Genomic DNA, 142998 nt, shown 5'->3' with positions numbered 1-142998 from the left:
TTATCTACCCCCGCCATGTTTATTTAGGCAATTACATAGTTTAATGTACATTGATTCAGATTCTTAATTTTTACATTTTTGATTATGATAAAAAATACAGGGAGTGACGCATTTCTTATTTGCTCGGCGCTCTTTTTTCCTTTGCAATGTGCCAGGCTGCATGCGAATGGAAATGGGAAGTCAATTAAAGAAATGCAAAACCAGCATTTTAAAATCTTTTTTTATTAGTTAAACACGGCTACCTTCAACGTGTCAGCTACAGCAGGGTGGAAAAAAAACCCAAAAAGCAAAAAAGTGAGCTTATCCAGACATGTTTTGCATTTAAAACCAATGCGATACATGAAAGAAATATTAAGCGTAGCGAACTGACAAATTAAGTATCTCATTCCTGACAAGCGGGAGCAAACTCGTGTCGGTGGTTGAGGAGCCGAGTGGGAATTTAAAGCCAGGGGAAGGTAAAGATCCATCACAGCATCTCTAGGGGCCGGTGAGGGAGGTGGCACCTCTCAGCCCCTGGCTGTGGTTCCTCCTAGACCCTCTGGAGAGTTGCCTACAGCAACATCTACGCTGCTACAGGTTGTGTTGCCATCAGGAGAGCCTCCATGAGATGTTTAAAGCCAAGGAGAGATGTCCTGTCCTCTCCCACTCCTTTCTTCACCACTCCTGCACCTAAGCCAAGCTGACCACCCACGCATGGCCACCAGCAAGCCCTTGGTAGAGCAGATCCTGCAAGCACCAACCTCAGCCTTTCTCCGCTCTGGTTTGCAACCAGGAACAACCCAGTTGCGTACACAGGGAGCTGCACCCAAGCTGCAGAACCTCATTTACAAGCAGACGCTAACGAACCAGGGCTCAACACCATCCCGTCGCTTGCAAGACCCAGACCTGCTTGCCCGGTGCCGAAGGGACGTTTCTTGGCGGCATCCGCAAGGCACGGCTACCGTCAGCCAGCTCCTTGTGAGCGCGGAGAGGTCAGTGCTAATGAAAGATGCTATCGCAGAGCCGGCGTCCGGCCAGACAAACGTAATTAGCTGTATTTGCAGAAAACAAACCCTGGCGAGGACGGGAGGGGGATGGGAGCACATCCCCTTGTGATCGTTTTGGGGAAAAAACACGGCCATTTGGAGGCCTTCCAAGCTAGAATAACAGCCTCGCCAATGACTATTTAATTAAAACCCGTGCGGCGTTCGAAGGGAGAAGGGCTGCGAGTGAATAAGCGCGGTGATAAAATATGCATCGACTCCAGCATAAGTTCTCCCTCCCCGGCACAAGCCTTTGCTTAAACCGTTGATGGTTTTTGATTCACAAGCTCCAGCAAGAAGGGAACATTTGCCAGCCACTATTTCAATCCCGCCGGGAGTTTTTTCCGGAGGTTATAGCCACGCTGTAGTTTAGGATGTGTCAGCGCTGGCATCATAAACACAGATCAGAAACGCTATAAAAGGAGAAAAAAAAACCCAAACCACACTCCTGGCTGGAGTTTAGCATCGTGCAAGCTCTGGCCAAAGGCAAATTATTTCTCTGTTACTGAAATAAAATCAATAAAGCTCATTTTTATTTACAGAAGAGCCAAAGAGGGGGAGAAGGGAAATCTCCTCAAGCTGCGGAAGGGGGATAGGGGAGTTTATGGTTTTCAGCTGGTTTTCAACCAAAACCACAACCACACAGTGATTTCAAGGCAAAAGGTAGCAGCTGGGCTCTTCTCAGCTGCCTTTCATGGACCTTATTGAAAATATTGCCAGGTCCCTTAGAGGTGTCAACGCTGGGGTGAAACCCCTCACCCTGAGGCAACCTGGGGAGATGCTATCTCTCAATAAGCTACCATCTAGCTAAATAAAACCAGATTTATTGTTATATCAGCTATTTTGGTTCATCACCCTCCTACAACATGCCCTGGGGATGGAGAGGGGGTGAGCGTGTGGTTTGGGGACAACAGACTCCGTGCCAGGTCACTACCCCAAAAAACCCTCAATTCCCATCAGGGCAAATAACCTTTTAGTTCATCACAGTTTTCTGAAAGGGAGGATTTTAGGCAACGCTCAAGTTGCTTCAAATCAACATCATTTGTTCAGTTCACACCTCCTGAATGCCAGGCTCAGCTTTTGGCAGAAATTGCCTTTTTGCCCCAAAATGAGCAGGCTGGCAAGGCAGTGCAGGGTTTGTGCCAGTTCCAGGTCTGCCTGCCTTCCCCAGAAATAGTGACATTTAAATTTAGTATTTAGTTCAGTCCCAGCTTGCAGCACCTGCTCAGGGGGCGAGCAGCAACACACCTCCCATGGATCACTGCACGTGCATCACCCAAACTCTGCCCAGTAGAGCATCCCTCACCCCCTTAGAGCTCCTTAACCCATCACGGGGGAACAAGGCACCCCACCAAGCCCCACAGAAGATGGTGGAAAGGACCACACAGGTCATCCTGGATCTGATAGCAAGGAGACAGCAGGCACCACAGCAGTATGGGATGCCTGATTTCTCCATGGCCAAGGGATCACCCACCAAAATGCCCCGTCTCAAGCGAAGGTGAAGCCTATCCCATACGTCTTTCTAGTTCAGGATCTCAGAGTTGTTGTCCCATTTTGTTGTTGTTTCATCAAACCTCTGCTTAATTTATGGTGTCTCTAACCAAAGGACAGCATCACGTTGGAAGCATCCTCGCCAGGCTAAGAGGATATGGAGCAGACCGTGCCACGTGAGTGGATGGCTGGTGAGCCCATCCAAGCTTGTTCCTCTCTCACCCATCAGAGCCAAGCGTGAGGAACATTCATCCTGTGAGCGGTCCAGGACAGATGGGAGCAGCAAAGCCTATCAGCCATGCAGGGACAGGGTGGCTGAGAGAAGCCCAAGCGAGGGGCTGTCTCCCTCCAAAACAGCTCAGAAAAGGCAGCTTGGTTAATGCTGTGGGGATGCTGCAGTCCCTAGTTAACACTGTGGAGATGCTGCAGTCCCTAGTTAATGTTGCGGGGATGCTGCTGTCCCTAGTTAATGCTGTGGGGATGCTGTCGTCCCTGGTTAATTCTGTGGGGATGCTGCAGTCCCTAGTTAATGTTGCAGGAATACTGTGGTCCCTCCTTAATGTTGCAGGGATGCTGAGGTCCCTTCCCCACCTCCCTTTCCTTGCAAAGGTCATTGGGGGTGCCCAGGGCCATGCCCAGCACCAGGTCCAGGGAAAAGCGGCCTGGACACAAGATGAGATCGCTCTCAGAGCCTCACACGCTTAGAGTGAACTGCATCCTCCACCTTTGTAGAGCCACCAATCCCACCAGACAGCGCACAGGACCCACCCTGAGCAGATCCCTGACGAGGCTGCTCTTGCCACAAGTGCCAGGTTTAGCCCAGCTTAGTTGCAGTGAGGGATTTTGAAGGTGACGTGACTGATTAGGAGGCACTGGCGGCAAGATACCCTCCATCTAAGCCACACCAGCAGCCCCTATATACAGCTCACAGCACAAATACGGTGTGAGGAAATTTGCTGGCAACCCGCACGAAAACCCCTTAGCTCCATCACCTCCAATTCCTCCAGTTCCCACAGGCATTTTGCATCCCTGACGTGGACTGTTTCATGCCACCTCCCCATACCTGCTGTTTAAACCCTCAGCTCTGGGCATGGGAGGATTTTTCGCCCCCTCCATCCCACTCCCCGGCCTTATCTGTGGACAGGAGGCGAGACACCAGCCTCAGCATCAGCCAAGGACGCAGCCGAGCTCAAAGGCTCTCAGACTGGCCATGGCTGATAAAGGGCTTAGGGTTGGTGCCAAGAGCCAACGAGGCTCCGGGAAGGGTCCCAGGAGGGGGGGACGCTGGCTCCATCCCAGCCATCCCATGGAAAACCCAAGCCTGCGGAAGCTCAGCCAGGTCCTGTGTTTCCCTTCCCAACAGCAGCTCTTCTCTTCTTCCTTTCCTGGGGGGAGGAAGAAGATGCTGGAGGACGTGGTGGGGGCATTCCATTTATTGCCATACCTATCGATACCTGACAGCTGCTAAGAAAGCAGCTAGAAAGCCAAAACAAGAGAAAATTAATATACCTATGAATTAATAGAGATGCCTTCCACGTCGGGAAAGAGTTGAGAGACTGGATGCTGCGGGGAATAATATCCCTCTGCGGCTTGAGAGCTAAAAGCCATCAGAAGTGGAGGCAGGAGCATTTCAGCTTGGCTGTATTTCAGCAGCGAGGGGGTTAATTTGCCACGGCGATGGATTTTCAGTGCCCACGGTCAATAAACAGGGCAGTAATTATGTTGCATTTCTCTGATGGCTGAGGATCTTTAGAAAAATCAACACAATAGCAGTTCACTGAATCTCAGTGACACGCAAATTCGATCCATCATTTTGCTCACAGCTGAGGCTTCCCAACTCTGCTGCCGGTTTTGGGGTTTTTGTTTTGTTTTGTTTAAACCTTCAATAAAAGGTTTACAGCGGTTTCATGCCACTGCCACCCTTCGATTTCAGTGGGAGGCATCCAGGTTGACACCTCCCTCTCTAAAAGCAGGATGAAATGCCAGCAAAGGGGCTTTTTTACAGCATGTGGTAGAGAAACAATCAAAATATTCACAGGGACAATTAAAAACCTCAGGCTGGAAACAGGTTTGCACTTGGTTCAGCGACAATGGAGCCTCTTTTCTTTTTTTTCTCCTCCCAAAAAAAGAAGAAACTTTACCAAAATATCATTTCCATTACAAAGCAGCACTGTTTTCACTCCCAACGGGCACAGCTACCACTGCAAACAGTCCTCAAACATCCAAGTCCATCTTACCACAGGTCAAATTTTGCATTGAACCAGGTGGGAAAAAAAAAATAATAATAATTTTCCCTTTTCCCTCTTTTCCAATTCCTGGCCAGCAAATCAACATGAAATTCAAGAAGTCAGTGAGGTTAAAGGGAAGCCCTCCTGATTTTTCCATGGGTTGAACTTGCAGTGAATTAATGACATCTCATTTGTGACTGAAACTTTCTGCAAGCCCCAGTATGTGCTACCGATTCACAGCTGCAAAGCCTCTGGCCCAGTCTTTCCAGCCGCTCCGCTTGGATGCGGAACATCCTGGAGGATATATTATATATGGATCTCACCCCAGACATCCCACCAGCAAGGATGGAGGATGTTTTGGGTGACCAGTGCCAACACAGCCATCTCCATCCCCGCTATCGTGGTACCCTGTCCCCCCCAGTCCCTCCTTGCGCTGTTTCACATGGATGCGAATGGGAGACGCCGGCATCCCCATCAACAATCACGCTCACCCTTCGCTCTCCTCCAGCCTGGAAATGTCACACCTGCACCCCAAACCCACTAACTGGCACCTCCTCTTTAAAAATAAGACATGGGATTGAAGCACACATAGAGAGTCCTGGACACCCGAAACACCAAACCAGCACTGCCAGCTCCAGCTAGAAACCAGATTCCTGCAAATAACAGTTAAATTTAAGGGGGGGGGACGACGACGACTCTGCACTGCTGTAGGTTGTAATAATTTTTCATCAGCTCCAAAACCTGGGCTTGCCTGGATTGGGAAAGGCGCATTTGCACACTCTGCTTTGGCAAAACAATGCCCTACAGATACGAGCACCAGTCCTGGAGAAGCATCCTGCCTGTTGCACCCAATTTTGGTACCTGGACCCAGGAGGCTGCAGTTTTCCCAGCACAGCAGCACCTCTCCCGTACCCAGCCGCTCACCCCACTTAATTTTCATTACTCCCCTCCTCACCCACGCAGGATGCAATCCCACGGCCCTGCCAGGGGCTTGTCCCCAGGAGCAAGGGAGATGCATCTGGGTGGTTGGATGCTCGAGCTCCTGCTCTCTGTGTCAGCTTTAACCCCCTCAATTTGCACACACACACACACACCCCTCCCCAGCCTGGGGCTCTGAGCCTGACATCCAGCCCAGGCGAGGATATGGTCACGCCGGCACCAGATGTGCTGTGAGAAGATCTCCCGGGTTGCTACGCAGCTGCTCTCCCCCTTTTCTCTGCAACCAAATAAACAGAGATGAAGCCGTAACAGCCATTTGCACAAAGAAAAGCATCTGCACCAAGCCAAGCATCCGAAATTTTTTATTTCTGCATGATAGGTCTATTTGGAGAGCTTTTTATTTGTAATTAAAATGCAACCATTACAAGTATTTTGTTTCCAGCTAATTGTTTTCTTTTTTTTTTTTTTTTTTTCCCTCCCTTCCTCATTTGGGATGATAGACGAGGGCTGAAATAGCAGGTCGGGATGGCTGGGAAAAGCACCCATAATAAAACCAGCCCTTAATAAAAGAGAATCATGTCTTGATGATACATGGCTCTACTTTCTGACTTACTTTTTTTTTTCTTTCTTTCTTTCTTTCTTTCCCCAGCCTGTAAACATGAGCTCGTTAGGGCAGGGTGGCTCATTAGCAGGGGCCTGTCTGCCTTGATGTTTCCATCAGCAACACAAGGGCACCAGGCTGTTTAAGCCAGTCTATCATCACCAGGCACTGCAAATACCTTAATCCACATCGGGCAAGAAACATAGCTCTCCAGAGAGTTGGCTTTAAACATAATAAACAGGAATAACATGGAAACAGCCACCTAACAGCCCAGCTCCCCACAAGCCAAGGCATTTGCAGCCATCCCAAGTCCTTTGAGGCACCAGGCTCCCGGTTCCCTATACAGCAGGGGAAGTTTTCCACTTTTCCCACCTTTTTCCCAGAGCATCCAGCTCAGAAAAAGGTCAGCAAGCTAAAAAAAGTGACAAATTGCAGCATCCAGCTGCTTGCAAGGGTTATTTGGATGGGTAAAGAATGGCAGCAGACGGGCAGTTCCCCACTAGGACAGGCAGGGAGAAGCCTGCAGCCAGCAGCCACTTCCATAAACATGGATTTTTGAGCCAAGATTTGAGGTAAGCATATTCAGGGAGAGGAGATACGGGATTATTTGGAGTGAGCCAGGCGGATGGCAGAGAGCAACAGGCCCCGGTTGCTTCCAGCATCCTCACTAAGTCACAGCACCTCACCAGGATTTAGCATCCAGGTGGGGAGCAAAGGCCAGATCCAGATCAGGAGAGCGGAGCCACAAGGTCGCTGCCCTTTTTGCTTAAATATGTCACTCTAGGCTATTGCTGCAGACTTCCAACACCAACCCCGGCATGGACTGGTTTAACTGACTGTGTAAATGCATCAGCTGGGGAGATATTCCTTGGGTTTTGTGGCTCCAGATCAAAACAACTAAAGGGGATGGGATGGGGGGGAAGACATGTCACTTTCATGGTCTGCTCCTGCCTCAAAGCCCAGCCAAATTCAGGCCACCATATCCCAAGGGAAAAGGCCAGAAACAAGCACCAAGATGCAGGAGAATGATAGGTATGAGGCTTGGCATTTTGGGAGCACCGAAAGACGGAGAGTGCCCAACTTGGCTTGGGAAATGAGACCTGGAAACCTCATCTCATCCCATGGGCTGTTCCCTAACCCATCATCTGCTGGGATGATGGGGGCTGCTAGGACTTCCAAAAGCTGAGAACCAGGGACCCCAAGCAGCTCCCAGTATAAAGTTACTGCTGGGCCAAGATAAGTTAATTTTGGCCAGGGCAGAGCTGTAGGAGGGCACCCCTGCAGCCGCCAGTGACGTGAGCATCGCCAGCCCTGTCCAAATGCATTAGGCACTTCTGCCCCTTAAATGGCAGCAAAATGTACTCAGAGCCACCTCAGCACTCCAGTCACTTCTGCTTTACAGCCTTTTTTTCATTTTGCTTTCTGGGCACCAACCCTTCCACTTTATTTTTCCTTGCTCTGCTGCATGGAAGGTGCAAAGTTGCCTCTTGGGGAACGTCAGCAGAACCAAAACCCGAGGAGCGGAAGAAAAGCTGAGCTGGCTCCAGGTTAGCCTGAAAAGTGTTGCAGGGGAAGGATGCCACTCTGCATCCCCATCGCTCAGGAAAAAGGTCTGGGTGGATGCTCAGAGGGTGTTGGAGTACCCGGTCACTGCTGCATCCCCCTCTTACCCATTGCTGGCTCCATCCCTGAGTACCCAAACCAGCGGCTTGCAGCAAGAGCCAGTATTGGAAGGTCGTTATCCTTCTTTGCAAACAAGCTACTGGAATCAGAGGGGGAAAATGAATGGGTGAGATGTTTCCAAAGGCGTTACACCAGGATGTGAGGAAGGTAGAAATTTCCATCTCCATCCTGACAGGCTAACAGGAGATCTATCAAGCACTGAAAGAGCTCCACAGTGGAAGCTGGACATGGGGCAAAACTGCCTCCGACATTTTTCTTCCACCACTAAGGCACCGTGCCATGGCCATGCCTTTATCTGAATGGTCAAGTCTGGAGATATTTACTCATTTCCTATTCTGAGATGTGGCCTTCAGAGTTTTGCTTTACCAAAAAGAAGGAAAACTCCTTCTGTGCTGCTGACAACCTTCACGCATGACACCAGGGCAAGGATGGATGCCATAGTAGGAGGATGCTTGCTCCAAACCAGCCCCCAGGTCTTTGCCCAGGCCCCCTGAGACAGGCCCAGACTGAGCTCCTAAAAATCAGCTGCTCGGGCAAACACTCAGCAAGGACGGGAGGAGGACATGGAGCAACAAATCCCAGGTCTGGTTTATCAGCGGAGGCTGCAAACACCCGATCTGCATCTTCCCGGGGGGCACCGTCCATTTATACACACACACACCCCCCATCCATATCATCTGCTGCAGCCTCCTGCTTTCAGTGCAGTTCACTGATTAATTACTAATTAGCAACTGGTTTGTGTCATTCCCCTGCCCTCGCCAGCCACCACTAGTGCGAAGGTCTGGCATGGTCCAAGCCATCTGTTCAGGCCCCAAACTCAGCACTGCCACTTCCCATTTCTGCAGGAGAGGAGAAGGAAAGAGCCACCTTTGTGCTCAACCCCTCCACCTCACAGAAGGGCAGACAGGCTGCAGACAGACAGGAGACTTCTACCTCCCAGCCCTCTCCCTCTCTGGCTGCTGGATGCTTCAGCAATGGAGATTTGCATCCTAAAGCCTTTAAAGCTTTGCTGGAGCTTGGCAGAAGGAAGCACTGTCTGGGGCAGGCAGCACCATGAGAGGATTCATCTAGGGCAGCTGAGGACTCCCCAGCAATTAGTAATTAACAGCACCAGTATCACAGCCACAATGCTAGAAGGCATCTGGCATTTTGAAACCCATACACTGGGTAGTCTGGCAGAATATCAGCCAGCAGCCAAGCATCCCTATCGCCAACTGACCCCACGCCACCTCTGCTATTAACTAATATCATTGAGTTCTTTTATCGCAAGACCAAAGAGATACGGCAGCTCCCCAGAAAAAGCTGATAGTCCTTGTCTTAACCATCCTAAGAGGTACCGATGTGGTCCCCAAGGCCACTACCCTTCGCTTTGCACCACTGAGGTTGGTACAAGCGATGCTCCGAGTGATGGTGGAGCAGTGGTATGTGGTCCTCCCTTCTCCTGGTCCCCTGCTTGCTCCCCTCTCAATCCTTGGGCTGTGCTGACCCCTCCTGGGCTGCAGCCTGCACAAGCAGCAGCCTCTCCTTCCTTCCCACTATTGGAAACCAGAGAATGAGTCCCAACCCACTCCCAAAAGTGCTTCCCATCTCTCCAGAGAGCATCCAGGGCCTGTCTTCAGGCCAAGGCATCCATGCATTGCTCAGCCTTGATACTCCCAGCTTGCTGGCCGCATCCCAGCCATGGCTGGAGAGCCCTTTGTCCACCAAAAGACATTGGGAAGCCCACAGGGCAGGTGAGATGTTCGTCCTGTTTTCCAGCTCCCTCCTCCCAAAGCAAGAGTAAAAGGAAGAATAGGACAACAGCATCCACTGGACCACATCCCACAGAAACCACCACCAGATGCTGGGCAGTCCTGGATGAGCATCCATTTACGGATGCAGTGCAAAGCTGACATGCTACAAGGATGTAGAAGTTAACAGGTACAGATGCAGTTCCATCTTCCACACACACCCCCCACCGCCAACTCCCTTGTCTCAGTCATTACCCTCCAGCGAGATAACGAACTCCCGAGCACAGCACTGAGAGAGAAGCAGGCACTCGAACGAGAGCTCTAACAGCGGCTGCCAGTGAAATCGTTAAAAGCAAGTACCAGACTTCAGAGATCAGTTGCAGAAGAAGTCTAAATCCATACCTGCAGCCTTTCAGCACTCACCAGTGAACTGCTGCTTGCAGAGGTAATTTAGCATCAGCTGGATGCCCAGCAGCTCAGCAGCCACATGGAGATCCCCTGATGGATGAGTGCCTGTCAAGGGCAGACCTCGCACACGTGTCCCAGGGAAGCCCAAGCCCCCAAACTGCTCCCCATGGGTACTACAACCCCCTCTCAGCTCCGGACCCCCCCAAAACACAACTGTTTTGCTTCCCTCCTCCCAACCCTGGTGTCCCATCAGTTCTGCAATGCTCTCGTCTCCTTCTCCCGCAGCCGACGCGAAGGATGGCGAGGCAGTTCAGCAACGCCGGTGTTTGTCACCTCCATGTACAGCAACCCATTTCCTTCTCCATGCACCCCCAATTCAAGTCCAAGCCCTCAGAGTTGACTCCAGGTTGTCATTTATTAGCATTTGGCCAAATTTACTTTAAGCCAACACCTGCATTTCCATTCCTTGGAGGTGCGTAAAAGGATGAAGACCAAGAGGCGGTGAGAAACACGATGTTTTAAGGGTTGTAAAAGGGGCAGCCACCTGTCTGCTTATGGTGCAATAAAGCCTTGCAGTAGTGGGAATTTATGGCCAATAAAAAGCACGAAGCACTGATCGGAGATGTCTTTGGTAGTTTATAAACACATAAACCCGCACCATTCCCTTCCACACAGCAGCGCTTGCCCTCAGTGGAAAATGAATGTGCCTTGAAGAGAAGATACCTGAAAATTCAATTGCTCTCACTGGTCCTGAAAAGGAAGAGCAAACTCTGAGCATTCCTGTGTTTCCCCAGCGATATGGGGCGATGCAGAAGAACAACCCAGCCTGGAGTGGACCTTCAGGGCAGGCTGCAGAGCACCTTCTTGCAAGGGGCATTGGGAAAAATTAAGCCACAAGTCTCCCTTCCAGAGGAAAACAGATACCAGCTGTGGTTCACTACATGCAGAAGCACTTGAGATCCTGTCTCCAGAGTAACACAAGTCCTAGATATATTATAAAAAAAAACCAAACAAACAAAAAAAACAACAAAAAAACCAACCCTACCAAGGTCAAGGTATCTTTTAACCAAACTCCAGGTACTTTTGCACTGCTCAACCCTGGGTTGAAGCACTCTGCCCTGGAGATTTTTGAGCCTGCAGACAAGGCTGGAAAACCTGGGCTCACGTTCTTTTCCTCCCTCAGCAGAACTAGACTTTATAAACAGGGTATATAACTAGATAAAGCCAGCCCAGCTCAGTCAGGAGGTCTCCTGCAAGATGGTCAGAGCTGGGGACCCTCTTCACCTTCATCTTGCCCCAGATGTTCCCAAAGCCTTTTATCAGGGCCAGATTCATTAGCAGTGTGACATTTGTGATTTAAATGGAGGATCTTCCCCAAGACAGAAAAAAAACAGTGAAATGAGGAAAGGAGAAATAATCAGGCAGCCCAAGAATAAGCATGAAAAGAGGTTTTAAAGTTTGCTGAGACCACTGACCAAGTCATAGACCATCTCTCCATTACTGCAGCAGCAGTGACAGCAAGCCTGCAGGATCTCAGCATCTTCCTCAAAACAGCTTCTTTTAATCAGTCACTATGACAAAGTACAGCATCAGATGAAGATTTCTCACTGCCCAGATAAGCATTTGATTGAGCAGAAAAATTACCACACTACTTTGCCCCAGCCCTCCCATGCACACGTTAACACTAAAAATGCAACAGCCCTAAGCCCTAACTCACAGCAATGTGCTGGATGCAGAGAAGGTGCTGGAGGGGAAAAGACATCAAATATGGCTCAGGATCTCCCCCAAAAACTCACCATCCTGAGCACCCTCGCATGGCAGCCCAGCTGCCAACTGCTGGCAGGCTGTTCTTGCCATCTAGTGGCTTCTCGCTTGAGTGCAAATACTAAAAAAAAAAAAAATCAACCCCCCCTTTTTTCTCCCCTCCCTCTCCCTCCACTCCCTCCACTATTTCCATCTTTAAGCAGTATGAAACCGGAAGACACATAGCTTTTTTTTTTTTTTTTTTTTTTTTTTTGCTCTTCCATCCATATTTTGCTCCTACTTTATTTGTGGCTTGGATCCTTCAGAAGTTTTCTTCTTTCAATCTTATTACTATAGTCAGTGTTTCAAAGGGTTGCATGTTTCTGCAGGGAAAACTTGAAGGTACAAAAGGATACCCGGGAGGCTCAGGTTGGGCCATAAAACTGTATTGCCAAAATTCTTTTAAGCCACACTAATTTGTGTCCCACCACAGCTCCCAAACCTTTGGTCGCCACCAAGACTCTTATTCCCTCTTCCACTCTACAATGGAGAAGGACACTCATTTCTTTACACTATTCACCCCATATACAAAGGAAAGGGCAGAGTACAGCTGTAAAATAACGCTATCATTTCAGTGGATTTTTGCCAGTTTACGATCTGACCCTTGGCTCTACCAGGGTAAGGCTGATTTAGAGGACCATGAGACCCCATGCACGGTGCGTTATGTGATTTCATCCCTCCCAAGAGTCCTGTTCAGCCCAGAAGTTGTCAGAAAGAGCACTTCATGGCATACTAATAAGCCTTTTCACAGGCAATAGCTTGCCTTAGTCTGCCATCATGTAGATTGTATTGGAAATCACTATTTGACAAGGCTCAGTGCTTACTCAGTGGCGTATTCTTCCTATCAACCCACTCAAAACCATGTTTAGGAACAAGATAATACTTGCTGCTGTTAAGTGAGCATGCAGGAATACTCCTCCTCCTTGGTGTGATTTATCTCACTGCTCATTTCTCTATGTATTTTCATTTTCAAGCAGCCAGAAAACAGTTAACCCCTTATACTCATCTTCCAAAGATGTTGTATGGGGGGAAAATCAGACATAGTTCTGCTGCAGATGTTCTCCAGAAGGAAAACAACCACTAAAATAAAGTTAAATACAAGGAATGGGAAGCTTAGAGGAAAATGCAGCTTAGCAAATTGATGATGCACAGCCAGATAGATGAGAATCAAAGGGCATCTCTGTGCAACTTGAAAGGAGAGATGGTATCGCCTGGGATAGTCGGGGGGCAAATCACACAACATACTGGCGAAGGCAAGGGGGGAAAAGCCTCCAGCCAGTCTGGTCTGGAAATTTGTAAAAGCCATCTCTCCCCACATCCTTTCTGGTTTTAATTACCAGGGCTAGGAACTGGCCCAAATATCAAGTTATTGGTCATCTCGAGAGGAATGGTCACGTTGGCTCTTCTTTCCTGGCTTGATGGGAACCTCCAGCAGAAATCAAGCCTCGAAGCAGCCTCTGGCAGAGCAGCAAGTCAGGGCAGGTACATGACATTTTGTGACATTTCTCTCTGCTTGTGGTCCCTAACACACAGGAGGTCACTGCAGAAGAGAAGCAGAAGACTCTCCAGCGCAGCTGGGAGAAGAGACCTTGGAAAAGATGCTGCAGGCAGGAGCACCCCTTCACCAAGGCCAGGTAGGCATGCTGACCCCAGCTAGGAAGCACTGATGGAAAAAGCATCTTGGTCTGCTCCAGCAAGCCAAGAGGAACAGTGACTGGAGCCTAAAGAGGACCAGGAGAGAGAAGAGATGCTCCTATGGCCCTTAAGTGTCTGTGCAAGCGACTTAATCCCCAATTTCAGAAGAAACCCTGAAGGCAGCAACAGCTCTTCTCAACACTGCAATGAAGTGGGGTTTAATCAAGCCCAAGGAGAAGTTTTAGGTCCAGTTGCATTTCCTTGAAGACAAGGACACACAGATGGGGAAGAAAGCAGTGGAGCCAAATATCGTAGCTTCTGTCTTCAGTCCCGTCTCATTTGCAACACCAGAGCTCGAGCAGGACAGGACACAGCACTGTTAGCTCTTCCTGAGGGCACGCACACCTACCTGGTACAGGGATAACTTTGCGCTGAGCTGGCCAAACACAAGCTGTGAAAGCCAAGTCAGTGCTTCAGAAAGCAAAGAAATCCACATCCCCTCCCTTAGGTCAAAGTGTCCTGCAGCTTATTCAGGGGTACGTGGTCAGGCGGCTGTTGTGCTATTTCTTTGCTCTGAGCTCAACATACAGGATATATTGAGAGAGTCACCTCATCTTGTTAAAATAGTCCTCTCCAGTGTCCCACCTACCCTTTGGCTACCAGGCTCCAAACCGTCAGATGAGCAACTCCAGCGCCAGATCTAGACACCCAGACCTCTAAAACCCCTCTACACTACAGTAGATCTTAAGCCACCACCAATTTTTATTACCAACCTAAAGCTTTTAAGAGGCAAACTTCTCTTCCTGAGGATTATGGAGACCCTACTCAACATCCATAAAGTCTTGGGGCCAGCAGCTTCTACTCTGGCATCAACTGCAAACCCCCATCTGTGACAGGACAGATCTGGAGAATCACTGTTGGATACAGTTCAGCATTGTTTATCTCCATGATGTATTTCAGGAGGAGCCAAAACATCTATTTATAAGCTTCTAACACTGGCATCTGAGATAGCTCTGAGAACTTCCCATCCTCCCCCAGGGAGGACGCGTGCCTCCTGGTGTGCCTTTAACGTGAGATTGTTTGAAGAGATGAAAAAGCATGTAACAAGCTGGGAAAGTGATGCTAGCAGTATTATATTTAACTTAGCTACATATTCCAAAGGTTAGAGAGTTTTATGCACATGGAAACCAGCAGCTGCATTGCCTCACCATTCCCGCCTGCAAGGAATAATTCATTTGGAGCACATCTTAACCAGCTAGCTCTTCTCAAGCCATCCATCAGTTAGACATCTACTTCTGCTTTCTTTACTGAGGTCTTCCTCCAAGCACAGAGGTACCCAGTGCTTACATAGAAGCTACAGCAGCAGAGCACTGAAAAAAAAAAAAAAAAAAAAAAAATCAGGATTTTAAAGCCTGTATGAATAGATAGCTTTTCCCCACCCTTTTCCCTATAAAGAAATGCAACTCCGCTCCTAACCAAAGGAAAGGGTCTCCTATACAAGGGTGACTACACCCTATACCCTGAGCGTCATCGGGAAGGATTTTCCTGAGCTGGACAAAGCCTTCCTGCGCGTAAGCACAGCTGGCAGCTTCTTCGCTTGACATTTATCACTAACCACCCAAGTGAAAGCGCGATTCAAGCAAGGGTGGCAGCACATGGCTGACCTTGGAAATTTAAAGGCCAGGGAGTTGTGGAATAGCTATTCTCCTGTGGCTAAGCATGCCTCAGTGGCACCAGAGCAAAACCAAGCAAATCTGGCATCCTCAGCCTATGGCATAAATCTGCCTGGCTCCGGTTCACATATTTGAGTATGCTGCTTCACCAGCCAGCCAGTTTGCAAGCACAGCTATAATTTACAGCCCCTGAGACTCAGTTCCTTATCTTCCCTGCAACCACTGATCTCCTCCAGCTGTATGTGTAATAGCGTGCTGTGATAAAGAGCCTCGCACAGGTATCCGGGAGGTGGGGGCATCCCATGCTCTCCAACTGCACAGGAGATATAAAGACATCTTTCTCCATTTTTGCTTTTTTTTAGGGGGAAATTATTTTATTGCCTGGATATGAATCTTAAGCAATGCACAGCAAAGTGAGCTGGCCCTGGGGAAGGGGTCAGAAATAGGATAGAAAGCTGTAATGTGCCAAGAGGTATATAGAAATAAGACTTTCTGCTTATTTGGGTGGACTCGAGATGGGCACTACTGACTGGTGCTGGGCTGCAGAGAGGAGTACACAGAGCTGCCCAGAGCAGGAGGAAAAAGCAGAGACTCCAGCACCCATCCGGAAAATATGGTCATAAATAATAAAGTGAGGTTTCCTGGAGCCACAAGAGGCATATTTGAATTTTAGGGGTTTAACCCAGCTGTCCATGCCCAGTGTTTTCTTTTCAAGGCAAGGGCTTTGCCTAAAACCACACAGGCAGAGGGGCTTCACCCCATCTGCCTATGCCCCAAGTGTCTGCAAGACATGGTCTCTGTTATCCCTCTACACCCCATCATGTGCATCCCTATGCACATATCAGTCTAATAACCCACCTCATCATCTAGCAAAGGCCCCTGTGTTCATGGGTTTTTTCTACTACACTATTTTGTCTAATGACCAGAAGGCTTTCTAATTTATCTTGCCCGTTTAAGGCTTCCCCCCTGCTGACCCAAATTCATTTCATGTCAGTCCAAAGGACTCCATGCAGACAAGGGCTCCCTGTGAAAAGCCAGCTTTGATGGTGTCCCTGACATCTTTCTATCATGTGTCAGCAGCATCCACCATGACCAAGGCACTACAATAATAAGTCTATCCAGTGCAGAGGCTGGGTCACATGCATGGCTGCAGGGTGAGGAAATGAAGAGCAAAGTCATTATAAATATCTTCAGATCACTAATTATTCCTCTTCCTTACCCTTATGTATATGCAAGCTCCATTTATCCAAGTCAGACACCAGACCAGAGGCTACACGCAAGGAAAACCTGGGACAGGGCAACTTTTTATAGCCCTCAGTAACGAGACGGGAGACAACCTTTTCCTACCGAGCCATTTCTTCTCATCACATGGCATCCCCTCATGACATGCATGATCTACATCCAGCCACTGGCACGAAGCTTTTATCACCAACTGGTCCGTGCAAGTCTGTCCCGTAGGATAAGCAGCAACACGAGACTTTCTTCAGAATCTCTGACTGCTGAAACGCTCACATAGCAACAAGTATTTATGCAAAGAGCAGGGTTTGTGGCATTAATAAGACTACCTGAATATAAACGGCTGTGCCACAGGCTTTGAGCAATGGTCTTGTGTTTGTCCCTAGCTGGCGATGGAGTGCGTGAGCACAACTCAATGCTGTCACATCACTGCAGCAGGTTTTAAACAGGTTTTCTGCCCCAATCCTGCAAATACTTCCTAAGCTCACAAGTAGTACTGCTTACTTAGAGCTAAGCACATGTACTTAGTTACTGAAGCATGGCTTAAAGAAATTAGAGCCAGACAATGACTCAAGTTATTCTCATTTACATATATAACGACTTCTAACACACAGATAAATCAGCTTATTTCCACAGTGCAACCGCAGACCAGATATGAACACAGCTGCTGCTTCTGCTCTTCGTGCCATTAGCGTTCATGGGTGTGAAATAAACTCACACACAATCCGAGACACCCTAGTTGACAGCTTCTGCTGTTGATGCCTCTGGACTCAACAGCATTTCGAGTGGCAACATAGCACCCGCGATGCTTAACCGTGATGGACTGCTTCATTTCAGTCGCCACGTGCTTGCCAGGCATCCCTGGCCATGATTTGGAGCTGGTCACAACTACCTCTATGACTGAAATGGAAACCATTTCATTTGATAGATGTTTGTCTCCCACACCCCTTAGCAGGAGGCTGCACAACACGAGCCAGTGAAGACCCATGGGCTCAACGGCTGTTTGGTCAACAGGCAGAACGCTAGTTAGGGGCAAACTTCTCACAGGCTTTCGTGGTCCAGCAACAGGCCAGAGGGAGTTAAAAAACCACAAATGTGACCTTTGTATACCAGCTAGCCTCAACTAGTTTGACTGCCCTAGCCCAGCTCCAGCTGGTTTCCTACCAAAGATGTTTTGAACTGGTGTTTGATGTTCTCACTGCAGCACCTCAAGGCTGTTCAAGCCTCTGGCTCCATCAGCTTGATTCCCTAAATTGAAATTCAGAGTTCCCCTGGGCAGGACATAAACTTTCCCTCCCTTGTCAGCAGATGCTGCTCCACATAGTGTACACAAGACTCTGATGACAATAATTTGGGCTAGAGCCTGGATTACTGGTTATTAATTGTACAAGAGCTTCATAAAAGGTGCCAAGTCAAGCAACCTTGCACTTCAGAGGAGCCACAGCCCTAAGACTCAGGCTCTCTGCTCAGCCCTGCCCTAGCCTTCTCCAAAGCTTGCCTTCTTAGCTTAAAATATTTTCCTCCCTATAGCTCATCACCCCCAAAGCACATGGCTACCACGGCGTCCCTGCCACCACCTTCCCTCAAGCCTGTATCCTGCCTCTTCACCTGATTTCAGTCCACTTGGTAGACATTTGTGGGATTTACTCTGCTTATTGGAGCTGTTCAAGAGGTGCTTCTGCTGGCAGGAGACAACTGCTCTCTGGACCCTGGAGTCAGTTCTTACGTCGGTTTAGACACGCTCCATCTGCCCAGAGCCCATGAAGGAGCACACTGAGGCTTCACGGGCTGTTCAGCAGGAACCGAGCAAAGCAGAACACCAAAAACAGGAATAGCAAGAGGGAAGTGAAGGTTTTTGTCCTTTTCTTGCTTAAGCCGCAGGTGGCAGTTAAAGAATGATCACTATTCAACCCCAAGGGATTTTGAGCATTTCTTGTGGAGGGTTTGGTTTTCTCAACCTAAGAATGCCCTGTGTCACCTGCCCCTGCCTCCCCAAATAGGAGGTCCAAAACCTCTGCCCACCTCCAGCTGCCTCCAGACCCAACAGCCAAAGGTGTTGCTCAGAGCACAAATGCACATCCCCTGGTTGCCTGCTAGGGATGAGAGAGCAGTAACACCTTGTTAGTCAATCCCAAAGCATGAGGGACGTGCAAATAAACCCAGACACAGGCTGTGGGACTGCCAGTGGGGGATGCTCCTTCTGACGAGGCAGAGGTACATCCACCCAGCAGCCCTTGCCACCTCTCCATTTCAATGCAAATGGTCCCTATTTAGCTCAGTTTCTCATGTTCAGCCAGTCCTGAACTTCACTCCTCTTGGCCGGACTGGATGAATACAAAGGATATTGCTCACCAGAAGCTCATCACCTTGCCAGACCACTTGTATTTGGCAGGAGGCACCCGTTCTCAAGCAACAATGCTGCTTCCTGCCTTCAAGTGACCCTTATACTAAATCATGATAAATAAAAACGCAAACAGCAACCCAGCATGCAGTGTTCGTAAGCTGCTGTGGAGCCGCTCCAAGCCTTCTGCATCAAACAAGCAGACAGCGTGACAGTGCCTTTTTCTTATGTCTGCACCTTATTTTTTCTCCCCCTCTCCTTGTGTTTCCCAGCTTAATATCCATTCACACTGATCTCTGTGCCTTGACACTAACATGACATAGCAGGTGAGACATCCATCTTCCAAATTCGCCTGCTCCCCTACCTCCCTTTTGACATAATCTTGGCACAGAAGACCTACCAAAAAAATCCAGTTGGAGAAACAAATGACTCTGCCCGGGAACAGGAGCTCCAAGTAGGAATGAAGGGCATTTCTCACAGCAGCTGACAAACACCCCCAGCCCCTCTTTCCAGGGCTGGAGGTGTTGCAGGTGCTAAGTAGAGGACAGGATTGAGTGGAGAAATGCGTGTGGTGAGCAGGGGGAGAACAGGGCTGTGCGTTAGGTGGGATTTTGCTTGTCATTATTCACTCCTGCATTACAGCTACCAAGCAGGGCTGTCAGCTGGCTTCACCCATCTCCCACACCCCTCCATCCAGACAGTGATAAATGGCATGGGAGTGCTCTTACCAGCATCGCTATTTCACGCCCCTAACCGAATCCACATGAACCTCCGGGCGACACATCCTCAGAGACCCCCGTGCTGCGCTTTGCTACCTCCGTGCATTTCTGACAGCAAGGGGAGGAGATGATGAACGCAGCTCCATCCATCCTGCGGCCAGGACCAACCTCCGCTGGGACCTGGCACAAGTCCCTTTCCCTCCATGCACCTCCATTACTCCCCCCAAGGCTTTTTGTTTTGTCTATTTAGACCACCAGCTCTTCCAAAGATGCAGCCCAGAGCTTTTTTTTTTTTTCTTGTTTAAGCCCTCGCATGCCACTAACAGCAACAAACATGGATCGGTTGAGCAAAGAATGCCAACACTGACTCATATGATTGAAGCCCTGTATGCATCTCATTAGCAGTAAACATCCCGGGGCTGGCTATAAATACACTTCCAGTTATTCAGAAGGACCGCAAAGCACTTTGCCAGCTCTCCTGCAGGATTTGAGCTGCAGATAGGATCCCCCCACCCTGCCCCACAGCAGAACTGCAACTGCCCCAGCAGAACCATGTTTCCCCCCTCTCCATCCTGCAGAGATGCTTCAGGCGGGATGCAACGAGCAGCAGGAATGACATAAGGAGGACGGTTCCCAGCCCAGCAGATAAAGTCCTTGCAGATGTTTTTCCCTGACAGCACAGGCAATAAGAAGCTCACAAAACACCCCACACACACAAAAGCCCAGCTCCGGAGGTGGCCAGCTTCCCAGAGCCTGCCTGGTGCTTTGATGATGCCGAGCGTTGCAGCAGATCAGAGTCTATCAGGGCTTTGTGCATTGCAGTGATTTGGGGCCACCTGCTACAAAGACACAGGAATCTCCGGGTCTCCTCCAAAGCCAGCAGCACCTTTCATGGAGCTGCCCAAGGCGACAAGTCCTACATCTCCTACCCCCAAGGCCTCTCTCTATAGTCACTCGATGGCGAGCGGTGGAGATAATGCACTGGCAAGGCATCTCCTGGCCCTCTGCAAAGGGAGCTCATCCACCAGCTTCCCCCAGCCCCTGCCCCAAGGCAGCTGGCTCTCTCCCAGTCACTTCAGCCTTGGCTCAAAGCCCTCGCTCCTTGTCTTGCCTTGCTGCTCCGCTGCACAGCTTCCAGCGCTCCGCTTCTCCTGGCAGAGGACCTGCCCTTTCTCCATCCCAGCCACCATCCATCCCTTCGCATCTCCTCTCTCATTTACTCCTTCCTTACCTGCAGGAAGCCATCTGTGTGGATGTACAAGCTTTGAGGGGCTTTTCCCCCCCACATCTATGTTATTTCTTCACTGCACATGGGGCCGCCCATCTTGACAAGCAACAGAAACACACTGAAGGACACAGCTCCTAAATGCACTCAGTCGAACATCTCAAATGCATCAAAATTGCTGAAGTTTGGCCTTTTAGAAAGCAACAAGCACAAGCTAGATTTCCTGTGCTAGAGCACTTGTGGGTCTGGCGGTGTTGGTCTGCAAGCATGTAGACATGTCATAGGGACTCATGATTTGGCTTTTTTTAAAAGGTCAAGCAGGAATGAAGGGTTTAAATCAATTATCATCTTGTGACCATCGAGGAGAAGTGTTTGAAGTCAGTCTGGAGAAGGGGCATGGGGTAAAACTTCAGTCCTTTGACATACCTCTCCAGTGTTTAGGACTTTTCTTAATAGGATTTGAAGAGACAAAGTTGTCATTTGAATGCACAGCACGAACTCCGAAGCAAGGTTTCTAGCAAGACAAGAGAAGAGATGCACACACAGATGTCATTTGAAAGGACCTTTGCCCTCAGAAGCCAGTCCCACTTCATTAGTACTCCTTACATTTCTCTTTCCAAACTACCCCCTGAGCAGAGTGCTCTCACATGGACCAGCCTTCAGAGAAGAGAAGTGCCTAGATTAGAGCTTTTAGTCCACAGTGGAAGTGGTAAATGGACACTTGTTCTGGTTCCATACTTAATGTTTACCCACAATGAGAAGCTTCCTACTCTGCCGCTAACACTGGGAGCTTTGGCAAAAGATTTCACCCTTTTAATTCATTTTTTCCCCTATGCCTTCATACAGGAAAAGGTCTACCCTGATGAATTCCCTTTTCCTACGTACTATAATCTCTCTCTAAAATAACTGCAAAGCCTTAAGGGGCACTTCCTCTGCCTTTTCATGCTTCGAGACCTGCTGAAGCCAGGTGACCATACTCAGAATTTGCATGATGAAGATGTAGGTATGACTTGCTTTCACAGCACCAACATGGACTTCCCACCCATTTTTAGTGTTTGTAAGTGTCTCCATAGGAAGGAAGAGAGAAAACCCCCATCACGAGGCATCTTTCTTCCTGCTCCAACCCCATGAAGGAAGGTTAATGAAGAGCTAGTGTCTACATAAGACCTTCTGGGTCTGATGTCTGCCACATGCACAGTGGCATCAGGCAACCCATTAACTCCAGAAGAGGCTGGAGCAATGAACCTGCATCTTCTCGAACCAACCCAGGCTTTCTGGTCAGATCTCCTCTCCTCTGAGCCTCAGCTCTCATCCATAGCTGATATAACTATTGGATCTTAAGCACTCTACACCACAAAACTTATTTCTGGCTTAGTGCACTTTATTTTACCCTTGCTCTTAAAAATAAAAAAAGTGTCTTAATGTAAGCACCTTTTTGCCATCAGTTTTGATGACTCCTGCATGTTGATCCCTTCATCACAACACTGAAGAGTTCTGCTGTGCCAGAGAAGCAAGACTCTCCGACACACTCCATCCCAGCTATTCACACACACACACACAAAAAAAAAAAATCAAACAAAAAAGCAAAGATAAGCCATCAACATTTCACCTCTTGGTATCTGGACTTCGTTTTTAAGCAATCCTGTTAGCTGGTGTAGGTCAGCCATGAATCTGGAAAGTTCAAACCTAACCTTGACCTAAATCTGACCCAGAGAGACGCAAGGGCAGGCAAGACGTGCTCACAGTAGCTCGATGGCTCTGGAGACAGAGGGAACATGAGCTTGATGTTGCAGAGAGGGATGGCAGCATGCCCAGGGCAGGGTAAGCCAATAACTGAGAAATGCAATGAGACAGCCTCGCTCTACCTGACTCATTCACCTTCAGCAGCTTGGCAGGGGCTTTCAGCTTTGAAACACTGCAGGGTTTTGTGTTCACTGCTGCTGAAACCCTTCCATGTAATTATTATCTTTTTGAATGAATACAGATTTTTCTGGACTGCCATGCCTTTGAGAAGAATCTGTGCACAACTCTTACCCTTATTTTAACTGCTTTTGTTGTATAAATAAAGCTTTGAATATTACAGCAGCTAAATGAGGCTGTAAGCCTCCAGAAATAATAAAAGAAGCACAGGAAATAACTTGGCTAAGGTGGTTTAAGGAGGAGGTTGGGGCTAACATGAATAAAAGCTTGGTCATGCATCATGCTTTGCCTCCTTCTGCTTCTATAAAGGGCCTAAGCAAGAACTGGGTCTAGTTTTCCAAATCACCCACTAACAGAGCAGGGTTACAACCAACCTGCAGCACTTCAACCCTTCACACAGCCATCTATGCCAAGAGTAATGGAGCCAAGCTGGAAAAACAGGTCCCATGACACTCAATTCTTCGCTTTGCAGAGGGTGACACCTCTGGCAGGTCCTTCCCAGTCTCACCTCCCTTCTGTGTTGCAAGTACATTAGACACTGCTCAAACTCTGCTTGCAGCTCCTGCTAGAGGCCACAACTACACTCAGCACGCAGTAATGCCTCGTCAGCCTTGATAGCAAGGTTTCATTATCCAGACACAGGGCCTGGGAAGAGTCAAGACCACCCAACATGCTGTCCAGGTCCCCCAGACAAGGATGCCAAAAGGACTGAGGACTTAAGTGGCACTTAGCCCATCAAAACCAAGAGCTCTCTGCTCCAAGAAGAAGGATCTGAAGCTTCGACATCGCTAATTACACCAAGTCCTCCAGGTCTGCAAGGCAAGCGGCACCAAAGGAGAGTCTGACAAGGTCTCATTCGCGCACCAAGCCCTTAGCCAAAGACAGTCCTTCTCAGGGCTTTCACACATACCTAAGGTTACTGAGAGTATTTAAAGCATGCTCAAGTACCTTTCCTCACCATCACATCCTGCAATCAGATACTCCAGTAATGACAATATTAGAGAAGGCAGAGCAATCTTTGCTGCATACTGCACCCCACGGTCTGCAAAGGAGCCCCGGTCCATCTTCACTGCACACGGGTGTCAACCCACCCAGTCTATCAGGCACCGCAGGAAGGGTCTGAGCAGCTGGGACCATGTTTTAGCACCTAAGGTCATCAATGACAAATACCCAGGTGAAGTATCAAGGACACTACAAAGTGCAAAAGGGGCTATCTCCCCATCCCATGAAGGGCTCAGCAACCTCAAGCTTCTGCTATGGTCTTGAGGAGCTTCAGATTCCAGCACAGCAAAAGACAGGCTAAGAAAAAGGTAAGAAGCAAGTCACTGGTCAAGTCTGGCAGATTACCTTAGATATCCACCATGTTAGTCACAGCTGTTCCCTCCTAGACCAGAACAGACTTCAACGAGTCCTCAGGTTTGCCAACAAACTCCTGCCTGCAAGGAAAGCATGCCTTGTGCTTTGAAATGCCAGTAGAGGACAAAAAGAAGTAAGTTTAAAGCCAGTGGCATCAAAACAGGAATCGCAGCACATACTTGACCAAGCATCAGGGTCTGCAGGCAACTGCTGACCTTGACCCCAAGCCAAAAGCTTGCCCAAACCATTCTGTCACATGCACTGCTCACAATTTAAATGCACCACTTCTGGGCTGCCAAGGGATGAGGAAGGGTTAAACAAGATGCTTTTGGCTCCACTGCATTGCCCTGACCCAGAGAAAGCAAAGCCCAAGCTCCGACAGCCCCAGACATCCCGTACAGGAGCCTGTTGCACCAGCCCAGGAGCCAAGCACCTCCCTCCCGAACCACCGGCGCTTCGGAGGGACACGTTTTTAAAGCCGTTTTGAAAGAGACCCCTTTCTCTTCCTTTCCTGAGGGTATTGAAAAATCATTATCAACAGGGGGAAAAAAAAAAAATTCCTCCTTTCATTCTCTAAAATTAACATGAGCTCCTCTAAACACTCATTGTACTGGTTCGATTTTTCACACACCCTGGAGTCTAACCATGACAAGGGGAGACACAGCAGTAGTTATGACCCAACTTTCTGGCTAATTAAGAAGCTTGTCAAAGAGCAGCTTCTCTCCCTGGAGGAGCCCAGGGCAGGAAATGAGTGACTTCCCACGGCACGTGAGCTGAGCTTGCGGCTCGTCTGCAGACACGCTGCGCTCTCAGCTCCTGATTTACAAGCCAAGGCGGAGGGAAGGGTGACCACCCCGTGCCATAGCACCCAGGACCCACACAGAACCCTTCTGAGCTGATTTTGGCAGGTGCTAGGAGAGGCATCAGGACCAGGGGAGGTCCTGGCCCTCCCACCCCCTATTCTGTATTTAGTTTGTTGCATCAAACTGCGAGAAGCAGAAAAAAGCGCTGAGGTTTTCCTTCTGTCAAATTCAAGTCCAGATATAATTTAGCAAAGCACACAAGCACCTGCTAGGAGTCAGCTTGTGCTCAAGCGCCCCCCCCAAAAAACACATAGTACAGAAACGGACTCAAACTAAACCCCTAAAATCCTTGGGAGAGGAAGAGAAAACCTTGTCACCAGGCTATTCACACATCCTTATTGCACTGGCCTAACCAAAGAGCAGTTACATCCCAGTCCCATGGGTAGTCACAGCCTAAACTCTCTTTCCCCCAAACTTGCTTTGGGGGCAGCTGACCCTGTTGCCACCCCAAAAAATCCATTAAATACACGAAAAGGCCCAGAGACTGCAAGTGGAAGAGACAGACAAACCAGAAGGAAAAGCTCAAACAGTCTGGAAAAAAATGAAGTCTCCAAATCACACCAAACTTTTAGGGGAAAAAAAAGAAAAAAAAAAAGAAAAAAAAAAAGAAAATAAAAGAAAGTATCAGGTTACTTCCCTCCCTGTTTTCTTCCAAGTTTTCCAGACTGCAGGAGCAGAAGTGCAAGAATAAGCCTTGAAGGAGCTGGTGCATACGGGACCCCCAGACAGTTCAGCTCTAAACCCAAGTCACCCACACGCCAACCCTGCTCCAAAGATGCCCAGAACTCGGCGACATCCCATTTCTCCAAACCATCACCTTGTATCACCGCTACCGACTCCCTGCACCGGGGAAGACAGACCCAGCACACCCCAGACCGCTACATCCCAAGGATGGTCCATAATTGACCCAAGTCCAGCCTGGAGCTGCTCAGGAGGATGAGGATGGCTGGGAGCAAGGCAGGAAGGCATCTCTTCCCGAAATTTCCCGGTCGAGGCCACGGGGTGGCAGCAGGGATCTGCTGATGGAGAGCAGGGCACCTAGCCAGGGACCAGCACCCTTGAGGACCAGCCGATGCCATGGTCTCTGCTCTGCACCAATTCTGCTCCCCCCCCCCCCCCCCCCCCCCCCCCGCCTTGCTCCCCAGAAAAATCGCAGAGGTGGGAAATCGAGAAGCAGTTTGCTTCGAGGAGCGGGTTTGATAAAACTTCAGGCAGAGCCGAGCAAAGGTCTTCCCTCTGAAGAAGGGAAGGCGAGCATCCCTTTGCAGCTCTGACCCTGCCGTGAGCAGCTGGTCACTGCTGCAGGACGAAGGGGACACGCTAGTGACCTCCATGTGACAACCCCTTTTCCCCCTAAGGACTCCCAAACCCCCTTCTCCCTGCAGGGAGGCAAGTAGGGCCAAAGGCACAGAGGCCAGGAGGGCAACCGAGGTGCCAGGCTCTGCTCCCTGTAGGGCCCTTTTGGCTTTGGTTTGCTGCCAAGCTCCTGACCCTACCCAGACGCTTCACCACATGCTAAGCTTGTACCATTAAAAGGACACCGATATGTTCTTAATGCTACAGAGGGACTTGAATTGGAGTCTTACCTTCACCACTCAATGACCGGCAGCAAGATTATGGCAGCCTACAGTTGTCCCAGGCTCTGCAAAGGACTGGCCTTACGGGCTCAAGGAGCTTTTCAAACACTCCCTCCCTCCCCTGATGGAGAGCTGTGGCCAAGGGCATCAGCTCTCAGACCGCATGTCGGTCCCGCGTGAGCTGCAGGTACATGCCAAGGTTGCATCCCTCAGGTCCCGCGTGAGCCGTAGTTCCAGGTACACGCATCCCTCGGGCAGCAATCCGGGACAGGGCAAGGACATGGTGCCAGAGCTGTATGCAGTTGTATTAAATAGCGAGGGGCTGCAACCCTGCTTCGAGAAGTTTGATGGGTGTATTTGAAGGCACCAGCGGTTGACTTGGCACAGGAGACAGAGGGTTGGAGGGACCAGCAAATTTCACCCCAGGCTCTGCATTGCTCATCCCCTTGCCCCTCTTCTCCAGAATATCAGTGGGGTTGGGACCCCAGCAGTCAAGAGCCCAGCTGCAAGAGGGGAGCTGCCAATCCTCCCCCTCCACACGCTTCCCAGCGGGACCGTGCGGGTCCTGCCTGCCTGCACCAGCGAGCCTGCTGCTCACCACAATGCCGTGTTTGTTGCACAACAGAGACCTTTAAACATCAAGGCAACATGACATTTTGGAAAGGAGAGATCTTAATAAGACATCTGAGCTTAATCATTCCACCCCTGTCAGAAATGCACTGTAATTTATTACCAAAAGCAAGTGTGGTGACAACATGGTGCAATGCCATTGAAGTCATTAAAAACGTATGCCAGGCTCTATTTCCATTCCCATTCACACGGCATCCCCTAGAGTTTTTATTAGCAATTTATTTTCTATTCCACTCTCAGTGCATTGGTTATAACAATGTCTTTTGGCTGCGCTGGAGCTGGGCAACTGCTGCTGTAGGGGAAAGGAACATCGCAGCAACTCCCATGCTGAAACCAGCTCTACCCAGGGACCTCTTTGGGTTTACAATATGGTAAATATACTTCCAAATTCTTATATTTTTTGCTAGCTGTTGTTCTTTGACCCAATAGGTCTTGTCCCATTCAGGGAAGCATCTTTCCAGGGAGGTGGGGTGAATGAAGCCTGCACTTCAGGGTGTTTTTCTAGACTTATTTTCAAGCCTGATCTTGGAAAGAAAAGCAGATTTAATGCTGGGCTAAGTCAACTTCTGACTGCCAACTGGTAACAAAGCAACCCTACTTTCTAGATTTAAAAACTTGGGGGAAAAGACCCTGGATTTACAGGGAGCAGCTGGCTATCCCAACTGCCCTGCTCTGCCTACACAGTCTCCTCCCAGCAGCACTCCCTCCTTCATGCCCCGCAGCCACAAACTACCCAACTACCTCCAGCAGGTTCCCTCCCCTGCTCAGTTAAAAATTGCTTTAAGCACAGCTTAAATTCTCCTGAGTTTCAGAGGACAACCCGGAGGCATCGACAACTGCTGACTGAGCAGGGATGGAGGGAAAACCCTCTGCTGAGCCAGCACAGGGAGAAGGCAGAAGTCTCCAGTGCCCGTGCAAGGGATCTACGTGGTTTCACCAAAATCCAGAAGCCAGGTTTGGTAGGCTCAGCTTAAAGCTGTGCTACGATTTCAGCTCTGCCAGCCTTGCACAACAGCAAAGGCAAATGCAGCAAGGTGCTGGGTGCCAGCAAGGGCAGCCCAAAGACACGCTCCAAAGCGGCCAGGGGTTACGATATAGCTTTGCATCGGGTCGCCTCTCTCGCCTTCGTTAGGATTGCATTTCCAGGGCCTGATCCATCAGAGCTAACTGCACAAAAGCTTTAAGTCTTTGGGGGGGAGGGGGAGAGAAACTTGGCCAACCTGAGTCTTTCAAGTCCCCAGGAACAGAGCAAGACCAAGCACAAGCCTGATTTTAATTCTGTACAGATCCCAACCCCCTTCCTCCAAGGATTTCCACCCTTTAGAAGTTAATTCCCCAGCAACTTTATTTTAGAGCAATTTTCAGTTCCCATTACGCCCGCTGCGCTGGGTGATAAGTGTGCGGCTCGTCTACTATCTAGCTCTCTCCAGCCTGGGAAGATAGCTCTACCTCTCCCCAGAAGAGCGGAGGTGATGTTAGGAAAGTGGGTCTATGGATTATGATAAGGGAACGGGTGGTTTTATATGCTGAGCAGACTTACTAACTTCCCTCCCTTTACCTGGCCTTGCGCAGGCTATTTTCCATGCTGCTCTATCTCCTATCAATAGGAAACAGTCAAGTGCAGCCAGCACGTTAGAGCAAAAGACCCTTCTTTTACAGATACTGCATCATCCAAGGCTAATATAACCATGGGCTTAAAAAATTATACAGGTAATGGCTTCAAAAAAAATCCAAAAACCAAAAGTGTCTTGAAGACAGAAATATTTTAGTTTTACGGGACAAAGAGGGGGGAAACAAAAAAAAACAATTTTACTGTTCCAGGAGAAGAAATCCTTTTGGAGGCTTGTTAATTTGTTTTTCTTAATGTGGAGAAGTAACTCGTGAATGTTAAATATCTGCTTTTAGGAGAGGGCCCCCAACCCTGCTTTCCATTACACTGGGCATCCATCCAGGCAGAGTAACTGCACTGAATTCAATGGGTTACTTTGGATTTCGGCCAAAATAATTCAGATCAAAATCTCCTCCAGCGTTTGCTTTATGATCCCACACCACTGCCATTCGCAGAGTCAGGTATTACCATTACCATGCCCTCTTTTACATGGCACGAGCCTCCTCCCAGTGCAGGGATGGACATCTCCATAGGCTTTAATGGTGCCAGAAACAGGAGGCCACTCTTCAAAGACTTAAGCACATTGAAAGCAAAAACAATTAAATTACCTGCTTTCAACAGTTTGTCACCTATGTCAAATATTAAGACAAAACAATTGATTAAGGAGAGGAATGAAGAGGAAAGAATAAACCTCTCTCCTCCTTTCTAATGAAAATTCAGGAAATTAGAATTGACTCTTGGAAGAAATACCCCTCTGCCTTATTTACTGGGGTTCTCAGTGGGGGGTTTTTTCCCCCCCAGCTTTACGGTGCATTACTGACTAGATTGTCTTTCATCTCAGGCTCCTAAACTGGTGTCAGCAAAAAGAAATTATGTTTAAAAGTCAGCACCAAATTAAAGCAAGCCCCTACAAGCTGCCCACCAACAGGCCCTTCTGAGCCAAAGTCCATCCTTCGCTTCCTTGATGTTAAAAGTAATATTATGTTCCCTCTCTTGCTGTTCTCAAACACTTTTTCAGACTTAAAGCCAGTCTGCAAAGGATCTCATGGGCTTTGTACACAGTTGACGTCTCAGGACCAGACTGAACTAAGTCAAGAGCATCTTCACATCACTGCTGTACAGCAGCATAATGCACATCAGAGACCTTGTGTCCAGGCTTAGCTACACACAAACAAACCACATATATATATATGGACTCCAGCTGGATTACAAGGACTTATCCTACAGATTGCTCCTACGGACTCTACAGCTGCAGAGCTTGCACCAATGCAAACCCCACCACCGCTCTCCACTTCCAGATCCAGGTTTTTGCATCAGGGATGGGGAAAACCCATCCAGGGAAAGTTCCCCTTGACTGCTCTCCCCCAGACAGCAGGTCAGATGTTGATCACCCAAGGTTCCTATTAGATCTCAGTGACAGCCAATTGCAAATTTAATATCTGTTTAATTATTCTTCTGCCAACCCAAGCAGCAGCGATTATTGCATGAGATTAAGCACTACGAGGCTGAGCCGCGTGCAAATTTCTTTCTGTGTTTCTGAAGACTTATCTCCTTCAGACAAAAAAATTATGCATTTCTTAGACCGGGATTTTTTTCCCCTTTAATGTTTTGTCTCACTGTGAATTGGTGTAATCACTATTATAGGATGAGAAAAAATGGCTAGAAAAATACATTTTAAAAGGAAGACAAAACACCACCGAGTCTCACATTAGAAAAGCAAACAGCTTCATCTCAAATTTAGCAAGGTCTTACAATAGTGCTGAGAAAACATCTTACAGAAGCAAGAAGTACTGCTACTGCCGGCATGGGAAGAAAATAATCCCTTGTCCCAAGCACTTCTGGGCAGATATGGAGACAGAAACATGGCTTTCAGGCACCACGTGCAGCTTTACTACAACCAAAGGCAGCTCCAAGAGCTCCAAAGCAGATAGAGCTGCTCTTCTCCATGCAATATTGCCCAAGCTAACAACATTGCATTAGCCTAAATTCATATGGAAATCACAGCCTAGCATTCAAGTTAGACAAAAGCAACCAATATAGGGACTTTTTTTTGCCACTTAAAAAAATACTTGGCCATCAAAGGTATCACCTACAAGAAATAGCTTGGCATTGCTGAGAGTCTTAAGCATGCAGAGAGTAGCAGGGTGCAGGGGTACGCCTGGGCAGGGGGTGGGAGCCCTTAACTTAGTAGCTAATAAAACATTTTCCTCCCTATTGTGGCTGCCTCCTCCCACCTCCTGACCTTTTTCCTCTTGGAGTAATTAGAAGCTACCTGGTGGGAATGAAAGAGGGGAATTGGAGGTTTGCTCCGTGGGATTTAACCTTTTCTTCCCCTGGGCTTGTGGTTTCTCTCTTCCTCAGCACTGGAAGCATCCAAAATTTAAACTGGCTTTCGAGAAGAGTTGCATAGCCACATGGAAATCACACCAGGGAAACTGCAGAATTGCAACTCTTTGGAAAACTCAGGAGCAGCCCCTGGGAGGATCTACAACCCATCATTGCCCTGTAGAGCTTGTGCACAAGACAGCAAGGAGATGGCAGAAATATCACCCTGCTTTTATGATAAGGTCCACCAAAGTTAGAGAAATCTATAGCAAAAGTAAGAATTAAACCAATTATTTTAATGATAAAGCTAAGTCCCTCAACCAGAAGGACTTTATCTCCTACTACCACAAGGGAAGCTTGCAAACCCACCTCCTTAAAAGTAAATCACATTAGGCAACAACAGCTTGCAGTGGTTCAGAACCAGCTTGTTTCAGGCTCGCACTACTCACCCAGTGATTTTTAGCCAAATATTAAAAATTTATAGCCAATATAAGAAATAGCCCCTGCAAACTCCATTTATTCCTGCATCTCTATCGTTATCTGCACTGCTGATACTCAGGAACACTCCATCCCAAACTCCCCCCAGCACAGGGCTCAGAGCAAAGAAATCCCTTCCAGCCTGCCTGAAGCCACCTGTAGAGACCCAACCTTACTTACTACTACCTTACTCACTGTAAAGTTACTTACTGCAGTGTATTCCTTCACCTGAGCTGCCCTCCCAGCACTAACCTACCACCACCCACCTCAAACACCCTTACAAGGTGAGAGCAATAAATAGTCAGCTCAAGCACATAAAGTTAAGGAAAACAAAAAGAAAAATTTTTTTTTTAAAGTAACACTAACTTTTTTTGAATACTTTACTAGAGTTGTTCTATAAGGTCTATCTTGACTTCAGAGACCAAGAACGCAAAGAACAAAACCACAAAGTTAGAAGAAAAAAAGCCAAGCAATTACATAACACCAACCTTGAGGTTAGAGAAGCCAGCCCAGAAAAACAGAAGTGAAGCTTTTCAGAACTTGCAAAACTTGATCACTTCTGCTACTTTACCTACATGCTTTCCTAAATTTTCTACTAGCTTTAGAAAAAAAATTTGAGAATTATACAAAGTGCTCTCCAAGAGGCTTTCTTCACCTACTTGTACTCCTTGGGAGCCCCAGAACAACTACCCCGAAGCGGGAGCACCTCCCCAACCAGCCCCACAAGCAATCACACGTGGACCTCATACAGCTCAGGCGTGCTGTGCCCACTCCTATATGACCAGTTCCAGAGAGGGCTCCAGTGCTATAAAAGTCAATGGTTCCTGCCCTTCCTCTTCCCATGTCTGGAAACATCCTGACCTGCAGTCTTTAGTATGCGTTTTATGCTATGCTGTCAACTATTTAAGCAAAATAATATTACACTGATGTTTTGCTAGGTATAATCCTAGGGGGGGTTGGCTATAGTTAAGCTGTAAAGGTGTGTTGTGGGAGTTTTTTAATTCTCAGTGTTATAATTAAGCACTAGAAGAGGCTTCCTAGCTATCATATTTTTTCTTTTTCATTGCTGTAGCAACATGTTTTTGTAACGTTACAGTTGGCACCAAAGCAGCTCCGCTTCCACAATGCTAGAGTTAAATGCCTGACCTAAACTGAAATGGGAATAAAAAGCAGGTTTTATGCTGAGATGCTATAAGCAATTTTAAATGAGGAGGTTCTAAGTAGCTAGCCTGCATAATGCTGGGGTTACAGCAGCAAGCCTGACATAATTATGTAATTTTTCTTGAAGGCTGATATGATCTGTGTGAGTCTTATATTATTGTTATTGCTTGATTTCTATCAATATGTTGGTCAGCTGAGTTGTTCTTGCTGTGTTTCCATACAGTATAGTGTAAAGATGTGCTGGTTTCAGGGTACCACATGGTTACAGTCACCTTATGCATTATATACAGATGTGAAAAAGCACGGTACTGAGCTTCTTCCTTTATTCACTAGCTGTCCTGAATCCCTATCTGTCTATTAATTCCTCTTTTCTTGAGAAAAGCCTTTCCCCATCAGAAAGGGAAGCATCTGATACAGTCAGGGAAGCCTTGCTTGGTTTGTCATTGCCACCAGTGTGAGCTGTCTAGAGATGCTCTATTTAAATGGTGCTTCTGAGAGCAGCACTGGTGTTGCTAAAATCAGTGTGTTGGGGAAGTTTTTCCTTAAATCTCTTCGTTTCCTTGTCTTCATCCTCTTCCTTGTGGAAATCCTGGGGTTTACTGTTGTCTCAGATTTCCAACTCAGTTGGGGTCAGGTCTTACCTAACTGTAACTCACCGGGTAGAGCAGGTGAACTGTCTCTGCAGCTGGTATCAATAATTAACTTTATTAATCCCAGCCAGGGTGAAGTACCCCAGCTGTAAACTGGAGGAGGGAGAAAAAGGTGTTCCCCTGTCCATCCCTTTGTCCTCTGCAGCGAGAGAAACTGATGGCGAGTAGTGCCATGGCTTCAAATTCAAGTCTTTTCAGGACACAGGTGAGCTGGCAACTATAAGGGAGAGGAGGAAGAAACCTTTGCAAATGCACTTTTTGATCTACCTTAACAACTGCTATAGAGAATTAAATGGAATTCATTTCTGTGATGAAGGAATTAATGGCAATACGGAGAATCAGGCTCAGGTAGGAGACTTGAATCCAAAGAAGGGAATAAAGCCTTGAAATTCAAATGAAAAAATTATTATATAAGCATAAAGGGAAGCTATTTTACACCTGTAAGACTAAATGTATAAATATGAAGCAACTGCTCCCTCTGGGAAGAGAGGATTGTGCTTTTAATTCACCCAGACAAATATGCAGCTTGGCTCCATCTGATTCCTTACACTTCAGGAAAGACCAAACCAAACCCTTTGTGTTTTCTCCCCTCCACGCTCACGACTTCTTCCAGGACTTCGTTGTTGCTGCTGCTGCCATGGTCTCCTCTAAGCTGGCAGCCAGACCAGACTGGTTTACCTGGCTCTCCGAGGGGAGGGCTTCGTCGAGCTTGATGACCCCCTTGCCTACATAAAGGACTGTAGCTACAGTAGCTTCAGCTCCCAGAAAATTCAGACAGCTGGGCAAGCCCTGAGGGTAGCTGGGCTGTTAGATACAGGCATCTGGGCGTACTTTCTTTACCCCCCAGGGTAAGGAAGGAAGAGTGATGTCTTTATGGGGGTGAGAAATGTTCTGGCCCTTAGTACTGGAGTGGGACTAATCTGGGAACAGGTGAGTTATGAGCCAGATAACAAGGGATTTGGATGTATATCCAGTGTGGAGGCAGCTTGAATTATTTGAGGGCAGGTGCTCTGCTCTCTCTTGCAAATCCATCTTTAGCATGCCTGAAGCTGGGTGTCTTAAAAGGAAAGGCACCCTAAAATCATGATTCCCCCTTGTTCCTAGGCTGTCCTCTTTCCTTTTAAAGCATGTTGGCCCCTAGTTTGCCCAGCCTCAGTATTTTCCCCCTGGGACCAGCTGTGTCCCTTGCTACCTCCACCAGCAGCCTGTTCCCTTGAAACAGATGATTTGCTAAGCTCCAGGAAGGTACAAGTTGGGAAAATCCCCTCTCACACCCTTCTTCTGCTCCAGCAGCATCTCTCAATGTCGTTGTTCTCCCTGCATGGTCAGGTCCTATTTTAGTGCGTTTTCTCCTGCAATAACACTGAACAAATCAAACGCATGGAGGAAAGTGTTCTCCCTGTCTTGAAAAGCCATACGAAATGGGAAGCGAGACCGGTAGCGGGAGTACAGGAATCCCGTTGTATGCAGGGAAAACCCAATTAGTCTGTGCACCCTGACAAAAGTAGAACTGAGCCTTTTAGCAAGGAGTAGTTAATCTTCTTTAGAAAAACTAAGCAGGGCCTACCAGTGGAATAGAAGTTGGTGCGGTACTGTTGAATATCTCTAAAGCCACTTATAGGTTCAAAGAATGAACAAGGCCATTGCCAGCCTTATTATTTTGATTTGTTTAATGAAAATACTTTGCTCATTCCATAGATGTTATGCTTTGATAAGGTAATTGTTCAAGGGCGCAGCTTACATCCTATTAATACTGCACCCTGGGCAAATTAAACCCGACCCAGTGGAGAGGCAGATCCAAGGAGCCCGGTGGTGGTGTGACACTCTGCCTTTTGTTCGGCATCCTGACGGGGAGCGGAGTTGGAGGAGTTTTATTCTTGGGTTTGGGTCTTGCCTTCCCTGGGGAAAACAACAACAACAAAAATTAATTAATTCCTATTACATGTACGAATGAATAGCATGGTTAACTTGGTTCCTTGCAAAGCTGCAGGGTCAGTGTTGATGGTGCAGGAGCGCTCTGTATTAAAAACAAAGTGCAAGCTTTTCCTTTAGAAATAGTCCTGGAAGTGGAAACTCTTTTCTCCCTGCTTTAGGCCTTCAGAGCCCCCATGGTCTGATTGCATGGAACTTTTTTTCCTTCCTCAGCGATGAAGTTAAGAACGCCTCTGGCAAATAAGCAGAGCCTCGTTCCCCTAAGAAAGGGGAGGAAGGAAGAGAATTAGAGACCAGCGTGCGACCCGAGGGCCATGCTCTGGAGCTGGAGAACCAGCAAAGACCTGAAATTTTCTTTCCCTATCTGGACTTTGCTTCTCCTAACCCACCTGCAACCAACAGCAGATTTTTAGCAATAAATGCAGTTTGGGTTTTGCCTATAGCCCCCTTTGCCTTGCCTGAGGACCTCTGATACTTTGGGGTCTTCTGTCTGGGACGTGGGAAGGTACTTCTGCATCAGCGAGTCAGGGATGCTGCAAGAGGCTTGAGTGGGATCAGGCACCAAATATCTGCACCGGAATCCCATCTGCTTCATTTGGCAGCTTTGGGGCTTTAAGGCGAAGAAGAAAAACGAATTTTTTGGTGATGTTGAGGATGGGTGGATTTGGCTTCCCTGGTGCTGGACCAGGAGCTGCTTTTCTAGCTCTCAGCCACCTTTTTAACCAAGCAGCCTGGTTTTCCTGAGCCTGCCTTTGCTGCAAATATTCCTTCTCTCCTTTCTGGGTTTTCTGAAAAAACAAACACTTCAGCCTGAATGTGTTACTCTTCCTTTTTTCAATGGTCATTTTAAAAAATGCGGAAGTACCTCAGAAATATTTTTTTTAAATCCCCGGTTTTCAAGGTGGATTTATCACCCTTTAAAGAGAGATTTATTGGATAATCGCTTAAAAAAATAATGCTTATTACTCTGGGATCTCAAATGGAAAACCTTCCCACATTAGTAATCTTCTTGTAATTGCAGAAGGTAGCAACTTTTCATTAAATAATTCATCCCCGGGCGGGTTTGGGGTTTTTTTGGATCCTACTTGTGGAGGTGGGGAGGAAAGCCGTGATCAAATTCTTCAGGTTTTAGTTGACCAGATGAGAGGCATCTGACTTATCTTCTAAGGAGATTTCTCGTTTCTAGATTTGCATCGCTTGAGAAATGGGATGGCATCCTGAAAAAAAAAAAAAAAATGAGTAGGACTTTCTTTTGAGGAGGATCATAATTAATAATAATTGATGATTGAGGCTGCTCGCCTCCGGCGCAGCGCTCATGTCCCGGTGATTTTCTGGGCAGGCTTAGCTAACCTGTGTGCATCTTTTTTCAAGTCGAGAATTGGATATACAGCCCTTTTTCTCTCCAGCCTGGTGGTGTTTGCCCCCTCCAAGGAGTCATCTAACACCTCATACTTGAAAAGCCCCTTCTTCTCCCGGAGGATACAGGGGATGGATGCTGGGGGCAAGAGATGCTCCTAAAAAATAATAATTAAAAAAAAAGCCAACCCCATTCCATTCTGCTTATGAGTTGGCTTTCAGCGCTGATTTACAAGCCGTTTCTCCAAAGGGAATAGCGATATACGGCATTTATCAACCAGAAACATACCTTAGGAAACCATGGAGATGCGCAGGGAAAGGGGAAAGCGGGGAGGAATTCTGCCCCTGTTCCTTTAAGCAGTTACTTGCTCCTTTCCTGATTGATGCTTGTTTTAATCTATTGCTCACTGCTCCCAGGAGAGAAAAGAAGGGGTCTCTCTTTTGTGAACATGGGTAATGAAGCAGAGCACTGAGCAAAAAAAAAGGAAAAAAAAAAAAATTAAAAAAAATTAAAAAAGGGGTTCCCTCCTCCTCAGCTGGCTGCTTGGGTGCGCAGGTAACAGCCCCCGGCCCCCAGACCTGCATGTGAAATCGCCATTTCACCCCTGCACACTCCTTAATTGTTAGAAAAATGATTTGTGAAATTGCTTTCCAGCAGGAGTGTCCCCCTGCCTCCCCCGGCTGTGACAGTCCCCTGGCACCCCCTTATTCCCCCCCGAAACAAAATTAGGGGCTGCTGCACATGCCATCGCATCGCTTAAATAAAAATAAATTTAAAAATATATATATAGTAGCTCTTTGCTCAGTAGCTGCCCGGAGCTGGCAGCAAGTGCTGGAGGAGAAAGTGAAGTTTTGTTTTGGGTTTTTTTTGGTGGGTTTTTTTTTTTTTTTTTTTGCCTGAAAGTGTCAAATCTTACCCCAATTCGAGGGGAAGGAGGGGGCGAGGGAAAACAAATGCTGTGTTTGATGTGAGATATTTTTCTCCCGGCGAGGTAACCCTAGAGCGGCGGGGAAGGCAGGGACTCTGGGCTCGGGTTCTTTAGTTTAATCTTCCCCCGGTGCTGGGAGAGCAGAAACATTTAATTTTCAACTTTATTCCCAGGCTTTCCCCCCCCCCCCCCCCCCATCTAAGCAAATGAAAGGCAAATAATTGAATTACTGCCTCGCTGGAGGAATGCGGTTGAGAAGGGGCTCCGACCTGGTCCCGCTCAGCTCTGCCCGTTATTTTTCTGCCTAAAACTTCAGGAATTGGCGTTTTTGGGGCGGAGGGGAGGAGGGAGTTTTTCTTTTCGTTTGCTGGAGCCCCGAAGTCGGGGCTGCGCCGGGATGAGGAGACTTTGGGAGCAACTTGACACCTTGGAAAGAATTTCGATATTGCTTTCCTTCTTTTTTTCTCTTTTTTTCCACCGTCCCGTGGGGTTTTTTTGCGTGGGTTTGGGTGACTTTTAGGCGTAGAAACGTGAGAAAAACCAAGTCGGGGCCGCGCAGCGAGGCGGGTGCGGGTTTAGGCTGAGCTTTGGGGCTGCGGGGGAAGAGGATGAGGATGAGCGATGAAGATGTGGCCGGACTGGGAGGGAGATTAGGGGTGGCAATGCCCTCGGGCGGGGGGGACAGGGAGGAGATTTAGAGACCGCATTTTGGATCCAGACGGGTCAGAATTGTCGCTGGTCGCTTGATTTCCCCCCCCCCCGCTCCCCGCCCCCGGGATGCTTTTAAGGGAGGGGGAAGAGAAGTTTCCAGCGGTTTGCACGGCAAGTCCTTTTACAGCTGCAAACAAAAGGGTTCGTGAGCCCTGGCGTCATGCCCCGCTGCGAGCAGGATTCCTGCCCCGCTCCTATTTTGGGGGGAAAACATTGACTATTTGTTCAAGCCCGTCCCGGGTCAGCGAGCGAGCGAGCGGGCAGTTCGCGGGAGAACAGCAGGGGAGCACCGGCGCCCCCCCCCCCCCCCCCAAAAAAAAAAAAAAAAAATAGGACCAACTCGGCGGCTCGGAGCCTGTCTCTTCATTAAAGACGTGCTGTTAATGAGGGAGGAGCGCAGGGAGCTACCTGGGGCTGGGGAAAGGAGGCGGTGGGGTTGCTCAGCTGCTCCCAAATCCGGCCCCATAGAGCGGGAGGGGGGGGTCGGGGGGGGATGCTGGGAGCCTGGCCCAGGTGCCAGAGAGGCAGGACCAGTTCTCTCCCATTAACCGCTGGGAAGGGACTGGAAGAGGGTCCGAGCCTCTCCTGGGGCAGCGGGCTGCAAGGTGGGGAGTGCCGGGCTCGGGCCGGCAGCTCAGGGGGAAATTTTATTTTATTTTATTGTGGTTTATTTTATTATTTTATTTTATTTTGTTTTGGTTTATTTTGGTTTATTTTATTTTTTTTAATCCATGCTGTAGCCCTGGGCCGGGATCAGCTCCTGCCCGGGGCTGGCCTTACCCCGCTGGGACCCACACAGATGCTCTGGGTGCGCCCAACTTTTAAGCGGAAAAAAAAAAAAAAAAAAAAAAACAAACCAAAACAACCAAAAACACCCCCCCCAAAAAAACCCAACAAACAACCTTTCCCTAAAGTTTCTCCTCATTCCTTTCACCCCAATATATTTTCCAGCCGGGAAAGGGGGGACCCCAGCTTTCCATCCAAAGGAAGCCAAGCCTAGTAATGAGTAAAAACATCTTCCAAAAAAAAAAAAAAAAATAAATAGGGCGAGCCCACAGCTTCGCCTCCGTGTTGGGAAGCTGCTGCCTCTTATTGGCCCCGCTGTGGTACCCCCTTCCCCGGCCATGAATAAAAGAAAGGAGCCGGAGCCTATCACAGCTCGCTTGGCCTCCCCACGGCCCCAACTTCGGCTCTTTAACAACTTCCAAACCCTCCATCTGACATCCCCCCCCCCCTCCTCCTCCTCCTCCTCCTCCTCTTCCTCCTCCTCCCCCCCCCCCCCCCCCCCCATCACGAGCATCCCTTAAGCGACAGGCACCAACCACTTAAAAAAAAAAAAAAAAAAAAAAAAGCAACAACAAAATAAGGGGGGAAAGTCGACTCGCCCCCCCTCCCTCTCGCCCCCCCCCCCCCCCAGCCCTAAGCCCAGCCCAGCACCGAGGCAACTTTGGCTGTGTCTGCTTCTCCCGGCAGTCCGCCTTACATTCCTCCGGAGCGCCCGCTCAGGCCGGTTGTGACATAGCCTTAAAACTTTAAGAGGAATTTCTGGTGGGTGATTCCCCCTCCCTCCCCCTTTTCCCACCCCTTTCCTTCTTCTTCTATATATTTTGATTTTTTTTATTTATTTTTTTTTTTCCCCCCTCGGAGCAAAGATTTCTCCCTTGTTTTGCAGCCGCGGGCTGGAAGACAGAAGCGCTTCGGTTCCGAGGAGATACATCCCCGCAGCACCCCCCCCCCGACCCCTTCCCTCGGCTTTCCCGGGGCTAAGAGGTGCCCCCCCCCCCCGGTTTGGACCGGACCCTTTCCACCTCCCCGACCCCCCCCCTCCCCTTCCCCTGCCATGGCAGCTCTGCCCGGGACGGTGCCTCGGATGATGCGTCCGGCTCCGGGGCAAAACTACCCTCGCACAGGCTTCCCCTTGGAAGGTAGGTCTGGGAAAATACCTCTTTAAACCGCTCCTTTCCCCCCCCCCAGCACCTCGGTATAAGCCCAGAGGGGGGGTCAGGCTGGGCTCCTCCGGGCGGGGATGCAGCTAAACTTTGCAGCTGGGGAAGGAGGGGGGGGGGGGACCGACCTGAGCATCCAACTTCTCGCTGGTATTTAGCTCCTTTTCTCGCTGTAGCTGCTCCGTCCACTGCGAAATTATCGGGGTTTGCCTTTTTTTTTTTTTTTTTTACCCCCTCTCCCCCCCTCCATTTAAAGTAGTTCCAGGCATCCCGGAGATTTTTTTTTGGGGGGGGGGGGGGGGGGGGGCAGGTTCTCCTGGTTTGGGTTTTTTAGTGCTTTTTTGTTTGGTTTTTTTTTTTTTTTAAAACCCGCAAACGTCCCGAAGATTTCATCTTCCCGCAAAGGTGGGGAAAAGCAACCAAATTGATCGTTTTCAACTTTTCGGGGGGGAAATTAGAAAAAAATCACTAAGCCGGGGGTATCCTCTAGTTGCGGGCAGCCGAGATGTCCTTGGCCGGGGCTGGCGAGGGGAAAGGGGGGGACTTTGTAGCTGTCACCTCGCTAAGTGTCATCCCCACCTCGCAGCGCATCCACTTCTCCCGGCATCTGCTTTTTCTTTGTGTTACGGGGTTATTATTTCTAGGCACAGGGAGAAAGAAAAAAAAAAAAAAAGGCAAAATTAGAGCGGGACCCCCTCTCCCCGCATTTATTAAACAGGAAAATTTCATCCTGACCGTGATCAAGTGGCGAAACTCAAACCTGTGGAAAACCACGCAGGCTGCAAAACATACAAGCTGGGGGGATTTGTTGAAGTGCTTTTCTGTAGCAAATGAAGTAAAACAGACGGCAAGGGAAAGGATCAAAGGATTACAACAATATTTGCACAACATGACTGGGAATAATGAAAAGAGAGAGCGGCCGGCGGTTTTAGTACCTCTTGAATGTAAAATTGGCCACTCGAGTGTTATCTGTCGATAATGATATATCCAGGGAGTGCTGGCCAAGTGACTTGGAATTAGTGGTGCATGATTCTTGTTAAATCGCGAGGCAATTTCTGGAATCGACTTTTCTTTGTATAAAGAGAAAAATCAGCCCCCTCGCCTTGCCTGTCCCTCGCCCCCTCCAGCCTTTCTGCAAATTACCCAGCTGAGTTCTCCCCCCCCCCACTTTCCCCCCCTCTTTTTTTTTTTTTCGTTGGTTTTTGGTTTGGGTTGGGTTGTTTTTTTTTTTTTTTTTAATTTCCAGCCTGTGAAATCGTATTAATCTGCAAGATCTACATTGCGAGATATTAAACAAATTGGGGAGGGGGACTAACGCTCCGGGCGGGGATGCGCCGCGCAAGGTGTCGGGGAAGCGGCGCGGCCGCGGGGGATCCGCGCTTGTTCCGCACCCCCCCAAACCGCTTAACAACATCCCCCCCCCCCGAAAACCACCAAAAAAAAAAAACCCACCAAACTAAAAAGCCCCTCCAGAGTATTTAAAGAGGTTATTTCCAAAAGTTTGTTTGAAAGCAGATAGCTTTGTAATTTGAATAAGTGGAGAGCGCCTTTTTTGGGAGGAATTCTCGGGAAGTTGCGGGGGGGGGGGTGTTGCTATGCGGTTTTAAATTTTCCTGTATTTAAAACGCCGGGTATGATTTATAACATAGGTGTGAAATGCCAAAAAAGAGAGAGAGAAACATAGCGGCCACCTCGGAGAGCGGGGTGATGGGCGTGCGGGTCACGGGCTATTTTTATTTTCCCTCTCTCGATGGGAAAAAGTCTTCCCCGTAACGCGGAGATAAATACCGAGGCCAGGGGATGGGGGAGAGGTTTCTCCCTTCTTTTAAAGATTTAAACACCGGGAGAGAAGCTGAAGGTGCGGGGAGGGATGCGCTCCGTTTTGCTGGATTTTCCCCTCTTTTAACTTTTCTCCCCCCTCCTGCGTTGTTGCATTGGGTTTTTTGTTTGGTTTTTTTTTTTCCCTTTTCTTCCCCCCCCCCCCCTTGCTCTCCAGTTTCCACCCCACTGGGCCAGGGCAGGGTGAACCAGCTCGGAGGGGTGTTCATCAACGGTCGACCACTACCCAACCACATCCGACATAAAATCGTGGAAATGGCTCACCACGGGATCCGGCCCTGCGTGATCTCCCGGCAGTTGCGGGTCTCCCACGGTTGCGTCTCCAAAATCCTCTGTAGGTACCAGGAGACGGGCTCCATCCGTCCCGGAGCCATCGGAGGCAGCAAGCCCAGGGTGAGTGCAATGCGGGAGCCGAGCTAAACTACCCTCCTTAGGCTAAAAAAAAAAATTTTAAAAAAAATCAAGATTTCTTTGGAGGGGCTTAAGGTTTTCAGGTGGATACGCAGGGAAAGGGGGGAGAAGGGGAAGCGGCTTTAATAAAGCTGCAATTTGCAGGCTCAGATGGGTAGAAACCGGTGCCGAGTTGAAGGCTATGAATAAATTAAAGTTGGGTGGTTTTTTTTCTTCCCCATGTGCAACAAGTGGTGCACGTTCAAGCATTTGCTTCGGCCCTGGTGTGTGGGGACGAGGAAAGCCGGGACGTTTCGGGGAATAATAAATTGCTGGGTGTACATAACTCCCCCTCCAAAACCATCCCCTGCGCCCCGTCCCTACCTTCCTTCCCCCCTGGGGCTCAGGATAAAGCCATCCTGGCTGATCTCCTGGGCCCCCAGAGACTCTACTTTTAGGGTGGCCAACATTTGGGAAAGGCCTTTCGCCAGCTTTCTTTTTCTTCTTTCCCCCCTTTTCCCTCTTCAAATTCCTATTCTCAGCCCCAAAACTAGCAGCCAGGGCCCAGAGGATTGAACTGAGCTGAACAGCTTTTGCTTTTCAATTAAAAGCGCTTTTTTATCTCCCCTTCCCTCTCTCTGCACATGCGGGCACGCACCGGTGTCCCTTGATCACAAAAGCAGGTTGCGACTCCCGACGTGGAGAAGAAAATCGAGGAATACAAACGGGAAAATCCCGGGATGTTTAGCTGGGAGATCCGAGACAGGCTCCTGAAGGACGGGCACTGCGACCGGAGCACCGTGCCCTCAGGTGAGAAGGCAGCTTGGCAAGAAGGACACCCCGATACCCTCAGGAAGATGGAGGGAAATTATTATTACCACTGAAAATGTTTCCAGAGGCCATAAACACCCTCTCGGCCTTTGCTTTGATAGGGGAAGGGAAGAAGAAAAAAAAGAAAATCACCCCAAGCAAACCCACAGCAGCAAAGAAACATCAGGCGAGAGGGGTTTGTGCCCTGGCCATGCTGCGGTCTGCTGGAAAAACAAACACAAACAAACCAATTTTCCCAACTTATTCCAAGTCCCGTGAAAGCAGGGGGGGGGTGGGGGGTGGGGGGTGTCCCGCTGTGGAGGGAGCACGCGCAGAGGCAGACCCTAAATCTGGGGTTAAAGGGGACCCCGGCTGCCCTGTTGGGACTTGCTTGCTCAGTGGGGGCTGCAGAGCAGCGTTTCCATCAGCCGGGGGGATCCCCATTGCTCGTGGAAAGCAACCCTGTCCCCCAATATTGGGTCTGCAGGGATGTGCTTAGGGTCTGGTGAGCTCTTTAGGTCCCGGCTGTCCGTTCCCCTCCGTTTTGGGGGGGCTGAGCCTTCTTTGCAGGGCACATCTCCCCCAGAGCAGGACAGGGGCCAAGTTTGAATCCAGGCTGTGGGGTCCCATTTGGGAGTGGGGAGAAAGCCGGGTACTGGGGGGGCCTTTTCCCTGTTATAAAGCAGTCGGTAACCCTGGGGGTGCGTGTCTCGGGGTGTCACACTGGCTGTGATGCTCCGTGGGGTGTTGCACACAAGCGGGTGCTGCTCGTGCCAGGCATCTCAGGGGGACGGTGACGAGCGCATCCAACTTTGGACATCCAGCTTGGCAGCTTGGTGAACTCAGGGGGGGGTTTGGAGGGCACGGAGGACCAGGCAGGTGCGTACCCCTGGGAAAAGGGGGTGCAGCTGCCCTTCGTGTGGGTGCAAGGCCTCCTGTCCGAGTCATGCAGCCGCGGTTTGGGTTTTCCCGGCCGTCTCCCACCTTGCCTTCCCAGGCAGCTTATACTTGCCTTTTTGTCTTTGACTGTCTGAGGTTTAGTGAGTTCGATTAGCCGTGTGCTACGCATCAAATTCGGGAAGAAAGAGGAAGAGGAGGACTGCGACAAGAAGGAGGAAGATGGGGAGAAGAAGGCCAAGCACAGCATAGACGGCATCCTGGGCGACAAAGGTAAAGGCGGCCGTGTGTGCCCTGGGGCTGGGCTGCAGGGGACATTTGGGAGAGGGGACGTGTCCCTCCCTAACAAGAGTAAGACGGGAAGGCTCCAGAGCCTCTTGCGTTTGTCCTTTGCGAAAATGACTGATGGCAGAGTCGAGGGTGTGATGCAGGGCCCTGGGAGGAGGAGGTGGTACCCAGCCCCTCAGGCTGAGGATGCTTTCCCAGGAGGAAGAGTTGGTGCTGTTCTGCTCTGGATCATTTCTTTATAAAGGGGGAAAAGGAGACGTCTGGGGCGGGGGGAGGCATCTCTGATTCCTAAATGAATTTGTTAAACAGATTTCTCTCCTGCTCTCTAAGTGGTCCCCTGAAACTCTGGCTGACAGTTGACCGATTTGGCCAATCAATATCAATTAGAGAAGCTGGGATCGGCACTGCGCTGGGGCTGCCGCAGAGCTACCGGTGCCGGGGAAGCGCAGAGGGGAGATGGGGGGGTCCTCGGGTGGGAGGAAACGGGGGGGGAGTCTGCACCCCTAAATAAAACGAGGAAAAATAAATCTGGCCTTTCTGATGAAAGGCTTAAGGCCAGGCCGACGGGGACAGGCGGGAGAGCAGAGGGCCCTGTTACCATCTCCCACGGTTGGCACTTTCCTCTCGTGGGAGGAAAAATTAAACTTTTTAAAGCTCCTGTGCTGTAAATGTGGGGTGGGGGGGACGAGGCACGGCCGGAGCCGGCCATTGCGGCGCTTGTAATTTGAGTTTTGACAAGCTTGGTGGGGGCGATTATTCCCCTTCACCCCCAAAAAGGGGGAAAGATGGCATTTTTAGGGGGCATAATTGAGGTTTATCAATGAGGGCGTTCGCAAAGACGGGGAAGTTTTAATCAACGGGAGGGAGGAGCTGCTGTATCAGTTTAGGCAGAAAATTATTTCCTTGTGTCGCAGAGATCAGCGCTTTTTTTTGGGGGGGGGGGGCAATTATACAAATCTTGGGGATGGGCTTCAGGAAATCAGGGTTTGCTATTTTTTTCCAAAATTGATGGCAAAATGGCGATGGCCCAGGCCTGTCCGGGCTGAGTTGGTCGAAGTTTTGGGGGATTTGCGATATCGTCGGTGTCAGGCCAAGAGGGAGCGGGGTGAGAGGTATTTTCCTCATGGAGAGGGTCCCCAATCTGGGTGTGGGAAGCAGGGGGGAATCGCTTATAAAGTTTCTCGCTAGCTGCAAAGTTTTCCCCGTTTGGGGATACTGCGGGTGAGTGGGGAAATACTGAAGTGGGGGGAATTTGGGGCAGAAAAAAAAAGCTTCTCCGTGTCACCATCAAACGTTACTGGGAGTTTTAGATGAAGGTGCACAAAAGGGGTTTCTTTAAGGATCCGATCCTTTTTTTTTCTTCCAACCTTGAAGATGAACTTCACTTACAAAGACCTTCAAGTCTATTGAAGCTTTATAAGCAAAAGATTCCTGACCACAAAAGCAAACAGTAAAAAAAAAAAAAAAAAAGAAAAAGAAAAAAAAAAAAGAAAGAAAAAGGGGGAAAAAAAAGAAAGGGGGGGAAAAAAGGGGGGAAAAACCCTAGGCTGCCTTAAAAATGGAGTAAAGGGATGGGGGAGGGAGGGCTTGTCTATTCTCATTCAAAATTCTGCAAGGAGGAGAAAAAGTTTGGACAAAGGGCCAAGGAAGGGAAGAAAGGGAGATAAATTATTCAAAACTCCCTGCTGTTAGATAGTTTTGTAATATTATAGGACCGTCTGTTGGAAAAAGGATAGCCGTTGGACGTTGCAAAATGTTGCTTGTGATTTGGAAACAGGCGATGCTCATTTGCAAATCGGGGCTATTGTGTCCGCGAAAAGCTCCCCCCCATCACTTTGGGGTGGTTTTAATTTTATTGGGGGGGGGGGGGAGATTTTGGGGTTTAAGTTTTATTTTATTCAAGCCTCACCGCTTGAAAAAAAAAAAAAAAGTAATATTTAAATTGCTGATTATTTTTTTTTCCCCTTGTCCGTGCATGTTTTCTCCATCACTACCCCCAAAATAAAAAAGAGTGACGGAGCTGGAGGCTTTCTAGTCATTAATAACATGCAGAAGTGCGTGTCAATAAGCAAAAGAAAACGCTCTCTTCTTCCTTCATGGGTAATATCGCGGACAAATAAAACGCGAGCCCCCATTTCTTTATGAAACCAGCCCGTTTTGAATCGAGGGCTAATTTGGGCAAATTCCTGATGCCGGAGCCCGCGGAGCACCGCGTTACCTCCGAGCGCGCAGGCTCCGCTCCCTTTCCCATCCCTTGAGATAAATCCTGATTTAGCAGTAATTTTTAAATTTTTTGTTTCCATCCCCTGCAATCATGCCCTGACTCCGTAGATTTGCCGAGAAATCACCCCAAAAGGCTTTGGTTTGGGGGTTTGGGGAGGGGGGGAGGTGAGCATCCACCGCAGGAGCGGAGATTTGGCAGCGGGTCGGAGCCGGCGCGGTCCGAGCGCTGCCGCGATCGCCCCGAGATCGAGTGCGATTTAAAAATAACCCTTCAAAAATAATAGTAATTTTTAAAAACCAGTACCGCCGCCAATGTATATTTTCACGTCTGGAAAAGTTTTAATGGCCCCAGTTAAGGTAATTGATGATTCAACTTGTAAAACACTCGGAGGCGGTGAGCGTGCGTTGTGTATTTTTTCCTTTGGATTTTTTTTTTTTTTTGCTAGAAAAGAAAATATTCTTTAGAAGTCTCTCCCCCGCCTTATCAATTTTCCTGGGAGGTCTGCAGTAAAATAAAAATACTAACGCACTCCTGACACTTGTTCTCCAGCTCTGCTTTTACTGCGTGGGTGTGAGGGTTTGTGTTGTTCGTGCGGTTGGTTGTGGGCTTTTTTCCCCTTTTTTTTCTTTTTTTAACGCATTTTTATTATTATTGTGGATGGAAGGGAGAGGGGGAAAACTTTGTTTTGGCCTTTTTCCTCTTGACAAACGCCTTTGCTCCATTTGCGGGTTCTCCTTGCGGGGAGCCGGAGGAAGACAGCCCTAAATGCTCTCTCTTTTTAAGTGTTAAAGAAAGCTTCCACCCTGCGCCTGTTTCTTTCTATCGTCTGCTTGGCATTTAATAATGTTAAGACTTATTAGAGCTGGTAATGAAAACTGTGGCTGTTGAATAGGGAGCTGTGTTGGAGAAGGGTGTAATAGCTCCAAGGCATGCTAAGAAATGTATTTATCCCCAATCAGTACTCACTCTCTGAGTTCCCAGCACAAACGTTAAGTTGAAGGGTTTTAAGGCAGATTAAATTGAGCCTTTATTTCTTTGCACTTTCATCTTTAAACGGCTCACTCCAGCTAGCCCTGGGCATATATTCATGAGGCTTCACTTTATTTTTTTTTTTTTTTTTTTTTTTAGCCTTGTTAAGACCGAGTTATTATTATTTTGGGTTGTTGTTATTTATTATGACTGGTGGGGTTTATTAGGGAGGGTCACGCGTGGATGATGCGCTGTTCTCCCCGCACCCCGCAGATCTTCGGTGCTCGGTGGAGATGGACGGGGAGAAGGGGGGGGGATCATTTGGGGCAACCCCAAATCTAAGGGGGTGCTGGGGAAGGTCCTCAGCGTTTAATGCGGGAGGAGCAGGGGCGGGGGCGAAGCCGAATCCTGGCGGGGTATTAATTGCAACCAGACGCGGGTGAAGTGGGGGGGGGGGGGGGGGGGGAATGAGGGGTGGGGGTGGTGGTGGTGTGTGTCGGTGGGGTTAAGGGGAAGGCGATCTGCCTGCACTGGAGGAGAGGGAAGTTCAGCGGCCTTTTCTTCACACCCCCCCGCCTCGGCGTGTCACCCCACGGCCACGGGTGGGGGCAGCCGGTCCTGCCCCCTGGACCGCTGCGGGATGCAGGGCAGGATGGCTGCGGAGGATGCTCAGGGCTTGGGTTGTGCTCGCAGGGTACCGGGACCCATCTGGGGTGAAAACACTTTTTTTTTTTTAATTAATTTTCTCCCATGTTTTATTTCTCTGAACTCCGCTTTATCGCACGGAGTTTCTTCCACCGATCGGTTTTCCTTCGAGACCCGTTGCAGCGTGGAAATACTGCGTGGGATGGGGAAACCCGAGCGGGAAAGCCGGGGATAGCAGAGGGTTTTCTTTTTATTGGAGGTGCGAAACGCGTACAGGTGTGAGCACCGGGGGGGGGGGGGGGGGAATGTTTGGACACTTGGAGGTGATAACAATTTAATTTGGTAGCAGTCGGTGTCGCTTATGTAGGAGTTTTTTGGGGCTGGAGGTGGGGGAAACTGTTTGGACCGGGTGTACAAGGTCCTGCCAAATTTAATTAGGCTCGGGGGGGGGGGGGGGAAGGGGTAGGGAGAAAGAGTGGGACACACCACCCCCCTCCCTTTTCTTCTACACCTGGAAAGGGGCTTTGTTTCCCAAGCTTGGGGGGGGGGGGGGGGGGGAGAGGGGATATGGAGTCAATTTATCAGCAAACAATCTGCATTGATTTAAAACCAACAAGCGCTTTCTCTGTAAATGTATGTTTAGAAGGGAGATGGGGGGGGGGGGGGTGGGAATAGACACTTCATCAAATCAAGGGATTACGAAAGGTTGGCAATCTAATCAAACAGAGACCAGGCGGGATTTGTGAGTGTTGCGAGTGGGATCAGCTCTAATAATGGGGGGCAGGAAAGAGATAGGGTAGTGTCAAGCAATTCATTGGCTTTAGGCTGAGTTATTCTGTGCATATTTCAGGGAGAGAGAAGAGGGAAAAGGAGAAGAAAAAAAAAACGCAGGGAGAGGGAGAAGGAAGGGGGGGCTGGATGTGAGCACACACGGAGCTTACATGTCACAAAAAAAGCTGAGACAAATGAGGTACAACAATAAACACAGATAACAATTACAAAGGCAAACAGTGGCTTTTGGGAACAAGTAGCTGCAGAACCTGGTCTACATAAACAAAGTAGGCAAATGTTTGCAAGATAAACTCCTTCCTAAATCAAGTGTGACGGGAAGGAGAGAAGAGAGGAGGAGAGATAAGGTTGGAAGGGGGAATAAACGAGTATAATCTAATACAAGACGTTTTAAAAAACAAACTTAAGACAAGGATGCGGGGAGAGAGGTTCAATTATACAGTAGGAATGGAAATAATATAAGGGAGATGTTTGTGATCCAGGGTTTGTTTGGGTTTTTTCTTTTGCTACATCATTCCCCCCCCCCCCCCCCCGCCCCTTTCTTTGGGGGAGAAGAATAGGTTCAGTTATAGACCGAGGGAAATATAAGGCAAATATTGGTATCAGGAGCGCTGGCTGGCAGCTGGGGTGCCCGGGGTTCAGCTCGGAAGGGAAAGGAAATACATTCTAGACGTTATAATCTATAATTCGGAGGTGGACGGTAGATTGCCTTATCCTGGGAGGGTTAGGAAGTAGATATTTGGCGATGCGGGGGAGATGGATGCCGTGATAGAGGAGAAGAGGAAGGAAGCTGTAAGGTCTATTTCTAATGCGAGGTTTCGCCCGTAATTGGGGTAGGAGAGAGGAGGCAGAGATCGAATTAAGCGGCAGGAAGGCTGTGAGGGAAATGTGTGATCCAGGTGTGTGCAGGGGTTGTTCGGAAACAAACAGATCCCTCCCCCCCCAAAACAGCTCTTAACCCCCAAATAATTTGAAGAAGTAGTTTAAGGCTGTGTTGGGGCTTATTCTCTTTTATAGAGACATGTATATATGGATCTCACCAAATGAGAATTGTATATAAGAGGGGAGAGACGTGTCTGCAGTGTGGTTAAAGGAATTAGATATTTACCAGTTTGAAATAAGCCTGGTTATAAAAAAAGGGAGAGAGAGAGAGACACTGAAAAGATGAGACGGGAGAACACTTCAAACGAATTCATCATCTGGAGTGGTGAAGGGGAGATTTAGAGACAGTATTGGGAAGTTATTTAGATATTAATAACATATTTTCCTGAGGCGTCAGGAGTGCCTCCATACGCACTTTTTTCTCGCAGCTATTTGGCTGGGTGAAATATGGGAGACCCAAATGTTGGGAAGAGATAACACAATCAGCCTAGCCCTGGTCCTGTGACTGCATCATAGCATTAAACCCGGATTAACCTCCCCTTTCTCCCCCTCCCCCTCTCCCAGTTCTGCCCCCCCCCCCCAAGCCCCCCCGAGAAGCTTTCCAAATTTTTCAGGGGAATTTACATGGCAGGATTTTAAAGCACATATAACACTAGCCTTAAAGCTGTAAGGTACTTACTCGAGCATTAGGGTAAGGCGGGGGGGGGGGGGGGAAGTATCGTTCTGAAAATTACGTTTGCTACAAAAGAAATAAGCAAATAAGGGACCCTCTTAAGACCTGAGCTTTGGAGATATTATATATTTATAGAGACTATTCTTAAAAAAAAAAGCCCATTTCAATCAGCTGCCACATTACTCTTTCCTCTACCACTGGGTTTTTCCTTTTTTTTTTTTAATTTTTTTTTTTTTTAATTTAATCTGAACTTCAGTCTAATTTGGGCTCTGGGTTTTTTTTCCGGGCGGGCAGGAGGGTCCCAGGCCGGGAAGCAGAGGAGGGCTCCGAGCCGGGGAGGGGGGGGACGGGAAGGGGGACCCCCCCGGGTGGGAGCTGCTTCCCCCTCCCAGGAGCGTTGGAGATGCAGGTGGAGCAAGCAGAGCCCTCGGGGGCTGGTTTTTTTTTTGGGGGGGGGGTATCCTTGTCCCCTCCTCCCCTATCAGCCCAGGAAAAAAGCAATTAAGGAGTTGGGAAGCGCAGGTGCAGCTCCCGGAGGAAGGAGAGGTTGGGATGGGGATGCAGCTTTGCCGGTGTGCCCGGGGCTGGGAGGTTTGCTCCATCTTCCCCCCCCCCCAAGTCTGACGGCATCTCCCCTTCCCCAAAAAAGACCCCTCCTCCTTCCCAGCTCAGCCCGACCCGGGGACCGTGCCCGCTCGGGAGGGCTCGCTTGTGCGCTCGCACTTTGCCTGATCTTGCCACAAAAGAAATTAGATGTCAGCTAATGCCTGGTTATAAAGACATTTGTCATCCGGAGTTGGGGAGAAGTGGGGAAGAGCTGAGGAGGTGCGGGGGAGGGCGAGAACCTGTACCGGAGCTTTTTTTTTTTTTTTTTTTTTTTAAGGCAGAATATGAAGGTGCAAGTGATGATGATGATGATGATGATGATGATGATATTTTGGGGGCACGGTCTGGGATTGACCCCTGCACTTGAGCGGACCTCAGGGCTGTCGGAAGGGAGAGGGAGGATCGCCTCTCCTTGGAGGGGCTGGGGAGAGGAGGCTGGGGGGGGGAGAAAAAAAAAAAAAGAGAGAAAAAAAAAAAAGAAAAAGTAGGTGAGGAAAAGTAGAGGCAGCTTGAGGAAATTGAGAAGCTTACAGTCTTTGATCCTTGGATGCTTTTCCTTATCAGAAACATTTGTGGTGACACCGGTACAAAGGAAGTTCATCATATTACAGACTGCTAGGGCTGCTTGCAGGAATCACTGTCTATTAATTAGCAGGCGCTCTGTCTTGTGGGACATACTAGATCTGAGGCTACATATTACTTGCTTGGATGGCTCTGGGTCCTGTGATGAATTGTTGTAAAGGGCCGTTGCTGTTTATAGGCTCTGCAGGGATAGCCGAGGCAGGGGGGAGGCGGGGAGGACCCTCGGCTCATTCATGAAATATATCTATATCTATCAATCTATAGCCGGAGATGGGGAGGGAGAGGGGAAGGGGGTCGCTCATTCATGAAGTCTGCAGCTGGGGAGACATTTTAGCTCATCCATTTTGTGCGCGATTGCGGTCCCGGCCGGGTTGCGCAGCTCTGGGGCTCCTGTAGGGTTTGGGGGCTTGAGATGAGGGAAAGTGTATGTTTCCAAAAAAAAAACCAAAAAAAAAATCAAAAAGACTAGCCAGGTCTTCCTAAAGAGAGGGCAAGTGAGGCGAGGAAGTCGCGCTGGAAATGGAGGGATTTTCCTCCCTTTCAACAGCGTCCCACCGAGGGATGCTCCCCTTGCACCTCCACCTGCCGACGTGAGGGAAAAGAAAAAAAAAAGAAAAGAAAAAAAAAAAGTCGGGGTTTTGGGGGGTAAAAAAAGCTGGGGTTCAAAGAGGGGGCTGCTTTTCCTATGGCCGGTCGCCCCCCGCCCAGTCCTGCCCCGCTGGAGACAGGCCGGGGGATGCGGGAGGGCACGGCGGGATGATGCTCCGCAGCCCCGAGGGAGGTTTCGGGGGCGGGGGGGGCTCGGCGGAGGGCAGGGGAAGCGCAAACTATTTTTACACCCGCTTTCCCCTTCAAGTTGGCTGTCCCCTGCCCCCGGGCCCGTTCTCCCTCTCTCTGGAAGAGGGAGGAAAAACCCTTCTTGGTTTTCACTCTTCTCTTGTGTGTTGGTTTTGGGTTTGGTTTTTTTTTTTTTTTTTTTCCCTTTTCTTTTCTTTTTTTTTTTTTTCTCTTTTTGTTGCTGTTGCTAAAATTGGAAGGCAGCACTCTGCCTGACCCTGGGGAGCGGGGCTGAGGGCAGGGCTGCCGGCGGGGCTCCCTCCCGGGCGAGGTGCGGGCAGCTGGGGGGGGGACACGACACGGGGGGGGGACACCGGCAGCCTTCAGCCTTCACTGCCTTCTTTGTCCGGAGCCCCTAAAGCCCGCGGATCAAAGTGACCTGGTGGCATCTTTAAAAGAGGGAAGGGGGGGGAAAGCCAGTTATGAAACTGCGGTCCCCAAACCCAGCGGAGGGAAGGGGCGGGGGGGGGGGGGGGGTCCGAAAAAAAAAAAAGAGTTATTTTCCTGTTTTCGAAGGGAAAGGGGGAAACCTGCCCCTGACCCGCTGCCATTTCCATCCGTGTCCAAATCTGGAGTGGAGGGGAAAGTCCGGAGCGACCGCAATTCTGTAATTTTTTTTTTTTTCGTTCCCTTTATAGCGACGGATTGATTTGCATTTTTATTGGGAATTAAAGGAGAGGGAGGAAAGTTGACTCGATAGGATTGCTCAACGAGAAGCTGCTTTTGAGCAACTCCCCTCCAAGTGGAGTTAAAAATACTCGGGTGATTTTCGCCTTGCTTAGAGTTAGAAGAAGGGTCCTTAAATCGTCCGTGAAACTTCCCACTGTTAAACAACTTCGTAAAGATTTTTTTTTTTTTCCTTGTGAAAAATCAATCCAACCAGAGCCTTGTCTTGCACTTTAATAAAGATCCACTGGCTGCATTATTTTGCATTTTTAAATGTATAAAAGTCTTTAAAAGGAGAGGGTGAAGGTACAAAGGACACTTCGATGTCGAGGGATATTCAGGGGACAGTCATGTTTAAATTCGCTACAATTGTCTCCGGCACATTTGATTGCTCGGAAAAAGAAAGAAACACTGACATGAATAGGAATGGGGGCTGGGGGGGACGGGATTAATAGCCCCCAACCTTTGTATGGTGTAAATTATCCAAGAGAGGGCAGATAGCCGGAGCTGCTGGTGATTTTAAAGGACTACATATATATATATATATATATTTACACATACATATATATATATATATACACCCACGTACAGACGCGCGTATTTAGTAAAAGGCTGGTGTTTTCCGGAGGGATTTGTTATTTTTCTGTGCAGTAACTTAATTCTTTGAAAATTGTTTCCCGTCTCCTCGGGAAGATGCCTGTTTGATGCTAAATAGCAGCAAATTGAGCTATTTGAAGCGCTTTTTTCCCCCTTTTTTTTTTCTTTTTCCTTTTTTTTTTTTTTTTTTTTTTTTTTGAGAATGTGAATATTTGGGTTGTACCTTGTTGCTCTGTTTCTTTTTCCTGGAGTTTTCCCCTTAATCTCCTTCCAGCCACAAACCCTCCCTTGTACGTGCGGCTGAATATGCTCGCAGCGGGTAAGCTGCAATTTCCATTCCTGAAACTCCAGCAAAAGGAGGAGAAAAGTTTGGGGGTTTTAACAAATGTTGTTATTTAAACAAACAAACAAACTAACCCAGTTCTTGCCACCCCCTATTCACTGAAGGGGGGTTATGTAAAGAGGGAGAGACGGTACAGCCCCAGATTAAGACGCATCTAAAGGACGAGGGGATCCAAGATGGTTAAATCCAAGTGATGTTTGGGGCAAAATTATATATATATATATAATGTCAACATCTCCGTGCTTCTCGAGGGAAAATGCTCAAAGGTTAATAGTGCAGAGGTGGACAATCTTCCTCGTTTATGCTTGGCAAGAGCGTCTCAGCAAATCTCTGTCAAGGAGAAAAAGAAGAGGGTGGTTGTTGTGATCAATAGCTAAAGAATAAAATAACTTCAGCGCAGAGCAGAAAGCTGGTCGGGTTTAGAGTTCAGTTGCAAAGAGTCAAGTGGCCCCCGCGGAGAAAAAAATATCCCCCCCGCTCCCCCCTCCCCACTTCTCCCGTTAGCAGGGAAACCTAAATATTGTAATTATTTTTTCCCTGCGAGGCAGGGAAGGGGAAAAGCGGAGCCGAAACCCCTACGCCTTCGCTCCTCTCCGGGCTGCTGTGACTTCGTGACTTTTCTCTCTGATTTTAAACTTTACCCAGGCTGAATTTGATCTTTTTAACTCTTTTGCCACCCCCCCTCCTCTCTCCCCCCTCCTTTTCGGACGGTATTTTTTTCTCACTCTGTTTTCTCCCCTTAACCTCCTCTTTTTTTGTGTCCGCCTTTCATTTGAAGCGAGGCTTTACAGCTTGCTACACTTTCTAAGTGCATCAATAGCCACTTTAGAAATACAAACAACTTTTAAAGATAAAATAACCAAACCAGAATGGGACTTTCAATGGGGGAATAGTTGTTGTCCTTTACCATGGAGTGTGCAGCCGCCTCTGCCTAATCCAGCTTTCATTTTCACCGACAAATGCCAAGAATCTATATCTGTCTCCCAACCCCTCGGGAGCTTGATTACACGACAAAAGGCTGCCATTATCCGCAGGAGAAAACAGGGAGGGGACACGGGGGCTCGGGCCTCTGAGGATGAGGGCATCTCCAAACTATTGACTTAGTGGATGAAGTCAAGAGCAAACACGCTGAGATCTAAAGGGGGGGAAGGCGCTTGCCGGGGGGGGAGGGGGGTGTTCAGGGAAGGAGCGGAGGAAAAGCAGCAGCAGAAAGTCCTTGAAAGTAGCGCGGAAGGGGAAGGAGAGAGTTGGGGGGGGATTAATCCAACTGTGGAAAGGTTTTTCCTCCTCCCCTCCCAAGAGCAGGTTGATCGGGGAAAGCTCCCACTCGCTCTCCGACCCCCTATTATTTTTTTTCCCCCTCTTGTCTCCCCGTGTGTCTTCCCTCGTGGTGAGATTTAGTTGTGGTTTTGTTGTTTGGGGTTTTTTTTTAAAGCTCTTCTCCACCTTCCCCACGGGGAATTTGGGTCTTTTCTCCCGCTGAGAGCGGAAAAAGTGGGGGAGAAACCCAAGCCCTGCTTCTTGGGGGCACGGGCGGGATGGTGCGAGGGACCCCGGGGACCTCGGGGCTGGACGCAGGCATCTCTCCCCAAGCTGGAGGTACCCCCAAGATAGTCTCCCCCCAAACTTTGGGGGGACACAGGGCACGGGGACACCCCCTCCCCTCCCTCCTCGCTGCTGCAGCACGCAAACGGGGCAAAAGCCCGGCGGCCGGATTCTGGTTTTCTCCCCAAACTGGGAATAAACTGGGTCAAGGTCTCGGCTGAGCGTTTGGCCAGGGAGCTACGCTTGCTCCCAGAGCTCGGCCCCGCAGAAGGGCTGTGAATTAGGGGCTGCGAGGGATGGGGATGGAGGGGTGGGGGAGGAAACCTGCCTGCGAAGCCCCCGCGGGTCTGGCAGGGAGGAGAAGTCACCCCACGCCGCTGCTTTTCAGGTTTAACTGGCTGCGTTTTGCATGACTGCCTCATTAGCCACTGCTGAGCAGGGATTTGCGGTCCAGGCTCATCCCGGCCCGTCGTGGACAAAAGTTATTTCAGCCCTATCTGTAATTTATCTGGGTCACCTAGGGAGAAATCCACCGGGTACGGAGAGTCCTAGAAGCTGTACCAAAGGAGTCCTACCGCCCTTAATTACTCTTTAATCAACCTAACGCAGTGGTCCCTTTAAAGAGCTGCTTTTTGGTGCAAGAGCTGCGTTTAAGCATCTGCTTCCCGGCCGAGGCCGGGGAGCCAAAAACCTGCTCCAGCTTAAGGGATTTAAAGGTGTGGAGCGTGTATTTCGGTCTGGGCCCTGCGAGCATCCCTTTTGCTGTAATCACAAAAGTATTAAACAAAGGAAGAGGGTGGCGGGGAGGTGGGAAGAACCTGGAGGATCCGATTTAAACTACAAAGGCACAAAAGGAGCCTAAATTCATCTCTTAAGCGAAATTCATCTTTGCGGGGAGCGAAGGGGAGAGCAGCAGCGCTCCCACCTCTGGACCGAGGGGCTGGCTGGGCTTCTCCTCCTTGCAATAAGCCCAGCCGGATAGTTTATTTTATGTTACTTTATTCCTCCCCCCCCCCCCCCCCCCCATGATATTTAGAAGGCGGCGGTGAGCCTGCTGTTCGCAGCGGGCTGCTGACCTAGGACCGGGCTGGGGAGGTTTCCTCGCCGAAATTTTGCTTTGCTTTGCTTTGGGAAAGCTGCACGGCATCCCCCGGCTTTGCGATCCGACGGACAGTTCACTGTCTGGCAGGGAAAGAGCAGCTGCTGTGAGAGAGAATAAGTATTAGAAGAAAGAAAAAAAAAATCCTCGTAATCTTGGGACGTATATAATCTACGTCTCCCTGAATCCCAAAAGGCAGCGGGCCCGTCTCTCTGATTTATTTTTACGCTAGCCTAGTTTGCATCCCAAAGAAGTAAACTGCTATTTTTAACCACTGGTTTAAAGCTTAATTAAAAGCCCCTAAACTGATTGTTTTGAAAATTGATTTAGAGGAATTGCCCCAGGGCTAAGACGCTATCTAAGCCAAGTTGCAGTCCCAGAGCTCGCAGTGGTGTCTGAATCGTTAACCCCGAAGAGGCCGGAGTCGCCGGGTATGGATGACACATGGGCCAGCGGGGTCCCTACACCCTCTGGAAAGAAAGGTCCTTTGTTAGTCCCGGCTACTGGCTTGCTTGGGTGGATCTCCGCTGGTTTCCTGGAGTTACGAGGTTTAATTGAATTAAGGGAAGCTCTGAGATGCTTGTGACACCGGGATGGGAGAGCTCTGCCTTTCATCTACAGATCTTGGGGACCGGAGCTCCGCCGGGGATGGCTCCGCAGGGTACGGGAGGGTGGTTGCGGGAGAGAAGGGCCACGCCGTCTCCAAAGGTGGGCTGTGCTACGGGGGGGGACAAAGGTTTTTTGGTGCCCAGACCCCTTCTTCCCCCGGCCGACCTCCCTTTTTCCCAGCCATCTGCTCCCGGCAGAGCCGCCCGAGATGTTGCCGAGCCACCGCTGCTGTAATTATCTTCAATTGCTTCCCCGGGAGAAGGGGCTTTACCTGCTTAAAAGGGGTGAAATGAAAGTTGGTTTGAAGGCTTGGGCGGGGGGGTTGGGAAGGGAAGTGGCATTTCAGCCCCGTAATTAGATGTAAACAAGAATAGAGACGGGGCTCCATGGTCAGACAACTTGATTGTTAAGGGATTAACACCTAAGTAAACCAATAAAGGCTCCGCGTTGCTGGTGAGAGGGCTGCGGGCCAGGCAGGGGCTGTGTAAGACTATCAAGGCCTAATGGGCTCCCCCCGGCAGAGCCAGGGCAGCATATTAATAAACCCTCGAGAAAACGACGGTTTATTCCCGGCCTGGACACGTGTGGGGCCACCTCAGCAATTCTAGGAGCCAGGTTTTTAAGGCTCTTTGGCAAAGGTTTTGAGTTGTTAGCGCTGTTCCTGCTGCCTGGGAAGCGAGGGGCGATTCCCTTCTCTCCTTCGGGATGCCTCAAGGTAGGCACCCATCATTACCCGGCACCCATCACCCTATTTATTAGGGGAATAAACGAGTTAGGAGGGGATCCGGGGCAGAGCACTCCCGTGTATCAATCACCTCCACACATGTAAGTAGGACGGTTTCTTTTGCACAAGGGAAACTGCAGGTTCCTTCGACCCTTTAGTTTCTCCATCCCTTCTTAATAATAGCTTAAAAAAAAAAAAATCCTTCAGAGCCAGCTCGAGCAAAACCCTTCTGGGCGTAGCTCTCCAGGTTTGCCTCCAACTGGGCTTTTGTCGTCGTTTCTTTTCCTCCCAGCTCGCCCTCGGTTGGTATTTTCCCTCCCTCCCCTCCAGCCCTGACCAGGCTTTGAGTGGATGGAGGAGTTTAACCTTTGGGGGAAAAAAAAAAAAAGTCGGGTCTGGCCTTAAGTGATGTGGTGGTACCTGTAAGCCTGATTTCCATGGCTTTCTGCCGGCGCGGATTTGGGATTGAGAGGTACCTGAAAGGCTCAGAGTCAAACTGAGTTCAATAACTTGGGTCTGTTTTGTTTTCCTCCATCTCCCCAGCTTCCAGTGGTCTCTTTGCTCCGCTGGCAGGGCTAATATCGGAGCACTCTAGGGTGTGGGTATTTCTTCCTCCTGATTGCAAATAACCGAAAGATTAGCACCAGCAGCTGTTTGGAATTGGAACAATGGAGAGACCTAGGAAGTGGAGAAATTGAAAAAGGAGAACCCCCCTCCTAATCACCCAGCTCAAAGTTCACCAAGTCAGACTGCATGACTTAACGTGACCTCCACCTCGGCTTCACAGGGCTGTTTGCTTATATGAAGGTTGGGGGGGGGGGGGGGGAGGAGACAGAAAGGTGGTGTGTGGGGGGGAAGATAGCGGGGAGTTTAATGAAATTTCCTATAGAAATGCGAGGTTATTGCGTGGCTGGACGGTCCCCTTTGGCCGCCGGGTGCTCTTGGTCCTTGCCCCGTGTAGGGCGGGTTTAGGGGGTTCCCTGCCCCCCCCCGGGGGGGATGAGCCCCCTCCATCCTCTTCAGGGGACAGCCCCGAAGTTCGCCCCCTTCCCCGAGGGGCCCGATCCTCCATCCCGGCCAACCCGGCGTCCGTCCCTGCAAGAGGCGCCGGGGACGGGCTGCTCTCCCCGGGCAATGACACCCCGCGGATTTGCCGCATCCCAGGCAGGGGGGTCCGCGGAGGTGGGGAGGGGGGGATGTCCCCGCTGTGGGGCAGGGGGATCGGGTCACACAGCAGCCCGGCCCTGCGCTGGCTGGTGAAGTGTGAGAGCGGCTGAGCTGTCAGGAGGGGTTTGAATGGGATCCCCTAATGGATTTGACTCGGAAATCTCGACTTGACCAGTTTTTTCCTCTTTAAAACAAACTCATTAAACTTGTCAACACTCATTAGGGCCTTAAAACGCTGAACTGGAGTCACTGGGGAGAGCGGTTGGTGGGGGGCTGCCTCGGGAAGGAGAGGTGGGGAAGGGGGGTAGCCGAGCATCGCCTCCGCGCCGGGCTGCAGCCGGGCTCCTTCGGCTTTGCGGGGTGGGAGAAAGGGGCTGCCAGGAAAAATAAACGCCTTAAAAGAGAAATCAAGGGAGGAGAGAGGGAGCCGGCACGGGGAGGGGGCTGTGCCTTAGAAATAGGGGCATCTCCGCACCCCCCCCCCCCCGCCTCCGGGCTCGGCTACAAAGGAGGCGCCGGGGAAGGGGAGGGCTCCGCGGGCTGCCCGAGGGGCCGGGCGACTTCGGTTTGGGGACATTCCCTGTGATTTGAGAGTGTGGGGGGGAAATATATCTGTGATTTCTGCAATTGCCGGGGGAAGGGGGAATAGCGGGGAACGGAGGGGGAAAGGTTAGAGGCAGCTTTCAGCCCTAAATCCCCTGGAAATGAGCCTGGTCTCCGAAATTCCTTCCCAATCTCCGTACCCAAAATATTTTGAGAGCTGTAAAATTAGTCGGAGATCGTCTTAATTCTGTCGGCAGGACGAAAATTGCTTTCGGGGTAGGCGGGGGGCAATTAAATGTTGCGCATTTCTCCGTCTCTTTTGAATAGAGGTTTTGTTTGGGGTTGATTCAGATTTTTTTTTTTTTTTTTAAAGGGTTTATTCTGATGCTTTTCAAGCCTCGGTTCCCCTTTAAGGGGAAAAAAAACCCACCCCCACCCCTATTAAAAAAAAAAAAAACCTTCGAGACCTTCTGTTATTCCCCTCTCTGAGAATGAGAACATCAGCTATTCAAGCGTATTGATGAACTCCCCCAAAAAGTTTATTAAGAGAAGGGAAAACAAAAGGACTAAAGGCCGCAGGCAACTGGACAGACAGTTTATAAACTAAGGTCCCATTGTCCCCCTGAGGCAGATGCATGAATACCTCTGAATGGGTCCCTTTGGAGTGACAAGATCAAGCCAGACAACAGCATGTTAAAAGGAAGGAGCGCTGTTTCTCTTTCTCCAACCCAAAGATCTGCTCCCCCTACTCCTCCTGCATTAATGTACATCTGCAGGGGGAGGAATAAATAGCTCCTTAGGATCTGCGGCCTTCGGGGTTTTTATTCTTCCACCCCCAGCACTGGCTCTTTGCACCATATGCTGCAGATCAGCCCTCCTTTCTCTGCAGCCCCTAGCCAGGCAGTCGCCTAAAATGATCCCCAGCAATCGCAAACTTTCTTCCCTCTCTCTCTTCCCCCCCCTTCCTCTTTCCTTTCCCCTGCCGCTGTTAAAATCGCGATTTACGGCCTGCTTGTCTAGGAGATCCCTCGTGGTCAATTAGGTTTGCACAGAGCAATTTAACTAATAGGCTTTGATGGATTTATTTTATTTTATTTTTTTTTTCCTTTCCCCGGGATATCAGCCTTGCACTGTCAGGATGTGGTGGTGGGGAGAAACGCCCTGAGCATCCCATGAGGAGGGGCAGGGGACAGCAAACCTGGCAATGGGTGCCTGGAAAAGTCCCCAAATAAATGCCCGAACCTGCTGCTGCGGGTCTCCTCACTTTCACTGACCACTCCTGGCTTCAGACTCCGTGTCACGGCCAGACAGGACAGGGTCGAGCAGCGTTTGGGTGAATTTGGGTAATACTGGGCAGCTTTGGTTTCTCCCATAAAATTGCAATGAGCTGTATGAGTGCCAGGTTCTCCCCCTTGGCCTCTTTCAGACATTTTCCACCTTTGCTAAGGTTAATTCAGAAAAGTTTTAAAAGCCTTGGACGGGGAGATGGGCTTTAATTCGTGTTTGTAGTTGACGGCATCTTAACTTTGTGATCTTGGGGTATTTTGTTGCCTGGACAGTAGCAAAAATAGGGAAAGAGTGAGTTTCTCATTACTTTGGCCCTCAAAATAACTTCTAGAGGCACAGACCACAACAAATAGCCCAGGCAGGGTGTAAACCCGAGTGCAGAGATTTTCTAGCCCACCCAAACACCTTAGTCCTTGCCTTCACATCTCAGCCCTGGGTGTTTCTGGGTCCCCTTCGTCCCCATTGTCACATCGAGGGGGACCCCTCCGAGGTAGGAGCATCTCAGCACAGCTGCCGCAGCGGTTGCAAGGGCATTTTGGGGACCAATAACTCGCATGATGGATCAGTCTAGCTGGTCTCTCTGGTGCTTGCAGAGCCTATTTGCACACTCCCTAATGAGAGACAGCTCTGAGCGCTGGGTTGGGAGGTCAAGCGATGATAATAATAATAATAAAATTACCCCCCTTTCCCCAGCCTCACCTTCCCCTCTGCAGCGGAAGAGTTGCTATTTCATGGCTGGCTAAAGCCAAACTTCCCTCAAGGGGGTTATGCGACTTATGACCCTCCTAACCTGTATTTAGTGCTTTCCAAAGGAGACCTGCTCCTGGAGAGGTGACCTGAATGGAAACGGAGCCACAAGGGCAAAACCAAACTACTTAAAAAACCCCAAGCCGAAACAGCAACAGGGAGGAGAAGAAACACTGAGCAAAAGATAAAAATAACAACCAAAGCAGAAGTGTTTCCCAGTTAGGGAAATACCTGCTTAATCAGCTAGGGCAATAGTTTGTAGGGAGCTGTAGGAACCCAGTGTGCAGTTTTGGTGACAGTCCTGCCATTTAACTCTTCACAAACCCAAGGAGGACTTCAGCATCAGATGAGCATCCCCACCTTCAGCTGCTGTTTAGTGGTGGTGATGTTTTCACAAAAGGACGGTGCATATGCTTGCACGCAGTGACAGCATCTTATTGCCTCAGACCAGCTCCCTTGCTCCAGGATAAACCTCTGTATGTGCCCAATCCCAAGCCCTGGTTGTAGGGATCGTCTTAGGAGAAGCATGACAATAAGGTCCCAGGCCTCTGACCCTTCAAGAAAACACATCCATGTTTGATTTTATTAGTACGAGTAAATGGACCGACTGATGGGCCCAGGTTTTTGCAGGACAGGGGACCCTTTGTAGCCCCTCAAGTGCACAAATGTATTTATTATTTTCTTTGGGGGTTCCATAAGGTACATTTGCCTGAAAGCATCACAAATGGGGCCGGGGAGAGGAAAAAAAGAAACAGATGAGGAGCTGACGTGATGAAAGACCAACAGATTTTGGGTCGTTCCTGTTCCCATAGTGGCTCCCTGAGGCATTTCAAAGGCAAAAAAGAAATGGGAAAACACAAATGCATAATCAAACCAAGGAGCCAGTTAACCAGGCCAATACCCTCAATCCCAAAGTCCCATTTAGCTGCTCGCAGGATTATCACTTGTTGCCGATTCAAAACCAGCAGGTGTTGTCAGCTATTTATGATCACTGTTATTTATACAGTGCCACTGGTGTGCCTGGTGCTCGGCAGCCACGTACAGATGAGAGCCAACCTCTCCCCTGAGAAGATACCAAACTAAATTAGACTTAACACAGCAGCAGACGTTAATACGCAGCATATGGGGATGAGGGGAAAAAGAGAGGTTCGAATCCACAAAGATCGTACAATCTCCAGGCATTAAATCCCACACCCGTCGGCTTGTCAGTTCCTGTTTTATAGGAAAAGCAGAAGAAATAGATCCGTGTTTACGCACGGGGAGCCTGTGGCGTGAGGGTAGGGACCGAGGTAGGGCATCACGCCTTGCCTTGCGGATGGGATGGATGAATGTTATTTGCTTTACGGGCCAGGACTGAGATTTGCAGCCGTTGCGTTAGGCGGTGTATGGATGCACAGCCAGAGCCAGCTTGCGGCATAGAAAAGAGCCGGGGGATAACCGAAGTGAAGCAGCTTGCCCAGGTTCACATGGCATATCAGCGGCAAAGCCAAGACTGGATCCTTGTGTAAAAATTACTAAGCAGAGCCCCATCCACAGCCTTTTTTTCCTCAAAACCTGGTGGTTTTATGCAGGAAAATTCCCATGGTATCTGCAGGAGTTTTACCCAAAGATTGAATATGGACCTGGAGATTCGGCTTTTTCTTTTTTTTTCTTTAGAGGCAAATCAGCTCACAGAGCAAACCACTAGATGCTACTTGGAAATAAAACACATTTCCAGCTTAGGCCTGCATAGGCTTATGTTTGTGGGCGACTTTATCCAAATGAGTCATCCCATCCCATGTCTGTGAGAGGATTCCCCATGTAAGCAAAATTGACCAATGCAACATTTATAGGGATTGGGTCAGGCACCGGTAAGAAGCATTCCCCAGCCAAAGGAGGCTGCGCGGGGAAAGAAATCAGCTCTGCAAAACTTAAAACAGCCTCCTCCTGTCTTAGGCTTGAAAGACAAGAGTCATGAACCGAGGAACTGGTCGCCACTTAGCTGGCGGTGGTGTAAAATGCAAAGTGACCCCCCGTAGTTGTTTGAAGAAGGCTGGACCTTGCTGTAAAGCTCCGTAAACTGGGCTCCCCCCGCCAGGTCCTTCCCCCCATCCCCTCCTCCCTGGCAGGTTTTAAATGATTTTGGATTTTAATGCAGGGCCCGGAGCTCATTCCTTCGTATTCATGGCATCAAACAAGAGGCTGCTGCCCCCAGCTGGGTTCCTTGAACTTAGAAGCAAAGCTCTACTCAATATTACCTTAATTAATTAACTAAAGAGACAATGGCTTTTGAGGTCTCACCTCTGTTTCCAGGGAGGGGGGCCTTTTGACAGAGCCCTGCCATAAACTAATTCCGAGTTCCAGCAAGGAGTCATAGGGGGAAGAGTTAAGTGACACTATTTACTTGTTTACCAAGACAATTTATGTCATATTTGTTTTTCCCCACCTTCTGTCTGCAGCACTGAAAACTCTGTTGGGGGTGCAGGGGGAAGGAGGAGGAGAGAGTATTATTTGCATTAACCACTGAAATCAAAGCACATTCCCATCTGAAAAATACCACTTCATAGCTTTTGGTATCTTCTTTTTTTTCTTTTTTTTTAATTTTAATTTACAAAAACTTTTTGAAGCTTTCCAGGTTCAATATAACAAATCTGAGCTTTGATGCTTTAAAAGTGCCATAAAGAGCTACAGGCAACATCACAGTTAACCAAAAAATATTTATTTAAAGGCTCCTGTGAGCACTTCTATCTCTTCTGAATGTTGTGGGTGGGTTTTTTTTTCATTTGCAAGCAAGAACTGAATAGATGTTCGCTGGTTTATTCCACTCAGTAACAGGCATTTCATATTTTGTAGCAGCAAGAAAAATGTTTTAAAAGGTCACAGTGAAATGTGACCAGCTGGAAAATCTATCTGGGAACACATATGTCATACACTCACCAGTGCATCATTACTGGATTTTGGGTCACCGTACCCCAGAAGAAGGGCAATATGATTGGGTTTTTTATAGGTAAGGAAATTAAAGTGCAGGCTAGATAGGTACGTCACTTCATGTCCCATTAGGAGCTCAGATCTAAAGAAGGAACTGAATCTTTCTCATGAAATTCCCCCCTCCATCACAGCCTCCTCCATCTTCACAAATCATCTCCATGCTGAGTGAGGCTCAACCCACTCACTGGGTCAAATTCTCAAATAACGTAAAATGGCTTCACTTCACGGAGTTTTGTAAATTGAGCAGATCGCCAACTGTGGATTTGAGGAGGGGCTTTTGGTATTTGGGGTCTGTGATCACAAGCTCTGCACCTCCTATTTTTTAATACACTTCTAGGTGTAGGGTTTCGATTATTTAGCAAATGATTCCCCTCTCTGCCTAACTGTGTTGGTAAGAATTGTCCACACCGATACATCTAAGAAATCTCATGAGGACTGATTTGGAAATATGCTCATTACGTGCAATGAAAACAGGGTATTTCATAGGAGATTCCTCATTTGGATCAGAGAGGAGATCAGTTACTTCCCCCCCACATCCATACATTTTTCGTCTGGGTTTCATTGCTCAGAACTTTGGTTGGTGCATGCAAAATATGTTTGTGTGTATTTCAGAGCTCTGGGGCATATGAAAACGTGATCATTCATAACCGCATCTCCCAATTTAAGGCATGCAGTTTTGGAGGCCTAGGCTTAGCCACTGAAAATTTGGTCCTTATTGTCTCATGTCCCAAATCTGCAATTACTTATGTCTATATTTAATTTTATACATGTGAGTAGCCTCACGGTATGAAACACAGACACGAATAAGAAGATACTTCCATTATCTCCTCCTATAAAAGTGAACAGCTGAAAAAGGGATCGTTAGCTCAGTTAGCAATAAGCATTCCCCAGCATGCAGGATCTCCTTATATACTCATTGTAGCAGAGTTGTGCTCACACACAAGGTTTAAGGGAGAGATTCTGCCATAAACCAGTGAATTTGATGGACCTACTTTAGCTTGCACCAAACAAGAAACTTCATCTGTTAACTCTAGATACTGATTTTTTTTAAAATCTGATTTTTATTATACCGCCAACCAGGTTAGTTAATCTGCAGGCATGCAACCTGGCCCACTTTGTATGTGCTGTCTTTTTTGTCTAAAGAATATGGAACTGAACCACGGCTCTGAAGACTTAAAATCTGACTCTGCCACTAGATTGCCTTGCCTTTGACCAAGCTGCTTCACCTCTCCATGGCTCTGTTTCTCTTCCCACCTCTGTCTTGTCCAACCAAGGGTAGTCTCTTACTGTGCATTCATTCAGTGCCTAGCATAATGGGGAACCAAAATGACTAAGCGGTCTCATTCCTGCAATAAGAACACATATCATTGCTGCTCTGGTTTAGCTAAATGTCTCCTGAAGCTGGAGGATGTCTAAGAAACATCTAAGTGCTGCAAGAGCTGCTGTTAATAATTCAGTAGGTGAATGTGAACCAACTCTGGACTAGCACTTCTTCACCGTATCTCAGAAATAGCAAAGATGTACCTGTCAAGGCCCCAAGGAGATCGCTCTTAATAATCATCGGTCCCTTAAGTCTACTTAGTAGACTTAGTAGACTTAAGGCTGTTGCCATTTGGGGTATTTAAGAGTCTGCCCTATGGAAAGCTGCCCTGTTGCAGTCAGACTCTCTTCTTTGCTTCTTGCTTCTTGCACTAGTTACATGTCAGTCGGGATCTTCAAATGAGCCCTTGATACAACTTGCACTGCCTTTCCAGTCACGCAGTGATGTACAAGGAGCATGTTGATATTAATTGTGAAGCGGCATCGTTACCATTTCACGATCAAGGTTATACATCGTCATGAGCAGTGCGGCACTTCTGACTACTAATGACAAACAGTCATATCAAGGGAAAACTTGGGCTGTCGGTGATTTGTATGGGGCTTGGCTGGCTTTGATTCCAGCATTCACTCCAGTTGCCCGCGTGTTCTTGCCATTCAAGCCTCTGATCTTTGCGGGGGGCTTGGAGGGTTGGGCAGGATTGTCTACTTGAAACGCGTTAGAACAAAAAGTGACATCGGCGGCGCCGGTGTCACTTTGTCCCTCCTCTCTCCGGGAACCATAAGCCTCAATTAGAGTTGTGCGACTTTACAATTTCCATTTCCTCACTTTCCAGTCACAAATATGACAACAGAACAAGTGATGGCAATTCTTTTCAACAGAGAGAGAAAACACCTCTGGGGCTGTTTGCCAAGCTGGTCTGAATCCATGTTCCCCCAGAAAATACAGTGGCACTAGCCAAGGGAGCTGCAGCAAAAATTGATGGGCGTACCCCTGTCCCGTTTCTTTGACCTCTTCTCTTTGATCCCGATTAGGGGTGACCTGCTCACAAAAACAGGCAACTTATAGTTTATTCTCCACATTACCGGGACTACAAAATTGTAATTGCCCAGACCTCTGGGTGCGGGACACAAGTCTGATTTCCTCAGGGCTCACCTGAGACTGACCTACTCAGGGCATGAAGGATTTCAGTTTGGACTAGAGCCAGGGACCCGAGGGAGAGAGCAGCCCGCTGCTAGGAAGAGGGTAGAAAGGATGTCTTGTTTATCGGGGAAGCCACCTGGCTCCCTTTACCCAGGCGGCACTGCTTCTGATGTACCTTTCAGAGGGGCGAGAGGATGAGGGAATTGGAAACACTTCAGAAATGTAAATGCCATCCATTTGTTTATAATTTTATACCCCGACATGTAACCTGAACCTGATGGAGTCAATAAAGAATTAAACCTCTGCATGTTTCCTACCTCAAAAATACTGGAGCAAATCCAGGGCTCTTGAAGGCAAATTATTCCAAAGACCTGAAAGGAAAAGGAAAAAAGAAGCCTGACTTTTTGTATTCTTTTTTTTTCTTTTTCCTTTTCCCAAAGTTTTGAAAAAGTGCCCTTACTTGTTCTCCAACATCAATGGGCAACCAACGCATTTTCAGGAGCATGGCCAGCTAGCTGCGAAGCAAGCCCCACAATTTACAAATAATTACATTTGTTCAGAGGAGTTTTGAGGACAGAAACTAATTCCAAGGGAATGAAATTTCTCAGTCTGAGAATGAGTCTCAGGACTTTCATTTTCCATTCTTTTTTTCAGGGAAAAGAATTTTCTGCTCACAAAATATAAATTAAACACCTCAGGATGAGCTTACTTGTTGCAATTATGCAGTTTGAGTTATTAAATAAACTGTGAATATATTTTGCCATTAGCATTCCTGCACAGGGAGGTTTGTTGTTTGGTATTTCTTTTAAATGTAGGGCATAATCAGCTTACATAGGGTAAAACTGACCTAGCTGTAAATCTAGTATCTGGATTTTGCATGCCACAAATTGAAGTGTCACATGGAGATAGAGGTGTTGATTTGGCCGATTAAATCAAATTAAAAACAGTGATCATGTAGGACTGTGATACTGCTCTGTCCATCTCGCCTAGCTCAATGTTCTCTGTGTTTTTTTATATCCAACTCATGCGAGTGGTGAGCCAATTATTTAGAGGCATTGCAAATGTGTGTAATTTCTCTTTCTTCTCCCGGAGTGCACTGGTTTAGACTGAGAAGAAAATACACTGACAAAACTGTGTGCTCAGTTTATAAGATTTTAGTGCAGACACCATGCTTTTGTTTAGGATTTGTACATCTCCTGGTGCACTGGGCAAAGAGTGAGGGAGACGACAGTATCTTGGAAGTCTACACATAATATAATTGTTTTGTGAAGTAACAGAACTACAGCCTGCGGGACTGTAAGCCTATGGGATACATAAGGAACTGTAAATCTGAGCTACCTCCAAGTGAGATTTTTACATATGGGTTATACATGAGCAAAGCATATGTACAATATAATTGATGATGGCTAGATAGATCTGGGAGTAGGGAATTAGCAGCTTGATGGTTCGTGCCCCACGTTACCCATGATGTTACATCAGGGCAAAGTGATCAAAAGAGAAGCAGTCGGCAGCGACTGCTCTCAGGGCACAGCAGCAAAGAGGTGGCCCAAGGGAAAATGAATTCAAATATCTGGACCTGCAGAGGAAGGAGGGGGTTGGTGTCCTGGAAGGACTCTGGAGAGCTTTGCACATAAGCCGAGTCAGCTCTGTAGCCACTAGAAATCAGAGGAGCTGCACTGAGACGGGGACAATATGTTGCTTCGCCTTACTCTGTGATCTAGCCCATGCGTGTCCCTCTTCGGGGCTGAATTATGCTCCCAGTTATAGCACTTCAGCTCCGAAAACGGTGGGCTGGCTCCATGCGGTCAAGAGGAAAATCTGGCTCTCGCTCTTTCCGAATGGCCGGACAGCAGGGACTGTCCCCTTCCTCTGTCCTAGTGCTACTGGTCTTCTTGGCTCCTTCCAGTCCCCTATAGCTTTCCTGCTCAGCCAGCTGAAAGGCTGCCAGGTTCCCAGAGATTTATCCACTCCTGCCCTATCCTATAGATCTAGAGGTAAGGAGAGTGCGAGCCTGCTGCACCCCTTTTTTGGTGGCCAGCCTTGCCTTTTCTCAGTGCCAGCTGCGACCCGCAAGTAACACACTTTAAAAACAGCCTCTCAGAACGGTAAGGGTGTTTTGGTTGGTTTGTTTTTTTTTTTTTTTTTTGTTGGGCTAACTTTATCAGTGCCCAAGCACGCCTTGAAGTGTCAGCTTGACATAATATGTAACAGTAATTAAGAAATAAGCCTCTTGCCCGGTTTCACAGCAATCATTTAGCTAAGTAACTACCATGGTCCAGTGCCTCAAAAATCACCATTAGCCCACGCCACTTATGGCCATAAAATTTCTTGTTTTCTGCTTTTCATCGGACTCACCCTGGAATCTTCGTTTTGCTTTATTTATACATTTGCACTCAAACAATGGCAATAAACCCATTCCCAGAGTGTTGCAAATCAGAAATTTGTCCACATTTTTTCCACCACCTTCCTGGGTGAAGCTGCCTTTTGCTTGGGAACGGCGGTGGCTGGAGGCAGCTGGGAGGGGGGGAGCAGGGTGTCGCTTGGAGATTGATCGGTGCTGTTGGAAGTCGCTGGGATGGGGCAGAGAGGGGGAGCCGGAGGAATCTGGCATGAAAAGGCAGTTTGTGGTGACAGGAGTTTCTTTTGAAAGACCTGATTGAATCAGACCTGAGGCGGGAAGAAACGGCTGTTGCCTTCATTGAGTTTTCCCTAACTTTTCCCCCCCTCCTACCATCAAGGTTTTCGGTTCGGGCTTCTTTGCTTTGTTCTGTTTTAATGTGTCCTATACTGTTTAAGCTGGAAGAAATAACCACAAGGTCCTGCCTGCAGAGTGGGAAAAAAAAAAAAGATCAAGGACATCTCACTCAGCTCCTAGCAGCCTGTGAGACATATTTTTAACCATTCTAAACCAGCAGACCGCTAATTTCACAGAGCCTGTGGTTTCTAAACCGGTTCACTATTAGGCACTTAGCCTCTGTAAATTACGATTAAAGCTCTCTGCAGACAACTCAATGGACCAGATCGGGATGCTGTGACACGAACCGAGTTATCTTAGTTGGTACAATTTATGGAGAAAGCTGCTTGCCTGGCCTTATTACCAGAATATCTGCAAACTGCCTTCCCCTGGGGACTGTGCTGTGATCCACGCTTGCAAACACAGACACTAAACAGTTCATCTTTAATTAAATAAAAGTCTATGATGCTCTGAACCCTATTTTCCTCAATATCGGGCTTGCCCCTTTACCACTACACCTCCTGCGGACCCACTTCAGGTTTTACTGGGCGGCCGACTTAGAGAGTAATGACTGCTCACTCAAGCAAGCGCCAGCTGGCATTATGGAGATTTACCCCCAGTGACATCTGAATTGAGCCTTGAGTAAATGCCCTAGTATTTGGTCCACTCAACTTCAGAGGGAGTTTTGTGTGAATCAAAAGAAATAGGGACAGGGGAAGGAAAAAAAAAAAAAAAGATTTTAGGACTTAGCGGTTAGTGAAGTCGGACTGCCTGGATTTCCCTCTCTTGTGGCATTTGGACACTAGAGAAAGCGCTGGGACTTAAACTGAACGGTCGACTTTTTGAGGAAAAATTCCTACTGGCAAGAGCAGTCTTGTGCTGACTGACGTGTGCAGGAGATGACCTACTAAGTCGTTTTTTTTTCTTGCTGTTGAGTTTCCTTCTCCCTGGTTTCTTGGTTATTCAAAGTTATTCTGCTAAAAGCCACCTTCTCTTTGAGCCCTCGTGCAAGCATCTCTCTCTCTTCAGAGACATCAAAATCCCGCTCTTTCTGCATAAGGACCTGTGTAATCTACCCTGATTATAACTGCCTGTCCTTGCTCCCTGCACTGCCCAGACTCTCCTCTCCCCTTTCTTTCACCCCTCGTGAACCATTTCCCAAAGCTCAGAGATCAATCCCTTAAACCACCTTTCCCCCCAACCTCTTCCTACCCTTTTTTCTTTATCCAGTGTGCCCCCCTCAAGCTGCCATCAGCTCATGGCTGCCCGTGCCTCCCGATCCCACTGTGATGTCCATGGCAACCCAGAAGCCATGGTTTACGCACACAAGCCAAACTTCCCTCTTGGTGAAACAGCAGAGGTGTGATGCTGTAACGTGGGTATAATCGATATACCATGGCCCCTTCATCGTCACCCTCCAGGTCAGGTATGCCGAGGTGCCTGTATGCACAGCTGCCCTCTGCTCCCTCACAGCAAATGGACGCCTCAGGTGCTCCCAACCCTTTTCTACCTTCAGGCTGGAGGGAAGCTAAGACAGGGCCCTTCCTTCTTTCAGCTAAGGGAAAAAGGAGTTTCTTCTACCCCCCTCAGCCCTTCTCCAGGCCACCATGGGCACTGAGTCCCTGAGGAAACAGCCATAGAGTCCCTGTGGTAACGACCGCCAGACACCTGAGGCACCTCCTGCTTCTGGCACCTTCCGCCACACCCAGGTGCCTGCCCAGCCCTGATTGGGTGGGCTACCCACAGAAGGCGGGCCTGCAGCACAGGGAGCCAATGGGAGCACACCCTCTCACCTGAGGAGAGCCGGGCTGCTCACAAGAGGCGGTCGGGAGTGCAGCTGTGGGCTGAGGCAGGTTGGTGGCAGTGCTCTGCTTGTTGGGTTGGGCAGGCTGTGGTCTGGGTAGGGCTGGTAGTCTCTGTCTGTCTGTCTGTCTGTCTGTCTGGTAGAGTGGCTGTGGTCAGGGTCAGTCAGCCCTGAATTGGGCAGTTAATCAGTCAAGGCAGCCCTAATGTGGGCAGGTAGCCAGTCAGGGCAGCCCTGGTGTGGGCAGTTAGTCAGGGTGGCCGTGGCTGGTCTTTCAGGGCGGCTGTGGTGTCATGAGTCATCGGAGCAGCCTCGCTGCGGTCAGCCCACACAGAGTGGTGTAGTCTAGTGGTCAGGACAGCTGGCCAGACACAGCACGGTGCTGCTCCAGCAGCCTGCGGGGACCCAGCGACCTGCTACAGCCTCGGCAAGGTCAGAACCCTTCTTGCAGTCTGTGCAGAAATTGCTATCTGCCTCCAGGCAGTGCTCCTGGAGGTGTCTGAGTTTGCTGGTGTGTCAGTTTAGTCCTTTCTGGACTTTCCTTCCCTTCATGTACTACTCTACTCATATATCTGTACAGCCCCGGGCACTACCACAGCCTAAATGTCTGTGCTTTGTAAATACTGCATTTGGTTCGGCCTCTGCTTCTCTCCCCAAAGCACATCACAGGGGTTAGGTTTGCTTTATAATACTCTCCAAGGGCATTCCACACCAAGTGCTAATATTCATGTGCTCTTCCATCCTTCTCCATCCCTTTTATTTGCACTCACGATCCCACCATGGTGGTGGAGTGCAGGGCAGTTACTGCCATATTTTCCAGTCCTAGCATTCAGGTACTGCTGCACTCCTGCCTGCCCTTGCAGGCTCTCTTGTCCAGGAAAAACAACAACCATGCGAGCTGGCTCCTGGTCCCATCTGAAAATTTGGCAGGTGTACAACAAACTTACATGACTCTTATTAGCAGGAGATCTGTAGGGAGGGAGGGGCTGGGAGAGTCTCTCCAACAAAAATAATAGAGAAAGACCAGCTGAGTTGTTGTTGGGTTTGTTTCAGAGGAAGCCGAAGGGTTAGGAAAAAATCCCTCTTGCCTTCTTAGCGAGCTGTGTAACTTCATTATCTCTGACTTAGGGAGAGTGCAATGATGGGCAGGAGGAGCCATAGGAGGCACTTTTCACTGAGTGAAGAGTCTGCCCACAAACAAGGTTTCATCCAGATGGACATGTGGATCAATGTCACTGACTTGTAGTCACCCTTGCCGACAATCCAGACCATTTATTTCATGACAGCTCTGCTGGCTTGTGGTGACAGATGATCTCATCCCCAAGGGCTTCCAGACTTCTCTTTCGTTTTTTTTTTTTCTTTTTTTTTATACTCCTGTTTTATTTTGAGGTACTACCATATTGATGAAAGTACACTTCTTGCCTTCATTCATTTCCACTTTCTCTCTTTTCCATCTAGTGACAATTTGTAGGTTAAGAAGCAAACTCACCCACCTTTTGTCAACCCACTAGGCATGTAGTCCCCTGTATCTCTATTTCTACCTATGTTCACTGCACACCTGATAAGTGACAGATACCTTGGAGCAAAGCTTTCTAACTCCTAACTCCATAACATTTATTAGGATAAATCCCACTTCTCTGTTAAAAGACATCAGCACAGAGCCTACTGGCTCAAGACTATAGCAGGACACGAGTGCTATAAATGCCTCTGTCAATGGCACTTAAAAGTCACAAGGAACCTCAGAGGCACAATTTTATTCACATACCTGTAATTTATATTTACCCCTTTTGTTACTTACATCAGTCCTGTTTCTGTCCTCCATGTCTGCCCAGATCTTTAGGCATCATGCACCAAATATGTAAGGATGTAAGAAGGTCTATATATTATTGGTATAAAGCTTCTTAGCCTTTACTGTGGTTTTCACCATCTTTATTTAGGTGTGTACTTTTGCTAGTAAGTCATATGTATTGCTCCATTTAAATTTATCTGGCCATTTGGACCCACTAAGTGCCAGATGAAAGCATTTGAGTATAATTTCCATCTCAAATTAAAGCTTATGGAACAGGGCTTAGAAAGTGCTAAGAGACCAGTGCTAGATCAGTGCTTTTTAAAGACAAACAAAACAATTAAGTGAGCACCTCTGCACAGTGAGCCGAGGAGGGATGAAGATCAGCAAGGGGACTCAGGCCTTGTCTCATGAATATAAAAGCTTTTCTAATAAAGAATAGTTATTCATGACCTTATTTAGATAGCCTCTGACTCCTCTCAGGCTTTCAGCTTTCGTAGCAGAATTTTGCTGGCAAGTAATGAAGTGTTTGTGGTTTTATGTTTTTGTCCGTGTCCCGTCCCGCCCCCCCCCACCTTCATTTGTGTAAACATCTTTCAAATGTTGGTTTCTCTGCAGTTCTTGGGAGACTTTTTCCAGTCCAGGTTTTTAGGCTCAAGTTGTACTAGATAGCAGCTGAACTTTTGGGTACTGCCCCAGTTTGAGCCTATGTACCAAATAACTATTTTTAATGAAAAAAACAATCCAGATTTTTTTGCATGTCAGCCGTGAATTAAGTGGCACTTAACCCTTCACTCAACAGAAGTAATGGTGCAGGAGATAATTACAGAGTAGTCTATGTCTCCATTGGGAAGTATCCAGCATTGGGAGCTGTTCAGGGGCAGGAGACTGGATTAAATTGACCGTTTATCTCTTTTGTTATAAAAACTTCTATTTGAATGCGTCAGCAGAGGGTGACATTGTGCAGGTTTGGGAAATACCTTGAGTACCATCAACAAAAACTTTGAAGTCCAAGTGTTTAGAATGGATTAAATTTAAAGAAAGTAAGTTAGGCTTTGTGAAAATTGATAAGAAATTAAAAGCAATTACTTTAATGTAGCATTGCTATGGACTAAGAAAATCTTTTAAATCCAAATATCATTATTTCTGTGCCTAAAAAGTCTTATTTTTATAAATATTACTACTTTTTTATATTAAAAAAATACGCACCTCTTAAGTTTGTACATGTTTTTGATGGAAACTTCAGGTTTTGGAAGAGAACCTCTTCTGTCCTCTGGGAATGTAATTCATCTAAGTGAAATTCTGCAGGAAAATAATACTAGATTGCACTTATAGTAAAGAAAAATTGGTGCTGTTCCTACAGGTTTTCTAAGACTGGCTATGGACGGTTGTTTTGAACTTAGCTAAAACTGAGTGTGAATGTTTTTGACCCAGCTGCCAAAATGTGTATACGCTGGATTTGCTGGTATTCGCTTGTGGACCAGGTACTACCACGTGCTTTCACGGCTCTGTACGGCACCTACCACAACAAAGCTCCCATGGAGTCAGCAGCACGAGGCAAAATCTTTAATAATCAACGTGAGGGGAAGATTGTTCGTAGGTACAAAGGGAGTACTTAGTCTCCGCTGTTTTGAGATTGAGGTGCCTCCACCTAATGCTAAGTAGGTGCAGGGCATGTACCACGCTTTAAAAGTTTTTCCCAGAAATATCAGCATCTCGCGCAGATTGCAGAGACGCAGTGCGCAAAGCACGCCTTTAAAACACCCAGTCGTGGCCCACGCGACGAGGTTCAAGGCTTGCTGGAACTTCTTGAGTTAGGTCTGTGTGTGTCAGCTGTCCCCGAGCCCAATACCAAACAGGGGACAATACAGACAGATAAGATAATGGATGAGAAGGGAGTGGAAAATCTATCCTGTATTCTGGTGGCATTTCTAATAGTGATAGTGCTGGCAGCATTGGACCGAAAAGCGTATCCATCACAAAGGGCTGGTAAGTCCTCTCCAGCTCCCACTGTGACGCTAAAGCCGGTTGCAAATATCCAGTGCTGGGGCCCCTCACAGTGGGGAGTGGAACGGTGGCTACGTGACCCAGGGCAGCCCTGCCATTCCCAGAATGGGGCTCGGCTCCTGCTGCTGCCAATTGGATCCCAATGCTTGAATATCCCTGTGGGGTTTCTCCCCACCGAAACCACAGCACACCCGGGGTTAAAATTAATATCCAGGGAGTACGGTCCAGCTCTGTGGCTTGTGTTTGCTGAGGCTTCAAGTCTAGGTCTGTTGCTTAGTCTTCTGTCTTCCTGCATAGTTTATTTTGCATTGTGGAGAGAGTTGTTCTGATGTTGGCTTGTCTGTTCTGCTGTTTAGAAAATATCCATTAAAACAAATAAACACTAGTTTGCAAAGGGCACCTTCATTTTCAAGCCTTTGCTGACTTGCTGGATTTGCTAGATGGCATCTGAATGCTCTGCTTGCTGGTTAGTAGAGGGGTCTGCCTTGTTACTGCTGCTAACAGCTCTGGCGTTGTCCAGTAAACTCGTGCAGCCCAAGAGCTTGTTCTCTCTGGGATTTTTGAAGCATGAAATGGGAATCTTTAGGCATGGAGGAAAGTGTTGAAGTAAGAAGGGCAAGCTAATCAATTACTTGAATAATGTGTTAGAGCTGCAGGTGATATTCAGCAGAGTGATGTCTTGCAAAAACGTATGTTTTCACCTAACCAGGAGTTTGGGACTTGATACAGGAGTTGTGCAGCCCATCTGGCAAGGTGCAAGGAATCAGACCAAGTAATGAATTTTTTTTGGCATTTTAATCTAAAAAGGATCAACCAGTGGACCCAGCAGCCACCTGGGAGTCAGGACATCCAAATTTTATTTCCAGTATTGACTCATGTGTAAAAATGAATTTCCACCATCTAGTTCCCTCATCTTGTCCTCCTGCCATCATTTGTCCATGTTTGCTTTGGTGCAGGGCAAACCCCCCACCTAACCCTTATTATGGGCTGTAGAAACTGCAGAAATACAAATAACAGTTAATACTGTTTCACAGTCTGAAACACAGGGAATCTGGGCAATTCAGACAACTGCATTTTTGAAGTATTTCAAATTTCAGGGGGAGGTAATTTCTTAATTTAGCTAAGCCAACTTACCCTATCCCAAGAGGAAAATCTCCATGCTTGCACCCTGAATGTCCTCAGCGTGCAGAATGCAATTATTTACCAGCTGAAGAAGTATGAATATCAAAAGGTTCATTAAACATTCCAGCTAATTTTCTCTGGTCTGTAAAATTTGGTTGGGAAGAAGGGGTGGATGAAAGGGGTTAGGCTTTTGCATGGTCAGTGCTCAGCTTTCAAAACTGTACATGGCGTGGAACTAACTTACATATTACTGGGCCCCTTGAAGGGTAAGTGATTCTCATGTGGGCTCATCAGTAGCTGGAAAAATATTTTTCCTGTGACACTTTGTGCACTTGCTCTGTCCGTTCAAGCTGAGGGTGAGAATTTTTCTTCTTGTTACTCATCACTGCTTGGTTTTCAAGTAGGTTTCTTTGCATTTATGACTTTTTTTTTCTGACTGAGAGTTGTTAGTACCTATTTTATTTCCTGATTTTTCTCAGAATCTGTTTTTGTTAGCTGCTAGTGCCAGTCCTACATGTAGCTCATGAGATATGTTTCACATGTCCACCACCTTGCTGGCCTGACTGCCGGAAGTCAGCTCATGCCACAGAAGACTGCAGGTGTCTGTGCAGGTCCAGAGAGCCAGGCACACAAATCCTCTCCCTTTTACACAGTAGCAGTCATGGGGGAACCAACAGTTGACATTAGAGACATCATGTCTCTGAACAACACAGTACCAACTCCCGGCTTTCTTGATTTCTGTGACTGGCAAAGGGCATATGGTCAAAACTGAACTAAAGCAAGACCAGAGGCCTCTGGAAAGATCCCAGAGCCATTGGCCACATGTGGGAGGGGAATCAAAAAATACAAAGGGTTTTCAATGTCTTCTCAAATCGCAGCTTCATGTTGAAATGAATCTACTTCCTAATGGGAAAAAAAATCTAATCAAGTAATTTGAAAACAAAGCAAGGTTTTTAATTTCAGGTCAGCTGAAATGTTTCTACTACCTTAGATTAAAATCTTTTGATCCTTTATTTAACAAAACAACCAAACAGCCCAGTCAAACGGAAATTATTTAAGATTATCCTGAAGCGCTCTCACCTCTCTGCATTTGGGGGATTTGGCTGTCAAACTGGAAAAGATCTGCACAGTTCTAACCAAAATAGATCTCATGGCAGAAATACCTGTTCCCATCTGTGACTGACAGGCTAAAACATTATTCTCCACATATTCAGTCTCTCTATCTGGTAAGAGCAGAGCTCTGCTGCACACATCCTTCTGGTTTAATGATGGTGGGAAATGTTTTTGACTTTACTCCTCATCTTGAATTCCTAAGCAAGAAGTAGTTGTGAAAGGTTTCAGCTTATGCTGTGTGTCTGTCAGGGCACAGTTGCCTCATAGGATCACAATCCAAGGGGAAACAGATCATCGCAATCTCCTGAAAGATGCCTTGTTGCACTTTAAAATACGTAAAGAATGAAGTCATATATCCTGAGAAATACTTGGCAGGTAAAGCCCACAGAATATCATGCATGTATAGTTATCTACCTCCTGAAAAAACTCCTCTGTCGGGCTGGAGATTTTGAAACCTACTTCTGTCTTGATCGTGGTCTCATGGGACAGTTGTGTCTTGCCTTCATGTTCAGCATGTTGAGCACAGCTCTGCTCTGGTGGTGGGATTGGCCTCCCCCCGCCCCTTTAGAGGAATTGGCAACTGAGACTCCAAGTATTTAATTTGGGCAAAATATGTTATAACTTTTACCGCAAAAATAAAAATTCAGAGCTCTGATCTGAGTGGAAATGGAGGCTGTGGACATTATGTAGTCTTCAGAGAGCCTAGCTTGGCTCTGAGCTTAACACAGTTCAGTTCTCATGGAGTGAGCTGCCTCTTATTTCAGCTGGGCATGTTCACTCTGGAAGCTAGTGATGGAAAGTGTCAGCAGAGGAAAATGTTTTGTAGACAGTGCTAACAGGCATGAAAGTTCACCAGTACTTCTATTATGATGCTGTGCCTACTCTTCTGGGAAAACATCTTGTTATAGTGTCAGAAGTGGCAAAAAAATTGCTACTGGGCTTCCATGTCCCATCAGCAGAACTGGCACTTCTGTTGCCTGGCTTGTCACTTGGGGCTAGAAGTTTTGCTGGCAGTACAGCTGAGGCTCTGTCACTGATGGATGCCTTTGAGCATCATCATATAATAAACAGCCGTATGTGAAGAGGTAGTGTATTTGCTCACTTGTGCATACACTACATCTGCTCTGAAGCAAATGTGTGCCAAACTAGGAGGTAGGATGTAGTATCAAGCAGGTGAGCACAGGTTCTGGTTTGTCTGTTGGGCTCCTGCCCAGTTTGGTTCTCGAAGAGAATCCATGGCCCAGGACATGTAGTGGAAGCCATCATACAAGCCTGTATGCCCCTTGTCCTTGCTGGTGTTCAAGAATAAAAGCAAAAAGACCCTGAACAGTTACTGAGACAGCAGGTAGCAGATCTGTAATGGTGTCTCTTATTTTGGCTGCCTTGCCCCTAGCTTATGCTAGCGCAGCCCCCTCACTTGTCGACCTCATCTTGCTCTGAGCCACCTCCTCCCCCCTCTCCACCCCAAGCTTATTTCCCGGCCGCTGGAGGTTTTAATATTCAAGCCGTACCTTCCACATGAGCTGTGCTGAAGAGTTGACATGTCGGAGTTTATTGATATCACATCGGGCTGCGCAGGGCTGTCAGCTGCACATTCAGCCTTTAGCGACCCCCTAAGGTGCGGGCTCTGGCAGCTCTAAAGGAATCTGCACAAAAACGCCTTTTTGTTTTGTCCAAGGTGAGACAATGCGAACAGGGCCCTGCACCAGATGACAGGGCTGATAAAGGACCAAGCGGCGCAGGGATATCTTTCTTTCTTTTCACTCCTTCATTCAATCCTTCTTTCTGTCACTTGCATTCTCTCCTCCCTATACTTTTCTTTCTTCTCTTTCTTCTCCCGGCTCGGCTAGCAGAGAGCAGCAGAGACAAGCAGAGGGGTTCAATTGCAGGCGAATGTCACAGTCCAGCTTCTCAACACATTTCCAGCAGCAGCCGGAGTTGCTGTTGGCCAACTTGATGAGGGAGACACTCTGCTTGCGGGTCCTTTTCTCCCAGAGCTCTTTACAGTCACGTACTTTGGTGTTTTCTCTGTGGGCTGAAATTAATGTAAAGCTGTGAGTGTTTGTGTGTGTGTTGGGAGAAAAGTAGGCAGGGGAGGGGCGTAAATACGGTAAGAAAGACAGAGGAGCTGGCAAGAGTACTGTAGAGAGAGCAGGAAAGCAAGTGGAAGTAGCAGTGAAGCAAGAGAGGATGTGTATATATATATACATATGTATGTATATATATTGTGTGTATATATAAAAATAAAAAAGCATAAGGACACAGGAAAGGGAAGGAAGCAGAAGAGGGGAGTAAGAATCAGATGTTCTCCAAGGATAACTGCCTTAACGATTTTTGCTGTATCCCTCTGTTTTCACAGACACGGTAGAGGACAAAGTAAAGGAAGTGAAGTGGTTGCTCGTGCCCGCTCTCGCACACCTCTTGGCTTCAGGCAGTCGGTCTGACATTCAGATAAATGAAGCAGGGCTTGCAAACAGCAGGAAGAATGTGTTTCTCATGTGTGGTTAAGTGGTCTCTGGTGCCTCATTCTCACGGGCTGGTTTTTCAGGATTGGGAAAGGTTTATGAGGTTAAATTTGTTTATCTTTCCTGAAAGAGTCTTATATTGAAAGGTCTTTAACTTGATGTATCCAGCCAGGGAGGCCCAGGGCTGGAACAGCAGAGGAACTACAGGACAAGATTAAGGGCCGTTGGCAGAGCTATATAGGGGTTTAGGATGAAAATAAAAGAGGGTGTTGCAAATTGGGATGGAGGAGCAATGATAGAGCTGTGCAGGGACCCCAGGGTAAGAATAGTAAGGCAGCTATCGGCCAAGATTGAGATGTGCTGGCAGAGTGTGTGGGGCCCAGAACTGGAACAGAAGGGGTGGCAGTACTTCAAGTACATGAGCAGAGCCATGCTGGGACAAAGCCAGGGGGAGCAGAGGTTGTCACAGACGAGAAACTGTGAAACCTGGATTTGTGTGCCTCGCTAGGATGCTAGACATCTGAGATTGCATGTCTGTGCATACATGACGTGCTGATGAACACGTTACACCCAGTGGAATACAGCCCAGATCTGGAGAAAGGTAACTTTTGCTTAGGTATCACCAGTATCTGAGACATAGCTATGGTGCTTCTGCTCAGTCAGCTTTGGGAAAATTACTAAGTAAAAAGTACTGGAGTAGATTAAGGATGGGGGATTGGGTCTGGGATAGAAGCACACACATTTCTCAAGATGAGAACCAAGGTATAAGGACAAAACGGCCCAGAGATGCCTGTCATCTGGCTGGGGTCAGTTCTGAGTCTCTCTCCTGTGGATCTGAGTGTTATTTTCACAAAGGTGTTTGAATACTACAGTGTCTTTTCTATTATGGTATTTGTACCTCTAGGCACCCTCGGAGGGTGGTCGTAATGCACGTGGGGAGTAGTTAGATATTGTATTGTGTTCAGAATGAGGAGGCAAAGTGGTGTAACGGGCTCCTGGAGGTTCACCCCCTTACTATAGTGGCTGTAATGTTATGTATGCTGCTGCTGGGGGAAAACAGGCACGGCTGGAGCACAAAGAGTGGGATTACAGCAAGCTGGGCATCACCAGGGTTTCCTTGCATCTCCCTGGCCCCCAGCTGGAGCTTCAACCTGGTTGAGACATGGCATGAACTTAGTGGGTGAAAGTCAGGGACTCAAGCTGAGCACTGGGGAGAGAGGCTGCTTGCTGACTTGGGGCCGTGCCATATTGCTGCCTCAGGCAAGCACTAAGTACCTCTGCCAGGAACAGTGCTGAAACAAAACACAATACCAAGCTAAATATGTACTCTTAATTTTACCCTTTGGCCAGTCACCTACTGTCTTTTCAACTCCAGGTACCATATACACACTAGCCCTTGCCTGGATAAAAGGCCTGGCTTCGTACACTGCAGGCCAGGTAACCTGTCTTGGGTTTGCCTGCTTCTTTAACTTGTAAATCAAGGCGGTTAGCAAAGGATCAGATCTCCCATCCTTAATGCTAGCAGGCTTCCAGCATCCTGGGTACCTATGCCCAGTTCTCCTGTGCAGCTCAGACCCTTGAGTGGGATGTGTTTGTACTGCTTCATCAAATTCCCTATGTCTATGAGAAATTGTTTTAAGGGAACTGGAGAGATGAAGCTGAAAAAAGGGAAGAAAGCAAAAAAGGGAAAACTCCAGAGAGCAGACCTTTTCTTCTCCCTGCCTCTTTATTCCCCCTGTATCCCAGCTGGTCGCCCGTTGCGTCCCAATTTTGGGAGCACTAGTGATGCCTCTCTAACTACATCGTTTCAATTGAAGTAGAGGAGCCAGCAAGCCCCTGCGGTCCCTCTCGTGCAGCCCTCCGCTGGATCCTGCGCCTGCCACAAGCACGCGGCTATGAATATTGAAGTGAAAAAGGGGCCTTTTATGGACTTCACAGATGTGCTGGGGAGTTGGGGCAGGCCTCATTACCTCGGGGTTCTTTAAAAGGCCGAACAAAAGCCAGAAGAAAGAGTGTTAGGGGTGGAGGGGGCAGGGAGGCGAGAACTAGAAAAAAGTTGAAAGAAAAGAAAAGACGACTGGAGTTGATGGATATTCCATCTGTTTATGTTCAGGCCAGTGCTGGGAATTAACAAAGGCTGTTGGAGACGTAGGCTCTCTTTTGCCCTCCCTCCCTCCCTATCTTCCTCCAAATGTTCTGGATGATTTGGTTTTGTTCACTACTTGCAAGAAACAGAGTATGTTGTGGGGTTTGTGACCATGTGTCTTTGCGTGGGGGCACTGCAGCTGGTACCTACGCTGCCAGACCCTGATTTGCGTTAGGATTTGCTGGGGCCCTGATGTCTCTTACTACTTTCACATGCAGAGTAGATGGTGCCTCTGGGGCCAGATCCCTCCACCAAGATAAATGAGTACACTTTTTGGCTTTTACCAGAGCTGCGCCTGTGTATGTCAGCAAAGGAGTTTGCTTGGTCTATATGTGTGGCATGGATTATGAAAGAGCATCTGCTTAGGGATGCAATTCCTTCTTCTCCGTGGGCTTGGCAAAGCCTTCTTCTAGTTTAGCTTCTAGATTCAAGGCAAAGGTATGTTCCCAACCTGAATGGTGTTACCTGGAATGGATGCAATTGATACAGAGAGGAGTGCAGAGAGAGCTGTTGGATATGTCTTCACTCGGTGCAAGTCCTCATATTGGCAAGAGGCTTTTGGTGATGGATGACTATTCCAAGGAAAACAGGGTGTCTAGCTTTTTCTTTCCAGAATCTTGTAGTGCTCCACTTGTAGTTCTGCCTATGAACCTGGCTAGAACTGAGCCCAGAAGGCTAAGGTGATTGATCAAGGAGTTGGAGGGACTTTTATAGTGGAAAATGGAGGTGAATTTTGGACGTCTGTGCATCCCAAACTGGCACTCTAACCAAAGATAAATTTATATTCTTTTTTTTAGAGGCATATATGTATTTCGTGGCCAAGTGCCAGGTGAGATACTCCTGTATAAGGGTTTTCTCAAAATCCCCAAACCAATCCATGAGTTCAGAGGCAAATTCTGGCAGACCTGGGAGGAAAGTAAATTTGGGGTGAGTGCTCAGGGAAGTAGGACAGCCAGAACCAGGTAAAACTCAACACGTTGCACCTCTTTTGAGTCTTCAAGCCCAGCATGTGAACATGGAGCTCCTCCTGGGTGAATCTTTGGGATTCAGACCTGGAGAAATCATTGGATCCCTTGTTCCAAGCCAGAACAGGTTGTGTGGTTCTCACCATAGTCATCCTGCTGGCCAGCCGTGTCCTGTCACTGATATGTGGGGAGGTGCACACACTTGGATACCTTTTGCATATGCTCCCTTTTCATCCATTAAACCTCCAGCTTTCCTTTCTTCCTCCTTCCTACAGCTTCTTCTTCCACATGTGATCTCACTCATTAAATAGAGATCTTGACATGATAAGGGAATTATCCAGCTGTGAAACACCTCTGTCTCTGACCCCCCCCCCCTTTCTGTATTCCCCCAAGAAAGACACACACACACACACACACTGTCTCTGCCTCCCTGTTCAAGACCATCAGCTCCACTGTGAGTATTATTTCCAAGTTGTAAAGCCCATAATGGACATTACCTCAGTCTGTGGTTTGGTTACAGCTGGCCAGTTCAGTGCCTGAATAAAAAAAAAAAAAAAAAAGAAAAATACCCAAACCTTTATCTCCTGAGGCCCCCACACTAATGCTTTGCTGAACACTGCAGTCCCCAGCTGAGCTGTAAATGACTTTTTCATTTTCCTAGGCCTGCTACCCAGTCTGTTTGGTATTCAAGGGCACCCCACCAACAGGCACTATCATTCTGCTTGGGCCGAATTACTTGATTAAAACGCATATCAACTATTATGTGATTCGTTTTCTGCTGCTGCTCCACACCACAGCCCTCTAAACTATGTTAAACTGTAATACAGCTGCGCAGGCACGAGCAAATGCTGGAGAATGGGGAGTTTACAGGTTGGAAAGGGGAGGGAGGGGGAAACCCAAGCTTTATTGTATGTGCTGTGTCAATTATTGGGTTTTTTGTGTCTGGGAATGTGCTTGGACAGGGGAAGGGAGGCGAGAGATGAATTTGAAACACCTCTGTCCCCCTTTGCGGTCCCACCTGCTGTTGAATAGGTTTGGAGGTGAGCAGGGGTTATTCTGTGCACAGATATGCACCTCTCTCTCATTGTGAACTCAGGACTTCATCATTTTCCAAGAAGAGAGAGAAAAGGGTGCTCTGGTTTTCACATTGGAAAGAAAAATCAAGGCAATACAATTCTGTGCTTCCAATGCTGCCACTGTGTCGCCCTTCTCTCAGGCTTTTCATAGTCTTGTTTGCATTTTGATGGGTTTTGTTTGCTTTCTGCCAGAGGGAAAGGCAGATGCTAAGAAGTCAGGGAGAGTTTCAGCTCTTGCTTCTGAAGCCATTGACTGCCGGGTCCAGCACAGGGAGCATGCTTTGTGAATAAACAGCTGCGTCTTGGTGATCCTTGTTCATCCCGCACCCTTTTGGGGGAGTAGAAAGTGCAAGGTGTGCAGTGCAGTCCTACCATTCCTACTCCACAGATGTACTATAGCTGAGGTCCATGGCAAGGATCTCAGCTATAATATATCTTATTATTTTAGGCTCTCATGACAAGGTACACACAATGGGAGATGTTTTCACCTGTGAGATGGATAACTCCTCACTGTATCGTGGCAATGTGGCTCCATTTATTAAGGCAATGTCAGGCAGCAAAAGCATCATGTGGCAAGTGAAGCCTGTCCTTTTCAAGGTCATTGAGAGACTCTTTAATTGTCCTCCAGCATAAAATAACCTGAAGTTATTTTATGTACCTGAAGTTCAGGTACACATAGGACTGGAAATATGTGCATGCATATGTTTATGCAGGGGTAGCTGTTGGGGCCACTAAGCACGACAGCTTTGGTGGATGGAGAGCACTGTGAAGAAGAGGGGACCTGGCGTGGGGCTGTAACATGGGGGTGCTCAGATCTTGCTGGTACCCTCAAAGTGAGATTTTCTTACTTCTCTCATGCCGTTAAATCCAAGTTCCCCTGTGGCTGCATTAGCTTCCCAGCCAGTCACCTCCAGATCTGGTTTTGTGGAGCAGGGCTGTTGCTCCAGCAGTGTCTGGGTGAGTTTGCTAAAGCCAGTTGCAGCACAAAAGGTGCAGTTATAGCTAAGCCATTCACAAAACCATTCCCTTCCCCCCCTCTTCATCTCTCCCCTCCAACACACATTTAATTTTTAGGATGGTGCAGCTGGAAGCAAGAAAGAAAGAGAGAGAGGAAATGAGATGAGAAATACTGAAGGAGAGAATGTGCAGCTCCCCTTTACCCTCTAACAAAATCCGATCCCTACTTTAATGAATGCGTTTTCATGTCTGGTCCTGTCTGCCAATCCTTCCAGACGGCACCAAGGTGCTTCAAGACAAGGCAGCAGGTCCTTGTAGAGCATCAAGGGCTCAGTCTGAGCCTGGAGGGTCTTGTTGTGGCCGATTCCACCTAATCCTGTTGATTAATTTAACTCCAGGGCTAAGAGGCGCCCAGAAGCAGTGAATGGAGGTGGAGAGGAGAAATGCAGAGGGGGAGGAAGGGAAATAGAGGACTGAAGGGAACAGGGAGAGGGAGGACACGTCCAGTCCATAACTACGGACCTTTTTTCTTGTTCCTTTCCTCAAGGTCCAGTTCACTTCTATTCCTTTCACACCCCTCCAGAGAACTCTGCCGAGCTCTTGCCAATTGTACCCAAACCTGAATCAGCAGCATTATTCAGGAATGTGAGTTTGTGGGCCATAATTTACACATTTTCTCATGCTAGAATGAGTTCCAGAACAAGTCTGGGCTTATATTTGTCACCTTTCCTATGCCATCCTGTGCATGCACCTGCACACATACCCTGGCTGCACACATTTCCATGGGGAGAAAGAACCGTTTCGGTTTATTCAGCTTTCCCCAGCTCATCCTCCCTGAAGATGTGGGACTTGATTTTGGTCCATGAAAACCTTCAGCAAGTCCCTTCATGTGGTCATCTCTCCCCCCTTGCATGAGCCGTGTTGTATCTCTGCTCCAAGAAGGTGCCTGTACATTTAATAGCCCCCTCTGAGCAGTGGGAAGAGCTTATGAGTTTTCACACTGGCAAACAAGCTTTCATTCCCATAACGAAGCCTGTCTCTTTAAGAGTATTGCACAGCAGAGAGATTTGAGCAGTTTGGGTTTTTTCTTTCTGAGCTACAGAGCAGTTATGTTAAATAATAAAAATGGAATCACTCTTAAATAAAATATAGTGGGATCAGTGTGTGTGTCCTGTAATACACTTTTCTCTTAATTTTCCCTTTTCTCTGACTTGTCCTGCTGTGAGATTTTTCCTTCCATTCACCTCTCCATTCTGTTCTTTTCTGTCAGTCTTTAGCCAGTATGATATCCTAGGGGAGCTGTGTATCGGACAGCTAGCTGTTTCCCATCCTTCATCACAACAAGTGATTGGTAAGCCACACAAGAAGCTGCTGCTAGATATTTCTCCACCTTCGTATTTACAGGGTGTTCATCGCTGTCCATGCTGAGTAAGTGTAAAATGCTACCAGCACATGCTAATGATTATTTCTACGGCAATAGCCCTGTTGTGCTGGAGGCTGCAAACTGGGATTCACCCCCTGCTCATACTGCTGGCAGTGCTATGCATCCATTTTTCACACAGGGATGTGTCGCAAAAAATGAAGTGTTCAAGTTTTGGATGAATCTCCCTGGACTTGTCTAGCGAGGGACTCTCCCTGAGTTACTCCTACAGCTTTGTAAAACTTATTATTGCACAGAACCTTTGTGCAATTCATGGAAATGGTTTGTCCAGCAGATTTCAGCTGTTTAGGAATGGAAAAGACCTGTTAGATCCTTGAGTTGCATCTTAGGCAGGTAAGGAAGAATGTCCCCTGATAATAGGGGATGCATTAGATAATAGGCTCATACTGCAGTCTGCCTCAGCTGAAAGACTTTTCTATATTATTTAATGAATCTGTGTCTGACAGCAGCAGCTGCATTGTACTAAGACCAGCTGGTTCCAGACATACCCTGGGATTTTTCTTGCTCTCTTGGTTTCATCTTTGTAGTCGGGTTGTTGGAGCCTTCGGACTTGGCACAAGGAGCTGTGGCTTCTTTTCCCAGCTTTGCTCCTGACTCACAGGGTGACTGTAGGTGGGTGACTTCCGCCATCCCTGCCACGGTTGTAAAATGGAGATAATGGCAGTCGGGAGCTGTTTGGAGACTTGTGGATAGAAAGTGTTACGTCAGTTTATGTGGCAAAGTTTGGCTCTCTATCCTTTTAACCCTGTAGCCAGCATGATGGCCAGCACAGTTGCCAGTGCCACTGTGAGTAGGACAGATTGTTTCTCATGAAAATCAGTTGTCCTTTCCCAAAACTTTATCACCAAATCAGGGATCCTTAATTAGCAGCATAAAGCTACTGAAGAAAGTTTGTCTGTTTTCCCTTCCAGACTTCTGCAGCAAAAAGTGAGCAAAGTGAAGTGTGGGAGATGAAACCTGTTACGGATCCTTTTCTAGACTTTTTTTTCCTCACTTGGGGAGATACTGGATCCCAGGTTTGTTGTATACTATGTAAGCAGTGGGACGAAGCAAGTGGATGAGCTGTAGGTAGATGTTATAGCATATCAAGCGGTCAAGAGAAGAGTTAGCTCTTAAAAAGTAATTTTTACATTGCTGTCACTATAGTACTTGCCAAGCAGGTTGGGGCTTTGTTGCACCAAATGACAATTCCTGTGCTAAAGAACTCACAGGCTGAAAGTTGCTACTAAGCATGCATACTAACTATGCAGAAATGCGTATTTACTATAAAGAAATATGCTCAGCTGCAGAGTTAAATGACATTTAACTTATCATATTTTCCTTCCCCTTCCTCACACTGGCCCTCTCACATCCTGGACTAAAACACACCTCCAATCCTTTTTTTTTTCATATCAAGTATTTCCAGAAAAGATACTAACTAATTAAACCAATAATAGTCAGTGACTTAAGTGATAACCTTAAAGAAATTTACTGTATGCTATAGGTTTCCAGATGTGCTTTTGCACAGCATGGTACTCCAAGGTCCAGATGTGCTTCTACCTGCCCCGAATCATCTGGGACCCAGATGTTGAGGGCTGTTATTTTCAAGTACAGATGTTCCTTTTACACCACTTGAGACCCTAGACCTTCCCTGAAAATTGAAATAACCAAAAAGCTAGTTTAGTAACAAATTTTTGCCATGTACAGTGAAACTGTCTTTAACGTGTGGGACAGGTGCTGCTCCTCTGAAGTCAGCAGTGAATTTCTCACTGACTTCAGTGAGAAATAAAGTGTTCTTGATTTAAAAGATGAACATGGGTAAAGGCCCTGTGTATTGATAAGCCAGAGCTAGAAGAAGGGAAAACCTCTTAAGGTGATGTGTTTGCTTCCAAAACAAGCCCCCTCCTCCTCTGCACCAGAGTTTCTCTTGACTCCAGTGCAAATGTAGTTAGCCGAGTTCTGACACGGCATTCTCCCTGTGAAGCCCCAAGACATAAAAGCATTTTTGTATTGCAGCAAGCTGAATGCAATGGCATTTTGTGGTGATCTCAGTATAAACAAGTTAGCTCCGATGGGATATTTGCCTCATACTCCTCAAACTGCTGCCACTCTCAAGCAGCTGTTGGGGAAGTCACAGCTGCTGTTCCCAGCTCTGAAAAGAAAAAGGCAGATTTTTGGATGATGATATTATAGGAGCTGAACAAAAAGAGAAGACTGAAAAACACTATTAGTAACTTTAGGGAACTTTATCATGAAGATGAGCATATGTAAGTCCTGCTTTAATACTAAATTAGCAAAGTTTTACTCAAAAGAAAAAACATTTCTCTGTGAGCACAGTGTTTAAGCAGATTCTGGCTCTCAGTCTGCCTGTGCAGTTATTCTGAAAGATAGCAGTCGAGCTTGGTAGGGAAAAAAAAAAAGGGTGCACATTTAATGAGTCTCCTATTTTCATGACAGAGAAGGAAAAGGTGACAGAGGCCAGATTTCTCACCTAGCTGAAAGGTTTCATATATCATATTCTTCCTTCTCTGCTGCCATCAACCAGTGGCACATTTTTCACTGTCCCAAAGGCAGACATAAAGTTTTGGCCTGGCTGAGATCCTCCATACATCAACATTTGCACCGCAGGGAACTGATAACTTGCACGTCGCACATCTTTGAAACCCAAGCTTTGCTCCATGAGAGGCCTCTGGCGAACACTAGAGATAGATAATGCTGTTCTTGGTGTGTCCCCTCTAAAATCCACTGAGTCTGACTGTAGACTTGGTGAATATCAATGTAGTGCCTCCTGCTTTATCTCCAGACAAAAAAAAAAGGAGCAAAACTGGGCTTACTTATTCCAGCTATACTTACTCAGGTTTGATAAGGGCCTCAGGAGGCAATAGATGTGGTCCAGGGCTCAAGGCAGGGAGAAGGGAAAGGCAGAGGTCCGGGGCAAATGAAGGAAGTAGGTGACCAATTAGGCACTGGTAAAGGACTTTCATGGCATCTTAATGCTGTAGGAGTCTGGCCTTGTGCAAAACTCCTGCTGAAACTTGGAAAGTAAGAGAAGAAGAACTGTATCTTGTGGGCAGCCTGACCCAGAGGTGAAGCTGAGTTGGAAAGGTTTCTCCCAGCTGTAAAAATTGCTAATATTTTTTTTTTTCTTCTTGAAGTGGTTTAAAAAAATTGAAATCTCAAACACTGATACTTGACAAAACACAAGAGGAAATCAGGCTGCACAAGTCAAAGCATCGTGTATTGAATTTTTTTACGTGCTCATTTTAGCTTCTACATCTTTTCAATGTAAAATGTGCAACTCTGAAACACAGTCATTTATAATAAAAAATGGAAATTTATTGAAATAAGTCAACAGCTGGAAGTTCTTTCACTGTAACAATTTCAATCGTGGACTTTGAACCATCCCTTTCCTGCAAACAGTTCTGGTTTTGATAGGTGGGCTTTTTACAATGTGGGGAAAAAAATAATATCAGGAAACTACAGAAACAGTAGAAAACTGGTGGATGTATTGTACTTGGACAAAGTATTTGTTTCGATGGACACCATCACAGTAGAACTGGGTTTACTTTGCTGGGCTGCTTAACTCTTCCAACAGCCTTTCACCCTATGGCTTTTTAAGCATGCAAGCCTCATCTCCCATTTCTTTCACACCCCAGGTAACAGGCTGGACGAAGGCTCTGATGTTGAATCCGAACCAGACCTGCCTTTGAAGCGCAAGCAACGCCGCAGTCGAACCACTTTCACCGCTGAGCAGCTGGAGGAGCTGGAGAAGGCCTTCGAAAGAACCCACTACCCAGACATCTACACACGAGAGGAGCTAGCTCAGAGAACTAAGCTCACCGAAGCCCGAGTTCAGGTAAGGACTAGAGCCAGTGCGTGGCAAGTCAGCCTGGTGGCACAACTTCTTGTTTACTTTGGGGAAGGAGACAGTAGTGTTGGGGATGAGGGTGTTGAAAGGTAGTAATGTGGATGCACTTCTTCTCTGGAGCCACATCCACAAGGATCTGAGACTTAAATCCAGTCTGCAGATTCCCACGTTCCCATGGATTTGCAGATATGCCATTTGGATTCGGCCTGTTGCAGAGGTACCAGCTGGAGGGTTTCCATCCAGGTTGGGACCAGGAGCCAAACTTTCCCTAACTTGGCAAGGCATTTAGCTCTCTGTTTTCTGTTGGAGGAAATTCCTCCATTTGCCTAGAAGGAAGCAGTGTGTGTATGTTTGTATTTGGTGTTTTAGGAGAAATCACACCATTTACCAACCTTGCCCAGGGGAACAGATCATATTTTGCAAAGTTTGCAAGTTCTGTGTGTGAATTTTCATAAAACTTTTTTTCCCCTGATCTCCAGAGAGCAAAAAAAGGGCGGGGGGAGGGAAGAAGAGGGGAGGAGCAGGAAGGGAGGGTTTGGAGCCAGGGGACTCTGACATCTACACGATTAATAGCCCTTGTGGGAACTCCACACAGAGACCCTTATGTCTTCCAGATAAAGGCTGGGTCAGCAGTGTGTGCAAACACGCAGAGGGATAAGGAGTGTGAACAGATCGGGGGGTATAATAGAGTCCCTTGGGGAAAGGAAAGGAAAGGGGGAGGGATTGGGGATTGTGCTGGGTTAAAGAAGTGAAATGGAGACCCCAGCAGTCCGTCCTCCGTGTGGCCAGCGCGATTAGGTTTCAGGCTAAGCACAGGGGTCTCTGTGCACGCAGCCGAGGGTTGAATTGCGGGCACTGAGAGAGGAGGGAAAGAGTACACCCGGCTTGTGACAGGGAAACAGTCAGTCAATTAACCAGCTCCTCTGAAACAAAACAGGCTTTTTTTTGTTCTGCGGTTCTCAGGATAATGAGCTTGATGTGCTCTCTCAGAAGGCAAAACTGCCAAAAGTTTTTTCTGTTTTCCCCCAGCTGTCTGGGAATGGACATTTCTCCCCACACCTGGGACGTTCACTGGTTAAGGACTTTTCCCATTAGCCTTCTTTCCCAAAGAAGTGTTAAGCTAGCCACAGTACTGCAGTGGATGGCCTCTCACCTCCCTCCAGCTTTCTCTTGAGAGGCACTGGATTTTCTTGAATCCATCATCCCTCAAGATTTGGCTATGAAGTCTGCAAAAAGAATATCTAGCAACTTTAAGCTGATTCTAGTTTTGATCTTTACCAAAAGACTGTGCCAGAGTGTTCAACAGTAATAGTGTTAATTTGCTAGCCATGAATGGTCATAGATAGATGGAGCCTGGGAAAGTGGCTAATTAAGGTGACTAAGCTACCAAAAGTTGGAACATGTGAATTCTCCCATTTTTGTTTTGCATATTCTGTTTCTAATTGCTCTTACATGTGTAGATGGACATAAGATGTTGAGAGGGGAATAAAAATAGCTGTTTCTGTGGCAAACAGACTAAAAAAAGGAGTTTCAAGGGAGAACAGAGTTTAGGTAATACCTTTTTATGGGGTAAGAGAAACCTGCGTTGCATCAGCCATGATGAGGGCATGTTGGGGAGGAAGGGAAAAGCCCTGAAGTGCCAGGCCATGCAAAAACCAAAGGCAGGTTTTCTCTTTTTCCAAGGAGCTCTGACCTCACTGTAACAAGGCTGGGAGAAAGGAGGGAGACGAAAGCAGAGAAAGGGAAAGCTAAATAAATAAATAAAGAGAACCTTTCCCTCGTCTCAAGCTGTGATCTCCGAATCCCCCTACTTGCTCCCAGGCAGCTTGTGTGGAGGTTCCTGCCAGGGCTCTAGTAGCAGCTGTTCTCCGAGGCACATTCCTGATGGCTTTCTCATTCCGACATCCTGGCAGAGTCAGCTTCTTCCCACCACTTTTAAGCCTGCCGCCCCTTGTAAAATTTTCTGGATATCAGAGCAGATCTTTTACTGGCTCTCGGGATCTACAAACATTAGTCAATCAAGTTCTTGTGGAAAAAAAAAAAAAAGCCACACACATCCACACATGTACCCATCCAGCAGGGAATCTTCTACCACCTTATAGTCTTACTTGTGTCTCAACAGAGTTTTTAAGGCCAAGAGATGTGCTTTGGATTAAAGATGGCTGTAATAACGGTAGGGCCAGCTGAGATCAGGGTTTCTGAGTGCTAAGGGCCATGCCAACATCTACCCATCTATCTTGTCCCCAAAAGCTTATCATGATAACATGTAAAATAGGACACAGACGAATGAAAATTATTTCGTGACCCGTAGTCACAAAAGAGACTTGAGAGCAGCCTTCGCTGCTCCTCAGTGTCTGGACCTTGCTTCATTCATCTTCTGGATCTCAGTGCCACTTGTCTGCTGTGCAGCTGTGGCTGGACAATCCCCAGATCACACCCAAGTGTGATCACAGCTCTGAATCACAGCTCAGGTGTTGCTATCAGTCTTTCTTACTGTATATTGCTGCACTAGGAACCCATTTAGATAATCACTTTACAAGCACTGAACTAAAATAAGAGGGCCTGTCTATCTCTTTGCTTCTTTCTCCTCCTCATGTCTCTTTGCTTTACCATGTGAAAGGTGAACTTGCCTAAGTCTCATTCGTTCTCTCTGATACCTGAATATTCACGTTCCATAATCTCTTCCACGTAAAAAGCTGATAGGTCTGTTAAACTTTATTGGCAGGCCTCAGAGTCTGGCTGATCACGCAGCTGTCCAGCTAAGTGGAAGTCTGACACGTTGACAGCTAATAAAATTCACAAGCTGAACAACAAGAGGGAGTGGTGGAGGGGAGGAGTTCCAAGCTCCGGTTTCTCACCTGCTAGGAAGATCATGAGAGGGTGAGCAATATTTTTGCAAGGTCACTGCAGAGTTTGTGTGGTTGAGACGCAGGATTCCAGCATTCAGATTTTAACACACCCAAAGGTATGAGCCGTTAAAAGGTTAATACCAAACTGAGCATAGCCAGGGACAAGACTGCCATGGATTTCCGGAAGGATCAGGATTACAGTGCCCAGGATCCATGCCCAGTGAGGCCACCAGTGGAAATTCCCACTGACTTGTTTTTGTAACAGGGCAATGTCTTGACTCATATGTCCACACTAATTGTCCAGTACTGGACAAATTCTTGCCTGTCTGCAAGCTCCCACTTCCACCCTTCCAGAAAATAAGCTGTTGAATGCCAAGTGTTCATGGATTTAAAAATTAAGTGTAATAGCTAAGCAATTCACTTAGCTAATATAATGGAAGCTTTGATTTTGATCTTGAATGTATTTTGGGTTTTTACACCAGTTTTTGCAATTATCAAACTGATGTCAAAGTTTTTATATGGAAAAAAAGCCCTAAACAGGATTCTGTGATAATTTTGAAACTTTTCTCCCTGGCATTTCTAGAGAAGGGACATTTTTCAGAACAACCCTTTTTTTCATAAACAGTTTATCTTTGTCAGTACAGTGTTTTTCAATAGGAAAATAGTTTTGTCAAGGAATTCTTGTCTAGCTGTAGAAATGACTTCTCAAAGCAATGCTAATGTCAAAAGAGACACCAGGTACATCAGTCATGGGTCTAGGGAGTTGAAACTAATCCTATATGATCCTGTTTGTGGATCTGTTTGCCCAAATGTGTTCCCTTTTTAAGGCTAGTTACCAACAAACCCCAGTGCTTATTTCCGTTTTTTACTTGAACAATACCAACAGAAAGAAATGTAAGGTAAAACAAAGCAATGTATATGCCCAGATTGTCCTCAGGTCAGCACCACAATCCCAAGTCACTTAGAAATTTGTGCACTGAAAATGTTTTTCGCAAATAGACTTTGGTGCATAGGTTCCCATGCAAGTAGTCCATCTCCATTTTCCCTGGTGCTATAATGAGTCAGATGTGACAGGCTTCAAAGTATTATCTCAAAAAGATTTCCCAGAAATCTACCAAAATTGTTCCCAAAAAATAGATGGCAGCTTTTGCTTCTCAGCATCACCTGTGGATGATTCAGATAGTCATACCACAGGCAGCTGGGTACAAGCATGCATACCGCTAGCAAGTACATTAATCCCAGTTCCTATGGTCTGGGCAGTGGGTGCTTTCTGGAAATAAATAAGAAGCGTGACAGGGTGGGTGCGTCGTGATGCTGATGTCTGTTATTAATCCCCAGGAAATTCCATGCACTGAGAAACCTTTATTTCAATAACAAAATTAAACTAGACAGCAGGAGTCGCAACCCAGTGCTTTATTGATCATTTTTATGATAGATACCATTGTGATTTCTGCCTGGGAGAAAATGGATGTTTCGTTTAATAAAAAGGCTCAGAGCAATTCTGCCTCTGAAATCTTGGTGCATTTCTAGGCTACTCACATAATATGTATTTTATGACACAGTTTCAAACTGTAGTAAACAAACAGCCATATTCTAGATCGTGCTGCAGCGGCTCAGACATGCCAAATGGACCACACTGAAAAGAAATTCCATTCAATTTTGCTTGAAATTTTTCACAAAGCAATTCTGTTCTCAGTGTGAAGAAGCTGAAAACCACCCTTTTACTCTGCAGTCTAGTTTCCAGAAGAAACATGGATTTCTCAGGAACTTCTCAAATATATCTGTTGTGTGCTAGTGGGGACCCCAGTGCTCTTTCACCAGCTGTCACTGTGGTCAAAGGTCTACCCTGTTCCTTGAGATGGTGCTTTCTGAAGAGGAAGGTATTGTACAAAGGGGCGATATGGTGGTAAGCAGGTCTCCCCCAGCTCTGAGTATTAACTGGAGTCATGCAAAGCTGCTGGAGCCTAATGCTGTTTGCTGGTGTTTTGCTTCCCAAACTCTTTGACATGTGTCCAAACTGGCTCTTCTGAGGCAATCCCCCTCCCTTAAAGGTCAGCTGAGAATGTTTTCTTTCTTCCTGAGGGTCCGACTAGTTTACATTTCTTGTGAAGAGGGCTGTGATGAGGTTATGACACAACAGCTGCCCTGTGTTTTTGGCAGCAGCCGGGGCACTGAGAGGCTGTGCAGAGGAGCCGGCAGTTGGGGCTCTCTTTGGCAGAGGCTGGCTTGGCATGCTCGTTTTCCACGGCACGGGGCCAGCTGCGCTCTCGCACACCGGAGCATCTAGATAGATGGCCCACAACGAGAACAGCCCCTGGCACTGCGGCAGCCGGTCCGTGAGAACCGTGGTGGCACTGCCGGTGCGTGTGCCCAGGCACGTCGAGAGACCAGCGGTGCAATGCCAAACAGCATCCAGCTCCCGGGAGAGGTCAGGGTGAGGGTAGCGTGCTGTTCCAGCCAGCTTTAAAGAAGCGACTCTGCAAGGTAAAGCCAATGAGGGCTGAATGCAGCCGAGATGGTGAGGAGGGCCCAGATACTTCCCTGTCATGTCTTGTGGAGATCTTGCTGTGGAAGGATGCTGCTAGTGAGAGAGAGAGGTTGATGACAGTCTTGTAACATTACTTTCTGTCTGCTTAGTGAATCGGTGCTCGATGTCTCACGGCATTGCTGCTGTTCTTTCACATCTCTCCAGCCTGAATTAGAAACAGAGATGCAAATGGATTAAAGGAAAGAGTAACCCATTGCATACTTGCAAATGTATTAAAGGAAAGAGTAACCCATTGCATACTTGCCCCGGCTAATATGCTCCAAATAAGTCCTCAGTATACCTACTAGTCACATAAAAAAAATAAACAAAACCAAACTATAAAGTAAATTACCAGGTATCCAAACTGCAGTAGCAAGTCTTTTTCTACCAGAACTTTGGAAAAGCCAGAGACGATCTCTTAAAATTGCAAGCACATCCTATGCCTGTATCTAAGGGTTTGCTTAGAAAAGCATCAGCACTTTTGGTATTTGTAGTAGAATTACAGTAACCAGCCCCCTTGGAAATAGAAAAGTCCCACTGACAGGGAACGTAGTCCCAGCTATGTAAGCCTGAGGGCACCTTGCTGGAGAGAGTCAGCGCTATTTCGTGAAGTATATTATACTTCACTGAAGATGAAAATGATAAGCCTAATCCTGTAGTCCTTCTGGCAAAGCATTGGTTGAAATCAACAGGAATGAATATAAACTTCAGGATTTGCAGCATAATTTGACAAGACCAGCTTGTTTTGTATGTGTGGGGCAGGGAATCTGTATGAAACAAATAGAGAGATTTCTGTCAGAAGGTGCTCCTTTGAACTTGCTGGCTTCTCCAGTCAGTTCAGTAAAACATGATAAAATTGTGGATTTTTGTCTTAAGATGCAAAACCTGGAACTGATTTTTTGATGGTTTGTCCTATTCTGCTTTTCTTGGTCTGCTTTGGACCAAGGAGCAGAACTGCCAGCCTCATGGTCACAAGCTGAAAAAGGGATCCCCTGAACAATGTGGTAATGATTTGATTTCCTTACAAAGGACAGAGGGCCCAGAGGCCAAAGCAATGAACGAGATCCCAGTTCCTTGGATGAAGCGGTTGTGTATAACACTGCGCACTCAGCTGGTCTAAATGGAAGTCAGTGAAGTTGCACTGATTTATAGCAGCAGAGTGTCTGTCCCATTGTATTAAAAACAAATAGGGCCTCCCAGAGGTTTTATGAGAAGAACCTTTATCACAAAATTTCCAGTTCAACAAGGGCATGGACCTCATATTTCTCATACACTTTCCTTGTATGTCCTATGAGAACATCTGATTCTAGCAGAGCTACTACCCAGTGTGTGCCCAGTAAAGACAGCAAGTGTGCCATTGCTTCGAGCAGCCAGCACGTGTGGCTCTTGTCTGTTCTCAATCTCCCCAGCTAAGGAGGCTTTCTGTTTACTGGGACACCAATTAAATAGATTCTGTTTGGTCAACAATGGAAAATGTTTATAATGATCAGGAGGAGGGTTTGCCAGGGTGTTTTAATCTTTGAGCCACTTTCCTGTAGTGCTTAAGCTGTTTTTAAAAGCTTATAGCTTTTTCTTTTGCAGAGAAAATCTTGATAGTGGGAATCGATGTGCTGCTGATTTGCTCTTAAAGCCCAGCCTATCTCTAGCCAAACAATAGCAGCGGGAAATCTATTCTCCAACATCTCATTCACCTCTGTGAGGTGTGAACATCAAAGCCTGTTCTGAAATGTTTAAATGCAACTCTAACACCATTAAGACTTGGCTGTCTAAGAAGCAAGTGTTCAAGTGGAGAGAAAGCACTTCATAAAATACACTACCTTGCAGCTGCTTTCTGACAGCAGTGAACTCATCCTAATGTCTTTCAGCTTCCAAAAGTCCCATTCATCCTCAGACACAGGGTTTATAAAGAGATAAAAAGATAAGTAAACAAGAGGCTTTATTTTTTATTTTATTTTATTTTAACAGAATTTCCTCTGACAACTGAAGTAATCAGTGAGAGGCACAGTTTGGAAAAAGTAGCACTGGAAAACACAACATTTGCAAACAATCATTCAGTATCTGATAGTTATTTCATTCAATGATAATATTTTTTTTATTTGTAAATATTATTAACTTATATTACAGTAAGTGGTAAAGTTGCATCACTGGGCAGGGTTGGGCTTGGAGCTGTGAAACCATGAGTTCAAACCTGGGCTTAGGGTGTCTCAGTATGAAAGTGGACAGATCTATCCCATTTTTGCTGCCTCCTGCTTCCCCGTCTGGAGTATGAAATCCATTAGCAGTTATGAAATGTTCATACTGTGATGATCATTTAAAGGTAGAGATGGTCTTTTGGTTGAGGAACTGTTTGTGATGTGATTAATTCTTAGACAGCCACTCAAAGATTAGAAAGAATATTGCAAGAGTGAAGTAATCAATGTAAAAATCAAATGTTTCACTGCTAACATAGTTTGTTTAAAAAAAAAAATAGTTTGCAAAAAAATCCACATACCACACACTGTTTGTTGGAATTCTTCAATAGACTGTTATAAATAGCTAACACCTTCAGGAACTGGGATATGCCAGGAGAAATATAGGCTAAATTCATTGGATAATCTCATTTGTGAAGAGTCATTTGTTCTGCTCCACTAACCTTGTTTAATATTTATCTTAACCATATCACCCACAAGTGACAGAGGCTCAGCATTTTAGGCACTGAACCAAAGTGTCACTAGATACAGCCGTATCCCTACACATGCAGATAAAAATCTCAGTGCCTAAAATCTGTGCACTCTCATGGGCTTTTTTTCTTGTTCTGTAAAGAATTATCTCAGTAGCCTCAATGATGCTTGTATGTTTCTGATGCCTGTTTTTCACACTCCTCAGCAACTGGTGGAGGAACCGTAATCATCACTAAACTGTTGTAGGAACTCCCAGGATCCCATCTCACTGTACCATCTCAACCCTTTCCAGGCTGGGAGGGTTGACTCTCAGCATCATCTGAAAGAAGGCATTCAGATGGAGCAATAACTATCCCTGGTCACTCATCACAGTTGCTGCTAGAATTCCCCTCTAAAAGCCTTCTGCATCTGCCTCCTGGGAAGCCCAGGATTTGCAGCATTTATGACTAGTGTGGACAAGGCAAGTCACTGCAGGGATTTACCCTGGTTCAAAGAAGAATCTGGAGAGGACCTGATCTGGCAGTCGCTTCTGTGCAACCTGAGGAGGGACCTCATCTGATTTTGGTGGATTTTTTTGGTGTGCTTGGGCCACAAATGGCCACATAGCTCTTCTCTACCTGGTTTCTGCAATCTCTTGGGCCTGTGAAAGCAAACACATCTTGCATCTCTTCCATTCTGCTGGAGAGCAAAGGCACGACTTGGCTTTTCTGTCCCTGTTTCCATTTATGAGCTCATTTATCCCATCTATCTTTCTCCAACATCAAGTCCTGATTAGGCTGAGCAGGAACACAACAGGCTTTCTTTCCCACAGGAGGCTCTTTTTGACCTTCCTTTCCTCTCCTTGTCTGACAAATTGTGGGAGCTGACCCATATCTCAGCGGCTGCGGGGATAATTCAGTCCAGCCCCATCCTGGCAGGCAGCTGTCTCTGCAGCGCTGCTCTGCTGGTTGAGAACAAGTGGCTGGGACATCTTGGGCTGGCCGTTGGCAGGGTTGGGTGCAGGGGTTCAGGTTAAATAAGAACCAGTGCTAACCTTTGCCCCAAACCCAATCTGGCCGGGAGGATGGGGTCTTCTGAAATCAGCTGGTTCTGCAAGGCAGGCAGTGATGAATTGGAGAGGTTTCTTAGTCTCACCGTGCCTTCCTCTCCCATCTGTGAAGGGGATGGTGATGGTGATGGATTGAGTGATATTCTGTGGGGAACATCTAGCGTTCGGGATCCTTGTAACAGCATACTCGCTTACTGAGCAAGGTGCACATGGCACAGTGAGGGACTCTGGTCTTACCTGCATCCTGGGCATGACTAGATGTCATGAAGAACCTGCTTGGATATCTTCTTGCAAGTTATTTTCCATGAGGGCATTTTTATATCTATCTGCTTCCCCTCAGTAGAGCTAAGTGGTTTCTATAATGCATTTCCTGTCTAATACATTCTTTGCAAGACAATTCACAGGGACAAAAGTGCGAAATGGCTCTATCAGGTACAAACTGTTGACTTCCATGGCCTATATTATACTTCCATACCCTTGGAAAGCAGCACGTTTATGCAGCGCAGGATCTCATTGCTATGCACAGGCAAATGATGGTGAAGAACTTGTCTTTTTAAGAAAAAGCAGGTTTCTGACATGCTGTTTTTTCTGCTCTTTAGTTCTTCACGCAGCCCTTTTCCCAAGTGTTGGCTGCATTTGTCCTAGCATAAAACTCTAGTCGTGCGATCCAGCCCCAGCAGCTTCTAGAACAACACCTCTACAGGCAGACCAGCAGCTTCAAAACTTCCTCTTCTTCCTCCTCTTCTTCCCCCTCTTCTTCCCACCAGTCTGGTTTTAGCAGCCGTAGCCTTCACCCCAGGCTTAACATGGTGTAACAGGATCCTCTGGCAGGGGGAATCTTTAGTGGCTGATAAAACCTTAACTGTTGTGAAATGAAAGCAGGTTCCCTTTGAAGTGCGCCTCGCATTACAGTTAGATGCTCTAGCCTCTATATTTTAACTACCAATAAAATGATTTATAAGCATAAAGGCCTGAGCCACCTTTAAGGCGGGGGAAGGGAAAGAATTGCTAACGTCATTAGCTGGAATGTATCTCTTTTTTTTCTGCGGGTTATAAATAAGGGGCAGAATCAACCTGTTTGGGCCATAAAATGTCCCTTCCTCTGCACGGGAAGATAAATCCTATCAATTTCTTTGTGGAAGGTTTCAATGTATTTGTGGCTGGGTTCTCCAGCCAGGCTCTGTTAGGAAACACTATGTTTAAGCATGTAGTTGTGGATCTCATTTGGTGCATGTGTATTTACTATTATTATTGTTTATTTGTTTTGCTATGATGCTTCAGCCAAGACAGAGATCTTGCTGCGCTGGATATGGTGCCTACTGGCACTTAAAGTGAGCCTCTATCTCAGATGGCTGATTGTTGAAATAAACTAAAATGTAAGAAAATGTGGTTTTTATCCTCAGTTTAGAGGTCGTGATCTGATGCATCGGTTGTAAAAGGACAAAAATTTGTTGGACGCAGCAATGTTTCCACTGTCTTAAAATCGGAAAAGCAATAGCTTTCCCGAAGTCACAGAAGGAGCCCGTAGCATAATTAAGAACTGACTTCTTTCTCTGGTCATAGCCCAGGCATGAAAATTAGCTTTCATTTCTTCCAAGCCCAGGCACATTGTAGACTGAAGTATGCAAGACACCCCGAGAACGGCTCCTGCACAGGCCTTTCTGGTTGACTCTACCTGTTTGTAAAAGGATCCAGTGTATCCTTTTATCTCCCTTAAAAAAATAAAGTAACTACACACCCTTAACTGGATGTGCAGAAGCAAGATGGGAGGAGTTGTACACGTGTGTGAATTTTAATTCTGAACAACAAGCATGCATGTTGGTGCATGGACAACAGTAACCTCACATGGTGTAACATAAGACAGCATGAATCTTTTCAAAGTTGTGTTTTGATCATGTTAGCCAAGCCAACTGACAAACCACCACAGAGGAGCTGAGTATTTGTGGGGATGTTGTTGGAGAAACATGTCCTGTACTAGACCATCTCACTCCACATGCGTCTTCTGAACTTCTAATCCCAAGTGGATTTGCCAGCATCTGGCTCTTGGTTATAAAAAAGGAACTTTCCCACCCTTTGCAATGTCAGGAAAGTGTCAGAAATCACTGGAGTGGCTTTTACATTCTTGGAGTTCAATTTCTCTTTCCCTCTCGATTCCTGGATTCATAGCTGCTGGGTTATGTTTTCCCTTCAGGTACTTGAATTTTAAATGGTATTCTCAGCATTGAGATCTTTTTTTTTTGGAGCGGAAGGTCTTCTAACCTGGGACTAGGCCTTTTTCTCTGAAGAGAGAAGGTTTATTTATCTCCTTATGTTCAGGTAACAGAAATATTCAGACTAGTTTTATGTCCTTAACTGTGGAAGTAGAGGCAAATTATATGAGAGGAGGAGCTAAGTTCTGTATCCCTAATTCAAAGCATGAATTACACATACATGCATGCATGAGAAAAGCACAGGACTGTCCTCTTTGCATGACCAGGGCAAACAAAAGGTTATTTATTCATTTGTTTTGCTCATTGCTCCTAGAAACTGTGCCACAGATTGGACTGTGTAAGAGTTGTAAAGTGCTACAGACCTTAATATTAATCCATTTCTCTCTCCTTCACCCTGTCCTAGATTTTGCTAGCAACTTCTGGTGCCAAAAATGGACACAGAGATTCTGACCTGCATGGACTTTGTTTATCAATGCAGATCGGATGTAAGCTGACCTATTTCTGTCACGCTTTTGGAAGGTTCTAAGGGGTTATGCTACTTCAGCCAGTAGCGCAGTGTAGTAGGAACAGGTCTGTAAAAAGATGCATTTGGTGCCAAGGACCTGGCATCAGCACTGTATACATTTCAAGGGGGTTAATTTAGACCAGCTCTTCCAAAGAAAACCGGGCTTTTTTTGTTTTCACTGTACATGGATGTAAATAACAGTGTGAAGGACTGCCCAGTACTAGGTCCTTCCTAGGCATCATCAGCAGGTCACACAGAGCTATCATTAACAGTTTTTAATCAAACTGTTTCCACAGCACACTAGTAGGTGAGTAACAAGTAGAAAGAGCAATAATAGACTGATCCAGAGAACCTCACAGAAATTTGTGTGGGAAGCTCAGTGTATGCTTGTTTTTGCAGCAAGCACCACTGCAGTGCATGTGGACTGAGGGCCAACACTCCATTAAGTAAGCAGCTCTCAGTGAAAACATGTTGCCTTGTCATGCTGAGTGGATTATACGTACCCACAGGTGCCAATAAAAAGGCAAACTAACAAGTGACCATTTGCAGGGGGACTCAGTTTAAAGGCCAAAGATACCCGCTTTGAGATTTGGATCATGTCTGAAGTGCAAGGTGCATCGGACTAAGGTTCTGCTATACCTAGGGAAGAGAGTTTTGGTTTGGTTCACAAGATGAGGGGACAGTTTGGACTGCAGTGCCTCAAACCCTTGTAACCCCAGCTTCTGATCTGATGTTGAGCAGCTTGGAAGCCTGATGGAGGATTCCCCCCCGCCCCCCCCCCCGTATGCTTTACACTCTTGATTTTTGCTCCATTTTTTCTTGTTGCTGTGAAATTTAATCATGTTTTCTAGCCCTTTAGGCCTCACAAAGTCCAGCAGCTGCATTCTCATCTGGCTTGAAAGCTTATCCGCATACTTCTGAACCCCAAACAGGGATCGGGCCTGAGAGCCTCTCTGATTAAATGAAGTAAACCAAGCCCAAGAGACAGCTTGAGAAGCCCTTTCCACCATGCAGAAGGGAGATTGCCCATGATAAAACACATCAGGGCAGACAAATGCATTTAGAAAAATCTCCCCTTGAGTCTTACAGGTAAACTAGCACTGTAGGAAACATGAGCCTAGCTTTGCACATGCATTAATACTGGGTTTATTTTAATGCACAGAGATTTAAATTGGCTGCAGTACAATTCTAGTGCACACTGCAGTGACTCTTGCAAGGAGAGCATGTCTTAGCATACAGACAACAGTGATTTGCTGCAGTACAGAGAAGCTAAGAAAACCCTGTATTCCCTCCGGTCTGGTTCTATCTATTTAGCTTGTCTAACATAGAAACCATGATGCTAATCTGTCTATTTATCCCTCCTAACAGTGCAGCCGTGTTGCTATTATGGTACTTAATCCTTCAGCATAATTCACATAGTTGTCAGATAACAAGGCAGAATGGCCAGGTGGTAGCAATGCATCTATTTGGTATGGACTCTTTCGGAATACACAAGCTAAATTATTTCTCTTCATCTCACCCTACTGCTGATAGCACCCTCCCATGCTCTTAGTAGTATATTTAACAATTTTAAATGCATGTATCTTCACCCAGGAGAAAGGGTGGTAGTAGTATTGTCATTTGGGAGAAAGGAAACTGAGAAACGGAGAGGAATACTTACAAAGTCTGTGTCAAGCAGCAACTTGAATCTGGTTTTGGCCAGTGCTGTAATTCAGGATGTGTTTCCATCAGCAACCCAGGTGAGATGGGACAGCAGCTCAGAGTGAGTCACACGTGGTCTTCCCTTTCCCCATCAGGTGTGGTTCAGCAACCGAAGAGCGAGATGGCGCAAACAGGCGGGAGCGAACCAACTTGCAGCTTTCAATCACCTGCTGCCGGGCGGCTTCCCACCGACAGGAATGCCGACTCTCCCCCCGTACCAGCTGCCGGACTCCACCTACCCAACAACCACCATTTCCCAAGGTAAGCACCCGTTCGCCTGTGCTGCTTCTCTTCTCTTGCCCTACATCAACCCATCGTCCCTTCCCTTTCTGGTTCAAGGCTCTTGTAATACATAGGTGGTTTTCCTTCAGTCGGGAAGACCAGGTTTTTCCTCAAGTCAGTGGAAACTCCACAGTTTTCTCCTCTGTCTCGTGGTACTTTCTCCTGTGACAATGTGTCTCATGACTGTAGTTCTTCTGCTGAGCTTTGAAATTGTGAGCACATCACTATAGAGTGAGTATCATATAGGCAATCCCTTGTTCTGGATAAAACTCTGTACTGGTGTTCAGTGGAAGGAGTATTGCTAATTCCAGTGGCCTTGGCCTTTACAAAGGAATTTACAGCTTCTGCTTGGGGGAAAGTTAAGAGAAATTTCAGATATTTCATCCCAGGTTTGCATATTTTGTACTGTGCATAAACTGTCACATGGTATGCTTGTGTTCACATGGACCACAGAGATGGTGGGACCCAGAAGCTGAGCTCAGGATATCGCCAAACTATCAATCCACACTTTGCACAGTCCCAGCTGTAATACCCCATGACTGTTTACCTCTAAATGCTCTCTCCACAGATGGGGGAAGCACTGTACACAGACCCCAGCCGCTGCCACCATCCACCATGCACCAGGGAGGGCTTGCCGCAGCTGCCGCTGCTGACACCGGCTCTGCCTATGGGGCCCGACACAGCTTCTCCAGCTACTCGGACAGTTTCATGAATGCTGCAGCTCCTGCCAACCACATGAATCCTGTTAGCAATGGCCTCTCTCCACAGGTATGTGACCCGCTTCCATTCTCTTTCTTTGGCTGAGAGTATTTGGCTGGTCCAGATCCTCTGAGAGCAGGGCAAGCTTCAGGCTATCACAGTGTATTCTGGTTAACAAGGGAGTTATTGTTATTGTCACGAATTCTTAGAGGCAGCCTAGTTAACGCAATTAGTTAATTTGTGTATCAGCAGTATCTCTATCCTGAGCTCAGCACTGTACTGCCAGAGCATTTCTATCCTGTTAGTTCCCATATTCAGGTTAGCACACTGTAATTGCAAACACCAGGACCCAGAGCATTGGTATTTGTCTTCTCAGCCCTCCAAAAAAATTCCAGTGCAGGTGTGGGCCCTTCAATTGTGGATTTTAGCCTGATAACACCACACTTAAATTTCTTAGGTACTGTTTGCAGCCTCACTTCAGAAGTAGTCCATGATTTGTGAGCAACTGATGTAAAGATTAGCTGAGGCCAGCTTGTCTGAGTCTGGTTGGAACATGAAAGTGCCATGGATCTGAGCTTCCACAAAACACAGGGATGTAGACCTGGGATTTATATTCACGAAACTAATTGTCATGTAAACAATTCTGCTAATGCTTTCCACAAGGTCACAATAACAGGCGTATGTAAGCTTTAAGAGAGCAAAGATACATTTCACATGCATCTGTTTGTGTAGAAGAGTAGAGCATGTGTATTTTAAGTTTACCAGGCAACAGCCACGGCCTCCCCATGTAATACACTGTTGATTTTAAAATCCCTGACTGAGCTCAGAATAGAGCACCTGTGACCTGACTCTGGGATCTGTGCTCCAAGACTCAGTGCAGCTGCCTTCCAAAGGGCCCCAGACCAGGCTTGACCAGACTGCTGCCAGTTGTGTGTGTGGCTTTTCAGTGCTGCATGTGACAGAGAAGCAAGCCTCAGCAGTGTAGAGAGGTTAAAGCCTCCATCATCAGCGGGTCTTGAGACAGCAGAGCTTGTGCTATGTGTGTGTTATGGGAGTAGATTTATGTTCTCAGCTGGTGAGCTCCACTGAAGTCAGTGGAGATGCCAGGATGCACACCACCTGAGAATACAGTCTACTCTCTCTGTTGCTATCCTGGGATAAGAATTCTAATTTTCTGTCACCTCATTAGATAGAGCCTTTAACCTTCTCTTTGGTTTAGTTGATGTAATCTGTTTTCCAAATGCACATTTGATTTTAAGTGGAACAAGGCACATACGGTATGCTGAGAATTAGCAGCAAGGAATTGCATTCATGTGGTGCCTGCCATCCTGGAGGGGTACCAAATATGTTTTACTTTTGGTCTCAGTCACTTGTGAAATATGGAGACATAGGTAGTGCACTTATAGCAGTTTTTTCAGAGTGGCCCATAACACTATTTAAGACAGGAAGTGCAAAATAATTTGAAACTACAGGGAGAAATTAGGTAGGCATCTGAAATGAAAAGGCTACAACTGTTTAGAGAGGAGTCCAATAAATGGGGACATCAGAGAGATATATAGATTTTAAGGTCCAATACCTTGTGATCTCTCTTGTGTGAAAACAAACATTGTGTGTCAATGGAAAGAGGGAAATTTTGCAGCTTCTCTGAAATGGTATAAAAATCTCACTTCTAACTTTGAATGGTCATAAGATAGAAAATGTAAAAGCGTGACTGGCGTGAGGCTGAATATTGCCTCAAACAGTGTAATTTGTGGGGGAAATAAGGAGACATCTTTCTGACAAGAGATTTCTAATAGCACTGGGCTTGGGAGATGAGCATATAGTGTGGAATTCAAAGGCAGACTGCAGGTTAGATGGTCCAGGGCACGTGATTAATTCAGATTATCACAAGTGCAATTTAGCACCATAGAATAAGTTAAGGATGAGATCCACGTGATAAGCTGCACAAGCACTAGACATATACAAGTCCATCATGCAATTTCCATTTCTGTACCTTCATCATCTACTTACTAGTCCTGCTCACTAAATCAGAGGCTCATTGAAATGACCAGACCAATGCTTTTTCTATGCTTATCCCTATCCCAAATTACCCTGCCCTCAGGCTCAGGCTGGGGGAAGATAGAGTCCTGAGCCAATAAGCCCTTTGTATGGGAAAGAGAGGATACATTATCTGGCAGTCTTGAAGAAAAGAGAGCTTTGCACCCCCAAGAAGGGGAGATTCCCATTTTCCTAATGCTTTTAATCATGTGAGGGCCAAGATATCAGCATATAAATTCTTCTATTTCTTTTGTGCATAGAAAGGCTAACTCAGGTTATTTTATGACTGCTTTATATTTAGTTATCTTGCTACCTTCCTGCCTTTCTAAGCCCTCTGCTGTTCCTAGTGGAAGGATGCAAGAAATACTCCTAATGGCATGAATAAGAACTCTTAGAAGTGTCCTCTTTTATGCAGCGGGGTGGGTAAAAGTTTTGTGAAGTCTCAATATGGGATGCTCTGTGTAACTTATCTGTGCATAATTCAGCCATTCCACGACATTACAGGTAAAACCCACTGCACCTCAACATTCTCATCCTCCTGTTCAGCTATTTGTGGTATCTGGTTGCTCTCTGCAGGGGTAAATATCAACTACAGGGAAGGAGGGAGTTCAGGAGGTAGAAAAAAAATTGGGAACTTAAAATGATGGCAGTTTGTCTGAGCTGCAAACAGACAGTTCTCTGGTTTCATCCCTTAGCAGCAGCAGGAGGGAGATTTCTTTGCAGTTTAGACAAGGAGGTGGGGGCCAGCCTGGCCGAGAGCTCCCAGCATTTGCTGCCGCTCGGCACGCTATCCAGTTACCCCAGGATTGGGTGTCCTCGCCAGAATCCACTAGACGGGCTTGGTGCTGGCAGCTGAAATTCTAGAGGGGAAGCATGGCATTTCCATTCTCACAACAGAGAAAAGGGGATTACGTTTGGCCACTGTGGGCTCAGTCCCCCCATGCACACACGCACTTTAGTCCTCCCCCTCTTGACAGAAAGAGCAGACGCTGCTGAAAGTTTTACCTGGACTTCACATGGGAAATGGCCATGTTTCTTGCTTGTTTTCCAGCCTGTAGCACACAAAGTCTTGTGCCTGACCAGCTCAGCTTCTGGATCCCCAAAGCATTTCCCATGCAGTTTCCACGGTGTAGAGGCCATTCTGCCTCTATTCGAGACCTGAGACTGCCAAAGAGTGGGAGGTCAGCTGGGAATTTTTGTCTTCAGTTACTTCATCCCATGATGATGTTTTTTGTGACGGTTCATACAAGAGCACAGACTTGGTTGTAGAAAGGGTAGTCCCGTATGATTAAACCACTACCTAGCATGATCTCTCATGTCATGCTCCTTCCTAGACCTTAGTGAGAGACCTCAGGGTAACCCGAGCAGTGATTTGTGATGGTTTCATGCTGGGACAGCCTTTGTAAGAGAGAGATTTTGCTCTGAGTGTTGCCTGTTTGAGAAAGTGAAGTTCACAGGCTGGCCAGCTGCAGCCAGATGAGTCACCTTGCATCTGTCAGGATGCACTGGGTGGCTGCAGCAGTCATGGATTATCAGAAAGTAGCTCAGTACCGGGGAGCCAGAATGTGCAGCAGCAAGGTCCCCATCGCTCCCCAAAGGTTGCATGGGTCAGCAGCAGCTGTCACAGATTCAGCTGGGCTGACTCAGTGGCTCATAACTGCCTCCGGGCTGGCATTAATGTCTGTGCCAAAACTTGGCAAAGATATAGAGACCTGAAGGAACCTTAATATGAAGAGTGAGTAACCAGTTAGCAGTCATAGTGTGTGTGATTTCTGGCCCTGGAGCTTCTGTCTCATCATTTCTCACAAGAGTGGGCTGTAAACCAAGTGTGTGCGTGGGTGGGATTTCATAAATACATTGTAAATACTTCCAACTCATTTTTGTCCCACAGGGGAATCGTGTCCCATTTATTTGAGAATACCTGTCACCCTCAACTAGAATAAGGCCAGGCACCAAGACAGCCAGGTCATGCTTTGCATCCATCTCTTTCAAAGTTCAGACCTGTGCTAACTGAGTAGTGCCCCTCACTGTGGCTGGGATAAGGCTTGTGACAAATAGCTCAATATAATGGTAAACTCAGTATTAAGTCCAGTTATGTCCTGATAAGCATCTGGCAGTCCTTCAGAAATGTGCGTGCTGCAGTGTGGGCTGAGGTGGGAGGAAATTAAGTGAATTAAGCAGTACATTACAAGTCAACATAAAGATACTTTCCTAGATTTCCTGGGTGCTTTTCAAACAGCAAAGAAGTAGGGCTATATTGTATTCTGGGCTGCTTTCATCTCTAGCACATCTCTTCTGCTTTCTAAATTGTCTTCATGTTTTTTAGGAGGATTTGGTCCACTGCTTCGCCTCCTAAAATTTCTGCTGCCCTTTTAGATCCAGGCCTCTGTCTTAAATGTGTCTGACCATTCACTGTAGCATGTTGAGGTCTTGCAAGGGGTTATTCAAAAGCAAAAGATCATTAGTTTGTTGCAGATGGCCTCTGTGTAGCTGGAGAACTTATTAAGGTATACTTAAGAGTCAGGTGTTTCCTATACTTTCATAAGATGTTATTTCTGAGACCTTTGAATCTTTTAACAAGTCCACAGGATCACCCAGAGATTAAGACAATTCCAGAAATATGAAGAGCCAAGAGAAACTTGTTCACCATCTCATATTTGTTGCTTTAATTTTCTCAGGGCTTTCGGTGGCTTTTTTGCTCCATGAGCAAATTCATTCCCAGTGTAATGGCAGTATCTGAAGGTTGGATTGAGATTTTCTAATTTTTGGTTTATCACCATTTCTTGATAGTGTTCCTGGAGGGCCGCTTGAGGCACAGGTCAGGCTCTGCCCAGAAATTTACACTCTAAACTCAGGGACCTTTTTAGTCTGCACAACCATAGCACAGTTTTGTTTTTCCTGACATTGTCCCAGGGCTCCATTCTCTTCCACCATCCAGGATAATGTTTTCCTCAGCCTCACTGGGGTGGGATTAGAGATCATCTGAATCCCTGTCAGGAGCACACTGATCCTGGCAGAAGCATGAGAAGAGCCAGCTGAGCCCTTTTTTGGGGGGGAATCCTGGCAATTGGTAAGGACATGATGTTAGCTGGTGAGAGGGGAGCAGGCATTGCGGTGTCTGGCTCCAGTGAGACAGAGCTCCTTCCTTCAGTGACATGGATCCCTTCTGTCTGGTTCCTTTTTTTTTTCTTTTTTTCTTTTTTTTTTTTTTTTTTTTTGTCGGAGACACTGTGACTATAATAAGCATTCAAAATGAGTCTTGCTGGGCCAGGAGAAGGGGAGGGGAAGAAAGAGGGGGAGGAGAGGGTGAGATTTGGGGGGGGAGGGGGAAAGGGAGGAGGGGGTTTAAATAGCAAAGAATTAGGAAAAAAAAATCTGATGCAAATCACTAGTAGAGAGAAAATTATGTGCAATTACCCAAGCGATACTGGGCAGCCGTGCCCACCCCAACCAACAAGATCTCATTAACAAGCAGAAAATAAGATTGAAATGGTGTGTAAAAGAGCTGAAAAATGAATTTGAATGCTGCATTTGTCCACAATTACCCCCTCGTTCACACATATTTTATTGCAATTTTTTTATTATTCTTAATCTTTCCATCCCTCAAAGCAGATTGGGAACATCCTGGCATTACAGTTGCTGAGGGAGGAAGCATTAAGGATTCCCCGTTTCCCTGAAAGGAGACCCTTCTCTCACTCGAATTTTAAAGGGTTGGTTTTGGACGGATAAGGATTCATTTCTCCGGCTTATCATAGTGTAGGAACATGCTCTTCTCATATTCTTTAACCTCTGATGCTCCTGGGTGCCACCCCACACAAGGGTTTTTCTTCAACCTTGCCTCCTGGGTTCCTCTACCTCCTTTTTCTATCACTCCTTCCCCTTTCTCCTACCCTCCTTTTCCACTCCAGTTTTTTTTCCATGTGGTCTCTGCCCTCTTCTCCCCCAAACTTCCTCCTCTGCATTCCTCCTGCAGCCCCATTTCTCTAGAGGACCATGATTCCCTCAAACGAAGTGTCTGCCCTTCAGAAAGTGGCTGCTGTCCCTTTTCTGCTTTGCAATTCTTCCTTGCACCCTGTTTCTTTCTCAGTGAGCAGTCTTCAGCTTCCCCACGACCTTGTGGCAGATCGCATGCAGGATTTTTGGAGAAGGAGGTGAACACATGCTAAAATCCATGTCCTTTTTTTGCCAAGGGGATGGAAAAGGGGGAATGGGAGCTCCAGGTTTCTCTCTGGGAGAAACTGGCTTTGCTGAGACTGTTGGCGTTTTCCCTTGCTCAGTGTCAAATGCAGCTCTGTCTCTCTAAACTTTTAACCTATGTGTCCCAGGAAAGCTGGTAGTTTTTCCACTAAAGTTTCTTTCTTTCTTTTTTTTTTTTGCATTTAACCAAACAAAGCCCATCTGCTCTTGTCAATTAGACGCCTCTGCTCCCAGCAACGGGAAAAGGGGAGAATGGAACATTTTTCTCATGTGAAAATAGATACGTATTTATTTGCCTGATTCCTAATGACTGCGAGTGAAGGAGTAGGGTGGGAAGGGAGAAATTCATATCTGAGGGGCCAATTCAGTTTCTGTCAGTCTTGAAGTTTCATGAGTTTCCTTGATTGATTTGGATGCTCTGGTCCCATTGAAAACTGATTAGAAACAAATAAGGCAGTGTCTTATTACCTTAACTCTAACTCTCATGCTCTGGGTGGCACTGATTGCGTTTATTCCTATGTGATTTCCACTCTAGACATTGTTCTCTGTGTATATTACTGAGATATTGAAATATTAGAAACACTGAAGGATTTCAGAGCAAACAGTTGATTCCTGAGCCTTGAATTTGATAGGAGCTTTGTCATTACCTTTGGTGGGTCCAGGATCAGCCCCTGTGGCACTGCACTATTTGTAAACTCAAGTATCAGAACTAGACAAATTGGGGAGAAAGGGGAATAAGGAGAAAATAGGAGAAGAAATACAGGAAAAAACCCTGAGGAGAATGACAAGACCAATGACAGCAGGAAGAAGAAATGCAGGGAGGTGTGAAAGTGTCTGATAAGCCCCCAGACGTCGGAGCAGGGAGCACATATTTAAGACACCCAGGGCTAAGACACGGAAATCTGTACCCATAAATCTTTAAATATCCCTTCCCCCCCAGACCCCGCTACCCGCTTACGGGGTGGTGGGAGCAAAGCCGAAGCAGGGTGGATGGAACAGGCATTGCAGGGGCTGTAATTCCTGCTGAAATCCGGACAGGACTGGTGGGGCTTTCAGCTCTGTTGAAACACCTCTCCTCTGGGTCCTGTCTCTTTTCCACACCAGGGAGGGTAAGAGGGACTTGGCTGGGAGACACAGACTTGGAGAATTCTAATGCAGGATTTGCCCTGCTTTATGATTAATAAGGGAACTCGAGACAAGGCAGGCAGGGCAGATAGAGAAAATGAGAGATTAGCAATTAATACAGCATCCAGGCTGGTGACGGGCATTTCCAAGCGACCTCTGGCATTCAGAGGCAAGTGTTTCGCCGCGTGGTTCGAAGAGCTGCAAAACCCAGGGACTGGGGAGCTGGTACTGAGCTGCAAGAGGAATCAAGGGACTGCAGTGGGGAAAGGCAGCCCTGGAATGAGGGATGTGAGATAGAGGGGAAGCTTAAAAGGGAGGAATGCAGTAAAAGGAACAATTAGGATTCAGAGGCAGGGGCATGCACGCGTGCTCTCACACGCCTGTGTGCACAAGGGCATTGGTGTTCTGCATGCACATTCTGTATGTGCACACCAGTGTGTGTGCCCGTGCATTGTGTGTGCCTGTTAAAATCTAGCTATGGTGTAACAGCTGTGCTCCAGCTGTGCCCTGGCTGTGAAAAGCCATCTATGATAGGAAAAATCTACAGCAATGTACTTTGCAGTGAATCAGGCACTGATCCCAACCTGCCCCCCTCTTTTTTTGCCACAAAGAGGGGTTGTGGAAAGTGTATTAACTTCAGCAGGTATGACAAAACAGCAGAGATACTGTGCTGGGAGAGGAGGTGGGACAGTGTATTGCAGGTATATGTGGGTCCATTGCTTTCCTTGTGAGCCTCAAGCCTGCCCCAGCCCAGGAAACACTGTGCTGAAGATGGACGCGGGATTATGTGTTGCTCACATAGTTCCATGTTAGGGGGATATGCCGTGACCTCCAGCTTTCCCAGAGCTGATGGATGCATTTTGAAAGGGGTCATTATTCAGTACAGTTTATTTTCTGTTTGCTTCACCATCTACATGTGCTAACAGTGCAGGAAGCTTGCATTGCTCTCACCCCAAAGCCAGCCAGCTGCTGGGATCACTGACGGACGGGTTGCAGTGTCTTGGGGCAAAGGTTGCAAGCAGGACATTTGGGGCTGACAGGACAGGGAGGAATTTGGGGGCTGTATCTGGAGCATCCTGGAGGGCTGCTAAGAAGAGCTGTTAGGTCCCAAAGCGTCAGGAGGGGCTTATGGGGGAGACATACTCTAAAAGGATGCTGTGCCAGTCTTTCATGTGAGATGGAAGGTAGTTTGGATATTGCATCAGCTTGCAGTGCATTCGTCTTGCCGTCTCTCTTGATGCACTGCATACAGAGGGGGGAGCAGTACAGGGCTGAGCAAAACGTGCTTTAGCAGTTTGGGGTTATAGGGCTGTGCAGGGGCTTCTGTAGTGTATGGGGGGCACAGGAAGCGCAGAGGAGGGGAGATATAGCTCTGTGTGCAACAGATAAATAACGGGGGGCTATCAGGTTGTGGGCTGCATGCCACATGGAGGTTTCCACCTCTCACAGTGGTAGACGTGAGGGAAAATGGTTTGGGTGCAGCAAGGCCTCCTGCTGCAAGATGCTGCTTCTTGCTTCCATCAGACAGGCGTGCACGAGATCAATTTACAGCGGGGGCTGAAGATCAGAAATCCTAGCGGGGTCTGGGGTGTGTGAGTAGTAAATTGATCAAAGGTGCAGAGGGTCTTAGCTCGCTGCAGTAAGCTGGAGTCAGCCCTTAAGCCTATCCAGTTTGGAGATGAGGGGGATCTTATTTCAGGGAATAAGTACCTGAAAGGGAATTGTGAGCCACATAGGGGAAAGGGTGAGGAGCTGCTTGCCAAGCAGATATATGAAAATCACAGGGACTGGCTTAAGAGACTGAAGGGAAAGAGGCAAGGCTGACACTGAGGGCGTTGTTTTGGGGTAGGAATTCACCCACCAAGGCAGTGCAGAGCTGAAACAGGGATGTCCCAGCGGCCCATGCAGGTGGGAGCTCTCACCACGACTCTAGCTTCAGTGCAAAGCTTGGTCTGGGACCCACCAATGCATCAGGCCAAGCCTGGGTTGAGGCAGGCCCTGTGGGGAGCTCACCTGTTAGTCTGGGGGAAATGTCTGTGCTGCTGCATGCCCCACACCTCCCTCTGGCTGCCCTTTTGGAGGGACACTGGTGGGGGGATGCTCCCAACAGGGAACAGGGAAGAGGGAAAGCAAAGGCTGCTGTTGTCTGTCTTTCCCCTGAAATCCAGAGCAGCAGAGAGAGTCCCTCACAGCCTCCTCTCTCTCTCTGTCTCTCAGCTTTTCTTCTCCCTCTCCCTTCCCTTCTTCCTCCCTCTCCTCTCTCCTTCCATTTGATGTGGAGGAGAGCTGTCTGCCACTCGCGCGTCTGTACCGAGAAGGGATCAGAAGTTTCAGCGAGCGCTCGGCGCCTCTCCTTTGATCCATGTCCTGAGGCCTGCTTGACAGCGAAAAAAAGCATGGAGACAAAACGACTCAGTCAAAGTGATTCCTGACAACTGTCTCCATGAGATAAGGAAGCTCTCTGTGTCTTGGGTTCTTTTTTTTTTTTTTTTTAATACCGCCTCTCCGTTTCCATAAGAAGCGGAGTCACTTTAAACCAGAAGAGCCAGCCAACAGCCAAGCTGCACAGAGAACAGCCGAGCAGAGAGCGCCTGGCTGAGCTTTATCATGTTTCCTGTCTCCCTTTCCACCCCCCCTTTTAAAAAAAAAAACCACCTCTTTTCCGATTTTTCTTTCCCTCTTTTCTGCATGCTGCGTTACCCTGCCGCCTTACCCCAATGCCGCCTCTAATTATGCAGTTGCAGAGAAAGCCCAGCGCATTTGCAGGTGGCTGGGACATTATTCAGCTCAATCCCAACCACAGGGAAATGCCTGCCTTCCCCGCAAGGGGCTTGGGGGGGGAAGAGAAAGCCCCGTACATTATCTGACAATAACCAATCCTTTTAGGGATCGGCAGCAGGCCTCATTAATAGCAAGGCATTATGCACTGCTGGCCACTTAAGTGGTCCTTAGAGCTGTTCCCCTGTTGCTGAGGCCCAGATTTTTTTATTATTGTTTTATTTTTCTTACCTAGGTCATGTCACACAGGGAAGTGTCCCCCCTTTCCCTTCTCGCCTCCAAGTTGCTTGCAGGAATGAGTTTGCAAGGGCTCAGCGACACTAATCCTCACTGGTGGATGCAGGACTTGGTGTGCGTGTTGGCACATGGGGGAGCAGGATACACACCTTGGAATGGGACTGTTCTTGCAGCCGGGCTATCATGGGGGTCCCAAACACCCAGGCTCCCTCCAGGACAAACGCGATGCAAAAGGGACAGGGAGGTGGCCTCATAGACCGTGATGCTAAGGGCAACCTGGCTTGGACACACGAGACAGGACCACTTAATCCAGATGAGGAGCTGGGGGAAAGCAGACATGGCATGGCTCACTCTGCTCCTGCGCTTCCCCATCCTCAGCTTTGTAAAGCTGGAGGGGACTTGGGGTCTGCCTGAGGTGACAAAGCTTGGCTTAGGAGTGGGCCTAGAGAGGGGTAGGTGGCTTAGTGATCCCTGGCAGGATGATGGACCAGCCCTAAGCTCCAGCTGGCTCAGGTGATGGGGACAGGGATCAGAGTTCATCCCAGCAATGCAGAGCCTCTTTGCCAGGGAGTTCCTCTTCCCCTCTGCTCGCCGTAATTAGGCTATTGTTGTAGCGTCTGCTCCGAAGTCAAACTCCATTAGCATGCAGGATGGGGGGTGGAGGGGAGCGAAGGGGGACTCACGGAGAGAGAGATTCCCTTCCCCCCAGAACTGCGCTGTGCTGCACTGATAAACAGTAAATATCGGGGAACAGGATTTCCACATTATCTGAGCACGGCAGAAAATCAAAATTTCAGTCTAAATCCGAGGAGACGAGGCTCATAAGCTCCTCCAGCTGATACAGACGCCGAGCCCAGCCAGCAAGGCTCAGGAGGCACAAAATAACATTTTTTCGTTCAAAAAAAAAAAAAGAGAGAGAGAGAAGAAAAGAAAGAAAAAGAATGAACAAGAGGGGAAAAGCAAGAAATATTTGGGGGCTGCCTGCAAGAAGGGGAGAAGAAGAGGTGGTACAAAGCAGAGCATTGTCTGATATTGCAACCCTTTTCTGATGAGGAAATAAATAGCTGGCAGTATTGGGGAGGGGGTTGGACACTGCCCATCCAATGAACTTCCCAATCGGTGGCTCTGGCTCAGCAGAGTGTTGCTTGGGGATCGACCTGTAGGACACTAACAGCTGCTGGAGGATGATGGCAAACCTTTAATTAGTGATTAGAGTGCGCAGCTGAGCACAAATCCAGCCCTGAATTAGGAGCCACATGGGGTCTCCCCGACCCTAAAAGCCAACACCAGATTCAGCAGCTCTGTCAGGAGCATGGGTCTGCCAGCTCTAATGAAGTTCTGGGCCATGCGTGCTGCTAATAGCACCTCTGTGCCCTGCTCCAGCCCAGCAGACGGGGCAGGAGCCACCCTGAGTGGGCACCAACTCCTGCCAGGGGATTCGCATGCTGCAGTGAGAAAGAGTCGATGCCGAAGCTGCCTGGGAACCACTTCTCGAGGGGGCACAGGGCTCCCTAAAAATGAGCAGCAGTGGTGAGAGCAGGTCCGCAATGCACGAGAGCTGGACTGGAGGTGTCACTAGTATTGCAGTGCAAAAAAGGGATGTGGTTCTGCCTGCTTCTAAAGGAATTTGCTTCATCTTGGTTCATGGCATGCTTTCACGGTGCTTTCTGCTCTTCCAGGGAGCAAGGTGGTTTCAGTGCCTGATAGGGTGGGTATTCATAAGGTGTTCAGTTTAGCTACTTGCTGTGTCCCAGACATTTTTGTGTCTTTGGCTGGATCTGTGCTCTGTTTCCTGATCTTCCCTACATAAGAGACTCCATAAAAGCATTGCTTGCTGCAGAATCCTTAGCTCCAGGTGTTTAGCCCAAGGGAATGTGGTTCAGCCACATTTCTGTACAGCATCAGAGGCTTTGAGCTCTCTCTGGGGCTTTTAGTCATTGCTGCTTGGAGCAATGAAGAAGAAAAAGCAGGAACTAGTTGCAAAAAATGTTTTCTTGGTTTCTGTAGCAGCCGCTTCTGTCCTCCTGCTCCCATCACTAGGCCAGAGGCTCATTATAACTCAGAAAGCAAATAAATTCCTCACTCTGAGCAGCTCACTTAGCCTCAGTCTCTGCCCAGCACCTGTGAACGTCCATTCCCCTTTCCCTACCTCATTTCTATGCCTATCTATAAAGTGGCATCTTTCATGCAAAGAATTTCAGAGTCTATGTTCCAGTTCCAGCAGGTTTCTAGTATAAACTCTGTCTGTACCATATAGATCCAGGGGACATCGATGGAACTGAACCCCCAGTATTTAAGTTTCTCGCAGATGAGACTTAAGTCTCTCAGTAACTTCAATGTTGAGCGACTTTTGCTGCCACGGGAAGGAGTTGTTTTTATTTCAGATGAGGAGGAAGCAGGTGTAACAGATGCCTGTTGGAAACATCAGAGTCCTTTGTACTGGCAAACTGACTTGCACTTGTTAAAGTATGGGAACTTAGAGGATGCTGCTACTGGCGTAGGATGTCCCAACCCCTTTGCACTGTTGGCTCAGATCTTGTTCTGTACTGATCTCTCTTCAGTATTGGGGCAGGTGTAGAGGGCTGGTTTTCCTGAAGAATTTGTCCCTTCCATTCTCACAGGTGGTTTACACACACCCCAGAAGTCATAAAACTGAAAATCAGAAAGTCGGAACTAAGGTGGCACCTTTCTGTTCACATCATCTGGGTCTGAGGTCAAGGCTACCAGAGTGGCCAAGCCTTTTCCATTAGCTTAGAATCTGTTCATGCATTTTAAAGAACAAGTGCCCCACATGTCTTTAAAAATTAAGATCTTAATCCTGTACCTTAAGATTGGTATTTCAAAATCCCTTGGCATGCATGCAGAGCTTGCTTCTGCTGTTTAGCAGAGTTAGCATTGCCTTAGGTTTCACTGTTTGAATGGTCATCAGCACAGAGTTTTGGCCTCCATTAACTACAAGAAAGGCTGATTTAACACTGAAATATGTGCTGGACTGCTAATTAGCACGCACTGATGTATCAAATGTATCTCACCCAACACAAACCTCATCTGGGGATATATAGAAAGTCACGGGTATATTTGACTCTCAATATCTCAGCATCTTTTACTATCCAGCCTCTTTTATCTACAGCACTGAGCCTCAGACAGCTCTTGCTCTTGGCCTGTTGGCCAACACATTGTGTGCTCTTTTTTTTCCCATTGCGTCCACATCATTACACTGGCTCTCCAGTTCTCCCAGCCATGCCAGAAGATTGCCAGTCCCCCCAGCAACCCTACCAGCTATGGCCTCTTCTTCCTTCCCGCATGGCTCATAACCCAGCTCCTGTGTCTCTCCTTGCCTGCTCCCCTTGCTTTATTTCACCTGGGGTCTCAGAGCTGTGGTCCCTGCAAGAGGGTTTCTCAAACCACTCGAGCTGCAGGCTTGTCTGGAGGGCGAGAGGTCAAGCACTAGCAAGTGTTTCTGTTTAGTTCCAGATACCAGCCTGACAGGTGGGTGCCTCTTGATTAATTCCCAGCTCCCCTAAATGCTCCTGTCGTCATGTGCTGTGGTCCCATTCAAGCATAGGCAAAGTTAGGGGGAAAAAAGGAGAATATTGGAATGCGTTAGGTTCTCTCCATTCAGGCTCTTGCAATGGAACTGTGGCTGGAAACAGTTGCAGATCTTCACCTCCAGCACTCATCGTGCTGACAGTACTTGCAAGTAAAGATGCGTGCTTAGAAAGTACAGCCAGAAATCTTCAAAGCCCCCAGTTCTCCCAGCTTGGCTGCTATGGTGCAGTTCTGAACCCACCGTGTCTTCTTACTAATCTACAGTGATGCAAGTGTCTAGCTGACGTTGTTACGGTCCAGGAAAATAAGGATTTGGGATGAAGGGAGCATCCTCATCATCTGAGGTGACTTGAGCCTTTGGAGGTGGGCTCTGACGAGGTTTGTGAGCTCTGCGTGGTGCAAGGTCTGGCTGCTGCTAAGAGCGTCAGTCAGCTTCTGTTGGTTTCTGACCAGTAACAGCTATGGCAGCATGATTTTGATAATCTTGAAGGTAGCATAGTCAGGCTGTGGTGATTTTCCCCGTTCAGACGGTCGTCATTTAAAGGCAACAAAGAGAGAATATCACCCAAATTCATTCCTCTTAACTAACGGGCTTCCATTAGGGGCTCAGTCATCTTACAAGCTCTATATGATGAGTGTAGAGAGGCAGGGATCTTCAGAAAATTAATCAGACCTCCGAAACACTGAATCACTCTCTGTTGACACCACAGACTATGGAGACACTTATTTTGTCTTTATTGGAACAAGTCTTTTGCTAGAGTCCAAGTCGAAGGAGTTCTCTTTCCTTCTTTCTCATTCCCTCTTTCACATGCTCTGGTTTATAGTGGTGTCCAGAAATGCTAGAAATCTCACCAGAACATCTCTGCACACATCCACACTGGAGAAGTTCCCAAGGTTTACATAGCTGAGTGAATTTCAGAGAGTAGGTAAATCCCATTTACCTAGCTAATGCTCTGCGAGGTCCTGCCAAAGGTTTCAGTGGAAGAGCTCAAGAGAGGGAAGGTGGTTTAATGTTTGTGGCAGCAGAGAATTGGAAGTCACAAGACTCATGTCCCCTGCTGCTAACTTGGTTGCCTAACCCTGGCAAACTACTTATTCTTGTCTGCAGTGGTTTCCCCATCCATGTAACAGGGAGCATTAGCATGGATCCACCATGCAGGAATGCAGAGAGGCTAAAATCACAAAGGGCTACAAAACACAATGAAGAGCAGCATCCTATAAGTGTTACAACCTCATGAGCAGCAAAGCATGCAGCAGTGCTGAGGTCCTAGGGAAGCAGCCAATGCCTGAGCACTATTTTTTTTTATTTAAAAAAACCCCAACTTATTAAAATTTTGCCCGGCTGCATCTCTTGCTTATTCAAATACTGCCAATTTCCGTGGATCTCATATCAGCTCCCAGCATCTCCCAGCCTCAGTGTTTGGGTTATATGGGAAGAGAGAGAGAGAGAGGAAAAAAACTGCAAGCAAAATAAAAGCCGCTATCTGACAGAATCTCTCCTGGGGATCTCAGTTATTAAAAAAAAAAAAAAAAGAAAAAAAAAATCATTTTTCTCTTAGCTGGTGTTTGTTGAATGTGCAGGAGCCATAGGCAAATTTTTGCTAATTTTGTGCATGCTTTTATCATACTGGTGATTCACTGGCAGCTTTATCCTCTGATAAGTGGATTAGTTGTTGAGCTAAACAAAAAGGTGTTTGACAACCAGGAAGCTCTAAAGAACATATTTGTTTTCCAAATAATGGAGCTGTGTTTGTTGCTCAGTGCAGTGTGGGGTGTTGTTGTGAATTTCATTAGCCGAAAGGAAAGGCCTCAAAGCTTTTTTCCCTTACACAAGGCTGTGGTTCAGTAGGAACGTCTCACTCCTATCAGTGGCAGGTTATTCTTTTTTTATTTGCTTTGGTCTAGTAGTTTGGCCCCGGAGTGATGCTGATTAGGGAGTGGCTAATGAGCTGTGTCGGCGTGAGAGCACGGCATCTTTTGGCGGCGGAGCCAGACACACGCCAGCTTCATTTGGGAGTAAGCATCACAGGTCTGCTAGATGGTTAGCAGAGCCCTATGGCTCACAATTAGACCCAGACTTGTAGGGTTGGGAACAAAACTGAGGGCACAGAGAGATAAATTGACCGAGTAGAAGAGAATAGGGCTAAAATAATGAGCTTAACTTTATCTAAGACTTTCATCGTAATATCTGAGCATCTCATCATCCTGGCATGTGTTTCTCCTCATGGTACCACAGGGAAGGTTGTTATCTCCAAGGCCAAGAATGGAGGCACAGAGTTTTTATCCTGCTTAAATGTAAGGTAGGAACCTGAGACTTTGTCAAGGCCCTTTGCTAGCTCGAAAGGCCTTCTCTGTAAAAGTGCTTCCATATTTAGTATTTCTGTATTTCTATGCAGTTGTATGTTTATTTTCAGTCCTTTGGAGTCCTCCTTTCTGCCCTCCCCACTCATACCCACAGCCCTTTGGCCATATTAGCCAAGTGCCTGGGAGACGATGAGAATTTTTCCCTTGGAGCTGCCAAGAGCTTGGTGACAATCATAGTGGTTGGGGCCAAGCTCTGCCTAGCCCAGTGGGTCCTCCCCAATAGTGACCATAAGCAGACTCCTCATGAGGATCAAGAACAGGGTGCTCTCTGGGCCTCTCACTATTTTCAGCTCGGGGGATTTCCTTAAAAAAAAGGTGGTTTGTCTGTTAATCCTCAGTGGACCTTTCTTCCAAGTACCTACCCAGTCTCCTTTTCCACCCACACAGCTTAGCATCCATTGCTTCTTGTGGCAAGGAGTCCCACAGGTTGACTCTCCATCGAGTGAAGCTCCACTTCATTTGCTTCATATTTCACCCCTACTACCTTCATTCGAAGGCTCATTCTGGAAGTGATGGTGAATAGACGATTAATATTCACCCTCTCCGTGTCATTCGTGATTTCTTAGGCTGCCATCAAATCCCCACAGCCCAGGAAACCAGGAAAGGTGCTGACTGATTCCAGCCCACCTTCACCAGTGATGCTGATGGTGCAGTGGCTTCCCCCCCACCTTGCTTGGGCCGTGGCAGTTTTGCAGTGAGGCCCTTGGAAGGAACGACATGGGTTTGTGGAAGCGCATTTTGTGCTTGGGCAAGGGTTAGAGGCACCTGCTCAGGCTTATAAATCTCTGTGGATGCTACTGATAGCAGTGGGAGATGCGTCTCCTGTGGAAACAAAGCATCTTTTTGCATCCTGATGCCAAACCATATGTTCTCCGGTGTCCTTTTGAAATATAGACAACCTTGGTGATAAGAAGAACATAATCCTAGTGCTTGAAACAGATAGCTCCATCCCTCCTGACATTTTTAGGAGCCTACAGAGATGGAAGGATAGTCAGCCACACCATTCCCATCCCCTCAGCTTTACTCATGCGATGGCCAGACGTGAATCTGGTAAAGCTTGTTTTCCCCTGGCAAGGGGCTAAAAGCAGTGTACTTTTCCCTGACAGCCGACAGCAGCCCCTGGCTGAGGCGGTGATATGAAGAGGGAGCAAACGCGGTGCCATGAGAAAGGGGGAAGGGCTGTGAACAGATCTGCAGTTGCTAGCAATTGCTCTCTCAGCTCTGGCATAGATGAAACGGGGCGGGGGGGGGGAGGGAGGGAAGAAAGGGGGGAAAACGGCAGTCGAAGAGCGAAAGGTCCCCAGCTGGCTGTTAGTGGCATCTGCACTCAGAGTACAGACTCCAGCTGAGAGCTATTTCACTATTTATTTACATGTAATTATTGCTATGAGGTGCAGATATTAACACTGTCAAGAGCAATTTGCCCTGACATTTTTCACTTGCTCTGTTCCCTGACGTTTTGGGTTTGGTGGGATTTTTTTTCCCTCTCTCTCTCTCTCTTCATCACACTGCTTCAGTTTTGGCAGTGCAGGGACCAGGCTTTTTAATCCAGCGCCCTTCGCAACTCATTAAACTTTGAAATTTAATTTTGTCCGGAGAGGAGCTGGGGCGCAGGGAGCGTCTCCCACCTCCCTCTCCCCATGCTCTCGCACCCGCCACCCATCTACAGCAGTTCAAGCATTTCCACTCTAAACAAACCAAATTTACCGGTTGCCGCGTTTTCAATTGGAATGCAATCTCCAGCATTAACCTTTGCTTTCGACACTGCATTTAAAACACAGAAAGGTGCCCAACCGTTTATTAGGGGGAGAGTTTGAAAGTGCATGTAGAGAAAGCAAATGCAGAACAAATATTTTTCGACCCAGTGCCCAGACCAGCATAAAAATCACAACCCATTTCAAAAGGTGGGTTAGGACCAATGACTGTTTCCACTTCTTTAAGCTCCATTTTTTTCCCCCCTTGCTTTCACTCCACTCCTGCCTAAACCATCTGATTTCAATAGCTGGTGACACTTTAAATTAAGACTTCCGGCCTACGCTCAAGCCCTGATTTAATGAGACAGTTGTTGTATGTCATCTAATAAATACCAATTGTGCATTAGAACTTACTTGCCAAGCAGGAGCAGTGACGTGACAGGCACAACTCACCGCAGCCTGCTTTTTTTCTCAGCCAATATGGTGCTTGTAATCATTTAGCATTTGTTTAATACACAATAGACCATATTCCTCCCCAGCAGAGCTCCACCACTCAGTGAGTCACACTTGTGTTTTATAAAACCAGAAGGAAAAAGCTAGATGTGTACCAGAGTCTGAAGGACTATGCCAGGGTGTGTGTGGGTTGTGTTCATGGAAGGAGTAAATGCTGAGTACTTCTTAAGTGCCTATGCGTGGTGAATTTTTGGAACAGATTAATTAGTAATTCCCATTCCTCCATTTTATCTGCAGCACCTTAGACCCTTTTTTTCATTCTCAGAGTTGGACTAGTCTTGGCTTCTACTCTCTTCACTTTGCAGGGGAAGAGATTCAGGAATCTGGTGCCTTCTTCATCTTTATTTTTCTTCTGGGTTTCCTTTCTTGGGATGGGAGTAGAAAGAGAGCCAGGCCCAAGGGGAGATGGCCAGTCCCCAGGTCTGAAATATCTGACATTTGGGGACTTTGGATTTTGTTTCTGTTTTTTGTGCAGAATCTTGTGCAGTGGGACATGCTCCTTGACTACAGCACTTCTGTGTCATTGCAACACAAATAAATAGCAATAGGAATGGCTTCATTATAAACTGCCAAGCCCTGCCATGTATCTGTAACATGCTCACCCTGCAGCAGAAAGGATAACTGAGATCACTATGGATGAGGGGACGGGTTGCCAGGACATTTTGGAAAGAGCAAAATGGTTTCATTTAATTCAACACTTTCTGGAGACTTTCTTTTTCTCCCTTTATAAACAAAGGGACAAAAATATTGCAACTGGATATTTTATTTTTGATATCTTTTGGTTACAAATTGCAGTGGTTTACTTCATTTTGATCTTTCCATCAGAAGTTTGTATTTGCACTTGCATCCCTCACCCATTTCCTTTCCATTTTCAGTTATGCTATTTGAAAGGCTTGCTTTCATCTAAAAGAAAAAGTTGTTTATCTTTTTCATAACATTTATTAATCACCTGTCGACCCTTCATAAACCATTTAGAGAGGGACCTGTAATATAACACAGAAGCTTAGTAGTATTTTCAGTACTGCAGGCTGCGTGTTTAAATGTGATCAGAGCCCAGCATGGAAACTCAACATTTTCTATTCTTAAGTCTTTCTCCCCATCCCTCTCTACCCATCACCATTTTTGTGTGTGGCTGTGAAACAGAGCTGACAAGACTGTTCCCACCTTTGTAAAACTTTCTTATATCTTCAGCAAAAGGGCTATAGATATACTAAACAGCATCATATGACACTAGTGTTTTGAAGTTCCCCTCATATCCGTGCTTAACTTATTATAAGGCTGTCTGGAGTGTGGACATCAACCTTGGCTTTGGGATGTTCAAATTCCTGCTCCCTCATAAACTTCTGCACCGTCTCAAGTTTTAGCCTTTATTGGGCTCATTTTTCCACTAGTAAGGTGAGAGGTGGCAGCCCTGCTCTGCCTAGTGCTGATGATAAATACATTAAAGCAGGTCACAGAAATCTTTGAAGAAAGAAGAATGTTGCAGAAATAAGACTCATTTCTGCTTTTTATGTAGGTGTCACTTTGGATAGCATGTGCTCTGTCCTGCTGCTTTCTTGGGGGGTGTCTGAAGGGTCAGGATGCTCAGCTCTTGCTGGATTTCAGGGGATTGGCTTCCTGATACAGAAAGCTCCAGACTCCTGGGCCTTTTTGTGTGGACAGGAGGTTTTCCTCTCCACATAATGACCAGGGGAGAATTAATCAGATGGGGGCTTTATTACCGGTGACCCAAATGCACCCACAGAGCTCAGGCACCAGCTGGTACATACATTAACTCCAGTTTTGCTTATCTTGCAGTTTTTAAGACAGTCTCATAATGGGGCAGGGACAGGAGGAGACAGGACATGCAGATTTTCTGAGGATCTCTTGGGTGCTAACACTGGCGCACTGGTCTGAACCCAGGGCAAGGCTTAGGACAAGTAAGACCCAGGCGGTGGTCTTGTTCTTGGGCTTTCTGCTTTGCCCATGGCCTCAGCCCTCCATCCTCCCATGCTCAGCACCCTTCCCCAGGGTCCTGAACTTTCTGCCAAGGTGCTGATTCCTCTCTCTAAGCCAGAGGGTGCAAACCAAATGGAGGAGAGCAGTGCCCAGGGCTGCTGATCTGTGCACTAAGCTCTTCCCCCAGTAGTCATGACCAGGGGTACCGGGGTGCAGTGGGAGCGAGGAGCACGGGAGATAACCATTGATGTTGTCAACACTGCCGGGACTTAACGTATTGTGAGATATGGCAGCTTGTTTGCACGGGTGTTAACCAGCCTCTCCTGTCCCCTTCTTGTCACTGCCCAGTCCCTGCCACAGCCAATCTGTGTCCTAATCTCCATCAATTAACAAGAAACACTTTCGCCTCCTCGCTCCCTCTCACCAACACAGACACCCACCCCGAAGCCTCAGATAAAGAGGAAAGAGCCCCCCCAGCCTCGACCCTCTCCCCCTTTACTTTCCACTAACTCAGCGCAACCAATTAGGCATCTGACACCCGTACTGGCTGACAAATTGTTTCTGTCATCTGCTTTCTGTCTTTCATTAAACGAGAGGCGGAGGGGGGAATTGAGAAGGGAGGGGGGGGGGCTGGGAGATGTGATCTCCCATGCTTAGCGAGGCCAGATACATTAATTACAAAACGGCCATTTGCAGCATGAAAATGCATTAATTAAATTTATGCAATCATTATCTTTAAATAGTCATATCTTTAAAATAATCAGCCCTTCCTGAGTCTTCCCTCTCCTCCGCTAAGTATCTCTAATCCCTTTTCCACCATTTATCTCTGGATCAGCAGTGGCTTGTATGCTTTTAAACTTCTGCATGCAGGAGATGCCTTAAAAACTCTGCTCAAGTAATACAAGGGTGTGATACCTTCACTATTGCCCTTGGCCTTGCAGTGAGGAGGACAGGCAAGGGGACAAGTCTACTCAGAAAGTTAGAGGATTTGCCATTTTTTGGAGGATTTTGATCAAGATATTTTGATAAAAGAGAGCTTGTAGCTCAGCCAAGAGTTGTGGGGTTAATGTATGAAGTTCTTTGCTTGCATTTGTACAGGAGAGCAAGGTATGTGCTGGTTTACATACCCACTTAGTAAATGTATTGCTGTTTTTGTTTGGAAGAGGTTTAATTTTAATGAGGTAAGAGCCTTCCCTTTGGCACAGACATAGCTTTGCCAGCAGACAGCTACCTTTCATCAGTGTATCTTTTTCTTCGTAAAAATCACTTAGTTCAAGGCAGTAAATTATATTCATAAGAAAAGCAAGGTTTTAGAAATAGGCATTTCACTACTCTGGTGCTCGAGATCACTTGTTGGTGGCTTCATATTATAATTCTAAAAAATATTTCATTTTGGATTACCTTCAGAGAGGTAGCCAAAATCAACATGTGCTAGACAAATAAGAAGGAAGCGCAGTTAATGATGTGTTAGCCCAGGAGCTTCTACTTTTACACTTCATTGTCCAAAGACTTCACCTGTTTGTGATGGCTACTCAAGTAATCACTGCAAACTTATCGAGGTTTGTGCTGCTCCTCAGCAGACCCCAGGTGCAGGAGTGCCAAAGTACCCAGGGAAGAATTAATCTCATCCCCTGCTTAAGTAAGCACCTATAACACCACAGGAAAACTCTAGTCCAAATAGCTTTTAAAGAGCTGGAGGACTCAAAGAGGGATACTTATCTAAACTCAAATCCTTTAGGGCTTTCTTATCACTTCTGGTTAAAGATTTTGTTCTGCTCTTTGTGTGTCTGCATCGTTTTTAATAAATCCTACATGGTTTTTTTCCCCTATCTGTAATGCCTAGTGGGCCAATGTCCAATTAGACAGGAGCCGACGCAGTGGTATTTGGATCCAAACCTCATGTTGTGTTCAGCTAGAGTTATGAGTTTGGGATTAAGACCAGACAGAATTTGGGGGCAGATTTGATGGTGACCGAGTCCTGCCAGATTTCTCTCATCTGAGGGGCAGAAATGAGCTCTGGGGTTTCAGAAATGGAAGCAGACAGTAGCTTGTCCTGCACAGGGAAGTCCCCTGGATGGTCCAAGTGTCCCCAGCCCCCTCTTCAGGAAGTGCATTATGAAACTATAAACTGTCTGGATTCAGCACAGCATGAACTTGGTGTAAAGTTGATTACAAATAATGAATACAAAGGGGTCGTTTTTCCCTGGACCTTCTCTGAGAACAGACATTTCTGGAGAGAAAGGAAAAGCTTTACTGTGGAGCAAAACAGGGGAAGAGGTGGTTGAGCTAGAATATCTTAGCTGTAAGGGTAATCCTCTGTTAAAGCAGCAAGGATCCCCACTTTCTTCTCTTTTCTCCTATTTTTATTCGCACTAATGCCTCCACACCAGTGGAGTCCACACCTTGGTGGCTGCAGCTCCGTTATCCTGGAGTTCAGATCCTATGAGGGTTTGGGGGTTCATGTTTGGCAAAAGCAAGCAGCTCCCTGTCTTAGAAAATACCACAGTGCTCCCTAGCAGCAGAGAGAAGTCCAAAAGAAGAGCACATGGCACTATGTAGAGCTGCAAAAGGCATTTCCTTGGATTCAGGAGCTGTGATTTTCTTACGGGTGAGGGAAAAAGAGGTCCTGACTTTAAAAATTCATCCCTGTGATAGCCTCAGAAGATCCAAACTGAGCTGAGGTGCTTGCACACAGGACCAGGCTCTGGGTTCTTCATTCATTAGGGTGAGCTGAAAAGAGAAATCCTCACCTTAAAAAATGCACCAAGCTCCCTCGGGAAAGCAGGGAACTAAGAGCAAGCAAAGAAGCAGCAGAGTAGCTGGCAATAGGAAACGCTTCTGATTTTCCCTTTCTTCCATTCTTTTGCCAGCTCGAGTTATTAAGTGTTTGGTGTGAGCCTAGCTAGCCCTGCACTTGCTGAACTTATCAGGGTTATTTCATCTCCCCATGACCTCTCCGTATTTACGATGGGAACCCTGGAGGCATTGGCTTTGCTTAACTGGTGTATCTTACACTGCAGTTAAGCTGGACCTTAACTGATTACAGCCCTTGATTGATCAGAGAAAGAGGGAGGGGAAGAGAAAGAGGAGTCCTAGAGCAGATACGCAGGACTATCAGTGCACCAAGCAGCTTCGCCTGGGGCTGGGATATGCCACTCGGGGGATTCTTTGTAGTGCAGCTCCTTTCACATTTATAGAGGCTCCCCTCCACTCTCCAAAAAGAGAGACACAGAGAGAAAAGCAGGCAAGGGGGGGCATGGAGTGGACTCAAAGGATCTCAGGAAATCTTGTTTCGAAGCAGTAAGTCAGCACCCGCACTCCATTACCAGTGTCCGCGGGGGGTTGTGATAGTGAGCAAGCACAGATCAGCTTAGCTGAGAAATGGGAAAAAAAAAAAAATGAGGGAGAGAAATGGAAAGGGAGGAGGGGGAAGACGAGACCTTTCTGTGAATTTTGGTTTGTCTTTGTTCATCTCTGCCAGCATGGGGCTGCTGAAGAGAGGAATAACAGAAGTTTATAAAACAGTTTTAATTTGCTGGGACTTAGCTGTGCTGCGTGTTCTTCCCACCCTGACATTATTCACATCAGGGGAATGCACAGCAATAGATTTAGGGCTGATTTAGCAGGAAACCTTGGTGTGTGTGTGTTTGTTTATTGGTATTTTGAATCTCTCACCAAGCCCCAAAAGCTTTTTGTTCCCCACCCACCATCAGCATAGCTGAGCTTACCCAAGAATGGACAAATAGGTGCAGAAGAAAAGACACAAGCCTGGCCCATTTCCAAAGCCAAATCTAACGTGAGTTCTTCTGCTGGTTTGGAAATCTTTAGGAATTCCAGTTTTCCATGGTCGTGCCTTTCTGCTTTCTCATCCCAGGTGACTTTGAGTTCCAAAATGCCACAAGCAAGATTCATATTCCTGCAATTAATACCCTGTGTAAAGCTGCCCACAGATGCTCCATATCTCAGCAAAGAGATTTTTCCCATGGAGGCTTTCCTTTCCAGTGTATTCATTTGGCCTTCACAGAGAAACATATTCATAGGGAAAACAGCATCAGGGTAGAGTTTGCTTGTGGTGACTTCTGTTAATGCAGTCTACTGCCTAGAAATAAGGAGGATGGGGTGGCTTGGTTTGCCGACCAGCACATTTGGGAAGCATTGGCCTTCTTTGGTTATTCCATATGAAATGTCTTAGCAATTCCAATTAAATCAGGAAAAACACTTCATGCTTAGGTAACACAAGATGAATACACAAGATAACATGATGGTTAGTAAAGCACAAACCGCCCATTTTCAGAGGGGAGATACTCAGCAGTGCATGAAAATCAGACCTCTTTGACAGTTTCAAGATGGCAAGGTGCTAGTTAGCCGTTTGGCTTGAGTCTCTCCTGTTTCTGGAAGGGGTGAACCCATGTCTCTTGATTTTGCTTGTTAGTGAAATTGATGCCCATAGAACTGGGACCCCCCTTTATCTTAAACAGCCCGCACTAGCACGGCATGTCTTTTTGTTTCCTCTCTGGTTATCCAGACTACTAAAAACTTTGCCATCTGCTTTTATCTAAGTGATAGTAGAGTTTAGTGCCCTAATGCCAGGGATAGTGGCTCATGTTTCTAGATCAAGCAGTTTTAAATGTAATTCCCATTCACAGTGTTGCCTCCGCCTTTCCCCTCCAAATTACACTTCTGCCACAGGATTTCTCATAGCCCTTATTGGATGCATAACCCTGTGGTGCTTCTGATTTCCTTATGGTATTTCCACTGCAAGAAGAGCCCATTCCTCTTTCCTAGACCATCCAGACTTAAGCAATTTCTCTTACCCTTATAGCTAAGACCTTCCCATTCTTTTGTATAGCTTAGAAACTTTTCTTTAGACCTTCTCCATAATTTGTACATCTCTACAGAAGCAGGGTGCCCAAAACAAGATGCAGTGCTCCAGGTGGAACCTCACCATAGCCCTGAACAATCAGGTAATAACTTCCCATCGCCTTTTTTTCTAATCCTCCCCCTGTACAGCCTGCATTGGTCTGCTTTGCTGCAGCTCACCATTGCATCCCCAGATCCATCTCATCCCCAGCATCTCCCCAAGCCCTCTTCATCATGAGTGTGTGGCAGTTTTTCATCCATTAAGTGAACAGGGTCATTTTAGGACACAAATGCTCATGTCCATTTCACCCACTGTGTCCTAGACCGCTGCCCTCTGGCACTGAAATATCCTTCAGATGTTTTAAGTCACTGAAAGGCATTGATGATATTTCTGGGTTTATTGTTCACTGCCAAACTGTACCACTGTTCAAGCACATGCCCACAGTAACTGTTTCTGACCACTTTGAGGGGATTTGGTATGATCTGTCCCATACACACCAGAAAGGATTCAGGCACATTGCGTTCTGTTCCTGGCTTTGCTTCTGACACGCTTCGCATGGCCTTGGGAAAGGCATTTTATTGGCCTCCACATATTTTCCAATGGAGTGGGGAAGGTTAGGAAAATGAGTCATTACTGCTATAGAGCAGCAGCCATGTCAGCCCTGGAGTCCTTCCATAGCAGGAAGGACTTGTGAGATTGTTTTAGCTCATATTCATAACACTGTTCTCTTTAGCACTAGTAACATGCTGATTGATGGATGATAAATACTGGGCTAGATGAGGCAGTAGAGCATCAGGGTTCTTAAACTTTAACCCACAACAAAATAGAAGTAGAGAGTTAAGTCACCTGCTCATTTATGCTGGTGTGAATCAGGACTGTGCTTGAAGTCAGTGTCAGTGAAGTTACCCTTAAGGAAAGCTAATGTGAAGTTTGCTCCCTGGGCTCCAAAATTTAGTTGGAAATGACATTAGGTGGAAGGGACTGCAGTTACCTGGATCAGACATTTTCTAGGTGCAAGAAGTGTGAAGCACTGTCTGGATCCTTGGCCTGACTGCAAAATCAAATGTAGTGGGTGAACTTGCTGGATTAGTTTGGCGTATTGGGATACCACTCAGCTGGGTCTAGTGATTTAGAAAATATTCAAAATTAATTGCTTGGTTTTGAGTGCAGTGTTAGTGATTGCTACATAAGTCATTTTAGTCCTACCTAGGGGCATATTTGCATATATTTATCCTCCTTTCAAGTGAAGATCTTTGGGGAAACTGTATTTATCTCCTCCCAACTCTTTCTTTGGCTTTCAGTAGTCCTACAGTCACCTCGTCATTTTGTTTCCATTTAATGTATGTATAGAATAATCAACTCTTCCTCTTGCCACCAAGTGAAAATGAATCCACAGAGATCAAAAAGCATTAATATGAGGAAGGGTTGCCTTCTGCAAGAGAGAAGGAAAAGATTAGCTGAACAGGCTGCAAAATAAAGATGGAAAAGATTAAGCTGGGTCCCCATCAAGTAGCTAAGAACAGTCTTGGAGGACAGAGCGTGACCTACCCAGAGCAGAAGCTGAATCAACCACAAATGGCAGAGAGACCAAGCCCTCATGGAGGAACTCAGAGGCAATCATTAGCTTGGTCCATGTCTTTAGTAAAACCGTAAGATACAGCATGTTTCCCAGCACAGCCATCAGGCCGCTGTCAGACTTTCCATTCCCTAGGAAGTGGTGTTAATGTTAACACCACAGAAGCTGAAACAAAGAGAGATTTCAGCCTACAAACACTCTTCACAACAGAGAATTTCCTAGTGCTTTTTGCCTGATGTAGTATAAAATATTCCAACTGATCACATATCCAGCCTTTCCCAAAGAGAAAGGATTTCTACCGGTTCCTAGGAAAGCAGTAACAGAGCCTCAGAAATACTATCCACTGCCAGGAGACCCTTCCTCTGGTTTTCCCTTTTTGGTTTCTGCCTGGTATCCAGTTTGCATTCCTTTGGGACCACCTGGCAGCTTCTCTGGAGTTAACACCCTTCAGCTAGTTGCAGATCATTACGTCTTCCCTTTATTCAGAACTTAGCCAGGCTCAGCAGTTTCTAAATGCAGCATTTTTCTAAGGCAGCCTCTGATTTTGGACGCTTTGCGCTGTGTCAAATTGAGTGTCCAGAAATGGAGACACCACAGAATCAGGGGTCACTCTGGAAAATGCTGTCCGCAGGCTCCTGCCTCCCCATCGTTTTGTTTGCTTGGGTTTGATCTCCTTACAACACCTCTGTGCCTTCCTGGTCATGGGGCAGTGTAGCATCACTGAGTATAGATATAAAGCCTGCTGGGTCCTGGGCCTGATGTCTGTATCGGCCGGCTATCTTAGCAACCCTAAAGCAAACTGATAATGCAGGGCAGGAGGTGTAGGTACTCAGGATGTATAGCGTGTCCGGCATGGCCTGGGCTCCCCTGGTATTTCCTATAGAGCTCTTGACTGCAGAGACCAGCGAGGTGCAGCAGCCAGGTCTGCTGAGGCAAGGTTTTGTCATGGAACTTATCTGCTACCCTCCCTCTCCCCTCCTTGATGCGCTCACACCCTTCTCCATCGAAGCGGTATCTCTCCCTATCACTTGTCTGCCCCTCGATCCCCTCCTGCCCCCCCCAACACACCCAACTGTCCCCCCCAGCCCCCAAACCTAAAATCTGAAGGCCTGATTGCACAGATTGAAGGCCCTAATTGCACTTCCCTTTCCAAAGCCGCATTCGTTTATCATAAAGGGTGCACATTTCCCCTGCTACAGTTTCCATGGCCAGAGGCCCTGAGGGCCAGCTCAGAAATGGAGGGAATTAATTACATTTTTTTAACTCCCCTTCTTTTAAAGTATGGGAGAGAGTGATGAAACGTCCGGGGGGGGGGGGGGGGGAGCAGGGGGGAGCTGCAGAGATGAGGGTGGGGAGGGAGGCAGCAGCAGGAGGCGAGGTGGGGGGGGGCTGGCTCTTTCATCCAGGAGGGTCTTTGTGCATTAACCTTGGTCTCCCCAACACATCAAGACCCCTACCCCCTCTCCCCCATGACAAATGACCTCCGGAAAGGGTAGAAACAAGGCCAAAGGATCCTAGCACCATGGCTGTTATTGACTTACCCCGAAGTGCAAGCCCACGCCATGCCTGTGACTGATTTGGGACAGCAAAAGGGAAAGAAGATGGGGAAAGGGAGAGAGACAACTGATGAGAGGGAGGGGAAAGGGAAGGCTGTCAATCACTGTGATAGACAGGTAGCAGATTTCCCTCCAGATAAAACCTTACAGATGTGAAGTGGGTATTGATTTTTAGTTAGTGATGATAATGCACCAAGAAGTAATAAATTATAAGAAAGCAAGGTCAAAAAGAAAAGGTAAAAGGACTTTGCATTCTTGAGGAGGGGATTTCTCCAGATCCCCCAGACTTTCCTAAGTTCAAAAGTTGCCTGGAAAATGAGTTTATCCAGCTGAAACAAGAAGTCAGATAATGCGGGCCTGCTGAGGCTGGAGTGCTTGTGTAGCGTTATCCATGCTGGGTGGCTGCGTAGCAAAGAGGGAGTAGAAGTCTCCGGTTCACCCTTGTTATTTCTAACACCTTTGTGTCCTGGGGTGGGGAAGGTCGGATGCCATTCTCTGATAAACCTGTGTGAACAGAGTCTCAAGGGAGCTTAGCCCCATATTGCTCTCAGCATGCCTGGAAAAGGCAGACTCTTCCCACGGTCAGCATTACTGAAGAGGGAACAGACATCTTTGGGGCTCCTGGCTCAGTTGAGCCCCATAGCCTCTATCAGGGTTTGTCTGCAGCCCTCAGCCACCCTACCTCCATGGGAGCCTCCAGCAGGGATGTGCATGTCATAGCCACCTTCCACCATCTCCCCTCTCCAACCTCCGCACAGTTACATATCCGCTTACCACCCTGGCATCGTCGTGATGAAATATTGGCATCCTTATGTTTCACCACAGATTTCCAGAGGGAAATTCAGCCTGTCTTTTTCAGAAAGGGGTCTTAGGATGGGATGAATTGTCCTTCAGAAGTGTCAGTCTCTCTGTAGAGGGATTCTAGAGGATTAGCAGAGAGTAGAAACTTAACTTCACATGGCTAAGGTTAGTTGAGTTGAGTCCTAGCTTAAGTGACTTGCACAAGCCTTTGTGAGTCAGTAGCAGAGCTGGGATTAGAAATCAGTCCTGATTCTGACTGATTAAAGCCAATTACTGTCTTTAGTAGGATTTGTGCAAGTGTATTCTCTGGTCTCAGCTCCTCTGAATTTGAAGAGTGTGAATCTGGGTTTCATTTACCAATGTTGCTTTACATCCCCCTTTCTTTTTAAAAAGGCCTTAACGGAAGTGTTAATATGACTTCTGCTTGCTTTAAGAGCCTTTTATTTTCTCTGAGTAATGTAAAGCAGCTGATTCTTTTGGGGAGATGGCCAAGAGGGAGAGCACTAGAAAACCCGCTGGTCTGTGAGTGGTTCCAGTTGCCCTTCATTTTATAGCGCACGGTTTCTTTTCTGCACCTGCAGCGCTTGGCGGTGCGGGCAGCACATCCACAGTCAGGCAGCACTGCCAGACCTGGACAGCTCAGGAAGGCAGAGGTGAAACAGCCCGGCTTTAGGCTGCCTGAGCTGGAGCTTTCCAAAAATAACTCTTAATTCGTATGTCTGTGCATGCAAGAAGGATGTTTATTGTTTTGAACATCTGATTCTGCTTGCGAATGAAATCCAATAATGTCTCGTGGCTGCTGTATATGCGAGTGTCCTGGATATCTGTTAGGGCAAAGAGGTGCAGGGCGTAATACCTACAGCTAAGGTGATTCTGAAGCTATGAGGTCTGCCTGCAGCCAGCAGGATCGAGGGGCATTCAAGGGGATTCGTAGCTGAGCCAGATCAAAGTTTGTGACCTGGCTTTAGTGGAAGGTTACAAATAACTTTGCAGCTAGAAAACCTACCTTCAGGCTGTACTCCCATGATTTTCCCGCTACATAAGCCTTGAAGCAGAGAGGTTTACGTTACATCCACACAGAAAAGCATGACAGCCCTATTCTCATATTAATCCACTCTGTCTTGCATATTTAAATGCAATTTCCTTTCTTCATCCCCCTGTCTTTCAGTCTTTGGGCTGTCATGGGGCAGGGAGTTCCACAGGCACGTTTTGCACAGTGTTATGGCTAAACAACTTCATCTAGATACCTCGAGGCTTAATCACTGTGATTAAGAAGCTGTGCCCAGAGGGTCTGGAGAGCTGGAGGTAATTTAGGCTCTGTCTGGAGCACCGTCTGCCCCGTGGTATAGAGACAGCTAAGCCAGTTTTAACTTTTGGGGACCAGTAGCAAACTCTAAGCTCAGTGCAGGCTGAAAACCCTGAAGGAAGAGAGGGTAAATGAACCCTGTCTGAGCTGTATGCTGCTGTCACTGCGCTGCTTTTACTTACCTTGTTCAAAGCTCATTCCTGTGTCTGTACTGCACTGCAGACAAACCCAGTGGTTGGGGTTAGATTGATTTTCCAGGCTTTATAACAACCCCCCTCCCCAGTACCTCCCCACCACCTCCCCCTCCACGGGGGTCCAGCCACCCCTGCTCCTGAATTCCCCTCCCAGACAAATGCTTGGGAAGGATCTCAGGCAGGCTGAGTCGGGAGGTGGCATTACATCAAGGGAAAGCATCTTTGCAGGACTCCAGAGTCCTTCCGGGGGGAGGAGAAGCTTTAGAAAGCAAAGGCCAGCGCGTAGCCAGTCATTCAGCCTAAGCCCCCGCTCCGGCAGGAAGGTGAGGGAGGAGGGGATGGGGAAGGTGTAGGGGTGAGCAGGAAGGGGAGACGCTGTTCTATACAACCCCTCTTGTGTCCTTCCAGAGAATGTATCCTCTGCACAATAGCTCACCAGGCCGCTGGTGGGGGATAAAGGGCTCATTTTACCACTTGCCAGGCTCCAAATATTTCCAATTTGCCACTTTAATTGATGTCAATAAGGTTATGCTAAATTCGGAGATTTTCAGCCGCTCAGCATCTGAGTGCTGGCCTGGCCCCCCGAGGTGACTGGCTTTACCCTCTCCCCCCGCCCTTCGCCAGCACAAATACAGCAAGGCATGCCTGCGGCAGCTGCGGAGATCAACCGAGAGGCATCAGGAGTTCCCTTCCTTCCCTCGCCACGGCCCCGCTTCTGCAAACTCTTTACACTCTTAACTTGGCAGCCTGGGGGTAATTTTGCTGATTGCAGAAGGCAATTGCATTAAAGCACTGGTGGGATCAGGGTCCTTGTGTGAAGGCCTGTAGGCAGCAGCTTACCCCAAACTCACCCGCAGGAACAAATCTGGCATTTTTGCTGCAAAAGAAGAAAAAAAAAGTTCATCTGTTTCAGGTCTCAAAGCAGGAAGATCGCTTGTGTGCAAATCTAATTACATTTTCAAACCAAGCACTACGCTGAAATGAGCCAAACCAGGACCTGTTATCCTTTAACATTTGAGGGTAAACAGAACTTTGACATTTCAGTCCCTAAAGCTGAGTCTGCATCAAAGCCAGAAAGGGTTTGCATCTGGTTTGGTTAGGGACCTTTGCAAACCAAGCCCCACTCAAACTTCCAAAGAAAGGAGCTGTCTCCAGCGTCCCTTTTTGAAAATATGGATTTTTGCTCCCTGTCTTATGTGTCTCCTCTTATGTGTGTAGGAAGGGAGGGAGTGCTAGTTCATGGTAGTGCGTGTCCAGCAGGTTTGTCCCAAGTTCATTCCTTTCTCCAGTGTTCATTCTGAACAGCACAGCTAATGTTGTTGGCAGGTCAGCAAAGAAAGACCAAAGATTGAGTGTGCTGTGAAGGAATTTCTCAGTTATCCCTATTAAGGTCTTTCAAATAAAGCGTTAGACACAGAGGAGCCAGCTGTGGGGTCTGTCTGTTGTTATTTGGTGGAAGCAGGCCTTCATTCTCCAACCTGGCCAAACCTATATTGATATTGTATATTATACTGATAGACCACCATTATACGTAGACTGTTTCACCCTGGTATGCATGAAGGCAGCTGCACACATACCCTTTCTCCTCCAGACATTGACGTGTTGTCTCCTGTGTTTCTCCAGGTGATGAGCATCCTGAGCAACCCCAGTGGGGTTCCTCCGCAACCCCAGGCTGACTTCTCCATCTCTCCCCTTCACGGTGGCTTGGACACCACCAACTCCATCTCTGCCAGCTGCAGCCAGCGGAGCGACTCCATCAAGTCTGTGGACAGCCTCCCAACTTCCCAGTCCTACTGTCCTCCCACCTACAGCACCACCAGTTACAGTGTGGATCCGGTGGCTGGCTACCAGTATGGACAGTATGGACAAAGTAAGTGCACTGATTGTATTCCCCCTGCCCAGGGAAAAGGAGAAGAGAGGGAGGGAGTATAAGAACATATAGATACTCTATTGGAAGGGATTCCCATGGAATTCTGTCCATCAAGAGAGAAAAAGGGAATCCACTCTCCAGGCACAGATGGACATTGCTCCACACAGCCTCCACAACACCCTTGCAGTCTGATTCAAAAATCCCAATTGAAATATTTTAGGTAAAACATTTCTATTAGAAAAGGACAACTTCCAGACCTCTCCCCTTCCCCCTTTCCAATTCTTGCTTTTCCAAAAGCCCTACAACGTGTTCGCCCTGCTCAGCCAAAAGCAAGCTGGGATTTTAATGCCATCCCTTAGTGATGCAGAACTATGTGTCGCTTCCTCCCCCGCCCTCTGTAAGGTAAGGGCTGGGACCATGCTCAGAGATTTTGCTACTAAAAATCTTAAGCCAATGCTTGTCAGTTGGGCTGTGGTTCTGTGAAAGCTGAAGTGAAGCTGGAATTGCAATCCTGTACCCAAACTTCAGACCCAAAAGGCAGAGGGACCCTGGGAGGATCTGTTTCTCCTCCAGGATGGTTGGGTCACAAAAACACCAGTGAGCCTGGCAAAGGGCTCACCTGCTGGTGTTAAACTAATAATAAGTGTGGTGGTGTGAGAGAGTGATCCGTGGAGGGTTAAAGGTGCATCCTCTTCCTCCGGGAGCGCTCCTGCTTGCCCATAGCTTGTCCTCAGTGACCTTTCCTTCCATTTGGCTGTGGCTTTTTATTCCCTTCTCCGTCACAGCCCTTTAATGTCTTTAACTTCTACAGCTAAATGAGAACCGGCTGTGGCGGCAGACGGGATCAATAGCAGCTTCCCCCCACCCCTCCTTTTTTTGTTTTTCGGGAGTTTGATCTGTGACCCCTTGACCTTCCCCTCGCTTCTGGATGTGAGGCTGGACACACGTGCTATTGATAAAAATCTTAAACAAATTCCAATACCATGTATTTCCAATAAAGATTCCCTTGGGCAAGACGTTAGTCACACCCATGTGTGTAAAAAATAAAATAAGGAGGACAAGCTACGTTTTCTGAGAGAGAGAGACCAGCAAAGGAGAAGGAAAGAGAAAGAAGGGTTTGTCTTGGTTTGCTGCTGGAATTTTTACTTGGGCCTCTCCTTATGCTGATGAAAAACTGCTCATGCAGCCCTATTTATGTTGTTTTATTTGCCCCCCCTTTCCTGATTTCTGTCGCACAGCTCTTTATTTTCTGCTAGACACCCATTAAATTTGCAAGTCCAGTTTAGAGCCCCACTGAGCTCGGTTCAGAACAGGAATGTTTTCCTGTTAATAGTCATGAAAGACCAGGCTGCCAACAGGCTTGTGCCCAGCAGCAAGTCTTGCATGGTCAACAGAATTAGTCCAAATGTGTTCCATGCCCAGAGACATGCAGGTAGCTAGTCATGAAGGTGTTCTTCCTGCTGGGGCAAGGAAGGTAGGTGAGAAAGCATCATGCAGCATCCACAGTGCCACTGCTTCCCAGTGCTGGGAGCTGGAGTCACACGCAGGAAGTCTTACAGCCAAAGCCAATGCCATGCTGCATGGCAGCACAAACCAACCGTAGATGTTCTAAGGTGGGATCTACGTTAAGCAGCAAATTCTGCGTGTGTGCACGTATGTATATAGATATTTGTATTTACAGCTCTGTACAGGCAATATGTAAGTCCACTTCACTATAAATCTTTCTTATAATGACACCCATTTATAATAATCTCTGTGTGTGGAAACAGTTTTCATTAGTAATTAGTCCTGTTAGAGCAATCACTTACATGAAGTTGACCTTGATATAACAACATTTTTTCTTGTCTTTCTTGGTGCATGTTGTATTTAGCAGATGCTTCTAATTCTTCCTGCTTTTTAATTCTTCACTGCTTCTTTTCAAATCCTGTTTAAATGCCAATCAGTGTGAGGTGACCTCCACAAGATCAGTATTTATTGACATTCAGTTCAAATCATATGTTTCTTCCTTCTATGATGCGGCAAAAAAGTATCAAAACTCTTTTTAGTGAACACTGATATAATAAAAATGGGGGGTTGTAACAGTGGCGGCAGGCTCTCTATAACAGGGGACATAATGAAGCCTTGTGAGTAAGAGCTCTGTAGCTTTGATAGGCTTTGGACCTTGCCTGCAGAGAATCTCTTTCTCCCCACTTCTCTCCTGCTTATTCTTGCTTTAGAAACACAAAACCAGACACACTTTCTCTCTCACGTAAGCAAATAAACACCCAGAGTACTTTTGGTAAGTTTCTGGTTTTATTTTGGCTTCCACTGTATTAAACCAACAAACCATATCTTCGACTTCTGGTGTGGGATACCCTGGTGCCTTTGAACTCTTCCCACTGGCACAAAAAGCAATATTGGGAATTTAGCGTGGCTTTTTTTAGAAGATGAGATCACCATCAAATTTCCATTTTGCTGGGTACCGCTCAGAGCAGGACGACCAGCTCCAAGCATTCATCGCCCTCCTTTCCCAAGCACCCATCTGAATTCACCCACGGAAACAGGTGACAACAGAGACAGAGGCACATACACACACACACACGCAGCATGTCCGAGGAGTGAATTTCCTCTTTACCTACAGCCTCTCAAAGACATTATTTAATGTGGTTACCTGAAATATCAGGGGACCAAGCTGATAAGGTCTGGACAAGAACCATAGCTTGGGGTCTAATCCTATGTACAACCCCATTGCAGCTAGAGTCACCATAATGCATTACAGAGCCCAGCGCTCCAGTCAAGCTACCCGAGGATCCCAGTCCCCAAGGAGCACCAGCCAGCGTGCCAGCTCCACTTGCCTAACTCAGCTCCTTTCAGACTCTGCCACCTGCAGAAGCCATGTTCCCCAGTGGGCCTCACTTCGGCCCCAGATTACAAACCCTGTGCCGAGCCTGCTTGCTTCCAGCACACCAGCCTGCCAGTGCTTGCACAGTCTGTGCTGTCCCAGCCGGTGAGGAGCAGAGATGCCAGATTAACGTGGTCCTTGTGGTTCCCAAAGGCCGGAGCTGTGTTAATGATGCTGGTGATGGAACGCAGAAGCGTGAAAGGAATCCTAATAGATATGACAAGTCTAATAAGAATTTGTGTCTGGAAGGGACCTCCTCTGGGGCAGGCGTCTGACAAGACGTTGATGGCTGAAATTTGTTTACTCATTGGCACCGATTGTACATCTCCTGCCAGCTCCTTATTAATCTAATTTGAGACATTAAAGCTAGTGAAAGGGAGAGACTTTGACTGAAGCTCAGCTAATGAGCAATGTCACCATCCTGCCCCGGTCCTCTTCCCCCTCAGACCACGGGGTAGTCAGGCAAGCTGGGATACGGGTTCACACATTGCCTCAGGAGTTGTGGCTGTGTTTCTCACCCAGATGGCGATAAGCAAAGCGGTTTCCCTTAGGAAGGGTGGATGAAGGCAGGCAGCAGAGCTTGCAGAGATGAGTCAGCATGCTGCGGATGAGTCAGATTCAAGCCCTGTCCAGACTTGGTGAGCTTCCACTGAAATTTCTGGAATCATTTACACCAGCATCACTGAGTGCAGAAGTTGGCTTTGCCACCATGAGATGATACAGGGAGGTGAGGCTGGAAGGCTTATCCCTCTGGCTTTCTGCTCAGGCTTGTCTTCAGGCAGCTCCGCTGGAAACACCGTTGTCTGTGGCAGAAGTAGAATTTTAGCTCTTTTCAGTAGGTCCACGGAGACCTACCTAGGTGTTTTTGGCAGGACCATCATCTGTTTGCACTCTTTGCTAGGAGTGCAGCAGGACCCTCGTGTGTGTGACAACTGCTGCTTTGGGCCTTCCTTTGTAAGAGTCGGTCTGCGGGGTCTGTTGGTTACACACCCTTTGATGCTGAAAGCCTCATTTCCACTAAATGCTAATGTTGTGCTGTTTTCTCACCCTCCTTTTTTTCCCCTCCTCTTCAGCTGCTGTTGATTATTTGGCCAAGAACGTGAGTCTGTCTACACAGCGTAGGATGAAGCTGGGAGAACATTCAGCCGTTCTGGGCCTCCTACCAGTAGAGACAGGCCAAGCTTACTGAAGAGTCCGACTGTGCCAACAACCCACTCCAGCAACTTGGTACCACTGGAGAAAACACCACCAGCCTTCCAGGGATCTACCTGTACCCGGACCCTACTCCTTCCCAATTCCCTTCCACCTCGCATCAACCTGAGCTGTGAAGGAGACGGGAAAGAGGGGGAGGGCTCTCCAAGTATCCAGCTCCTCCCAGAGCACTCTTCTCAGAGGCAAGCTTGGCCTCTGACCTGACTCATCCTGTGGCCAGAGACAATGGGTTGGGTACATTTATTAGCCCCGAGTTCATGCCCTCCCTCTAACCTACCTGGCCATGGCATTTTGCCCACACTTAAGGACTTTCCATTGATCTAGGTAGTTGGCATAGTCAAAGCCAAATTGGTCTTTTTTTCTTTGTAAAAAAAAATATGTTTCATTTTGTTTCCTTTTCTTTCCATTGCTGTAAATTTGGTGAATGTCGTATAGGAAGGAATAACCGAGCTGATCTTTTAGGGTGATGTAATTCGGGACCACAGAAGACCTATGGACCAAATATAAGAACTTGTTTTAAAAAAAAAACACCACAAAGACAAACAAAACCAGAAAAACATATATTAAAGTGACAGCAAATTTCCCCACCCCATTCTACCCTTCTGTTCTCACTGATGGCTTCCCAAAGCAGGGCCAAAGCAGGCCAGATTGCTGCTAAGCAGGGGCAGGATGGAAGTCCGTCCAGCCTGGGACCTTTGGAAAGTGTAAATGTAAATTGCTGCATGAGGACTGGAGATTATGGGCACAGGCACGAGCAACATTTACTTTTCCTCTTAGGGACCAATTTAGACCTGATTATCACTGAAAAGATAGCAGCAGGAGATGTGATAGCAAACGCTGGCCTTGCACGCACAGAGGAAGGGTATCAGATACACCCGATGGTGTCAGAGCTTTTGTCTATCCAGTTGAGAAGGGTGAGGACTGTCAGTGGCCCTTCTTTCACTCAGCAGGAGAGAAGCTGGCCATGAGAACAAAGACAAGAGAGGGAAGAGTCAGAGGTGTT

General features: G+C 47.2%; 1 protein-coding gene across 3 annotated transcripts; it reads left to right on the top strand.

The window, feature by feature from the left end:
* The first annotated feature begins 40070 nt into the window (after positions 1-40070).
* PAX7 (paired box 7) lies at positions 40071-141972 on the top strand. 3 transcript variants are annotated; one of them, XM_049801297.1, is made up of 10 exons: positions 40071-40155; positions 42173-42408; positions 43086-43215; positions 44257-44385; positions 90614-90813; positions 104421-104586; positions 105176-105375; positions 130637-130702; positions 137656-137902; positions 141857-141972. In XM_049801297.1, the coding sequence occupies exons 1-10, from the start codon at positions 40071-40073 to the stop codon at positions 141970-141972; spliced, it is 1575 nt and encodes a 524-aa protein (XP_049657254.1). The 3 variants fall into 3 exon arrangements, with proteins under 3 accessions (XP_049657254.1, XP_049657272.1, XP_049657262.1); XM_049801315.1 differs by lacking the exon at positions 130637-130702; XM_049801305.1 differs by lacking the exon at positions 130637-130702 and having other exon boundaries at positions 44251-44385.
* The last annotated feature ends 1026 nt before the right edge of the window (positions 141973-142998 follow it).

The sequence above is a fragment of the Accipiter gentilis genome, chromosome 1 (genome assembly GCF_929443795.1).
Source record: "Accipiter gentilis chromosome 1, bAccGen1.1, whole genome shotgun sequence".
Taxonomy (NCBI): Eukaryota; Metazoa; Chordata; class Aves; order Accipitriformes; family Accipitridae; genus Astur; species Astur gentilis.
This window is presented reverse-complemented; position numbering and strand designations above follow the sequence as displayed.

What these genes read in the sequence shown, in the direction of transcription:
- PAX7 (XM_049801297.1), top strand. Translation starts at nt 40,071, where the DNA reads ATGGCAGCTCTGCCCGGGACGGTGCCTCGGATGATGCGTCCGGCTCCG. An exon ending in CACAGGCTTCCCCTTGGAAG is followed by an intron (nt 40,156 to 42,172) that starts GTAGGTCTGGGA and finishes CTTGCTCTCCAG; the next exon opens with TTTCCACCCCACTGGGCCAG. An exon ending in CGGCATCCTGGGCGACAAAG is followed by an intron (nt 44,386 to 90,613) that starts GTAAAGGCGGCC and finishes TTCACACCCCAG; the next exon opens with GTAACAGGCTGGACGAAGGC.